Source organism: Trematomus bernacchii, unplaced genomic scaffold, assembly GCF_902827165.1.
Source record: "Trematomus bernacchii unplaced genomic scaffold, fTreBer1.1, whole genome shotgun sequence".
In the NCBI taxonomy this organism is placed as follows: domain Eukaryota; kingdom Metazoa; phylum Chordata; class Actinopteri; order Perciformes; family Nototheniidae; genus Trematomus; species Trematomus bernacchii.
In genome coordinates this window covers 26,646,169-26,790,347 of record NW_022987739.1, presented here as the reverse complement: position 1 = coordinate 26,790,347, position 144,179 = coordinate 26,646,169, and the positions used below count along the sequence as shown (strand labels likewise).

The 144,179-nt window shown below is 40.3% G+C and overlaps 4 protein-coding genes across 9 annotated transcripts in view; 3 read left to right on the top strand and 1 right to left on the bottom strand.

Annotated features, from left to right (window-relative positions):
• Positions 1–42,010: 42,010 nt before the first annotated feature.
• rnf17 (ring finger protein 17) lies at positions 42,011–80,236 on the top strand. 2 transcript variants are annotated; one of them, XM_034146451.1, is made up of 38 exons: positions 42,011–42,077; positions 43,645–43,757; positions 45,234–45,328; positions 45,432–45,510; positions 45,625–45,714; positions 45,823–45,926; positions 46,082–46,250; positions 47,115–47,191; positions 47,503–47,577; positions 51,775–52,064; positions 52,178–52,267; positions 52,413–52,571; positions 54,210–54,381; positions 56,686–56,827; positions 57,156–57,343; positions 58,432–58,558; positions 58,795–58,954; positions 60,746–60,861; positions 60,984–61,101; positions 62,881–62,998; positions 64,334–64,612; positions 65,999–66,146; positions 67,118–67,230; positions 67,451–67,541; positions 69,009–69,130; positions 69,710–69,920; positions 70,990–71,101; positions 71,247–71,410; positions 72,339–72,458; positions 72,551–72,631; positions 73,542–73,664; positions 74,113–74,169; positions 74,828–74,938; positions 75,698–75,815; positions 76,382–76,517; positions 77,849–78,038; positions 79,563–79,691; positions 79,969–80,236. In XM_034146451.1, the coding sequence occupies exons 1-37, from the start codon at positions 42,011–42,013 to the stop codon at positions 79,656–79,658; spliced, it is 4,821 nt and encodes a 1,606-aa protein (XP_034002342.1). In that variant the 3' UTR covers positions 79,659–79,691; positions 79,969–80,236. The 2 variants fall into 2 exon arrangements, with proteins under 2 accessions (XP_034002342.1, XP_034002341.1); XM_034146450.1 differs by lacking the exon at positions 52,178–52,267.
• A 1,103-nt stretch (positions 80,237–81,339) lies between these two features.
• cenpj (centromere protein J) lies at positions 81,340–99,195 on the bottom strand. Of its 4 annotated transcripts, none has more exons than XM_034146191.1 (19): positions 99,105–99,195; positions 97,688–98,096; positions 96,811–96,937; positions 96,185–96,379; positions 95,930–96,074; positions 95,724–95,820; positions 94,783–95,508; positions 92,866–93,667; positions 91,929–92,061; positions 91,584–91,749; positions 91,067–91,198; positions 90,452–90,592; positions 89,774–89,849; positions 88,372–88,538; positions 87,929–88,018; positions 87,512–87,652; positions 83,591–83,675; positions 82,668–82,788; positions 81,340–82,039 (listed from the first exon to the last, which is right to left on the bottom strand). In XM_034146191.1, exons 2-19 carry the CDS (start codon positions 98,063–98,065, stop codon positions 81,847–81,849), a joined length of 3,915 nt encoding a protein of 1,304 aa, XP_034002082.1. In that variant the 5' UTR covers positions 98,066–98,096; positions 99,105–99,195; the 3' UTR covers positions 81,340–81,846. The 4 variants fall into 4 exon arrangements, with proteins under 4 accessions (XP_034002082.1, XP_034002083.1, XP_034002084.1 ...); XM_034146192.1 differs by having other exon boundaries at positions 88,372–88,535; XM_034146193.1 differs by having other exon boundaries at positions 96,197–96,379.
• Positions 99,196–99,648: 453 nt separating this feature from the next.
• Positions 99,649–113,814, top strand: ttf2 (transcription termination factor, RNA polymerase II). The gene is made up of 23 exons (XM_034147590.1): positions 99,649–99,740; positions 99,972–100,077; positions 100,748–100,834; positions 100,954–101,023; positions 101,214–102,056; positions 102,541–102,661; positions 102,808–102,990; positions 103,528–103,676; positions 103,908–103,989; positions 104,745–104,864; positions 105,046–105,196; positions 106,092–106,197; positions 107,299–107,483; positions 108,144–108,297; positions 108,480–108,571; positions 108,695–108,780; positions 109,164–109,306; positions 109,955–110,134; positions 110,536–110,594; positions 110,711–110,864; positions 111,541–111,623; positions 111,794–111,868; positions 112,567–113,814. The coding sequence occupies exons 1-23, from the start codon at positions 99,713–99,715 to the stop codon at positions 112,709–112,711; spliced, it is 3,402 nt and encodes a 1,133-aa protein (XP_034003481.1). The 5' UTR covers positions 99,649–99,712; the 3' UTR covers positions 112,712–113,814.
• A 7,039-nt stretch (positions 113,815–120,853) lies between these two features.
• The window catches only part of mphosph8 (M-phase phosphoprotein 8), a 23,451-nt gene continuing 125 nt past the window's right edge, over positions 120,854–144,179 (top strand). The window contains exons 1-14 of one of the 2 annotated variants that reach the window (XM_034146867.1): positions 120,854–121,083; positions 123,761–123,922; positions 125,010–126,041; positions 126,986–127,082; positions 127,181–127,441; positions 128,009–128,131; positions 128,682–128,770; positions 138,507–138,647; positions 139,360–139,446; positions 140,004–140,158; positions 141,243–141,394; positions 141,730–141,854; positions 141,974–142,057; positions 142,767–144,179. The exon at positions 142,767–144,179 is cut by the window's right edge and continues 125 nt beyond it. In XM_034146867.1, the coding sequence (XP_034002758.1) occupies positions 120,979–121,083; positions 123,761–123,922; positions 125,010–126,041; positions 126,986–127,082; positions 127,181–127,441; positions 128,009–128,131; positions 128,682–128,770; positions 138,507–138,647; positions 139,360–139,446; positions 140,004–140,158; positions 141,243–141,394; positions 141,730–141,854; positions 141,974–142,057; positions 142,767–142,808 (2,655 nt within the window). In that variant the 5' untranslated portion in view covers positions 120,854–120,978 and the 3' untranslated portion in view covers positions 142,809–144,179. Of the gene's footprint in view, positions 121,084–123,760; positions 123,923–125,009; positions 126,042–126,985; positions 127,083–127,180; positions 127,442–128,008; positions 128,132–128,681; positions 128,771–131,107; positions 133,437–134,174; positions 137,432–138,506; positions 138,648–139,359; positions 139,447–140,003; positions 140,159–141,242; positions 141,395–141,729; positions 141,855–141,973; positions 142,058–142,766 lie in introns of those variants that run through there. The other variant, XM_034146866.1, reaches the window with a different exon arrangement.

Here is a 144,179-nt window from a genome sequence, read left to right as displayed (position 1 = left end):
TGAGCGAACTATGGATAAATCAAAGAAAATAAAAGTATCTGAGGAACACAGAGGGTTTAATTCTGCGTGGACAGAGTTATATGCTTTCACAGCAAACGATGCTGGCTTACCGGTATGTTTGATTTGTGGAGAGAAGTTGTCAAAGGTGCTGCAGCCTTTACGTATTGCAGGAATACGGAAGAGGAAGACAGCTGACGATCTTCAGTCATAATTCAATCAGTTAACTCTTTTTAGGGTGCAGCTATAGGTTTTATTTATTTCAAAGTGGGTCAATTTTAATTATATTCATTTTCTTCAAATGTGCAGAGGACTCCCCAAGTGCTGTGTTGATTTATTTTAAAGTAGGCCTGAGTATTTTTTTTTAATTCTCCTTATAAGAGTTCTTTGTTTATTATTAGAGGTAAACAGTTTTATAATGTAATAAATAATAAATGCAAAAAAACTGTAGTTGTTGTCTATGATGTAACAATAAATACAACTTTATAAGCTATCAAGCTATCAAATATGTTTTGCGGCTCCAGACAAAACAAATGGTTGGAAAAGGGGGCAAAATGGCTCTTTTGGTCAAAAAGGTTGCAGACCCCTGGTCTAGGGCAATGTATGTGGATCTAGCTAGAAGACAAATGTTTTTTAAAAATTAGACGAACATGAGCTGAAGTGCCAGCACATTTAACAAAATAAATAATAGAATCAACTAAAATATCAATCAAAAACTAGTCTGTGAAAATCAGAGACAGAGGGTGTTTCTCAATATCGAGGAAGGCTGCTCCAGAGCCACTATTTCAAGCATACTACGTCATCGAGTCCCGCCGAAGGACTGTTCCAATGTCCAGGATGCTTGGAATTCTACCGAGGCCGGCGTCCTTCGTTGCGGGAAATTTCGAGGCTGCACATGTGTATCCTCCGCGGTCTTAAAATCCCCACAATGCTTTGCGCACGGACCAATTTCCAAAATCTTTGGCACATGTGCAGCCTCGAAATTTCTCGCTACGAAGTACGCCGGGCTCGGTAGAATTCCAAGTATGCTGGATATTGGAATAGTCCTTCGGTGGCACTCGATGACGTAGTATGCTTGAAATATTGGCTCTGGAGCAGCTTTACTCGACATTGAGAAACACCCCGAGACACAAAACCATGTCTTGCTTTTCTTTCTGCAGATGATTGTTGCAGGTTTTCAATCCTTTCCTCTGAATGACCCACAGGTATCGGTTAATGTAATTATTTAGACAGGAAACAGCTTGTGTGAAGCAGTTTTCCTGACCTGAAATAAACCCCACACACACTTAAGTGCATATAGGATGATAAAAATACCCTGACCACTTCCCTTTACAAATGTGATTGCCCCATCATTTGTGTCTGGTAGTGTTTTTAGGTTCTGTGATAAACATGTAGTCCTTTCACTTTCAAGTGATTTCAAGTATACTTCAGAAACCTTCGCTTTTCCGGTCATAGCCTCATTTTATCTTTGGATTCTTTAGAAACCACAGGAGACCATTTGTCATTATCCTATCTCTAACATCTATACATGTGTCCATGCTCTTTATAATTATAAGTGAAGGAGGGAGTTGACCTCATGCAGTGAAAGTGCAGTCAATGAGTTCAGTCTGAGAAAGAGGAATCTGATCTACAGTCTGACCTCACACTCCCACACCTGGATTTGAGTTCAATCTCAGCCGACTAAGTGCCGGTTTGTGTGTGTGTACATATTTGTAGTGATGCATATATGTGTTAGCAGCCTCAGGGCACCCCACACACACACACACACTTGCAGCGAAGCGTGAAGTCGATGACTCAAGTCAGTTGAAACTCTGACTGTCAGTAACTATCCTTCTCTCTTTCTGAACTGTTCTGTAACCCTCACAACTCTCTGGCTCCTTTGGTCCATTTTCAAACATAAGACCTTGTATATGTTCCTTTAAGACATTAAGAAATGCAATTAAACTAGACTAGCACTCAGAGTTGTGTCTCGACTCTGGAGGATGACCCTTGATTCCTGAAGCTCTCACAAGCTGCTTAGGTTAGGCCTCATGATTGCTACTGTATTTGGCTCCAAAATGTTAGAAAGAGCTACATGTTTTTGTCACAAACTATAAAAAAAAACACCTGTTTCCATGGACCAGCACTCACAATGTTTTAGCTTATCAAAAGCATCTAAACATGCTGGTTTCTTGCTGTATACTGAGTTTGTATTTAGCCTATATGGTTTATTGCACTTATTCAGATTATTTGGATTCAGATAAAAGTGTCAGTTCAATTACATGTCATTTAAAGCGATTTTTTAGGTTAGGATAAGTTGTTAGGCAGTATGTTTCTGAAGAATTTTAGACTAGTTTTGCATATCGAGGATTACCTTCAAGTCACAATTATAAAATATCCAACTTCCTGGCAGGAGATACTGTATGTTAGAAACAGTAGATAATTAATTCAGAATCAGAATCAGAAACAGATAGAAAAAAAAAAATTTACATTTTGAAAAAAAAACTTTTGAACATATTGATGCAAAGATCTCCGGTATTCTGAGACCCTCACAGTATTCCAGTCCCTTTTCAAAACTCATCTCTTCCCCTCTTGTCTACTCATAGCCCACCCCCCATCAATCCATGCCGGTTGATCAAGTTTGATAGTCCTATACCCCCCACCCTAACCTTCCCTTATATTGTAAAGCGATGTTGAGTCCTTGAAAAGCCCTATAAAAATATAATGTATTATTATTATTATTATTATTATTATACTGACAGGTATCAGATCTTGCTGTGTAAAATAATCTTCCTGAGAGGTGTCACTTGTGATGTGGTCTGTGTGGTCCACAGTGAATGTATTCCTGACAGCCACAGATGATAAGAATCAAAGGTTCCCATAGGATCCCATAGGAAATGCATGCGGGTCATTTTTGACCCACTTATGGAAGCTTGGGGTAGTAATACAAAAACTACAATTTCTTAAAATGTATCAAATTAAAATTTTGAATGGCATGATATCCAAAACATGTTTTTTGAGGAATAGCTGGAATATGAAATGATAAAAAAATGTAATTACAAAGATACTTCAAGAAAGCCACCTCACCGGGTCAAAAAAGACCCACTTATGCATCTTTAAGAACACTATAATAACGTAAAAAAAATATATATAGTCAAATAAAGAATAAAGTAAAGTAAAGCAGTATTTACATTGAAATAGAATGGAATAAAATATAAAATATGTGCAGTAAAAAAAACACTGCAAGAAAACACACAATCCTTGCTTCCAGTGCAGCACGTGAGCAGGGAGGCACATGTATGGGTTTTGGCCTTCCAGTCATTTTTCACACTCGCTGAAATATGTCTTCCGAGAATATTTCCCCGAGAGGCCATGGTAAACGGATACTTCCCTGAGATCTCATCTGAGCTGAGCAACTGATTTCTATCTCATCTCATTCAAAACAGGTGGATTGGTGTTGAGTGCAACACTTGAGGAAGGAGGCCCACGCTTTCACCGGGATGACATTTAACAGATTTGAGGTAACTGTTTTTTCTACGCTCCGGCTCCACCCACCACGAAACGTTTTCCTCTTCAGAAAGAGACACGAGGCAGAGAGCGCCATGGTATATCCAGTGATGTTTCAGGAACAGACATCATATCCAAAACCAACAAATGCAGCAGTGATGTATCATAAACTGGGACTGCACTCTGTAATTTAATTTATATTGAGCGGGAATCCTATGAGTCAGATAACTAATTATGCATGGTTATTAATTTTGGTGTTATGATTCAAACTTTTGACTCACTCATGAAATGTTTTACTCTCAAACTTCACAGAAACCCCACAGGGCCGAGCCAAAGCAACATTTGTTATAGTTTATAATCCTAAATAAATAAATCAAACTCAGCTGTTTTCCTCAAAATGATGCAGCTGAGGTCACCTATTATGCAAAATCCACTTTCTCATGTCTCTTCTACATCAACATGTCCCCTCTGTGTAAAGAGATACTGAAAGTTTCAGGAAAAAATATATATATAATATATAAAAACCTGTCTGAAAATGAGCTGATCAGATTTTTTTAACCAAATATTTCTCAGAGGGGCGTGGGGAGGGGCTCCTTATTTTCATCTAAAGTAACAGACAGAGAATCAGCACTTTTGAAACAGGGCTGAAACAGAGGGGATTATGGGATACTGCAATGATCTGTTTGGTGTTTGGAGCCAAACACCTCAGAGACATGTTTTGTATATATCTGAGACCTATAATATATTGATGAAAAACAGTATAATAGGAGACCTTTATTAAGAAATAAATGAAACTGATTGCAAAACCAGAGCCGAACATGTTTTTTGGATTTCATCAAAAATAAAGTCAACAAGATGTTTGGGTCAACAGCTGTGATCCAGAAAGACTTGCCTCCATCCTGCTGAAGTGCCCTTTAGCAAAAACTGTAAATTCCTACCAGGCACGAAGCCACCGCTGCTGCTCTGACCTCTGAATCCTCCGAAGAGAAAGCAGCCGATTCCTCCTCAGAGATCAATACTGTAAGTAAAACATTTACATTTGTCTCACATTCCTGGCATCAGCTAGCATTGGTGATCATAAAACGTGGCGTGAAGACGGATAAACAAACTGCATTCCTGCAGAGAACTCAGCAGGAGAGCAGTCTAATAACTCTTCACTGAAGTGACAAAGACAATGCAGCTGTGTGAGGAATACATCATCTGTTTTATTGAAGGAAGAGAAGGAGATGTACTGAACCAAATAAGGTTATGAACATATCAACGCTTGTCATTGTGCTGACAGTCAGTGGTGGAAAGCATAATTTCACTTGTAAGTATTTCTCTTGTTTGCTTCTTTATCATTTACTGTACAACATTTCACAGGGAAATATTGTACATTTACATTTATCTGAAATGTGCTTTTACTTTTTACTTTTTAGTAACTTTATATTTTCTTTCACCTTTATTTAACCAGGATAGGTTTATTTAACTGCTTGAGGTAAAGCGATACAAAATAATCCAATGTATAAAAGAGACCCATATTATGCTTTTTCGGGGTTTTCCCTTTCCTGTAGTTTGTTATATAATAATAATAATAATGCATTTATTTTATATAGGCGCCTTTCAAGGCTCTCAAGGTCACCGTACAAACACATAAAAAACAAGATACACAATACATAACACCAGCATAAGAGACATAAACAAGACAATGCAGTATATAAATCAATCAAATAAATAAAAACAGAGGATGTGTGATGGATAATGATCAGGGTGGATATGCGAGTGTGAAGAGATGTGTTTTGAGACGTGATTTGAAGATGGGGAGAGAGTCAGTGTTGCGGATGTCAGGTGGGAGAGAGTTCCAGAGGCGGGGTGCAGAGCGGCTGAAGGCTCTGGACCCCATGGTAGTTAGGCGGGGTGCAGAGCGGCTGAAGGCTCTAGACCCCATGGTGGTTAAACGGAAGGGGGGTGCAGTAAGGTGGAGGGAAGCAGAAGACCTGAGAGTGTGGATGGGTGTGTTGATGTGCAGGAGGTCGGAGAGGTACAGAGGAGATTTGACGGGGAGCCAGTGAAGTTGCTGAAGAACAGGAGTGATGTGGTTAATGGAGGGGGGGGTTCTGGTGATGATGTGGGCGGCAGAGTTTTGGACCAGTTGAAGTCTGTGGATGGATTTGAGAGGGAGACCAAAGAGAAGGGAGTTGCAGTAGTCAACCAGTGACCAGGGTGTGAACAAGAATGGCGGTGCTCTTAGGGTTAAGGGACGGGCGGAGGCGTAGGTTTTAAGTGCATGTAAATGGTCTGCAAAGGCTAAAATGCCAAAGTTCCTTCCACAGACTGAAACGCCTCCATTGGACTCATTTGATTTACTTTCTGAACATATAGTGACATCAGTTAAAGTACATTTTTCTGACAATACTTTTTTGAATACAGGACTTTTACTTGTAAAGGAGTATTTTGACGTTAATGTATTGGTACTTTTCTTAGGTTAACAATTTACATACTTCTTTCATGACTGTGCTTGTGTTATTTAACCTCATTCTGTACACATTGACATGCATAAAACAGTATAGTTTCTTGTTTATATAGTTAGAACTATTCAATCCCAGCTGGAGTAGTTTTATCCCTGTGCTGTATCTCATAAAACCTTAACTCACACACAGACCACAGATTTACATACCCACAAATAAACACATTAACTTGTGCATTAACTTCAGGATGTAAACTGCACACGTACACACTGACTCACACACTCAAAGATTAGGGCGGTATTGCTTTACTGTAGCGTCCAGAGGCCAAACCTCCCAAGCAGGCAATGAGAAGCAGGAGTCTGAGATCTGGATGGAGTTTGAGAGGAATGAGGACAGAGCTCTCTGGCAGCAGCAGAAACTCAGACTATCCACCGGCCAGAGGTGGGAAGTAGTGGAGTACAAATACTTTGTTACACTTAATTACATTTTTCTGGTATCAGTACTTTACTCCACTACTTATTTTTCTGACGACTTTTTACTTTGACTTCTTACATGTTGAACACAAACACCTGTACTTTCTACTTCTTACATTTTCCAAACAGGCTGGTTCCTTTAGTTTGAATGTGTGTTTGGTGGCCTGATCATTATTCTTTAGAGTCATTGCGTGCCTATTGATTTGAACACGATCCGTGTATCCATCATTTCCTGGTCTTCTCTAAAGAAGAGGGACCAATGAAAACGTTGTCATGTTGCCGTTGTTCAGCATGGAAACATCCATTAGCTAACAATGACATTATTGTTCTATTAATATAAAGGGAGGTCAGGTACTCTTTAAAACAGCTGGTAGTTATGGGTACTTTTTACTTAGGTACATTTCAAAGCCCATACTTCTTTACTTTTACTTGAGTAAAGAAGTTTAATCAGTACTTCTACTTTTACCAGAGTATTTTTAAACACAAGTATCTGTACTTCTACTCGAGTAAAGGATGTGTGTACTTTTGCCATCTCTGCTGAGCTCCGTTGGCATCGAGCCGAACTCTTTCTGCCCGTTCAAACAAACTCCCAAAACAGAAATGCTCTGGTATCAGTCACGCTCGATCAGCTAAACTCCTCAAAGTGACCTTGAGAGCGCTCACAAAAAGATGAACTTGCACTTGAAGCCAGAGTTAGTTTCTTTGTGTCTCAAAATAAAAGTTGTCATGCCAGTTGGATGCCTTTTAACCATGGATGGTAGACTGTATATAAACTGTTTACTGAAACATCAAAGCCTTACAATTAGAGTTTAATCAAATAAACATTTTCATCCCACATATCTGGAAAAAACATTATCCAAAGAATTTTGAGGAGAAATTCATCGTAACCGCAACTGCAGACTTCTTGGAAATGTTTGAGGTGAAAACTAAACCATGACAATGCAGAAAAACACTTATTAGACATTTAGCCGTTAAGATATTTGGAGTTTTAACAAGTGCTGTCAGATCATAAAACACTTTTCAAAGTTTCTAACAGGCTTTATGGGACAGCTTACACCAGAGAAATGACAGGAGTCTTGTTTGAGCCATACGACTATCCTTCAACCCTCTTCAAAAACACTTTCTGTCTTGTTATAATCATTTTTATTCTGCATTACATTCAATAAATGTCGCTCAATAGGCGTCACTTGCAAAAACGTTGACATTTAAAGGTTGGGTAGGTAAGTTTGAGAAACCGGCTCGAGATACACTTGTTGTTATATTCCATGGAATGCTCTTAACATCCCGATAGCAATGAATATCTTAAGTGCTTTGCCAAAAAATCCATTAAAAAATGTCATCTGTGGAAGCTGTAATACTGTAAAAAGGACGACCAATCATCTGAGCCGGCCCGGCTAAAGTAACTGGATGGCCTACCTGCCTGTCAGCCTTCCATCTGTGCACAAACTTATCTCGTGCCCTCATTGGTCATGTGCGCGTTCGTGTGTGTTGGAGGAGGGGCTCTGTAAGGAAGTGGCAGATTTTCTCCGGTTGTGTATTTTCAAATTCTAGCGCACTTGAGCCGGTTTCTCCAAAATGACCTACCCCACCTTTAAGGTATCTGTGTTTTCGCAGGAAAGAACAATGCTGGCATTTTGTACAATGCTGGCATTTTTGCATGATAAAAAATAGTCCATCAAATAAACTGAGTACGTTTTGAACCTTTAATCTTAATCTCTGCCTTACTCATTGAGTAAAACATAACAATGGAAGATTAAGAACCTCCGACAAAGACAAATGTGAGAATAGCATTTGAGAGGCAAACATTACTTTTTTTATCTTTCGAAGAAACAGAAAAGCAACCAAAAAGGAAACACTACAAATACTCATTCTGGGAAAACAACACAAATGTAGTTCAGTGAAGAGGATCCAACAGGGAATGTGTCCATGACCTGGTTTACAGAGTTGTAAAGGTGTGTAGGCGGTTTACTTTTACAAGAGTCACGTCAGGTTAATGTGACTTTTATGAGAGAGGCGTGCAGAGATGTAGCGCCATGAGAAAATGAATGTTATTCACAGAGTGACTCACGAGGGAAACATGGGCGCCAGCTGCGTCAGGTTTGACCTCTTTCTTAACCCACTGTAGGTAGTAACATGGTCACATGACTTCCTCTGATAATATCAACCCCAGTCATGTCACACTGATTTAATCGTATGTGATCAAATCAGGTAGGATTGTTTTCAGCACACATTAGACATTTGGAAAACACTTTTTACCACCCAGCATTAACACCTGCACCATGAGCAAAATGGAGATTTTTTTAAGTAGACCATGCCAGCCTGCTTCAGCTCTGATAAAACCACAGATGTGAACAACAGGAGTGCTGTAGGGGGTTCGGGAGTCAATCATCACAGTGAAATAGAGCAGAGGGAACTCAGCTAAATGGAGGGGAGCGGGGTGAAGGAATACATTAATGAATAGGAAGGATAGATAAACAGAAGAGTCAGAAATAGATAATCAGGGGAAAACATTTTTCCCTTGAAGAACCAAAAGGGAACATCTTTTGTGTTGTATTTAAGTTACTAAGTTTACTTACTGTAAGTAATAGAATAATAAATGTTGTCAGTATGCTGACTCTCCATTTATTTAATTAGCTCAAACTCACCAAACCATGTTGATCCATCACTCTTTCTACGTCTTCTTCCCTCTATTCACTCACAGCGTTGTTGATTTTCAAATACTGATGGAAAAATACGCCCATATGGTTTCTATTTCGGGGAGGTTTTCTGTTGAAGTATTCAACTCTGAGAAGATAATAACTAAATTACAACTGAGACGACTTACTTGTTTCAGATTTGCTTGGAAATTGGAAATGATCCCGCAACAGAAATGACTAACACTGTTGATCGTCATTTTTGAGAAATGTTTCACACTGACTTTCACCTGGTGTTGCTTTCCACAGCACAATTTAGTCTACTGTTATTCTGTGGAATAAGATCAAATCATCAGGTTTTGGAACAGACAGAAAGGAAGTGATATACATCTTTCATGGTGGAGGAATATTTACTTTACTTTAAGTCAGATTTATTTCCAGGTACCTTATTTATACTTAAACAAGTTATTAATTAAATCAAATCAAATCTTCTTCAATACAGAATTTCAACGTTGTTTGGCCTTTTTTCAATGCCCAAGGTAAACTCAAAAACTGTGCCTTTGTATGGAAACATGTCTTCAAATGTTCGGTTTTACGGTGTCACAAATAGAGCAAAATTGCGTGTGTGTGTGTGTGTGTGTGCGTGTGTGTGCGTGTGCGTGTGTGCAGCTCAACCTGCTTACTGGCCTTGTCACACTTTAATTGTGTTTTCATCTGGATGGATATTTCGTTAAAACAGTGATTATGTAAATAGAGAACTAAGAAGGATGAAGAATCCTGTTTACAGATAGTTCTTGTGAACTTGTGGACTACGCCTTAATCAAAATGTGAACACAAACAATGCTTCAAGAATTTGGGTGCAAACGTTGTGTTGTGTTTCATTGTTGCCAGTTTCAGTCAGTGATTAATTCATTGAATAAATAGAAATGGCACATGCACATCTGGGAAACATAAATCCAGTCACACTGGCTGAAAACAACACCAAAAGAATGTTTTTAGGTTGTATCTTCACACATAAGGTTTGCACGTGGTTAACATTGTAACACTTTACACAATGGTGTAACTTTGTTATCGTGGTTAACGTTAACGCAACAATTTAGAGCAACAAAACTACTTGGTCATGTTTAGTCAACAAAATTACTTGGCAAGGGTTAGAATATGATGATGGTTAAACGGCTCAACGTTACGTGGCATAACGTTGACTCGTCAGTAAAAAAAAACCTCAGCATTTGGTTTCATAAAGCATGGAGACAATAGAGGCAAACATTTCAAATATGAACCTGAAAATGAACATATTAGGGCCCTTTAATGAATACGTTCCTAAGTACACTTTCACTGTATGTGAATTTCAACCGGGCTTCTGTGCCCTCAAGGGAAGTGACGATTGCCGTTGTAAGCTAGTTAGCAATCTTAATGTCCCTGGTAGTAACATGAACCACTTTCCTCACAGTTGGCGATCATTGAGTTGTGGAAGTGTCCAGCGTTGACATCGTTATGAGTTCACCATCAGATCACTCATAGTGCAATTTGCAATATTTTGCATTGTGACAAACTTTTGCACTCTAAATAGCACATGTAGGTACATATGAGCAAAAATGTAGACACAAAACAAGGGGACAAGTCTACTGTTTTGGACGTTTCCGACTATGTTTTGATGAGAACTGTTTAAACACACAGCAATAAGTCTGTCAGAGGAAATCAAGGGTACCAATCACTCCACAATACATCTCCTGTAAACCATCTCATTTGGGTAGGCAGGTTTAGTCTACTGGCCTTCAGTCCTCTCGAGGAAGTGCCATCATGGGTTTGCTTCCTGAACCAAAGCTTGTTTCAGAATTTGAAAGTTTGAACCCCAGCAGCCCTAGAGTTTAAAAGATGTTTACGGTCTGAGGCTTTTATTTTCTTTGGCAGTGAGGAGCAGATCACATACGGTATCATTCAACCACTTAATGAAGTCATTTTTTCTTTCAGTTCCCTGTGGATCAAATGGCTCTCAGAAACATCTGTGGTATGTTGGGGACTCTTTCTTTTTTTCTGTCTCTTCTTTGCTCTCCACCCCCAGCGCCACCGCTTTTCCAGAATGGTCTGTATTTTGGGTGTGTTTCCGAAAGTATATATATAGCTGCATACATCTCCAAGCCACTAATCAACATGACCACAATACCAGACTTCTCCAGGAAGCCTAGCTTGTGGTAACTACACAGAGAGACTTCTGATTGGGTAAAAGAGCATACAAATAACCCTCAGATTAGTTACATGAAGGGACTTTTAAGGGGAGCAAGAACAGCTTTCCGGAGTGACAGTATGGGTTCAAATCCGGATTGAAAACTGTTTAAGAATAAGAAAGAAAGATATTACCATTTGAAAACACAACATCTAATAAATCTTACAAAATGACATTGAATACAGTTTTGGATTTTTTTTTGTGCAACAGCAGCATTAAATGTCACCTATTATGCAAAATCCACTTGTTCACGTCTCTTCTGCATCAACATGTGTCCCCTCTGTGTGAAGAGATTCTGAAAGTTTCAGAAAAAAAGATTCTCTCTCTTTTTGTCCTGATCCATTTATATAAAAACCTGTCTGAAAATGAGCTGATCAGATTTTGGCCACTTTATGATGTCATAACGATGTTTTGGCTTGTGTAACCATTAGCCAATCACCAACCAAGGTAACCCCCCCCCCACCACCTTATCACCTGAATCTCCTCCTAGAGCACCATTGTGTTCTTTTTAACCAAATACCTCTCAGAGGGGCGTGGGGAGGGGCTCCTTATTTTCATCTAAAGTAACAGACAGAGAATCAGCACTTTGGAAACAGGGCTGAAACAGAGGGGATTATGGGATGCTGCAATGATCTGTTTGGTGTTTGGAGACAAACACTTCAGAGACATGTTTTGTATATATCTGAGACCTGTGATATATTGATGAAAGACAGTATAATAGGGGACCTTTCAAATCTTCTCACTGCTAAGCCTTCGGCGACAGGGAACTGTTTTGCTGACAGAGACGGGACCACAGGGTGAATGCACACTGTAAGATGATTTGAAGAGAGGCTCTGTGTGACTCAGTTAGTGTGAATCACTGTTGGTTGGAGCCTCAGAGATATTGTGGACAGCCACATCATTCAGTCCCAACAAAAGAGGATTTGAAGGGGGTCTGTGAAAGGGGGAAGGCTGAGGCTGGCCTCTCTGAGCTGAATATGCTTCTATTCTACCAGGCTATGCTTAAAGCAAACTCACTCATCATTAGTTGGAAACAGATGGGGGAACAACCTCTATTAACCACCCAAAAGCAACTCATTAGGTTTGTTTGCATGCACTGAAGTAACCCAGTTGTATTTCTGCTGTAACCTTGGTAAATATCTTGTTAACGAGGAACCTTGTTTGAAATAAAGGCAGGTTTGAAGGTCAAATCAATTCAATTTGACTCAGTTTTACGGCCACAGAATGTTACATCATGTTTTCTGCAGGGGAAACATTATTTAATGGCCATGCAGACGCTTGACCAGAAGCAAGGTATTCAAATGAGTGCTTCATTGAATTTCTAGCTAATTGCTTTCACATTACTACCAGGCTACAAGGCTTTTTTTCTTTTTACATTTCTACTTATTAGTTGATGACACAAACCTACACTAAAGGTCACAGTGTAGATAATACTAGCAAATACAGTTTTTTCAATGAAGTCTGCAGGTAATCAACCTAAAATAAACCTTATTGACTGTAGTAGTCAAGTAAGACTCATGTGAGAATGCATTGAAAACTAGTTTGACCTAAAAGAGTCCCGACAAGCCACATCATGTATTGAGGATAACTCATAATAACACGTTCTATAAACATCATAAAACATTTGGAAAGATTACAAATTAGAAGAAACAATTGCACAATGGAGTCTGTTGAAGGTTAGCGTTGTTTGTAAATGTTTGAGCGTGTCTCCCTGGACAGAGTGTTCTGTATTTGTTATCTACACCAAATGCCACAAAATCACCTTTAATCACCAGAGCACTGGCCAGCAGAAATCTGTGTTTGCTCTCACTTTGAGCAATAAACATGTTTTTTTTAAGCTCTGGAGGATTTTGTCTTTTGATGTTACAATGTTTGGATTTCTGTAATGATAAGTGGGATAATCTTGTTCTGAGAATTCACTACGAAAAGGTTTCACTTTTCCACACATGCTCCTTTCAGTCTATGTACTCAACACATACAGTATAACATAACATTAGCAGAACTGTGACGTCCAAGCATTCCTGTGTGTGTGTGTGTGTGTGTGTGTGTGTGTGTGTGTGTGTGTGTGTGTGTGTGTGTGTGTGTGTGTGTGTGTGTGTGTGTGTGTGTGTGTGTGTGTGTGTGTGTGTGTGTGTGTGTGTGTGTGTGTGTGTGACAGAAATGGATTGCAAGAAGGAGTTAAAACAGTGTGCTCTTCTCCTTTGTTTAACCTTCAAATTGTAAGGGAATGTTTACACGTCATTCTGTATAAGGTTCATTGAAACATATCCATGACACCACATTATTTTCTGCAAACGTAAGAGTAGAAACATATCTCTCTTTCTAAATGCTTGAATGTTTTCAAAATAAGTTATTTCAAATGTCCAAAAAACGCTTGGGTCTGACATATTTCTCTGTTAATAAAGACGATAATAAAGCACAGTCGCTATGCTTTGATTTGAGCTGCAGTGATTAGTCATGGGTAACTTCACATCATATGACACACATTACACATACATTATCTTGATATTATCTAAATAAACCAACAATCATAGTATTGTATGTAATGACCAATTACGTTAATGTGTCATTTAAACCAGATGGGTTGACTTTCACTTTCAGACCTTATGAGTCAGCAGCACCATGCCTCACTTAAAGCACACCAATCTTCTCACTTAACTCTTGGGGAAAACGCCCTCAGGTGGACACAAATCTCTTCATCAGTCAAAGTGTGAAAAACAGTGGCAACAGTACACGTGCAGGGGCGCCGAAGGGGGTGAAAAGTTAGGACGATTCTAAGGGCCCGTGACTGACAGGGGCCCAAACAATTTTAGAACATTAAGAAAAACATTTTTAAGTAACCAATGTGATTATCTTTTCATGGGGCCCAAAATCCCTGGCGGCGCCCCTGTACACGTGTGTCAAGCACACTTGAGCTGAAACACAGCTTTAAGGAAGCTTGAGGAGGTATTTTTACAGTAACTATGGGTAAACAAGACTTGGAGAATTCCTGACCCCTGAGGGCTCTTTTCACAATAACCTCTGGTACATAAGAGTTTTGCAAAGAGCTAGGAACCACCGAGTGCTGTTACATGTTTGAGCAATTTATTAGAAGCCATATATACCAGGATTTTTATTTTGCATTTGACTTTGTTTCAGATATTGGATGTACCTGAATGCACCTTTTCTTTTATTTCTTACATTCATCTGTTTCCATTTACCATGATAAGATTATCCTTTATTGTTCCTACTATCAGGTGTTAAAGCAGAAACAGGAATAACATTAAACACAGAATAGGACAGGTAAGAGAAACTCCCTCTGGAGGAATCTATGGGATTTTAGCCTTTGCAGACCATTTACATACACAAAAAATCTATGACACACTACAGGAAAAGGGAAACCCCTCATAAGCATAACTGGGCCTGCGTAAAATGTATTAGCAGATACAAAAGACTTGATTTAATCGTTCATCCATCACGATGACTGTGCAGAATCTGAATGTTTGTGCATGAAGTGACTGTTATTTTGTATCTATTGATTGTTGTGCTTTTAATTATGTCTAAATGTGTGCATATGTATAAATGTGTCTGTTGATTGTGTATATATTTGTATACATATTTGCATCCATATTTTTATATATATTTGTATTTTTGTATTCGGGATTGTGGGAAACGGTATTTCGATCTCTCTGTCTGTACACACAAACTGAAAGAATAAAGTTGACTTTGACTTTGACTTTGATGTTAATACGGTAACCATGAACAGCAACAGTGACAGCCAACTCCACATCTCTATCTCTTTCCAATTTAAGCCTTGTTGGACGGTGACCAGCAGATGTTCCCCATATATCTCACTCCACATCGTCTGTCTGTCGTTGTCTCAGCCTCCACAGCCAAAGATAGACACAGATAAAAGAGTACGGTATCCTCCCATGCCCCCGTTCACGTCACAGTTGCGTAAAAAAAAAAAAAACCTGTGTCCTCCCAGAAACCCTACCATAGTTGGCTATATAATGGCGATCGCATTTAGACTTACATCCTGTCATTACACAACCGGTCCAGCTTGGCATGAGCAGCTGAAAGAAGCCCCGGGCCAGGATCAGACGTATCAAGATACTCTTCCTTCCTTGACTAAATGAAATCTGAAGGCCGGGGCTCAGCAGCTGAGGCCCCTGGGGGAGAGGATTCAGCTCTTAAACCTCCACCTATCTCCTATCTCACAGCATCCCCTCAACACCCATTACTATGCCATTACATCATGTCATTGATTAATTGGTTTACAATTATGAGATGTGTCTAATTTGCCAAGAATTGCTTTGACAAATCAATTCACTGAGGACTTAGAGATGAAGGAATATCAGCCAAAAACTGAGGCTGGATCTGGAAAGATGAGATCAGGAGCATTTGGTTTAAGGGAGAGCTTTTTAATAAGTTTCTGCACCTTAATTCAAGTTTATTAAAACTAATCGTAATCACTACCACTGGTAAACCTTGGTTTTATATGATATATCGTTATTAAACTGGATTTGAAACTAAATTTACTTTTTATATTGATTTACATACTAAGGATAGGCAACAATCTACAACGTTTATTGTTTGCAGACCATTTCAATGCACAAAAACCTATATAAGAAAAACCTATATGACTACCCGAAAAAGCACAATCGGGCACCTTTACTTAAAAAAGATGTCTGACTACTTTATGATATAACTCCCTGCTTGATGCCAGCAGCCCTTGATACATAACAAAAACGAAAGATCAGAATAGTTGCGATTACATCAGTTGCTGGTAAAAATACTTTTGTTGAGGCCTGTTTTCACATCAGATAAAGTAGTCTGGATCAAACATGGATTTCAGATACTCTCAGTGGCTCTAATGTGTTTGTGTTGAAGTTATTTTGAGTGTATATCGTCGGGTCAGTTGTGGCAATAACATCGCCAGTGTTTGATTCCCACCTGGGCGGCCCATATTAAAAAATGTATCCATTCACAGTCCTTGGATCAGAACGGCCACACAATGGCATGTGTTACCGGGTTTTCATGTTGTGTAATGTAGTAATAAAAGGCTTGTGGACGGCAAACAAAGGGCATTCTTTGAGTTTACGAAACCTGTGGGGGGAACTTAAGAGACTGGTGTAACTACAGGATACATTCCTGTGATATTGATCTGCTTCACTGAGTTTCTATGGATGGATGGATGCAGATTAGAGCCTTTTTATGTATGTCTTTGATAAAGTGAACTGGAACAACGAGAACAGAACATTTGGAAAATGTGTAGGTTTAGAGAAAGTTACAATGACTGCAGAGTAATAAAGAGGGAGGCTTTTACAAAGATGCGATAATAACACGATGTGGAAAGTGATACCACACACACACACACACACACACACACACACACACACACACACACACACACACACACTTCTGCATAACGGGACGAGTTACTGTAACTGTTTTTGAGCTATTTGTGTTTGTTGGGTCAGTAAACAGTTGCTGGAAGTGACATCTATTTTGGTCAAAGATTTTTTACATTTCCTGAATTCCCCACAGAGAAAGAACTTTATTTAAGCTCAAAGAATTTCATAATCAGTTAAAAGTTAAGAACCATCCACATGAATTACTCAAACAATTATCATTTGAAGGATTATATAAGGAAATTAAAGCGATATATGCATAATTCACAAAGCTGTCACACTGATGCTTTAATGACATAGCCACAACACAACATGTTAAAAGTTGAAACCATCAACAACAGAAGTGGTCTTGTGTGTTCTTCCAAAGCATGAAGCTGCTGTCACACTTCCTACAGGGCATCTGAGAGGAGGGTCTCATAACCTTTTGGCATGCAAAGGGTTAGCTTCTTCCTGCTGACGGACAGGAGCCTGACGTCACCAGCTGATGCCTCAAGGTGCATCGTCCTGCCTTAGCAAATGTGTAGCACTTTAGATTTTCAAAGCCAATGTGGTTTAAATGGTAATGGTAAATGGACTGTACTTATATAGCGCTTTACAACCCCTCAAAGCAATTTACATGCTACATGTCATTCACCCTTTCACACCTCATTCATACAGAGCAGTGCCACCTGCTCTAGTAAGCAAACATGCACACATATCCATACACCGTTGGCCATCGGGAGCAACTCAGGGTTAAGTATCTTGGCCACGAATACATCGACATGTTGACTGAATTAGCTGGGATCGAACGAACAACCTTCTGGTTGAAAGACGGCCGCACTCCCTCGCAGCCACAGTCTAAAAACACTACTGGAACCTGCTTTCACTTATTTTATTATACAGCTTAGTTGAATACTGCATTCTGATTGGTCAAGTTGGACATTCTGCTAGGGATTCTCTGATCAATGGACTATGTGCATCAATCCGCAGAAAGAAGTAAGGTCCATTTATCGTCAGCAGTGGCCCAACAAAAACACATTGGTTTTCCTCTGTCAGAAAGCATCTTCAATACCTTTTTAATTTGTATTTTTATATTTGTGGAGAGCAGAAAATGTTGTGGCCCATAAAGAAAAGAGAACAAGAACAAGAAAGGCCTAATTGAGAGCTGGACAGACAGGAAGTTAACACTAAAGGGAACAATGTCTGGGCTCTGGTTGTGTTTAAAGACTGGTCAAGGGAAAGGAAAATGTGGACAGATTTGGACAGTTACAGAAAACCTCGATCAGTGCTGTCGGCATTTTAAGTTAAGATGCTGTCACCGTTTCTACTCAGCAGAACAGTCTTCACATTTGCTCACCTTGTTGTTGTTTTTTCTCATTAATGACCAGCTCGCTTCACACTATCACTTACATCATTGACTGACAGGTCTTTAAATACATACACACTGATGAAAAGCCTTGATAAATTAAAACTACTACTGCATTGTGAAAAGATATATTTGTATCATTTGGGTGAACTGTCCCTTTAAGTAAATATTGGCACCAAATTGTATCATCTTTTTCAAAGTCTAAGCTCAATTTACTCGCTGTTTGTTTTCTTCTGTTACGTAACTTTAGCAACACAACAACAAGTAGCATTGTGCTTCAATAAGAGTGAATGGAGATACAGTTTAATTGGCCCAGTTCCCATAAACAAAGTTTCCTGCCATGTAGCTTTGAAGCGCTGTGAAATAATCTCTGAACACACACATCACTCGTTGTACAGTCTGACAAACTGTACAGAACCAATCAGTGAAACAATGAGCGGCTCACAACACAGACACTCGTTATAGAACAATTAATTGGAGCATGTTTTGGTGTAAACAAACATGGAGTACTTTTGCTTTGGTAGAAACACACATATAGCAACATGCTCTTCCTATATGCCTTTGTCTCACACACACAAACACACACACAAACACACAGTTACAAAAGGCATGCATGCTCACTCGCCTGTTAGAAAAGGTCAAAATAGAAAAATGAAATAGAAAATAAATAAACCTAAATCAGTACATTTCATTTAATAAGTCATCATTTAAGATGATGGGAGTCAATAAAAGTAAACATTCATATATTTATTGTGCTTTAACAACTAGTTGGTCAATTGATTGAACAGCAAGGAAACTACAATTCATAATTGATCAATGATTATTTTACACCATACAACATTTTATCTTGTTCCTGATTTTGAAAAGTGAGGATTTGCTTATTTTTTCCTAGTTTCTATGATTCATTTAACTTAAATCTTACAACAGAAATTAATCAATTATTTGAAAATGTCAAAAATTGCAAAAGAAAATAATGATAAGTGTCCTTTAATAACCAAACCTTATACGTCAAAACTAATTATGTCTACAGTATCACTAAGAATATACCAATTTAGACACATTTTTGGGGAATTTCTTTACTTTTGGGAGCTATCAAATACTAACTAGTAACAAGTAAGTGGTTCTAAAGGCTCTTTGCAAGATTTAGAAAAAGTTTTGAATTAATTATAATTGCCCTTCACTGAATATATCAAATGAAGGTTGTGGAACTGTATGAGGAACAAAATATGTTGTTTTTACTTACATACATCCTACTGAACTTCTTAATGTGTGCGTACATCCAGGTAAATAAATAGCTTCAGATCCAGAGATAACAGAGGGAGGTCTTGTTGTTCACACACTCCTCACATTAGCCGTTATGACACATGTAGGGCCTGGGCTACAAACCCCCCCTGCCTTTCCACCATGAGGCCAGGTTTCCTTATTTAACCAACTTGGCTTTCCCCCTCAAGACATCTTTGAGGAGATGAAGGTCAAGACAGTCTCCTCCCAAAACAAACAGGATTGCCAAACACCTGTGACCTCTCAAGTGGTCACGAGATGCTCAGACTCCTGCGAGGCACTCCCATGACTCTTGTATAACCACTGTTTCCTTCATAAACATCCATTTCGTAACAGCTTACCTTTTGACTCCTGAAAGCAACTGGGGAAAAGAGGAGGCCCCTTTGGTTTCATAAAAATCGGAATTATGTAAGAATATAAAGATGTGTATTTCTTTTACCTGATTTGAATTGGGAACACTTTTCGAGCTTACGAAAAATGAGTATTACATTACACATGTTTAATTGTGCAGGCTTGCAAAGTGTAATGACCTGCAAACATTTATATGCAGAATATACGCCATAGTGTTACTCAACTCCTTTGACTCCTTCTCTATCTGTTCATCTCGTTGTTCAGTGTGTAAAAACGTCAGTTCACATTAAACAACATGTGTGCGTGTGTGTGTGTGTGTGTGTGTGCGTGCGTGTGTGCGTGTGTGTGTGTGTGTGTGTGTGTGTGTGTGTGTGTGTCTGCTGACGACATTTATACTCACTATCCTTTAATTACAGAGGTGGGAGGAGCGTGGTGCAGTGGGTTGAGTGTCAGTGTTCGGCTTAGCGGGTCACAGGTTCAAACCCCACTGCAGTCAGCATGTCGTTGTGTCCCTGGGCAAGACACTTCACCCCAAATTGACTTTTACCATACAGACTCTTGATATTCTGTAGGAAAGATGACATGTTATATAAATAAACTGACAGTCATTTTGCTTTTACCTCCTTGACAGCGCTAAATGTCAAATCAATCAAACAAAAAAATCAATAAGGGGTCAACTATCATTGTTCACTATAGTCACCCAGGTGCAAAAAGCATCTCCCTTGTGTTTTTGCGGCTGTGACTTGTCTCACAGTATCTTTCATTTTATAAAAACGTTCACTTTTTTTATACGATTGACCCTACTCACCAAAAATGTTATGTTGGATAAATATGTCAGAAAACTGGCTTTCTTACAATGTATTCACTTTTAGCTGCAGTTCCTGTATAAATACACACAGCTTTATCTTTCTCTCTTTTGCTGTTCAGGTTATGCTCACACTTTTTTTATGTCATCATGCATTTTTGTTGTCTTTCCTGTTGTGTCTCGTCAAATATGTTAGTTATGTTATGTATTATGTCTGTCATTTCATGTTTTTTCACGTCTGGTCATGTCTGTTTATATTAGGACATTTCATAGTCAGTCTCTGGGTGTTTCTCAATGTCGAGTAAAGCTGCTGCAGAGCCACTATTTCAAGCATGCTACGTCATCGAGTGCCGCCGAAGGACTGTTCCAATGTCCAGCATACTTGGAATTCTACCGAGCCCGGCGTACTTCGTAGCGAGAAATTTCGAGGCTGCACATGTGTAGACTCCTGCACACTTGCTCGCCTGTTCCACTTTTCGTTTTCCGAATGCCAGGAAGTATTCTTGCCTCGCTTCTGAAGCAAGATGCTCGGCAGACATGTGCTACCAAGCAAGCGTACTCGCGATTGAGAAACACCCACAGTGTTTATTGTCATGTCTCGTTTTCCATTTCCTGTTTTATTTTGTGCTTACCTCTTGTCTTTTATTTCAGGCCCTGTTTCTCTCTCCCCTTGTGTGTTTTTCTCGCGTCAGCGTCTGCCCCGCCGCTGATTGTTTCCACCTGTTCCCACTCACCTCATGTTTAAATAGTCCTGTCTTCCCCTGTCCTGTGTCAGTTCGTCTTGTTTGTTTCCCCGAATGGTCGTGCCAAGCCTCAGCCCAGAAAGGATCGCTTTTTCACTCATGTCAGGTTTTGTTATTTTGTTTATTTTGTTGGCTTAAGTTTTTATAAGTTTTAAAAGTCCTCTTTTTGTTACGCTAGTTTTTTCCTCCTTGTGAGCGCCTTTTGTTATTTCCACCACCTACTCTGTTAAGAGGAATTACCTGAACTGAGAAAATAAATATACTTTTTTTTATATTCAAGACTTTGGGTGTTTCTCAATGTCGAGTAAAGCTGCTCCAGAGCCACTATTTCAAGCATACTACGTCATCGAGTGCCGCCGAAGGACTGTTCCAATGTCCAGCATACTTGGAATTCTACCGAGCCCGGCGTACTTCGTTTGGAGACATTTCGAGGCTGCACATGACTAGACTCTGCGGTCTTAAAATCCCCACAATGCTTTGCGCACGGACCAATTTCCCCAAATCTGTTGCGGAAAATGTAAGACGGGGCCTCTCATATGACGCACACCTGCACACTTGCTAGCCTGTTCCACTCTTCGTTTTCCGAATGCCAGGAAGGATTCTTGCCTCGCTTCTGAAGCAAGTGACTCGGAAGACATGTGCTACCAAGCAAGCGTACTCGAGATTGAGAAACACCCTTTGTCTCTGGGTCGTGCATTTGGGTTCATCAGTTTGTGTCGAGGTCCTGACATTTCCTTCTCTTTCATCACTGCTTTATGGCACACGTAAAAACACACTCTTCATTCATTCCTTCCTCTAAGTCTTCCCCTTCATCCGCCCCCTGTCATCTTTCTCTCTCAGACGCATGTCTTCATGTTCCTTATACAAGTTTTACTGCTGTTGGCAGGACAATAACAGAGTAGAGCAGTAATGACATACATCTGTCTGCAAACAGGGTTACCATAAACCACCTTTACATGCTTTCTGTAACACCCACCTCCAAAAGGGTTGATTTGGTCTGATTTTAGATGTAGACTGGTGGAAGTTAATCTGTTTTACACCTTCATTTAACTCACACATTTGAGGTTAATTACAGGGATAAATAACATAGTTTGACCTAAATTCTACTGAATATTGTGAGGCTACATTTCATGTGTTAGCCTACATTTTGCAGGTAATTATAGGTGTACATTTCACAGTTGAACCAAAATGCTGCAGTTAATAACAGGGATACATTTCATAATTTGATTTAACAAGAGCTGAATATCCACTCAGCGGTGCTCAAATGTCCTACAGGCAGTACGAGTTACAGCTATTACAAGGGTGAGAAAATGCCACAACTGTTTTGCTGGAATCCCTGGAGGCAAAAGTAGAAAGTCAAAGGCTTTACACGTGCGAGAAATGTCAAGGGCAAAAGTAATATTATAAGCCTGATGGATTGACAGTGTTTACTGTTCTGTAGAGAAACGTTTCTACCTCATACAAACAGGTCTGTGATTTATTTAGAATGTGTGCTTTCCCATAATAAGAAAACATAAGATTTTATCATCCATAATTAGATATTGTGACTTTTTTGCTTTTGTAAGAAAGACAGTGTCTAACTTTTTCACAAAGCAGCTTTTTAAGTATGTGTAGTCATTTTGCAAGTCTTGGTAAGCTACTGAACAAAACAGTTATAAATTGACTTTTTCTGCACATATTTTCCCAGACAGCCTTGGGTGTTGGTGTGCTCAGAGGGTTGCACAACAGTTTCTAAAGTGGATGAGAGCTCTTCATAAAGGAGCATGATATCAATATCTATATCTATAAAACAGGACATTTAAGTGGTCTCAATAGAAATACTAACATGATTCTGTTGAGTATCCGGGCGGAACAGTTTTGTACATATTGCAGTCTCTGAGTGGTTTTTGTTGGAATGCCTGCAAGCAGAGAATTGCAGTAGTCAATGCGGGAGGTGATGAAGGCATGGACCAGTTTTTCTGCGTCCGGTTTGGTGAGGGAGTGTCGCATTTTGGAGATGTTCCTCAGGTGGTATGAGACTTGGCAGACCGTCTTAATGTGTGCCTGGAATGAAAGGGATGAGTCCAGTTTCACACCTAGGCTCGTTACAAGTGGGGAGAGGGGAATGGAGTGGCCATTGATGCTGATATGAGGGATATCGTTTTTTTGTGTTTGATGTGGCGTTCCAATCAGAATGGCCTCTGATTTGCTGCTATTTAGTTGGAGGGAGTTGTTGCTCATCCAGTGGTGTATGTGTTCCAGGCATCTTGAGACTTTTGAAAGTGCCAGATGTTTATCCGGGGCAGTTTGGAAATAAATCTGTGTGTCATCGGCATATGTGTGGAAGTTGATGTTATGGCTCCTCAGTATTTGTCCCAGGGGCAACATGTAAATTAAAAAGAGCAGTGGCCCAAGGACTGACCCTTGGGGTACACCAGAGGTGACAAAGTGTGTGTCGGAGGTGCTTTTCCCAAGACGGACATATTCCTGTCTTCCTGTGAGGTACGAGTGGAAAAAGTCCACAGCCTTGCCAGTGATTCCCACCTCCTGGAGATGCCGACACATGATGCGATGGTCAACAGTGTCAAATGCTGCACTTAAGTCCAGCAAGATGAGTGGGCTTGGGGAACCAGAGTCAGCCGCCATCAGCAGGTCATTTAGAACCCTGACCAGAGCTGTTTCAGTGCTGTGAGCTGGTCTGAAACCAGACTGGAAGGTTTCATAGAGCTCATGAGTGTGGAGATGTTCCTGAAGCTGAAGGGCAGCAACTTTTTTCAGAGCTTTAGCTAAAAAAGGCAGGTTTGAGATGGGGCAGTTTGAGAGATCCAGGTTGTGCTTCTTCCCGACAGGTCTGATGGCTGACAGCTTGAAGGAGGGGGGGACCTCACCACTCAACAGGGTTTTGTTTATTATGATGGTGGCAGTTGGAATAATGGATGGAGAGCAGGCTTTCAGTAGGGAGGTGGGGATAGGATAAAGGGCGCAGCTAGATGAGGTCATTGCTGAGATGATTTTTAAAAGCTCAGCTTGCGTGACCTCCGTGAAGCAGTTAGGGGTTGGTGCATTTGACGGAGCAAGTACAGGATGTTGGTTTGAGGAGGCTTTGGCGATGTTAAGCCTGATGTTTTCAACTTTTTTTTTTTAAGTTCCATAAAGCGGTTGCAGTCATCAGTTGTAGGAGTGGTTGATGAGGGATCACTCGGCTTGAGCAACCGATGTATTGTGGAGAATAGGTGCTTGGGTTTGTTACGATTTGTCTCAATCATAAGGATTTTAAGGGATCTACCTGCCTGATATTTTGCAAATAAAACATTGTGAATCTCTGCAATACAATCCACTTTATCATTAAAGTGTATAAATGCATGGCAGTTGGCGGACAGTGGCTCTGTAGCAACAGATTGGGCTCAGTGTGTTCAGGAGAGGTTTTTGGCTTCATCTCCAATTCACTTTGTTGGCAAACAAAAGTAATTGTGCAATGGCCCAGTCAAAACATTCAAGCCTCAACAAGGATCTGGAGATTTGTCAACTGTGTCATGACATTCTCATATAGACACTAAATTCTCCTTTAAAATGATTTGGAATCTGGCTTCATTTCCAGGAAAAGGTGTGTGGGAAACTATCAAAATTCACCAGAACGTGGCATCATATTTTGTGAAAGATAGTGACACACTGGCTTCCCGTTAAATCCGTTGAAACATACCCACAGCTGCAGCTCATGACTGAATTGAAGTCACCAGTGCAAACGTGTACTGGCAAGTCTCCAAGCTCCCATTGAATACAATGTAAACCAACACACCTACCAGTGTCAAATACGTGACTTAATTTGATCTGACACAACTTTATTTAAGGGCTTGCATTAAGTGATAACATTGGAAGTTTAAATATATATTTATACAAGGCCCATTAGAAAACAGACTGACCTTTTTGCAATTTATTTAGTGGTGCAAAATTCTCAAACAGATTGAATTTGGTCAGGTTAGAGTCCTGCAGCGGGTAGGGATCAGTTGTGTAATGCTTTAAAATGTTGATTTATTTAACATCACAATGATTATAGGGAAAACACTGATCTGAATTGTAAACGAGCTTGGCAGTAAATATATACAACAAAAATATGTTCTACATTTTATCAAACTGGTCGTTATTCATTGATTAGAACGAGTTTTACACTACATTTGAGTTGCATTGTACAGTGTTTTCACATTGTAAACTTGCTGAATGCAGTGTTTTCAATCCTCCCACCTCCTCATCATAGAAATAATCAGAGTGGACTGGAAACATGCTCCAGGATTTCTGCTGCATGGACGAACATCCAGCTTGTTTTGTTCAGAAGCATCAGGGTGCATCGTCCAAGTCTCTGTCCAGCCGGAGGATGAAAGACGGTGTGGAGCTGTGGCACATCCTTTCCCTATGAGCTCATCCAAACACAGACAAAACTCATTCAGTAACCACAGTGGGGCAGGGAGGCAAAGGGAGGAAGAGTGAGAGGAGGAGGATGGAGAGAGGAAGGTTGGTTTTTGGATGACATGGTTGGAGCATCCACTGAAAGGGAGGGAGGGGGTAGAAATGGCAGCAGGGCCCGGACATTCAGCACCTGTGTGTGGTTTTCTTGGCTCTGCTGTCTGGAGAGAAGAGATTTGTGGTTGTGTGCAAGCACTCATGAGCCAACCACAGCAATAATTAGTCATGGAGAGAAATTACAACCATAGTTCATTTAAATGGCAACGTCAACTTTATTGTCAATCTTTCAGTTTGTGTTTACAGACAGAGAGATCGAAATACTGTTTCCCACAATCCAGAATATAACAATACAAATATATATTTATACACATGTGACATAATGTGACATCTTATTCAACACCTGCATTGAAATCCTTGTTTTGCTCTGCTGACACATCCAGATGGACATCATAAATGAAGCAATCTTCAAACTGATGCCAACATTTGTCCTCGACAGTCATTAAAAAATACTCAGCGTAATATATTAGAATAGAAATGTACCAAAATGGCAAAAGCTAAAACCCTCAACAGGCAGACTCACACATTTCAGAATTATATGTGTATCAAATATCACCAAATAATGATTATTAATGAGTGAAAATAACTATCAATTTGCAGCTTGCAAAGTTGGGCATCATTGACGTCTCATTTTTGCAACCAGAGCCATTTCAAATTATAAGATGCTGCTTATGTTTGACACTGTTTACCTCCATAGCTAATACAAAAAAATTCAAATACATTCTACAGGTGATTGAGAGTCTCACGTGGAAATATTTAAAGAGGGAGACTGATTTGAACTGGAGACTATTTGGCTTTGAGGCAACACTACTTTCCTTTTTCTACTATTATGAGAAAATAATCCACAACAATCCATCCTCCCTCAGGTGACATCAGGGCCAAGAAGCCGTGCCAACACTTCTCTAAGAAAAACAGTTTCATCTACAGCTGACTAAATCAAGAAGCCATGGTGTTAAAACTCTCTATTAATATATAATGTGTTATACTTAAAATTGTTCAAAATTGACGCAACTACTCATTTAACATTTGTCTATTATACAGTTTTCTATTTATGAATTTGTACTAATGTTACAGATCTCTTTCTTTTCTCTTACTATGTTTACACTAATAGTTTTATGGTAGATTTTTTCCTTTTCCTTTCCCCCCTTAAATGTAGTAAAGGGTTAGAAGGAGGTGAAAATATTTGTGTTTGTAAAGTTGTCCGTTAAAAGTAATTTTTTTAATATAAGAGGATTATCTGCTCCCTAGAATCTATTTCAACTGGTGGTCCTGTCCCGCTCTATTAGTGTTGGTAAGATAAGGTTTATGTAACTTGCTTGGGAGTTAGGAAACTATTTATGAGACTGGATGTGAGTTTGTTGACAGGACATCACTGTGTTTATCCAACATGTGACGCCCCCCAGAAAGCATCCGTATTTGGTCATTCCTCACATTACTGTAGCTGCAGGTGTTTTCACTTCACAAAACTCTCCTCGAAGGTAATCAAATGACCCCTCTATAGCTAAATAATTATAAATACTTCTACCCAGAAATATCCAGATGTGTTTAAATCCATTCTGAAGAAATGACCTTTAACTCCTCATATGCTTTTCGAGAGACGTACTTACACCGAATATTTGGGTGTTTTACTTTCTAATGAAGTACCTTGATGTCCTTCATGCTCATGTTGCCATAATGCAGAAATCCTACTGCCAAAGGTGAGTGATGTAAGGTTATCTCATTGTTCTCAACCTTGTATTTTCAGACAAATAGTGAGCTCAAACCTATTTAAGCAGTCCAGAAAGAGCATGTTTAAAAAATAAAAATTCTCCTTTATGCTGGTAATCTGTTACACAACCATCTATAATCCCACAAGAGTAAAAGTCTAGACGTTTTGATCTTAAAACAACATTTATTTGTAGCCTATCTTAGCAAACACTACTTTCTTATGGTGCTGGGTGGCCCACCAAACAATGTATAAATCACAATGAAAATCAAGTTATTCAAAGGGGGAAGGAGACGAGTAGGGAAAAGGTAGTCAGGTCCATTTTGAGATGGAGACCTCTGGTGTGATGTTGGCTCCAGGCAGCACGTCATCTCTGGTTAATCATCATCCGTCTGGACGCTGGCACTCAGAAAAAGCCCGGAAACCATCTGTGCCAGTCCGCTGATCTGTCCACCCACAGCTCCCCATCTCCCCTCCCTCCCCCAAAGTCTGGGCCAACAAACCCTCCGGAACAAGTCGCCCATGTCAGAAATCTATTTCCACCTCATCTCGAGGTCTACATCCTGTGGCGTTTGCTACACCGTCAACTCACCTTAACATCAAATCCCTCTAAATGCCTCGGACTGCACGGGGCCATGACTCAGCAATCCCCTTTCAAACCGATCTATACCTCTGTATTTACAGCAGAGTTAAGCATTAAACGCACATGAAGGAAAGCTCAGGAATGCCCATTGTGTTCCTATTGATCGGGTGTGTTGAAATCCCATGCTATCAACAGTCTGACACACATCTTGACGTTTGTTAATCAACAGCGTTTAAAGCCAAAGTCAACTCCTTTTGTGTGTGAAATTCCTCACTGTGCAGCATGATGATTGCATCACTAATGTACAAAGATCGTGCAAACAATGAAGGGTGAAAGACGAACCATTTGGTCTTTATTTTAAAAAGCATGTAAAATATCTCTTCCATGCATGGTTGAGTTACAGTTTGGGGTTTTATTGTCATCATGAGGTTGAAATGGGGGATTACAGGTACGTAAGGCATCGAGGAATGTGGTCTCGAAGGCACCGGAGTGTTTATATTAAACACTGTGAAACTGTTTCTGCTCATTCCCTGACCCACATTTAGCGAGACCGTTCGAAAATCCGACGTTACATTATACGGGAAGGATTCTCACACGGCCCCTCGTTCCACACCGTAAAGCAAAGTAAAGACATACCATGAAAAACCCACAGCTTGCTCAAATATTTACAATCATTTCTGTGGAGATTTTATGATAGCTACTTCGAAGTGTTTTTCCAAAAGCCATTTTTTTTCTCTGTTGTCTTTGCTGGGTAAATATACAAAGCCAGTGCAGTGGGGTTTCAATGTTAGTTTCACAGAAATGAGTCTCAAAGAGGGTCTGTTTGCTTTTGGGGGGGGTTTTCCTTTCCTGTACTGTGTTATATAAGTTATTCTTTACGTAACACACACACTCCCCCCCTGCCTGAAACGCCTCCATTTGTCTCCTTTTTTTTACTTCCCGTAACATAGTGACATCACTACGTAACGCTCGCTCTTCTATTGGCTAGCTAGCACATTGTACGTGATAGGCTAAGGGGCGGGACATCTTTAAGCGGTTGATCAATCACAACAGAGCCGGCCAGCTAACCAATCAGAGCAGACTGGGCTCTGGTTTCAGACAGAGGGTGAAAAGAGGTGCTGCAGTACAGGCAGTATGAGAAAAATAAAGAGCTTTTTGAACTTTAAAGCATGGAGACATGTCACAGTAGAGACACTAAATACAAATATGAACCTGAACATTTGAAAAATAGGGCCCCTCTAATATTTACTAACACCATAGCCTCGTTAAATCTTTCTTTTAAAAGTTTCCTGGCACTTGCAAGGTGATGTCTGCAACATGTCATGCTTTGACACAAGCTTTTAACCAAAGCAATTACACACACTGTACGCTGGCCAAGACAAATACAATCTTTAGATCACGTGGATGTTTGCACACTGATGTCATCCTTACTTTCCAAAGCCTGACCTTGGCCCATACGTTCTCTTTTCAGCGATTGGCCGCCTATAATCAACTCCTGCTCCTGGTTAAATCGTGTATGTCTCCCCAACAGCACCTGTTGCCTTAGTAACAGATTGTTTTACAGTGTGATGCTGGTGGAGCGTTTGTGCAAAGGATCTGTTCCACATGTGGACGCTGCATCGAGGAACAGGTCATCAGTGTAAACAGGGTGTGGGTGCCTCATGCTTATCTTCAGGCTAATACACAGTGACGGCTCTGGAAGAAAATGAAGGAGAATTTATATTGGATTAACTAATGCAAGAATTCCTGCTGATTCTGGACTCCATTAATCCAAAAATAACACAACACTGCTGTCAAGGCTCCCTGTTGTCTCCAAGCTTTATTCTTCAGGAATCAAGTAATTAAGTAAACTGTGTTATTTAGAAGTTTATGACAAACCATAGTGCTCGATTATGAGATAAAACTGTCTTTTTTTTGTTTATATGGTTGGTTTATACGTAGCATGCTACCTGACAGGAATGATTTCATCATATCATTGGCAAATTTCTTTGATCTCTTGTTGAATGATTCACTTTCCTTTACAAGAACAAGAAATGTATATCAAAACATGAGATGACCGAATCAATATTTTTGCGTAAACCATGTAACTTTTGCTAGGTATGGAGGTGGTTGGATCCAAAAGCAGATCAGACAGGGAGCTTAAAGGCAGCTATAATGGACTACTTCCAAATATTCCTAAATGTTCATCTTGCAAGTATTGCTTAGTTGATATTGGTCCCATGCTACTTAATATGCTTCTATTGGTCTTGTGGGATAAATGAAGAATCCCATGACTGCTAGCGACTAACAGGAGATTTAGTTTGAGCCATATTTTAATCTATTTTATTTGAAAAGTGTATATATGTCGCGGGAAAATTCACAGTTCTTTTCTTTGCCTAATGATTGCTTAATACACAGCTTCTATACGTATGTGTCATTTCACTGTTTGGTTGTCATCCAAAACAAATGTAAGTAAATGACTCACAGAGGACTGACTGTGTGATCTGACTGGCAGTTTATCAATTAGACAGCAGTGTCTGTTTACCCATGAGTATCCTGGTGTGGGTCTTTTTAATTATAATGACATCCATCCCTCTGAGTCAAATAAACAAGTACAAACATGCTTGAATATGTGTGTGCATGTGTGTGTCAGTGCTTGCATTATTGTCACGCTGCAAAGCAATGTGCTTCCTCTCTTTGGTGCTTCCACAGTAATGCAGCTAATGTTAAGATAGGAAACAAGTGTAGAGCCTGAAGCTGGAAACCCAATAATTACACACTGAAATAAACACGAAGGGACGTCTAGTGGAGGAATGTTAGCCATGTTAGCGATTATGGCGGTGCCGATGGGTGATGAAGGCACATTTATGGGAACATATGAAACGTGACTGGCAGAGATTTAGTTCTGGGAGTAGATGCAGACAGAGAAGGCAGGAAGGTCAAGTGCGGGCCTGGAGGAATCAGAGGCAGAGGAAAAACATGGGAAAGAAAAGAAGAAGAAGCGAGGCGATGCAGAGGAATGTGAGGGTTTGTGCAGCAGAGGGAAGAGAGAGAAAGAGATAAACGGAAAAAGAAAAACTCAAAATGGTACGAGGGGAAATGAAAGAAAGGTGCACAGGACAGTTTGTCTCTGCCTGCCACAACATTAGAGAATCAGATTGTGTATAACTAAAACTAAACTTATAAAAGCTCAGATAGCCATCATTGACATCTCAAGATTCAAGGCTTTTATTGTCATTCGTACATAGCTACAGTGTAGATATGTACGAATGAAAATCTTAGGTCACAGGCTCCTCCAACAGTGCAACACAATAAAACAGATAAAATAGTGCAAGTAATACAATAAAATAGAATAGAAGTAGTGCCATAAGAGTCTATATACAAGTGATACATCATTTGTAAGTTGCAAACAGGTGAATGTTATGAATGTTCTTAGTTCAGGTGTATACCTGGGTTTTTAGTCATCATCTATCAAAGCTGACAGTTTGAAAAGTTCCTCATACCAGTCCTGAACTGGGGGACAATGGTGTCTTGTACCATATGCACCTTTTGTGATGTTTTTAATAACCGTGTTGTACTGAACAAAGTAGTTACAAACCTGTGAATGTAGAAACATCACTTAAAATAGAAGATGAAAGTCAAAGGAAAATCCCAGACGCTGAAACCTGCTGTAATAGATAATCAAGGTCAAAGGTCAGCTTGTTTAAACGTGTTTGGTCAGCTTTGAGTTTAAGTTGCTTTAAAATTCTGAGATGAATTGCGGTTTCTACGGTCTTATTTGAAAATGCAGAACTGTTGTAATTGAAATAAAAAACCTTATGTACTGTACGGTCATTGTACATTTCCCACAAGAGTTAAGCTACAAAAATATTGTTCAAAAATGTAAATAATTCCATCACCAATCTTTGAGAAACATTACCAATCTTGTCTCTAAAAACGTTCACACCACGACTGTACTGTAGCTGCTCTCTTAAACTCTTGCCCTTGGAGAGGAGACAACACGATTTTCGATGTGTGACCGCAAATCAAACATTTCAGGAAGTCATTGTGTCAGCCATTTCCTGCAGCTTCCACAGATTACAGGGCCCTGAGTGTGTTCTCATGGCTCAGCGCCACACTTCACCACCACATTATCCTGTCGTCACCTCCAGACATCCACCCAGGTGTTCCTGCACGACCGCTGTCACCTTTTATTGTCTCTCTGACTGACAGGAGGGCGGTGCGGCTCTCTGTTCGGGGTGTCATTATGGCTGTGGGTTTGGCAGCCGATGGCATTGCTGTCATTGTCTGTCTCCAGTGACGAACAGAGTGAGAGGAAGAGACACAGAGAAAGGGAGGGTGATAAAAGAGACTCACTGTCTGCCAGCAAGGAGGGGAGAGCTGAGAAACAAAAGGGTGTTTGAGATGAAGAACAACAGAATTCCAGTTATGTATCGGAGCAGGAGTGTGTGTGTGTGTGTGTGTGTGTGTGTGTGTGTGTGTGTGTGTGTGTGTGTGTGTGTGTGTGTGTGTGTGTGTATGTGTGTGTGTGTGTGTGTGTGTGTGTGTGTGTGTACCAGGGTGGGGGGGTAGTAGACGTGTTTACTATGTGTTATGAACCAATCGTGTGCGTGTGCGTGTGCGTGTGTGTGTGTGTGTGTGTGTGTGTGTGTACCTGGGTGGGGGGTAGTAGACGTGTTTACTATGTGTTATGAACCAATCGTGTGCGTGTGCGTGTGTGTGTGTGTGTGTGTGTGTGTGTACCAGGGTGGGGGGTAGTAGACGTGTTTACTATGTGTAATGAACCAATCACGTGTGTGTGTGTGTGTGTGTGTGTGTGTGTGTGTGTGTGTGTGTGTGTGTGTGTGTGTGTACCAGGGTGGGGGTTAGTAGACGTGTGTACTATGTGTAATGAACCAATCGTGTGTGTGTGTGTGTGTGTGTGTGTGTGTGTGTGTGTGTGTGTGTGTGTGTGTGTGTGTGTGTGTGTGTGCGTGCGTGCGTGCGTGCGTGCGTGCGTGTGCGTGTGTGCGTGTGTGTGTGTTTGCTCCAGAGTCAATGTAAACTAATATGAACTCCATATTGGATTACATGGGCATCTAAGGTGAGGATCTTACAAAACATTTCTTTGCATGATATTTTTCAATTTTCAAACTCTCTAACAAGTCGATGTGTTGCTGAAGGCCGTCAGTAGAAGTAGTTGCTGAGTAAGGATCCTTCTTCCTCAGTACAGTAAATTAATTCCTTTAGAGATACAACATTAAATGGAAGGAATAGATCAATAGGGAATCCCAGGATGGAAACACACCAGACACACTGTGGTTCATGGCAGTGACCTTAACCCCATGTCCACCAGAGCACCTCCTCTTTTCTTATTTGGAGAAAGAAAGCAAGTATTAGTAAGTCATGAAGAAAATGACTTGACTGCGTTTAAGCCTCTTAACAAGGTGTAATGAAAGCATTATTCCATGTTAAATGCTTATCACTGTGCATAATGTGTACAATTCAATCGTGGACCCATTTTATGTCAGTATATGAGACAGCATTTTTTAGCTGTATCAGTTGTCTGGTGAATCCAAATCAAGGCTGACAATTGTATGTCGACCGGTGTCAGACAAGGTTGCTGCAGTTGTAACATTCAATTTTAGTCAGCATTTTCGTAGCAGTTCTGAGAATGTCTCAGCTATGTAGAACAAAGATAATAACACACTTTGGATGATAAATGTTGCTAAAAAATGCTGTCTTTCCAGTTGATCAGCATTCAAAAACGGTGTCTTGATGTTCTGATAGACTAGACTAGAAGTATCCTCTAAGACCTCAAACACCACAGAGCTTGTTATTGTTTAAAATATACTGTCAATGTTGATAAATGTCTGGATAAAAGTCAGTTTAACCATAAAGCTGGATGAATTACTTGTGGAAAACCAAATTATAAATATATGAGCTTGATGGATACGTACCGAGAATTCTCTTTCGCAATTCCCCCTGCACACAATATATATTTCATTATGCCTGCATGGAAGAGAAGGAGTAGCTTTAATATTCCCCCCTGAGCCTCTGGACTTACTGCTCGTAAACAACGCCAACTTTCCCTTCATTTATTTCCTCAGTCCTGGCTACACCACACACTCCTCTGGACCGAGTGCGTGTGTGCGTGTGTGTGTGTGTGTGTGTGTGTGTGTGTGTGTGTGTGTGTGTGTGCGTGCGTGCGTGCGTGCGTGCGTGCGTGCGTGCGTGCGTGCGTGCGTGTGACTGTACAGTGTGTGGGAGTGTTTACTGTATATCCCAGGGTATTACAAACATTGATGATTGAGAGTGTATCTGAACTTCACAGAAAGTAGATCTTCAGAGACAAATTGCAGTTTCAACAGCCTCTTTCAGTGAACCTGTCATGTCCTTTCCAAGTAGTGCTTTGAATCATCTCATCACTTAGAAGAGAAATAAATAATACCTTAAGATTCCTGCCAACAAGCCCAGGTGTGTGTCCTCTGCCCCAGTTCCCAGAAAACGTGCGTATATTTCAGGACTATGATGTCAGTGAGTGTTAATGTATCTTATTTTTTGTTGCTTACATTTGCTGTGGCCATGGTAAAAGCAATTGTCAAATTGTTAAATTCCAATAATCAAAAGAAAATAGTTTTTGGACAAAATGGAAAGTTGGAGGTGTTTCTTCATTAGAAAGCTGCATTATTGTCTCTTTAAACACATTTGTTTATCACCTCTTCAAGATACAATTTGGAAAAGGATTTGGACAATCCTATTTGCGATCTAGTGTACACTGTAGGTACATACTTAAATTACAAACCCAAATTAAAATCCCTACGAATTAAAATACATTGCTTTATCCTTGGGATATAGGGGAAATAATAAGAATACTTGATCTTGTTTTGTTTTTTACATATCTGAGGATATTTAAAATGTACTTAGCGTAGTTCTGCTGAAAACAGCTCTTCGGTCTCATTTTAAATTATATAATGAATAGTTTAAATACCCTTTAATTAGGCTATGTTTACATGAAAGATTAACATGAACCTGAAGAACATGATTCCTGAGCCAAATGGCATTTCAACATAAATCAGACACAGAAACAAAGTCAAGTTTCAGCTAAACGACACCGTCATTCTTGTGCAAATTCTGCAAAAAAGAATCTGTCTCTTGTTCTTTCTTTTGCCAACATTTTTTTCTGTTTTAAATTCCCGTTGAGTCACCCGAGCATCTGTTCCTCCATCTGATTCATGTTTTAATAATGAAGGTGGGAGAGCAGCTCCTCTGTGAGCCAGAGACCCGATGGAGGAATGCGTCAGTCGAATCTGACAGATGTCTCGACTAACAGAAAGCTGTCAGATCTGCACTACAGTGTAGAGGAGACATTTCCATTGTGTCTTAAAGTTAACATTAGAGTTCCTGCTGTGTCAAACAGAAGTGATTTAGAGCTGCTTCTATATTTTTCTTGTTGTTCATTTCTATAAAAAATATACCATTTTGCTGTAGTCAACACCTTAGATTTTGAATGCTGGTAGAAAATGGTTGTTTTTGTTGTATCCGGGTCTTGTGATAAGGTAAATCAGCCAACACTAACTTTCTTCACAACCTCTTCAACCTCCTATCGGCCCCCCAGGAGGGGCTCTCACGGCCTCAGTCCCACCACAGGGCGGCTGACAGGTAAGAAACACACACACACACATAAACACAGTGTCACACTTATTCATGCTCTTTCTCACACGAACGGTCAAAAGTATCTCTGTTTTCACACACACTCCTGCGTAGATCCGAACCCTCTGTGCCGACCCCCGCCTCGCCCTGAGAAATGTGCCATATCGATGCTGAGAAGCAGGTCAAGCATTCTGTAAGTGCAGCAAAGTGAGATAATTGCAACAGAGACTGCTTTCGGCTTACTATTAAAACACCCCCAAGCCCCCAAAATCACCCTGTCTCAACCCGCCATTCTTTAGACGTCATCTCACACAACATGCAAAACAATCTTCTCCTCCAAAGGCAGCGGCCTCTGGTGTAAAAGGCCGAGTGGCGGTGATGGTGAGCTGATCATTTGGAGAATGGACGGGTCGTAAAACGCTGATCGACAGAGCGATTAGTGAGGCCGGCTAACGAGCTGCCTGATTGGTCGGATCTCTCCCTCTTCACCTTGATGTGGATCTGTTTGATGTTCGATGGGCCTTAGGTCACAGAGCGGGTCTTTAAAACGCACGGGCTCTTAAAGGGAACTCCCAACGCCCGGTGCCTTGTCCCCTAAATATGCCTTTGAGGGGATGAAGAGTTGAGAGTTCAAGGAAGTGTGACCAAGTGAATGTGTGAATGAGTGATCAAGCTCATGTGAATGTATTTTTAGGTATGGGTAAATATTAGAGAGAAAGGGGCTCAGGAGAGAGGGTGGCCGAAGGCACAAAGGGTTCACAGGCCTATTAATAATAGGTGTGATGTATGATGCTTGGTTTGTTATGGAATTAACTCCACAGACTTTGATGTACACTAAGAACCAGTATAAACAGAAACCTCTGTTCACTGTCAAACAAACCAATACAACAGTCCTGATCTAAACACAACCTGCATGTGTAACATTTCAATTTCATGCAAGGTACACAGGTTTTTAGAGACACAACTCTTTGAAAGTCTCAGTGTAGTTAGAAATCTCCCCAATCTTCTAGAGCAGCTTCAATGCTTTAATATCTATGTATCTCTGGAGTTATGAAAAACCATTCTTCAAACGTCCATACCAATTTTGAGACAATGGATGACCTTCTACTTAAACTAACTACGTAGTGTTGTTGCATTAAGACGGCCAACTAATCGGTGATGTTGTTTTGTTTCAATTGACATTCTTAACTCCAAGTTTGACAACGTGCGACGGTAACCCAGAAGAAATATGTTCCCCTGCAGTCTGATTAAGATGACAGTTGTATGGGGACATAAATATGAATGAGACAGGATTTCCTTCAAAGGTCTGTGATTTGTATTCCAATGAATATGTTCGTGTTTGTCAGTGGGAAGCTTGTGAAGGGACGTGTCATTCTTGCTCAAAACAACACCTTGATAAGTGTTGCTAATTTCTGGCATCACATATGAAAGTAGCATATGTCTCTTTGTAAATATATGCCAACAGTTCAGTAAAGGCTTTTTTATGAGTTCTGTAATAAAGGTTACAGCAGTAGTCACTTCGATGATGATCACACATCCTTCATTTCATGTAAATGAAAGAATGTAAACACAGTTACTGTATGGACTTAATTGAAAGGCACGATACAGCCTTATTATGTATGATATGGACCATAGCAATGGCACCATGCGTAGATAGTATTTATTGCAGGACTATTCTACTGAAATGCATTAAAGTGTCACATTTTGGTTGTCACTCAATGTATATTTGTAGTTCTAGAGCCTATAGTGAAGAATATATAGAAATCACATTGGCATGTCTAAAAGAGAAGTAAGGGCATTAGGACAGGCTATAGACTAGAGACCGAGACCCAAAAAGGCTGCTGCTGAAAACAGCCTAGAGCCATAAAAATCGCTCAAGGCTGTAAATTGGAAATCTGCACCCGATGGATATAATGGGTCCATTTTGAGGGTATTGTAAACAAATATGAAACATCCCCCAACCCCAATATCAAGAGCATTACGGTCATGTGTAATGTGGTCTGTTCACATAAAAAAGAGCAGTCCTGTGTCTGTTTGTGTCAGCTGACCTGGATCTAATTATAACCACTACGCTCAGGCAGATATTCGCCAATCAAAACAAAAAGAAGACTTCAGAGACGTAAAAAAAAAGAAGAAATTTGCTTAAAAATGTATAAAATATAATTAATTGATCTGCCTTACAGCCAGATGTAAGACTGTTTCTGATTGGGTTGAAATACATTCTCTCACTCCTGGAGAATGATTCCTCTTTGTGTGATGGCAGCTCTTTCTATGAGCAGACAAAGAGAGGAAGGTATAGCGAATGTCATTTGCCATCGCACTTGCTCTCTTCATGCTGCGACCAAATGGCCTTGGGGGGAGGGGGGCTACCACTTAAAGCCAATCCTTGAGTCTCCTGGACCTTACATGTCTCTTGACCTTTTTTGTTTTCCTTCTGACGGTCACGAAAGAGAGAAGATGTTTTTAGAACACCATGCTCACAAAGCTAGTGGGTCAGTGGGGCTTCTTCCATGAGTCAAAGGAAAAGGTTCATCAAATGGAAAAATATGTTTCCTTGGAAGAAAAACTATATGTTAGACTAGAGGTTTGCTGAAGTAACATCAATGTTAAGGAACTCCTTTTAGATGGACTTGTTAATATATGGTTTGTATTTGACTCTTGAAGTACAGGTGTCAATGTGTTAAATTCAATGTTACACTATAACACTACTTTAGGATCAGTAAGAGGGAAACAAAGGAATAGGAAGAAGGTTGATGTTTAATTTAAGATCTTTGAGGTACACACAAATAGACGGCTTCCTATAGACATCATCCCGTCACAAGAAATTAACATTAAAACTTAGATGGATGACTAATGACGTTTCACTGTAAGAAAATCTGTGAGGTTTGCCAAAGTAACATCAATATTAATGGAATATTTTTAAATGGACTTGTTAATGTACCTTGTGTGGTTCATCTGAGGGATCATAGAAGATATTTGATTTGTGAAGCACAGCTGTCCATCCACTAAATAAATCATACCCAATACTACTTTGTGACCAGAAGGAGGGAAACAAAGGAATAGGAGGGAGGTTGAAAAGACATGATCCCCAATCACAAGAGATGACCAGTAATGCTTCCTTTAAAGAAAACCTATGTGGGGGTTTACTGAAATAACATCAATATTAATGAATGGACTATTAATGTACCTTGTGTTGTTCATCTGAAGGGGGTGACCAATCATGGTTCCTTTGAAGAAAAGCTATATGTTAGAGGTTTGCTGAAGTAACATCAATATTAATGAACTCCTTTCAAATGGACTTGCTAATATCTAGTTATTCTGAAGGTTCCCAGAAGATCCACAGTTCTGAATCACAGCTGTCAATCTAATAAATTCAATATTGCCCTTTACTTATACATTGTGAACAGACGGAGGGAAACAAAGGAAACGTAGAGAGGTTGTTTTCCAATAAGACCTTTGAGGTATACACAAATACACGTCTTCCTATAGACATCCTCCCCTGTCATAAGAGATGACCCACAATAAGTGGTTCAGGAAATAACTGGATAATAACATTGAACGGGGCGGATGGCTGTACAAAGCCTGTGTGAGACATCAGGAGGCAGCTAACGGGATAATACAGATTAATTAAGAGCATTATTAACGAGTAAGTGCCTTGATAAGGGTTTCGGGGGGTGCAGGAGGGTTATTGTTTCTACGGAAACACGAGGGAAATCACCCGAGGATGGGAAGTGACCCACATTTGGGAAAAGGAAAGATGGGGAGCGACCCATTCCTCTAACCGGCACCCCCACATCCCCCCCTGGGCGGCCTGCTGATTGGTTCATTACACATAGTAAACACGTCTACTACCCCCCACCCTGGTACACACACACACACACACACACACACACACACACACACACACACACACACACACACACACACACACACACACACACACACACACACACACACACACACACACACACACACACACACACACACACACACACACACACACACACACACACACACACACACACACACACCCTGCCCCCCCCCCTGCCCTGGTGAAGACCGATGGCCAGATTCCTTCAGTGCCCAGATTCATAAATAACTCCACACTCCTTCCATCTGCTGGAATTCAGACAGCAGGAAGGAGAAAATATTCTTTTGTTTAACAGGAATTCAATAAAACCTGTTCACAGACGAGGAGAAGGGAATATTTAGCAGTATTTCATACATGTAAAACACTTTTACCAATTGTTTTTTTTATGTTAAAACAATATTTGTACATGTTGCAAAATGCCGCCACTTGGGAAATTATTATTAATTAACATTGTTATTATTGTTATTTTTGAATGTAATGTATTTATTTTCTTTTTTCAATTGCAAAGCCCTTCCCAAAATACTCTACGTAAAATATCTATTTTTTCCAGAGTAACAGTGTCTTGGTGATTCTCCTGTTAGGATTTTGTCAAATAAATAAAGTAACTCAGAGTGTACGTTCGTTTTCTTTGTTTGTTTATATGCTTTGTGTTATATATGTGAGTTATTGGTAACATCAGTCTGTATCTGTGTTGTTTAAACTTGTGCATTTTCTTAACAAAAAAGTGGGTGTGTCAGATACATGTGTAGTGTTAAACATCCTTGGGCCAATGTGTTAACTGATCAGGGATGTTTTCCTGCCTCCCATTAGCAGACAGGTGTATTTTAAACCTGCAGGCGTTCTGACACCTCACACCAAGGTGGTCTACTTTCTCTCCAGATCAACAACAGGAGCCGTATTTATTGGGACAGCGATGCAGAGGTGGGAGTCGAACTGTTGAAACACATGTATTTCAACTTGTTCTTCAGGGCTGTATCCTGCCAGCATCAAATGGAGAGACCCCTGTGATGCGCTGCACTTTAATTCCCCCCTCCAGGGATTTGGATGAACGCTCTCTGAAGGTTAAAGTCCTGGCCGTGTTGCATACTACACAATTTACCTTTACCATCTGATGTCTGTGGCTCTCTGCTCTCTATCGGCTGTCACTTCCTGTTACTGCTGCTTCATTTGGTGGCTGGCCATTGTCCTCCGGCGGTGTGATGCTGGATGGAGGAGAGGAGCGACATGCTGCCGTTAGCTCTGCTGAGGAGCCATGCAATTGGTTCAAAAGCAAACAAAAGAATATATCACACAAAGCAACATAACATAAAATACACCTTTCCTCTCCATGAACATTTTGCACAACAGCTATTTTACACATCTGGAATTTATATACTATCATATGCGTATATGTTTCTGCTACTGTAATATATATAAATATATGTTATATACTGTGAGTCTATATTTCTGTTGCTGTAGTATTTTGGTCTTTTATAGAACAGTCTAACTTATCTAGACCATTTTATACTGAGAATGATTTGTGGTTCATGTCCTTTCTACCATTGATATGTATATATACTTGCTTTTTATTGTTTTAATCTATCTATCTATCTATCTATCTATCTGTCTTTCTGATCTATCTATCTAATCAGATAATAACTTACTAAAAGTAGAAACACAACATGGTTAAAACGATGTAAGCTTGCACTGTTTATTTACAATTAATCCATTAAGGCGTCAAACACATTGGTACAAAAAGAGCTTTCACTTCATGTAAAATAAGCATCTTCCAAAATATCCATTCACCATCACCTGTAACCCAGAGATCCAAAGACAAAGGGATGAAGTGGAGATCTTCAGTTGGGTGAAATGTGATGCTAGCGAGGCTTACTTACCATTTTCAGGAAAAAGATAGTGAATATTTGCACATTTGAAGATCTCTAGGGTATAATTTTCCCATCTGGCCTTTGTGAACCCATCACCCCACATATGACCTGTGTGACGTAGGCCTATGCTCTAGTCTTTAGTGCCTCCTAGTGGCCACCGAAAAGAGTACATCATTTGCACTTAGGCCATTGACTTTATTCTTTATCACAGCTGCCAAGGCTGAGATGACATCAATACTTTTTTTCTATCAAAATAGCTGTTTAGCAGATTATGTCTTAGCCTTTTATCTTAAGACAATTTGCTGGTATACTGGTTCTTGCCAGCCGAGCTAACTTATAGCTCTTATACAAGACACAATTCTTAATGACAGTCCATCAAAGTGTTCAAAAAATGATGTCACACGAGATTTAAAAGTAACACTGCACATTGATGATGATTTATATTTGAGCAAAAAACGTGTATGGCATTTCAATAGATTAATTAATGTGAATTGTAAAGTGTATATTGTATTCAATGTTTACATTTTGTGAGTTTGATCGGCTGGACAAGCACTGCCGTTTTTTGACAAATGATTCTCCATTATTCAAGGGTGGGACATTGAACGCACCTGAACCACGTGGGCAAGTGACAACGACGACCGCACCTTTCTGTTTTTCAGACGAAAGAAAACGCCTCTACACTTTTAAATACAAAATGATGATGATGGAAAGAGGCGATTACCCCAGCGCTGAGATGTGCACGCTATGTGGAGAAGCCTTTACTCTGCCCGGTAGGAAGTTTACAGTCATTTTCTCTTAATTTAGAGCTCGGATAAATCGTGTTTTACGATAATTTAAGTTAGTTGAAATACCTCAATTCGTCTGCTAGCTAGGAAGCTAGTACTAGCTAGCTAGCAAGACAGTAGCAGCTAGCTAATCGTTTTTTGGAAATGTTGAAAAGTTTGATAATTTAGCACTATTACGCATATGTGACATTAGCTAAAAAATGACATGGCCGAATTGGACAGTTTTGGTGTGATTTCTTAGGAATATTAAGGGTGTTTAATCAATTTCCGACATTTTAAGGATACAAAATGGCAGCTTTTGAGTCCCCTACGTTAAAACCGACTTCAATCGACTTTAAAATCGAATAAAAGAGTAAAAATAAGGCCACTTTTTGGTTAAAACTGACTTTTTTAATCCTACAAATGTCAGAAATTGATTAGCATCCTCAATATACATTTATAAAAACACACCAAAGTTGTCCGAATCGGCCACGCCATTTTGTAGCTCTTGTCTGCATAATGTATGCTAATTAATGCAACTAATGCCAATTGTGCAAATTGCAGGTGCTCGAAAGTCTCATAACTAGTATACGTATCTGTCTTTGAAGCGTGTTAAATGTAACGTATCATAAAATCTATCCATCTTGTAAGGTCGATTGAAGATGTGGTTCCTTCTGCAAAGTGTGCTTACAAAAGAGCCTCAACACATGGCCGAAACTCAATAGCTTACATGGTTAGCAATAGCAACGTACATTTTTTGTAGGAAACAACCTAAATATCCAGTGTGACTCGAAACCTGCTCTTTGAACTCCGAGTAAAATATTCCCCATTATTATTTACAAGCAGAATAAGTTGGAAAAAGTTGCTCGTAAGTTTTTGGTTTAATGTCAGGAATATTCAAAATTGCTTTGCCTGGGGGACATTTTGTTTAGCAAAATGACGGGGCTGTTCTTATTATACATCCATGGGCTAGGGGCCAATTCAATAAACACACATTAGTAATATCACCTTTATAAAAATGCATTGCATTTTGCATAAATAGTTTACACTGTAGTGTAGGGCTGTGCGATTATGGCAAAAATCATAATCACGATTATTTGGGTCAATAATTGATATCACGATTATTAAATACGATTATTCATTGACTTTGAAAACATCCATTTATTGAACTTTAAAACAAATACAAATAATAATTTGAACAGTATCTTTTTAACTGTTGATTACCCTGAACGTATAATTCAACTGAAAAACCAATACAAAAATAAATTATACATTTAAATAACTAATATCAAAATAATAAATACCAATAAACAAGATCAACAAATATTTTGGAGCGCACTTCCCCAAGCTACTAAACATATGTAAATACAAATAAATGAGACCAAAATTAATTAGATCAAATATGTTGCACTGTCACAACCTAGCAAAGCAAAATAATTGTTTTTTTCGATTATGTTGTTTTCGTAATTGTGGCAGGTCAAAATCGTAATTGCGATTAAAATACGATTAATTGCACAGCCCTACTGTAGTTGCATTATTCCTGCTTATCTTTGTGTGTTTTCCTCTTTTTCAGAGGACGAAGTTGAAGGCAACCTCCCTCGTGTGCTTTTATGTTCCCACATCTACTGCACATCCTGCCTGCTGTCCATTCAAAGTGACGATGTCATCACCTGTCCCAAGTGTAAGGTAAAGTGACTCAAGTAGGGACCAAATCATCTCATAATTGAATAAAAGTCAGAAAATCTTTATTTTCTATTTTTGCCTGCATCCTTAAAATGTAGCTATTGTAACTCTACCAAATTGGTGGATAAGTATGTAGCAGCAGTAATTATATCATAAAATAAGTGTAGCATTGTAGAATGAGGTTTGGTATATATTAAAGAAAATTGACAAGCCAAAGACGCAAATAAATGTCACATATTCCCTCTATAAATAATCATGGCCCGTTGGTTACTTTTGTTCACAATGTAAGTATAAAACAGGAGGTGCAACATGTGGTACCAGTGTTTCCCACAGAATTTGATTCCCCTCCCCCCGGCAAGAAAAGCCAAATGCCCCTTAACCTATTTGTGTGGCCCACACATCCCCCCCCCCCCCCCCCCCTCAAATAAGAAAATACATGCAAGTTCATGGCTACTGTAGACATTCTTGTTGCTCTGTTTTGCGTTGTTAATGAGTGAGACACACCGGAGTTGAGGATCTGTGGGGTTTCATCTCCCAAAAATATAATTTACAATTTAGGTTTTTAGCAGACGCCTTATTCCAAAGCGACTTACAATGACAGGGATATTCTCCCTGGAGTAACTGAGGGCTAAGTGCCTTACTCAAGGACACACTAGTAGTGGTGTTCCAGGTGGGATTTGAACTCGCAACCTTCCAATCATCAGCCCACCTCACTATCCATTAGACAAGTGGTTCTCAACTGGTGGGTCGTGGACCCGTTTCGAGTGGGTCGCAGATGTGTGAGTGAAGAAGAAAAAAAAAGGTCAAACTTTTATTTTGAAGGCCCAATTTTCTAACGCTGTGCATGCAGTAGGCGTTGGACTGGAAGTACTGGAGACCATAAACGGTTTTGAAAACTTCTGTCACGTTCAATTCACACAGACAAGTTCAGCTGTCAGAACAAAGTGAAAAACAAACAATGGCATAAAATATTATTAATATGTCGGGTAGTAATAGATTTATTTATTTTCTTCTCAGAGTGTACCAGAATGCGCAGTTTATATGTTAGTATTTCTTAAAATCTGGAGTTGGGTTTTCAGCATGTGTGCCTTTTTTATGTTACACAGTTCTGCTTTGATTCCATCATCTCATTAAAGCTTTTTTTAAAAGCATACTTTAGTTCTGTGAAGGGATATATGCAATGTACTTCACTTTAATTAATATTGTATGCTGAAAAAAGCGTATATATTACAGCACGATTTTTTTGTTGAATAGATTTGAGTGGTTACATTTCGGGTCGTGATTTATTGACAAAGGAAAAAGTGGGTCCCGAGGCCTGACCAGTTGAGAACCACTGCCACAAATAAATCAATGTATGGGAAACACTGGGTACTGTACAACCCAAGGCTGTGGTACTGTCATAAGGATACTGAAGCATCAGTTCAAGGATGCCAAGGTGGTATGAGATGTCAATAAATACATAAAGTTCACTTTCTGCAGGTGGACTCCACCCTTCCTGAAGGTGGGGTGTTTGGCCTGCAGGAAGATAGCAGAATCATTGGCCTCATCTACACCTCTAAAATTAATCGGGAAAGGTAAAATGTTGTTATACATTTTTAAATTACCTGTATTATAGTTTTTTTTTTAAAGATTGTAGCTCCTAACCTAACTGTTTTGGTGTCTTATTCTCCTGAACAGCAGGAGATCAAATTATCGCAAAAAGGACAAATCATCCCCATTGAAGGACATTAACGCCAATACCGAGGATGTTGAGCAGGTAGGTTGATGTGAACCTTTATATATACAGTCTATGGTGTGAACCCAGGAGTTTCTAGGTGGAAATGAAATGAAAAAATACAAAAATAACTCCCTGTTTGTGTGCTTTATTCAGTCAGCTGATATTGAGAAGATTAGAACGGCGGTGGATGAGGCGTTGGTCCAGGCTGCAGAAAATCATGCTCTTCTTGACAAAATCAATGAGGTAAATTTCACACACAATGTAGGGCTTGATTTTAAACATTGTTATTAGCATTTGAATCGAATAAGTAATTAACAAAAACTATATTCTTTGACTGTTTCATCTCTGCAGACTCTTCAGACTGGTCTGGCAGATCAGGTGAAGAGCGAAAGAGCTCGGCTGGAGTCTGAGATCAAGCAAGATGCAGACAAGGCTTCACAAGCTATTCAGAAGTGGTATGGATGTTATCTGTTTTCTTCAGGAAACAATTCATATGAAACCTGTAAACATACACTTTTTTGTCTCTTCAGATTGTTTATTTTATCTTGTTAATCTTACATATCAGACTTGTTCTAAGGATAACAGAAGCATGTGATTTCTCTGTCAACAGGAAGGATGAGCAGATGAGTCAGCTCACGAAATTAAATGATCGATTCTCCACCGGCAGAGCAGAATTGTGCCGCGTCCAGAAGAAGTTGAAGGCCCTGGAGATTGCCATGAAAATGGCCAAAGAAGTACGCCGTGTCCCCTTTCTGGAGCAGTACTGCACCCTGGATAAGGTATGAACATGTCAATGAAGCATACAATGTAAGGTCAGATGCTAACGGACTACTGTAAATGCATGTTAAGTCTAATGCAGCCTTTACGTTCCCCTTCCCACAATTTCCCCATTAAAGAAATGCACATAATGCACACTCTACAGCTCTAAAACCACTGGAATCACTATATAAACAAGCACTCAAAACACTAGACAAAAAGCCATTCCGGTATCATCATTGTCACATTGTTAAAAAATATAATCTGTTCAGCTGGGAAAATCTCATTGTTTACAAAAATGTCTGCTTAGTTTATAAGATCACTCGTGGGTTGGCTCCTCCTCCTCTGGCTGGCTTCATCAGCCTAAAGCCCACCTCAACCAGGGCTACTAGAGGTGCGGCTAGGGGAGACCATCCCATTGAGGAAAAGTGCATTTCATTCCACGCATCCCATCAATGGAATTCAATACCATAACCAATAAGAGAATCCTCATCCTACTACACATTCAAGCACAGTGTTAAAAAGTGTCTCATTAATAATCAGCACTGATGTGTGGGTGTAGGTGTTAGTATGAGTGCGTATTGTGAATGTTTTATTTATTATCATGACTTGCTCTTATCTGTATTCAGTGATGTCGTCTATTTATTTATTTTTTGGTATAACAATGTTGTGGTATTTTAATTCTTGCTTTTAGGATGTCTGTCACCATCTGGCAAAGGGACTATCTGTGAAAACTAGCCTTTTGGCTAATTTGAGTACTTTTACATGTTTTTAATATGTTGATTAATGTACACTGTCCCTTGTTTTACATGAATCAATTCAATTCATTTAAGCAAATTGATTTGAAAATACAGCTTTTTAATAAGCCGCTTGTTTGTGTTTGACAGGTTCTGGAGACATTGCAGGCCCCTATAGATGAGCAGTCCTTCGATGTTAAATGCATTACTCTGGGCTCTGGATTGAGGTTGGTAATTTTATGCCTGATGTTTGTTTGTTTTATGTTGGACCTGATGTGTTATTTCACCATTGCAACAGTATACATGATACAAATAAGGTATAGTAATACACAAGGTAAAAGGGTTACAACATAGTATAATAATAATAATAATAATACATAATATTTCAAAAGATACATTTGAAATATTGATGTACTTGAAACTGTTTCTGCCCTGCTATTTTCTTATATAAATGAAGCCAAACAAAAATAAGAGACAGACTTTGACCTATAATGTTTTTTTGATTTATATATATATGTATGTGTTGTTTGTTTTGTAGCAGTGTTTTCCAGATCGATGGTCTGAAACAGAGTCTGGCTTTGTCTCTGGCGATTGAAGTCGGCAACCCAAAGCAGTGAGTCCCTAAATATCTCACTAATGTGTTATTTATTTAAGACTCACAGGGTGCGTACGGGTGCTGGAAATCCTTGAAAATGCTTGAAATTGTACGAGGTGTTTTCAAGGTTTGAAAAGTGCTTGAATTTTGGGAATGGTGCTTGAATTTGGGATAAAGTGCTTGAAATTGTAAATGCTTTACTTCGCTTTTTAGATTAAAAGAAAATAAAGAAGTCGGAGCGCGCTTAATTGCTTCGCTTTTACATAAAACAGCTCCGCTCCAGCCTTCCCGCGCAATGCGCGTGACCGGCAAGTGTTTTTGTTACGTGTGTGACCTGGGCATTCTGAGAGTGATAGATGACAGTATGCCAGGAGGTTGCCGTTTCAACGAGCGTTGGCTAGCAGAAGACAAATACAAGCCATGGCTAAGACGAGGGTCAAGCGAAGCCCAAGAGTAGCCTCCTGCAAAGTGTGCAACAATAACGATGCGAGAGTCTGCGCTGACGAGCCACACACCACACGAAAGGTACGCTGTAGAAGAACATTTTAGATTAGGCTATCGTTGCATGTAAAATACATGACACTTTTCTCTGTGCGCGGCAAAACAAGCTCGCCAAAATGGCTTCACTAGTCTGGCAGTATTTTAAGGTGTCCGAAAATGACAATAAAATAGCGGTATGCAACGTGTGTGTGAAGCAGAAATCCTGCAGCTCCACCCGTTGTGACCGACCGGTGAGCGGAGCAGAACACACATTAAGAGTTAGACCTAACACACTTAGCTATTTTATCTACCTCTGGAACAAGCTAAACTAGTTATAAATATATTTATTCTTCACTGTCGGGTCACTCATTACTGGATCAGTGAGCTGCAGGAGATACTGACGGGCTGTCAGGAGAGAGAGAGAGGGAGAGAGGAAAAGAGAGCGATATCGGTATCGGCCGATACTGATTCCGGCGATCGGCTCCAAAATTGGCGATCGGAGCATCCCTAATAATTGTATATGATATGTTTTATAATGATTGATCATTAAAGTGTTATCAAAGCTGGTAAAGGTGCAGCTAGTTTGAATGACTTTGTATACTACAGAGTAGCTTGTGAATTTACTCCAGGTGGAACTAAAGTCTGATTTAACACTTGATTATATTTCACATCATTCATCCACATCTGTAAAGTAACTAAAGGTATTAAATACATGTAGTGGAGTCAAAGTACACCAGTTACCTCTGACTTGTGTTTACTGCCAACCTAAAAGTACCTCAAAAATAGTAATCAATAATATATTGAAAAGTTATTTGGCTAATTGTTTTATATTGGCTCAGCCAGGTTATATGGGATGCCCAGTCTACGTACAGATGGGTCACTCATTTTGAAATATTAAACTTAGTTTTCTTTTCTAACATTTTTAATTGTTCATCCTCATGTAGAATGCTATTATGAAACACACATTTGGTTGTTTATAGCATAAAGAACATCTGATTTAATGTGAGGTAGGGAAATAATCATTTGAGTATAAGTATGTGTATATAAATATGTAATTTACAACAGCTGTAAGATGCTTGAAAAGCTTGAAAATGCACCTTGAAAATGCTTGAAAAGTGCTTGAATTTGACTTTGGAAAAGGTGTAAGAACTAGTGATGGGAATTCCGGCTCTTCTTGGTGAGCCGGATCATTTGGCTCGGCTCACCAAGAAGAGCCGGCTCTTTCGGCTCCCAAACGGCTCTTCAGTTTACCACATATTATACCTTTTATAATTCAATCAAATGTAGCCCTGTTTTGACTAATGATTTATATGTGTACACATATCACTTAAATTATTCAATACATCCTTTGTACTGAAGTATTCAAAAGTAAAAATTACATGTTTAATATCAATTATTTGCTGTGGCCAATTGTTTTCATTGCATTTACAGACCCTTGTATCTCTCTGATACCACCCAATGAATGCACAGACTTGCTTGTAGAACCACGATACACAAAGCAAATAGCAACACCTATAAAAACGTAAGCATAGACATTTAAAAAAAGGAGCTACTGTATCGACATTTTAAAATTATATTTAAAGAAAAGGCCCTGACAAAACAGCAGGGCTCTATTTCAGTATTAACTATAGAAAAAAAGACAGCAACAGCTGACATCAAATCTTTGCTGAGCCCAAGGATAATCATAAATAAATAACATAGTGAAAATAAAATATTGCAATGCTCAGTACAGCAGCATCCAACCGTCTCTAATCATAAAAAAACATAATACAAATAAATGTATTGCAATGCTCAAAACAGCAGCATCCAACAGTCTCTAATCCTTGGATATGTCATGCCACTGCATGCATGCACGGAGCAGCTGTAGCGCGGAGATCATCATATCATTCTGTCTTGTATTACTTAACAAAAAATAACAAAAACAAAAAAACGGCTCGTTCGCGGGCGCGAGCCGGCTCCCGTCGTTCACTTAAAAGAGCCGGCTCGTTCGCGACCGACACATCACTAGTAAGAACCCTGGACTCAGTTAGGGTTCAAAGTCTCTCAAATGCTCTATTTTTTCTAAGAACAGGAAATGTAAACCTCAACAAAGAGCATCATTACACAGCATTTGTTTTTGCCAGTCTGTTGACCATGAGGAGAGTTTCTCTCTTCTATTCAACTTCAGATATCAGCATACATTGTTGTTAAATACATGATTCTACTGTAGGTTACTGTTGTTGAACTTATTGTTGTAGTTTTTCTATCTTAAAGGGCCCATATTGTTACAAAAACATGAACTCCGGCAAGAAAAGTTTACATTGCTTGTGTTAAATGTGCAGCCCTCTGTGTGGGGGACAGAGTTTCCGTTAGCCGGTAATTACCGGACTTTGACCGGTAAAATATACTGAAGACCGGCAAATCTAAATCTCTCCGGTCAAAATAATTTTCCCTTAGCGCAATACCGCATCAGTTGCGCCACTTATGTGACAGACAAGAGTATGAGACGGACAAGAAGAGTGTGAGACGGACAAGAAGAGTGTGAGACGGACAAGAAGAGTGTGAGACGGACAAGAAGAGTGTGTGACGGACAAGAAGAGTGTGTGACGGACAAGAAGAGTGTGTGACGGACAAGAAGAGTGTGTGACAGACAAGAAGAGTGTGTGACGGACAAGAAGAGTGTGTGACGGACAAGAAGATTGTGTGACGGACAAGAAGAGTGTGTGACAGACAAGAAGATTGTGTGACGGACAAGAAGAGTGTGTGACAGACAAGAAGATTGTGTGACGGACAAGAAGAGTATGTGACGGACAAGAAGAGTGTGACGGACAAGAAGAGTGTGTGACGGACAAGAAGAGTGTGTGACAGACAAGAAGAGTCAATTCTAATGTCTCACACTTAATGTGGAGAAAGAGATGTCCTGTATGGGTTGATTGTGCGTTGATCTGTTGGTAATGCCTCGGGGTTCCGGTGGGCATGTAAGCAAATGCATTATGCTGCGCAATACTTTGTGGCCTCACCCGGTTGCATAGCGACGCTTATTGTTTAGGTGTCTTGATAAGCAGGTAGTCATATCATTAACTAGAACTAGCTAGATCTGATCGAGTAAACGCGAGTAAAGTCTAATCTGACGGTAGAGAGAGACCAGCTGCTGCTGACGAGTCGACACACAGCTCTGCATGATCACCTGCAGCGGTGAGCGGAGCAAAACACACACTTCAGGTTAGAATATCACAGGTAGCTATTTTAATTACCTCTCAAACTACCTAAACTAGTTATAGATATGTTTAGTTTTACTGTCGGGTCACTCATTACTGGATCCGCGAGCTGCATGATACTGGCGGGCTGTCAGGAGAGAGAGAGAGAGCGCTCCGTTTATTATTCCCGTGTTATTGTAAGTCACTGTACACTTTTGAATAATGTAGTTAATCTACTATAATTAGTTTGTTTAATATCGAATCATATCAATTTGTTTTAAAGCTCAATAAATAACAAAGAAGACCTTTGACCGGCACTTTTCTCATTTTGTCCGGAAGATTTAAACTTTAACGGACATGTTGACCGGCAAAATACAAACTCTGGTGGGGGATGCTCTTGGTTCTGTACAATGATGAACAGGAACAAACTACACCAAGCAATACTTCAAATCTTACATCTGCTCTCTGTAGTGTTTGTCAAGTCAATGTGTGTTATGTTTTGAGAATATTGCATGAAATAGTTTTCTTGTAACCAAGTCCTCTTGCTGTTCTCTTTTAGGTTGTCTGAGCCGCCGCCCAAACACCATGAGCCGAGCAGCTTCAACAGGAAGTCCTCACTGCAGCGTGCAGAGGGCAGGGACAGAAACTATAACTTTCCCTCTGGCAACGACCTGCCCAGTCCACCAAAACAAAACCAGGAGAGCCCGAGATCTTGCAGTCCGTCATCCCGAGGTTCCTCTCCGAGCCCAAAACCTCTTGGCAGGTCCAACCGTCCTCGCCAGAACGACACGTCATACTCTGGAGATCCAGACGTAATCATCGAGGAGCTGTACAAGGAACAACAACATGGTGTGTTTTTGATTTAATCAATGTCACATCAAATCAGAACATGAAGTTGACTGTATTTGAGGCAGAGGAGAAACCTTCATATCTTTTTGCCAATGCTTTCTATTTTGCTGCAGCTCCCCCGCCCACCGGCCCTGAGCTGGCTAGTGACGCAGGGAGAATCCAAAGGAAAAAGAGAAATCAGTCTTTTGGCAATCAGGCAGATCGTAGGGATAGTCAACTGTTGTATAGTTATTTTAATGTTGTATGTCTGTAACCCAATGACCTGGATTTTAAATGTCTTTTCTCTCCCTACCCTCTTGATTCCTCTTCCCCCTTCCTTCCTCCCTCTCTGGTTCTCCTCTCTCCTAGTCCTCCAGATGGTGATTGTAACCCACGTTGTGAATCCAAGTCACTTCTACGTCCGCTACGTGGCGGAGAACAGCGAAAGCGAGAACCTCTCCGAGAAGATAAACGTCTTCTGCAGCAGACACAGTTGTCACTTTACTTCCAGTGACACAGTGGAGAATGGTATGTGTTTTGTGTCCTTAAGGCGAGACACGGCAGGCAAAAACAGTTTTTCATGCACTGGTCAATTTTGAGATTTTGTGCTATTTTGATTCCATAACATGTTTTCTTTCATGCTTTTGGAAGGAAAATGTACAAAATACACATTTAAGTGTTTTTTTTACTATAGTTTGTCTATTTGCGTCTGTAGATTTCTCCCAAGTTCACCAAAAGTTAGCATTCTAACGTAACATAAAGTTCCGCGACCGCTGTTTGCACCATGTAATCAGAGGTATCGTTGGAAAGCTCCGTCTCTCCTGCACAATCTCATCGGATCCAAATATGGTAATTTCCTTTGTATCAGCAACCAATCGTGAAAGTACAAAAGAGTCTTAAACCAAGAAACGAAATCTCATTGGCTGGTGTCAATTTCTGACAACGTGATTCGTTCAGATGCGTCACGTGGTGTGCTAAAACACTTCCTGGTTTAGCTTTCCGCTGGAAATTTAAATCTCAAAATGGCAAAAGAACAGCGAAAAAAACTTTCACAGAGAAGACGACAACAATTGTCACTTGCACAAAGCAAGGTTATACAAATGACCCTGACCATGAAATACCTTCACGGAGTGCGTCGAGGCGCAAGCTATCATCCAGAGAACAGGAGGGTTTAGGTAGCGCCACACAGCAATCTTTAAAGGTCGTTTTCTCAAAATGAGTTTTTTCTCCTATTCTGAGTGAGAAATGTCCACTTCAGTAGCACGTACATACACCAAACCTTCCAGTTTTATTCCTATCAATATTCTGAAGGCTTTTACAGAAAGGTTTGTTCATATATCATCCATAGCCTGAATTATATAACATTTTATACCTAAAAACATGGCAAAAATTGATATTTTAGGGCTGTTGACAGTATTTTCTGATTTATGGAGTGATACAAAGAGATATCCAAAATCCCTTCTGTAAAAGCCTTAGATTCTAATATGACTACAAAATGAAACAAGAATTTTGAACCTGGCTTTATCTAATGTTCAGATTTGTGTTCCTCAAATGTGTTAAAATAGCGCATAATGAGATGATGGCTCATTTGCATATTTAAATATGCTATTTCAGAAAACTTTTAATACAAAAAACAATTGTCTTAATGTAAGTAATTAACTGGAGAAATGTCTAGCTGATATCTTTAAGTTAAAAAAATTACCCTATTCACCTGTAGTGTCTCGCCTTAAAAAAGATTATGAAAAGAGAAAAAATATCAAGTTATAATTTCAAGTTTAGGCATTTTCCATGTACCAATGAAAGTGTATGGTTACAGGCAGTATCTTCACTTAATTATAGTTGAGTAAATCAAACAAAAAGTATACTACAGTAGGTACACTCCTTATGATGATCATTAATCATTGTAACTGTGAGCACTTAATTTATTATGAATTCAATAATTGATTGATAAATAGCTTCTGGCTTTTTATTGTACACTTAAAAGAGACAGTTTATTTCATTACAAAAATTACTTTCTTCTCCATGATATATTAATATATGACATAATAATAATAGATATGAGACACCCTCGTAATCATGTAGAGAATACATCACACCCCCCTCTCACAGTGGAGTAAAACTGACAGTGCTTGTGATTCAGCTTTTTGTCTCTCCGCTCCTTTCCAGGCTCCTTGATCTTTGTGAAGTCGAAGGAGGGTCTGTGGTGTCGGGCCCGTGTGATTTCAGTCCTGCAGATCGGACGTGTTGATGCAGGGAAAGATTGTCCAGTCACTCAGCTGGCCAGTGTCCGAGTCTTCTTCCTCGACTCTGGCCTCAACATACGCCTCCCCATACAGAGGTACACACACTCATGGACAGGGCCGTTTCTAGCTGTTTGGGGGCCCTAGTTTGTTAACTACAATGGGGGGATTCCGAAGCCTTTAAGATTGATCTGTGGAGATGCTGTTACACTTTAAGAGGAAAACAGGCTAATTTCACGAAAACCAAGCTATTAAAACTTACAAAAAATTATATTAAAAATGTAAACAATAAGGCTCCTCTACGTCAATAAATGCAAGAGATGCAGCATTTTGTCAACAATGTATAATTTACATTTTTCATCTTCCTCAGACGTTGGCCCAACAAGGATTTGGACTTTATTGATCACCAAAAACACAAGCCTCAGCTTTGCTATCATTGCAGTTTAGTTGTGTGTTTATATCCTACATTTGATTTTTAAGCATATAATGCTTCACCGAACACAGCAGGGGGCTTGGCTGTCTACAAATAAAGACGGCTAATTTGAATTCTCCCCAAATATATTGAGACTGAACCTGAACTTTCAGCTTGGGGGCCCCCTAGTGGCCGCGGGGACCCTATGCATATCTATCTGCATAGTCCGCCTATAGGAAGAAACGGTCCTGCTCATGGACATAAGGCACCTGTGTTTCCTCAGGCAGCGACAGAAGTCATTATATAGTGTAAACATTTATCTGTTTTGAAACAAAAGTTGTGTTTCTAGTTAAATCATAGTCTTAATTCCATTTACTGCCGCAATCAAGTTTGACCACAAGCTCTCTGAAGCACTAGACAGAAAAACTAAATGTAGCTTGGCACTCCCTACTTTTCCAGCCCAAAAAATGCTGGCTTTTTGTGCCTGGTGGAGTAAGCTCTCAACTATTGATTTCACTCGCACCAAACACCAATTCTTGCTCTCTCCAGAGGCCTGCACTACGAAGCCGGATTTTCCTAACCTGGATATGTTTGAGTTAGCCGGTTGGCCCAATCCAAAACATACGCGCTCTCGCTAAGCTGTACTACGACGCTGGTTATCAAGTGGATCGCTCAAGCCAGCCGTCTCCTATCTAGTTAGGTGCGCGTTCACATGAAAGGGGTGGTATTTGGAGCATTCGACCAATCTCAAACACGGACAAGCGTACTGACAGCGCAGCGTCATACTTCCTGAATGAAAAGTGAACTTTAATATTAGTCAAATATGAAGAAGTTAAACTTTAAACATCCATGACTTAAACACTTTATCCAGGATCAAAGCCACATAGCTGCACCTGCAAGGTGAAAGTGTTTGAATGCGTACATTAACAGGTTTATGAAATCACTGCCCCGTCCAAGACACGAGTGGATCTGACTTTAATTACATTTGACTCGAGTGTTTCGTCAACTTAATGTGTTGCTTAAAATAATACTTCTGCATACAGTATGTGACACTGTGAGTGTTGCACGGCCAGATACGGCTCAAGAAGCTGACTCGGATAAGGAAATATATGATACATTATGATGTGATATGATATGAATGATAATGGGACACATCGCCGTCTGCACTCACAGTGCCGCGGACTGTACTTAATGTTACTCTGATCCGGCTACTTATGTTGTGGCAGATATTTAAGTAAGCTTTCTTGACGCTAATATTATAATAGTCAGATTGCTCTGAAGATGGGAGGGGATATTCTATTAATTTTCACGTTCACACAGTCAGTTGATTTTTGCCGGCTGTCTTTCCTGCAACGGCAGTTTTTCTGTATTTCCTCTATCCTGTAATATGACTTGATAGCTTTAAACTCCGCACACGGAGCTCTGATTGGTCAGCAGGCGGTGCTTTCACTGAGTTGATCTCTTAGCCTGCAACCTAACCTGCTCCTGAGGAGGTTAGCCGCTCAGCATAAGTTACCATGGAGATCTAGCCCGCTAAAAAGAGAACCAGCGTCGTAGGACCGGAAAGCCCGAGTTTTCCCTGAAGTCAGCCGGCTAAGCGAAAATCCGGCTTCGTAGTACAGGCCTCTGATGTTTCACATGATGATACCCCTGGAAATAATTACTGCACTTTATTCCTTATTCCTAAGTATGTATGCTGCGTGTATTTGTTGTCTTATGTTATGATGTTTTTTGTTTTGATGGCACCTTTTGAAAGGGAGAAGCATGTATTTCTCTCATTGTACATGTAAAATGACATCAAACAATTCTAATCGATGATTATTTTAGCATTTCTGTTTTGCTTTTATTTAGAGAAACTATTCCATCAATTTATTTGGACTGGTTTTTTTTCAATGCCTTTTTTTCTTTTGAGCATTTTTTCTCAGTATTCAAGGTGTGTGTTATGCAGTAATTTTTTTTACTAATTCTTCCTCTCTTGTCTCCGTTTCAGGGAGGAGGGGAGCACTGAGTCTTCCCTGGAGGAGGTGAACACCCAGCTGAGGAAGGTGTTTGAGGGGGTGAATCGGGCGCTGAGTGACTTCGCTCCTCAGGCCATCAGATGTTCCCTCAAGGACCTGGTCCCCTATGACCTGGTAAGACCACTGATACTTTATTAAATACACAATATCTGTTTTTGTAATAATAATGTCCTTCTCTGGTGAGGACACGGATAAATGCTTTATCATATGCTGTCCATTCCAGTTTCAAACATTTTAAATAACACATTAAAAAAGCAATTATTAAGAATTAAGAGTCTGCTGCAGGATACACTCATGTTACCCAAAGTCACTATTCTGGTTTGTGAAGTGTTTTCCCTTCAGCTTGTTTTCATAATGTGTTTATGTTGTTAATATTGTGGGGTTTTACCAAAAAGCAGCAGGAGTAGGTGTGTTTACTCTTTGTCTGTTTTTGTTTGTTCAGACAAAGGGCTGGAAAAAAGATGCTGAGGTGAAATTCAGCCGCCTGGTGGGCTCTGCAGCGGTGGATATGAGACATTTGGGTCAGGACAGAGACAGTCTGCTGGTGGACCTGAGGAAAGTTCCCGTCAATCAGTCCAGTGGCGTTCCCATCTCCGTCAGAGAGTACCTCGTCCTCATCGAAGTGGCCAGGTACACGTGCTATTTACCACGAAAAACTATGATTTTCAAAAAAGTATTTATTTGATTTGATGCGATATATTAGAGCTCTACCAAATAGTTAAAGCCTGTATTCATAACACAGACATTTCAATTCTCACATGCAAATGTCTGTTCCTCCTCTTCAAACAGTGTTTCCGCCAGACCAGGGCTGAGAGGGCGTCCACCCCGAGAGCGGGGGGGTCACGTGACTTGAATTTTGAATTGAGCCGTCCCTTAAGTTATAGATACTATCTCTTTACGTATTAGTGATGGGAATTTGGCTCGGCTCACTAAGAAGAGCCGGCTCTTTCGGCTCCTAAACGGCTCTTCATGTTACCACAGTTTACCACGGAGCCTCAGTTTCGCCACTGCGAGGCTCTGGCGCTCGCCGTTCACGCGCGTGCTCCACTAGCACCCCCCGTCAAGGCTCACCAGCAGTACACTTTTCGTCACAGGAACACGCTTTGCTGGCGGCGAAAATAATCCCACCAGACTCGTTTGCCCCTCCAACAGAGGGATGTCCTTGTCCTTTTTCCTTTTCGTCATTTCAAGCGATAAAAACTCAAGTCAAATGACGGCAAGACGCCCCCCTGGCGGAAAAGCTGTCTTCAAACACATATTTTTGCAGAGTGGCAGATTAAGATTAGCCTAAATGTATGAGTATTATAATATTCCAAGAATGAGATTCCAGTGGTGGCTGTGTAGCATTGTTTCCAACTCAATAACTACTTTTGTTGAGTCCAAAAATCTAAATGTATTGAAATTAGGTAAAAATAATTGTTTCCAAAATCCAAGAAATGGACCATACAGCAGGTTTGGCTTGGCCTGCAGATCAAGTAGATGTAAATCACATCAAAAAAATTGTATTTTGTATTTTTCTTCCGCTTGGTTCTCCATTAGAAGCATTTTCAGATTGTGTGGATGTGATTTTGTTTAAGATGTAAAAAAATATCTACAAATATTCCTACTTCTATAGATGTTTTGAAATGAAGCACCATGTAAAAAGAAAATATGGGAAATAAACCCATTGTGTTCGTCCAGGTCCTAACTTTAGCCTTCTCTCCAAAAACTGCTCTCAGGTTTTATGCTCCAGTGAATTTGGGCATGAGGACGCTGCTGTTCTACCCTCCTGATTATCCCAAGGTTTACACAGAGGTCAATGCTGTTGTGTCCCACATCAACACCCCCGCTGACTTCTACATCCAGGTGGTTGTAAAGACGCTCACATGCACTTTATACCAACAGGGCACAGATGTTAGGAATATCATTAAGATTAACTCGAGAGAAAATGTACTTTGAAGATAAAATAGAGCAGTTTTCACGTTTAGCATCTTCCTAAAAATAATTAGATTGTTTCCTTTTTTATTGTCCCTATATTTTGTACGTTTCATTTCCTCTGTTGTCACACTCTCTCTTTGCTCCCACCCTTCCTCCCCCTCCAGGTTGAGAACATGGAGTCTTTGCTGCTCTTTGCAAAGCTTCAGGATTGTTACAATGCGACGACGATGGCTGGAGATGAAGACTTCAACATCTACTGTCCTGTGATGGAGCAGGCCTGCGTCGCCCGGTTCAAGGACAAGTGGTGCAGAGCTCAGATCATAGGTGAGGGTGTGTGTGTGTGTGTGTAGGCCTGTCGCGATAATTAATTTTGTTGGACGATACATTTTCCTGGAAATTATTGCGATAAACGATAATATTGTCGGCTCCGTTGTAAGACCATGTTAGACCACTGACATAATGATAATATATAATAATAATTCAAGTACATCCTTTCAAACAGAACTTTTTATTGAACATCCAACATTGCAAATTAAATTTGAAATAATATTCAAATATATAAATTATATATAATATATAAAACAAATTAATTAAATCACACACAACCAAAACAATAAATTAAATAGACTCAGGCTGGAAACAGAGCTCTATCTATATCTATATATATATATATATGCACACATTGTCTCACAAGCAAAAAAGCCCTCCTTAAAACAAGTCAAGTGTACAGTCCACTGTCCATACAAAGACCCAGATGCCTCAACAGGCCATATCTAAATCTTTATTTCAAAGATTTCGAGCAAGGAACACCAACATGTTTGCATTGTCGGGCAAATGCATCTTTGATAGTAAACTGTCGGGAAGGTGGGGGCTCTCCATCTCCAGCTGCCGTGTTTGCTCCCAGCTGGGAAAACGGAATGGGGTGGTTGTGTTTCAGGTGCAGTTTGTGGTATTGCTAGCTTTTGTCGCTACCTTTTTTTAAACAAATGCGACATACCGGCTCATTCAAATCCATAGGTTGGCCTCGTTCATTTGGCTTGAATCCAAAATACTGCCACACCGGAGAATCGAGATGTGTAGTTAGGTTTTGTAACCAATTCCATTTCACTTTAAATTCCCCTTGAGTAAGTCACACGTTGTCTCCCGCTTGTCGCTATATTATTAATTTGGATGCTGCACGCGGAGTGTCTGACTCCTGACCTGGCTGTGTGTCAGCCCCACCCCTCACGCGCCTGGCTAAAATGCTGGTCACATCCTTATGTAAACGGCAATTTATCGAGCTCAAAAAAGTTATCGAGTCCATTTTTATTTATCGTACAATAAGTCTGTGTGTGTAACAGTGTGTGTGTGTAACAGTGTGTGTGTAACAGTGTGTGTGTGTAACAGTGGGTTGTATTTTTTTTATTAAAGTAGTTAACAAATAAACAACTTTTGAACACAATAAAATTAGGTAAAATATGACCATAAAAACAGATTGAACACACGCTTGATAAATAAGAAAAGTGAAATACTCATTGAATAATAACTATACTATTAAAGTCAGTCAGTTTGTAGCATGCACATATACATCCATAAACACAGCTGCCGAATCAAACATTCTAGTTTCTCTTATGATCCTTGTTTCTTTCAGGACAAAACTCGTGAGTATTTTTCCTTGAGTGCACAGTCTTTCAATCGGCGATAAAGTACAGTGTTTCCCCTACCATTGTCTTGGAGGGGCGCTGCGCCCTGTGCCCCCCCCTGAAATTCAAGGTGTTTTAAAAAAAAAAAACATTAATTTTTTTTTTTTTATATGTATATAGCACCAAATTGCAACTAATCTATATCTACTGTCACTTTTCACATTGAACATGTGCTCTTTTATTAAATAAACTAAACACTTTCATTTTAAGTTGTGAGTTTAGTGTTTTTGACCCTAAGAAACACTGATGCATTAATCAATAACAATAATCCACAGCTCCTCTCTGCTCCAGAGGATTTAAAAAAATATATATCCCAATGCCACCCCCCCCCCCGCTCAGGCAGCACCCCCCAAAAGCAGTAAACCTAGGGGAAACACTGAAGTAACAGCGATGGGGTGTGTGTGTGTGTGTGTGTGTGTGTGTGTGTGTGTAGGTAATCCGGCTGGCAAGAAAGTGGAGGTACAGTATGTCGACTTCGGCGACAAAAATATTCTGACAGTGAGCGACTTGAGGAAGATCAAGGATGAGTTCTTTGCCCTTCCTTCCATGGTGAGAACAAAGATTTAACTGATCAACTAATAAATATTTTTACGCTTTTGTGATAAGAAAACATTATCTATGGGTGCTGTAAATATAAGACTTTTTCAGGAAGTGTTTTTTCTGCTTTCCAGGCAATCCACTGCTGTCTGTCAGAAATAATTCCTCTGGATGGAAACACCTGGAGTGAGACCTGCTGCAACAGATTCGTCAGCCTGGCTCAAGAGAAACTGGTCACTATCGTGGCTACAGGTACGCCAGAAATCAATTTGATATCAACTCTTTGACTTTATCAAATGTTTTGGACTTGTTCAGGTTGCCAACAAATAAGACAAAAACCATAATAGAGTGGCGGAGTCACGCCCATCTACTTCCGGTCCATGGGACCTTATTTCGGAAAAATAATGTATTGAAGTCAATGGAGAGAGAAAACGTATCTTTCGATCCCGTTTGAATTGTGCCATGAATTACACATATGATGTTTGTCAATCTTAAAAAATCATTTCCATGTAAAAAAAAGTCAGAGTTTGTCGTAAAACTGTTGAAATATAAGACTATGAAAAATACGCAACTAGAAAGACTACAAATCCCAGAGTCGCGTAAGTGATGTCACAATAGCTAAGATCAGCGCCATATAGATATAATCTATCTATATGGCGCTGGCTAAGATAAGATAACTTTAACAAGATGCCTGTGTGCTTAGTACCAGGTTGTTATCATACCAGCAATGGGTCTTGCTCGTTCTTTCGCTTCCCGTCTGATGAAAGGACCAGGAGTGTCTGGATCAAGCTAGCTAGTAGCTAGCACGTTAGTTAGCATTACAGCCTTGTCATTTTTATTAGCTTTAACATTAAGTAACATGAAGTAACCCAAAATGTTAAACAGTAAGAGTAGTAGTCATATTTCGTGAACCCTTTGAAGAGTACTGTCACCGGTGTGATCATTCTATAATACACAATTTAAGCCCGGGGGAGAAATGCTAAAGCTAACGCTAGCATCGACGATCTTCTCTACTTCATGCTATCTGCACAAATGGTTGACATTAAACATTAAAACGATCAGAGAGAATCAAAGGAAGGCAGGCAGGCAGCTTTGCATGACATTCTTCAGGACGTGTTTCATTGTGGTGATAGTTAGGGTAGTCAATCGTGTTGTTGACAAGACAGTAGTGACGGCCATCTTGGTGACGTGTGTTGTTCTGTGAGACCAGAGATGTAGTTCATTGAGCGTTTCACACAAAAAAATGTGTTAGTTCACAGTTTTACGACACATCTTTTTTTTTTTGACTTGCAAAATTATCTTTTAAATTGACAAACATCATATGTGTAATTCGTGGCACAATTCAAACGGGATCGAAAGATAATCTTTCTCTCTCCATTGACTTCAATACATAATTTTTCCGAAATAAGGTCCCATGGAGGTCCACCGGAAGGGGAGGGACTTCGCCACTCTATTGAGGAGCTTAGTTTATGTTTGTTGTGAATCCTCCAATGTGGCCTTCAATTCCACAGGGGGCAAACGCAACATCTTGCGCAAGAAACAGCGTCTGAGGACTTCTTAACATTTAACAAACTATGAATTTGTCATACTCACTTAACGGGAAGAAACTCAGCTTTCAGACAATATTAACCATTTTTAGCTAAACAAAACTAAAGGGTAATAACAAAGGACAAAGGCTCTGAATTAGCCCCGAGTGAAAAAATGCTAACGCACAGAACTCACGGTAAAATACCCTTATTACTTATCGGATCTACACAAACAAGATATCGATTAGATTCCAGACATATAAGTATCATCACTGAGCGATCAGAACATGGGAAGCAAAACCAGACATCACACCACGTAGCATTACGGAGCAAACACGGGAGAAATTTTTACCTATGCTGTTGTTCTGATCAAAGGTTGTGTTCAATGGCATTAAAACGATTAAAAACGCTGCTGAAGGTTAATCCATAGGTTAATCCAATGTGTCTGTCTCACTTTGAAATTATTTGTGTGTGTGTTGAATTTGTTTTTCCTGTTGCCTTCCAGGAACCAGGCCTAAGTCTCAGCCGCTGCCGGTCAAACTGTTTGAGAGCAGTCTGAACGGACCACAAGCCAACTTCGCCGTGCTGCTGGTCAAAGAGGAGCTGGCCTCCTTCAAAGACAGGTGACACTTCAACAACTGACATATCCAGAAGTTATTGAGGAAAAAACTATATACTATAATTTCGTTTTAAACAACAGTATTTTTATTTATACACATTTGAAAAGGTTAAATATCTACTAATAAAACCTTGAAAAGCACTTTATTTTCTCTTGTCCCTGACTTTCTCTAGAGCAGTGATTCTCAACTGGTCAGGCCTCGGGACCCACTTTTTTCTTTGTCAATAAATCGCGACCCGAAATTTTGAACCACTCAAATCTATTCAACAAAAAATCGTGCTGTAATATATATATATATATATATATATATATATACGCTTTTCAGCATACAATATGAATTAAAGTGAAGTACAGTGCATATATCCCTTCACAGAACTAAAGTATGCCGTATAAGGTTTAATGAGATGATGGAAGCAAAGCTGAACTTTATAACATAACATAACCTAACCCCAGAAGGGGATTTTTTAAAATACTAACATATAAACTACGCATTCTGGTACACTCTGAGAAGAAAATAAATCAATCTATTGCTACCCGACATATTAATAATATTTGATGCCATTGTTTGTTTTTCACTTTGTTCTGAAGCTGAACTTGCTGCTCCTCACAGAGAGAAGAGCAAAGAGGAGATAGTCTGTGTGAATTACTTTAAATTGTGGGTAAGGGTAGATAGCCCCCATTGTTCTGTGACCTGTCAATCATCAAACCGGGGGTCATATTTCATTATGTGTTCATTTTTATCTGAAGTTGTACCCATGGATGTATAAAGAATAGTTCTACCGTTATTCTCCGTGGGGACTTCCGGCAACCATCTTGATTCTGATTGGCCAGAAGACTCAAAAAAACATCAGCAAAGATGTTTTATTGAGAATATGATCACTATGTGACAGAAGTTTTCAAAACCGTTTATGGTCTCCGGTACTTCCAGTCCAACGCCTACTGAATGCACAGCGTTAGAAAATCGGGCCTTCAAAAAAAAAGTTTGACTTTTTTTCTGCGACCCACTCGCAACGGGTCCGCGACCGACCAGTTGAGAACCACTGCTCTAGATCATAGGCTAGTATACGTTTTGCATGTGAGGATCCTTATCAAACCATATGTATTTTATCTTAATAAACACAGCATGATGCATTTCACAGTACAAAAGGACAGTAGAGAACAACAATGGTACTAATTTATATAAAAACTGTAAATGATGTAAAGAGTGGTAATGTATAATGAAGTATCAAGCATCCCGACTTTAATTTTTTCTCAGTTCATATTTTGTTTTTCTTTATGGTTTTAATAATTTCAATCCTTATTCTCATGTATCTTTTCTTCTTCATTTGTTTCCCTTTAGGTCTGCTCCCTGCAGACCTAAATCCCCGACAGTCAGGTCCTCTGCTGAAGACTCAACTGAAGCCATTTGGGACCCTCCACTTGAGCTGGGTTTGGACACAGACAGCGTTGACACTCCTGAGCAGAAAACCCCTGGAGATCAGACTGAGGAGCAGCCGGAGTTTGATGCTCAGCTGAAGCTCCCCAATCAATTCAAAGACCTGAAAGTCCGAGTCAGCCACGTCAACTCACCGAGCAGCTTCTACGTTCAGCTCACCCAGAACGACGCCCAGCTCAAAAAGTCAGCAGCTAAAAAACAAAACCCCATTCTCAAATATTTGACTACATATTGATAGACAATTTAGTAAATAGAGTGCCACAGTGACGCGTCCTAAAACCCGGAAGTAAGTTAGCATTTACCACTTCCGGTTCCTTCGTCAAAAAGCAATGCAATTTCTCCATAGGATTTTGGAAAATAGCTGGAACTAAGGTCTGTGGTTGAGACACATTTAAGAGACTGATCACGTTTTGTTCTACGCCATTAAATCCATCAGCAGTGACCCCACTGGTGATTTCTGAAGAGTTTACGTGTCTGAAAAACGATGGTTGTTAACAAGTGGCTGAATAGGACTACAGAAGTTGTCGAGGCCGTTGTACGTCATTACACCGAACACGTAAACACTCCTAAGTTAGTTTGCCCTGTTCTGCTTGAAAGCAAGTGCCTGCCTCCTGCAAACTGTTCAAACAAACGCTTCAACTTGTATCATTTAGAATCTGTAGTTTTGAATATGGATCTTAAGTTGGCGTGATGTTGAAGCAGCGACCCTGCTGTAGTTCGTTTATAGCATAACGTTAGCATTTTGCTTCTGGCGACTAGATTTACGATTAGAAAATTATAAAAGTAGGGTAGACATGTGGAGATTATCCGGCTGAACAAAACGTGATCCGTCTCTTAAATGTGTCTCAACCACAGACCTTATTTCCAGCTATTTTCCAAAATCCTATGGAGAAATAGCATTGTTTTTTTGTCGAAGGAACCGGAAGGAGTTTACTTCCGGGTTTTAGGGCGCGTCACTGTGTCACTCTATTGAGATCAGATCAGAGATTAGATTCCTTTATTGTCACTACACAGAGTACAGCGAAATTCCAAGCATTCCCGATGGTGCAATCACACATAACAGACAGTATAAGTATCATTTTGACAATACAAGCTAAAACTTTTCATATATAATATATAAAGTGACTATAAATTGGACCTATGATGTAACGATACACATACGTTTCTCGTTCGGTAAAGCAGGAATAAACAAATACAACTATCCTGTTTAATGCTGCATAAACTCCTTCCTAAAAGGCAACAGATCACTAGGCTATAATACTTAAAACCTGGTATGCTATGCTATGAAATTGAAAATACTTTAATATATATATATATATATAGTATAATTAAAAAGAAAACTTGAGAATTAGTGATTCAATTACTTCCAACGTGGCTATATTTAAATATTCAGCACCAACGCATTTAACATGATTTTGGAGCCATAATGTTATTCATGATATATAGCATATTATACTAGACATCTCTCTGCACTTTACTGCTTCTTTTGCAATTCTGCTTGGCATTTAATTGTCTTAGTACTTGTGCAATGAAAATAAAGTTGAATCTAATCTTAAAACCCTTTTTCAGGATCTGTGAGCTGGTGAAGAAGCAGTGTGCGCCAATGGAGGCCGAAGATATAATGTGGAAGGCCGACATTTACTGCGCTGCTCAGATCGACGGGGTTTGGGAGAGAGGACAGATCTGCTCCGACGTCGAGTCAGACAACATCGCAGAGGTATAAAAACCTGATCCAAAACATCACTGCTGCATAAGGGATGTGTGATTCAATAATCAGTTTTTTTTTTTTTCAATATCGGACCGACAGTCGCACATATAGGCTATAATGCACGAATAGAGAATCTAACTACACCTGAAGAATGCTTATTGTACTTTTATCCATGTTGAGAGTGAATGACACACAGCACAGGCACAATCTGGCAGCGGGGTGCACTGACGCTGATAGTGGATCAATAAGTAGCTGGACAGCGCGTGGTGCTGAAATAGCCAACATGCAGTGTGTGTGTGTGTGTGTGTGGTTTGAATGATTTAGTGAGCTGGTGTTATTTTTTTCAAACGTAATGTTTACTTAGGATATCAGAACATTGACAACAAAATCGGGGAAGCCGCTTGATCATGAAGGCCGTCACAAGCAATTTGCCGAAACAAGTTTAATATTCTGAAAGCCAAGACTTTGTTTATTTGAAATCAGATGAAAACAAACTCTCACGGACCCTGCCGTGTTATCTATGATTACTATACACGCCTTACATTCATAATTTAGCCGGAAGAGCAGAGCGCGAGTGAGAGCTGTCATCTTCCCTTTACAAGCTTCAAAAATGTATTTATCGTTTGATTTTGGAAATAAAAGTGTCATATTCTGAAAGCCAAGACTTTGTTTATTTAAAATCAAACACAAAACCGGAAAACTATTTTTTTACACAAATACACGTTTATTTTGAAATAAGCCGGTGCGACTTCCGACTGATTTCGATAGAGCGGGTAACATGCACATGTTTAAGCATATATGTACATAATGTGTGGTTGTGGGGAACCAGGCAAGTCCAAACTTACTTGCCTACCCCTGCTGTAAAGGGTTAGAGAACACCAGTTTAAAGCCTTCAGTAAATGTTATTATGATTTAAATGTTATGTGAATTGTTAACATTGACTGACTGTGTCTCACTGCGTCTCTATTGGCTGGTATCAGGTTCTGCGCTGTGACCATGGCAACAAGGTGAAGATCAACATCAGCGACCTGCGGCCCCTCCATCCCTCACTGACGGGTGCTCTGGCACTGGAGTGCACTCTCACTGACATCAGGTCACACACACACACACACACACATACATTGAGTCGTGCACTGAGACAGTATTCATATATTACTGTGAGTTTTCAACCTTTGCAAGTTGAGTTTTTGAAGTGTTAATGCGATCGCCAGAAGTAGAGAGCTAACGTTAAACTCTATAGGAACTTCGTCACTTTCTCAGTCATTCATGGCTTATTTTTTCTCACCTTGACTTCTTCTTCCCCCTAATTTCAGGCCGGCAGGAGGCAGATCCACCTGGACGGCTACTGCCTGCGACCTGATCTCCTTCTACCTGGCTGGAGCCTCGGCTATGGTCACCATCAAGGTCTGAATCTCCAGTCATTTCCTTTTGCTCTAGCTCAATTACCCTAATGTACATAACAATATATTTGTGTTTGTTAATTTAGAGACTGGTACAAATCTGCATTCAACCAGTTGAGCCCCGAGCCTGTTTTTCAGGCCTCAGGCTCGAAAATGACATTCCCAGAACAATTGACTATAACTTCACTTCTAAAAGGCGTAAATTAATAATCTTTGTTCTCAAAGCAATGATGAACCTGTGAGTTGGATGTAGGAAAGTCAGAATCCATATAGATTTTTCTTATTTTAAAGTAAATCCAGATTGAACATAGTAAAACCATTTCAATTATAATTTCTGTCCAAAAGAAAAACATTACTTATAGTGAAAACCACCCTTGAATAATGGGATAGTAGACTAAAAGCTTTAGGAATCCAAACTATAACATATAATAAGTACCCTGTATCAAGATTGATGCAAAACAAGTGACATTTGACCTTTTTAGAGAGGCTTAGCAAAAAAAAAAACACTTCTGGGGTTATTTGGGTGCATTTTCCATATCTCTGGAACCCGTTGGTCGAGTTTGATGATTGACACCTCGTTTTAAACCGTTGGAGCCAATAGAATCGAGGGGAAGTTCCTAAAATCCATCTAAACATTACCCATTGGTGAATGAGTGCTGCGCAGCCAGAATGCCCAAAACCGGAAGCTGTCATACACTCTAGTAGCTATCGTAGCAGCTAATATGAAATCTCCGTTATTGACATAAATATGAAGATGGATTATCAGTAATCATTTCAAAGTGACACAGACACATTGGATTAACCTGCAGCAGCGTTTTTATCGTTTTAATGCCATTGAACACAACTTTTGATCAGAACAACAGCATAGGTAAGAATTTCTCCCGTGTTTGCTCCGTAATGCTACGTGTTGTGATGTCTGGTTTTGCTTCCCATGTTCTGATCGCTCAGTGATGATACTTTTATGTCTGGAATCTGTGGAATCTCAGCTTTCTAATAGATATCTTGTTTGTGCAGATCCGATAAGTAATAAGGGTATTTTACCGTGAGTTCTGTGCTAAGTGCGTTAGCATTTTTTCGCTCAGGGCTAATTCAGAGCCTTTGTTATTACCCTTTTGTTTCCTTTAGCTAAACATGGTTAATATTGTCTGAAAGCTGAGTTTCTTCCCGTTAAGTGGATATGACACATTCATAGTTTATTAAATGTTAAGAAGCCCTCAGACGCTGTTTCTTGCGCAAGATGTTGCGTTTTGTGCGGGGCCGTGGGGTTTAACTGGTTATAGGCTGGAAATGGCTATCCCATGCATGTTTCAAAGTGTATCTTCTAAAAAATTATAATTACTCAAAGTCAGTGGCTTTAAATGTGCTCTAATATTATAAGTTACTTTGCTTATTTTATTCTTTGCTCTCCACTATGCAGCTCTTTTCTTAGTGTCCACAGTGACCTAGTTTCTGTCTCTCTCTTGTTATTCAGGAGTTGACAGACGAGCGTCCGGTTCCCGTCATTCTGTCCTGCTCCAACAAGACGGGACGGTTTGTCAGCATCGCAGACTTTCTCGTCAGCGAAGGCCTCGCCCTCAGGGAGAGGAAACCAAGGTCTCTGAGTGCACGTCTGTCAAATGCATGGAAGTGTGTGTTTGTTGTGTGATTATATGATACATGGGTCTTATAATGTAAGAAAGACATATTTTAAACTCTCCATATATGTCATTCTGATGATCTCACCGATCTACTTTTGACCATCATTAAACTCTTCAATTGGACTGCTTCTTTAGTCAGGTCTGATATGTATGAAGCTTTTCATTGTATTTTCTAATATCTACTACTTTGTGAATGAAGGTAGATTTTTCTCGATATGTGTGAAAAAATCGAGAAAATATTTTTTAAACTTTGAAAAAACGGATCTGCAAATATACAAACAAATTCTTAAAATGAAAAACAAATCTATGAAAGCATTTCTTGTGGATTTTTCCTCCATTATTTGTGGATGAAAAATCAATTCTGCGCTTGAGGTTTTGCATTTGATTCACCCTCCACACAAGAATCTACCTTATCACTCAGCAGAAAATCCTTTCTTATTGGTGTTAGTAAGAGACTGATCTTGTATTTTAAATGTAAGCCAATGTCCTTCTAGTGTTTGTGGACACCTTATTTTTTGTGTCTTTCTTCTTGCAGAGATGTTGTTGTTAAAAAATCGGAGAAATCTATGATCAAAGAAACCGAAGCGCAGCCTCGAGTGAGCGAGACCCAGACTGAAGGCTCTGATGTGAAGGGGATAAAGACTCTCCCAGCTCTTCCTCAGAGTCCTTTGTTCTTCCCAGCCACCCCCATCTCCATTACCACTAGTCCACGACCTAACCCTCGCACCATCATGTCTGCTGAGAAGGTGATCACACACACATAATCACACACACACACTCCAGCCAATAAATCATTTCTCTCCACCTGGATTTTGTGTTAATGCAAAGATCAATGAAAACATTCTGTGTGTGCGATTGATAATAGAAATGCCAATACCTTTTATAACACATGTAAGAAAAAACACATTTTATTTTATGTCCTAAAGCCTTTTATTTCTATAAGCCTTCCTTGCCTTGTACATTTTTCAGAATCTAAAATATAAAACATAAATTAAAATATATGTGCACAGCAGGGTTATAAAATAATTGATTTTACCGGACAAATTTGAAACTTACCGGTCATGTTTCAATGATAAGAATTGTGTAGCAGAGTTTCCATTATCAGGTAATTACCGGACTATGACCACTGATGTTTAAAACTCAGTTAATGGGGATCATTTTTATATTGCTTCAGTTTATAATCGTAACAGATGCATTTTTCAATAAATGATACGCTTCCACAAACATCATTATTACATTCAAACAAACTACTTATAGTAGATAAAGTACATTATTCAAAAGTTTACATTAACTTTGAATAATAACACGGGAGAAACAGATCCTCTCTCTCTCTCTCTCTCTCTCTCTCTCTCTCTCTCTCTCTCTCTCTCTCTCTCTCTCTCTCTCTCTCTCTCTCTCTCTCTCTCTCTCTCTCCTGACAGCCCGTCAGTTTCTCATGCAGCTCTCTAAACAGTGGGTGGAGCTTCAGGTGATCATGCAGAGCTGCATGTCTCCGTCAGGGGCTGATCTGCTCTCTCTCGCGCGTTTATGTCCATATCGATCAGATCCAGCTCTCCTGATCGGCCTGAGAGCACCGATCAAACTATTAAGAGTGAATATCGGCCGAAAATGATCGGCGGCCGATCGATCGGAGCATCCCTAATTATTACCGGACATTTTGACCGGCCGGATTTGAATTTACCGTTTTTTTATAAATGTTACCCTGGTGCACAGGTAGTCAAGTGTACATGTAGTCTTTAAACTGCCCACGCTATTTATCCATATTTCTGTTTGTATTGTGTGTGTGTGTGTGTGTGTGTGTGTGTGTGTGTGCAGGTGAAGACACCAATGTATCACCCCCCCGAGCTGCCGTGCCTCGGTAACATCCAGATAAATGTTTCTGCCATCGGAGAGGACGGTCTCATTTACACCAGAACACTGAATGCAGGTATGCTCATATTAACTCCTTTATTTCAATAAAATGTACTCAAGACTCAAAACATAACATGTTAATCATGTGGTCCTTATGAACAAAATCTTGACTGCTTTTTCAATACATAAATGCTCTCTGTGTAAATGTGTGTGTATGTCAGAGCGTCAGCTGGAGCAGCTCAGGGAGAGGATTCAGCAGAGCATGAAGACTTTACCCAGACAGAAGCCGTACACCTGGAAGTCCGTGCTGGGCTGCGCTGTCATCGGGCCGGACATGCTGTGGTACCGAGGACAACTGCTGGAGGTGCTGGGTGGACACGTTAAGGTCAGGAGGACACACACACACACACACATTATTTAGTCATGCACTGAGACAGTATTCATATATTACTGTGAGTTTTCAACCTTTGCAAGTTGAGTTTTTGAAGGGTTAATACGATCGCCAGAAGTAGAGAGCTAACGGTAAACTATAAAGGAACTACTGTACGTCATTTTCTCAGTCTTTCATGGCTTATTCTTTCTCACCGTGAGAACACACAAAAATCCTTACATTACACATTTGAACAACATTTAAAGGTGGAGTAGGTAATTCACTTCAGAAACACTTTTTGTTATATTCCATGGAATGCTCTTAACATCCCGATAGCAATGAATACATTAAATGCTTTGACAATAAATACATTAAAAAAAATGCATTTGTGGAAGCCGTGGCGCTGTAAAAAGCACGACCAATCATTTGAGCCGGCCCGGCTAAAATAACTGGATGGCCTACCTGCCTGTCAGCCTTCCATCTGTGCACAAACTTATCTCGTGCCCTCATTGGTCATGTTCGTGTGTGTTGGAGGAGGGGCTCTGTAAGGAAGTCTGAAGGAAGTGGCAGATTTTTTCCGGTTGTGTATTTTCAAATTCTAGCACACTCGAGCTGGTTTCTCCATTCTTACCTACCCTACCTTTAACCACCAATAAAAACACAGGCAAAGTTATACATCAAGGTTCCTGCAGATCCTTGTAAAGTCTTCGAAGGCGACAAATTCTTAAATCCAAAAATAAGTCCATAGACCGTTTTAAAATGTCTTAAATTATACTTTTAAAGTTATATTCTGAGTCATTTTTGTCTAAAGATTCATTGTAAATTCTATTGATGTAACCACCCTCAATACGGCGCAACGAGGAGATGCTACCTAACACAGGATTTGCTAAACTGCGTTTACATGAAGTTTATAAAAAGCTGTTTATCTTATTTGTGTAACCAGGTACAGTATGTGGACTACGGCCTGGTGGAGAACATCCCAGTGGTTCATGTGTACCCCGTGCTGCTGTGTGAAGATGTTCCTCAGCTCTGTATGCCCTGCAAGCTGCACAGCATCAACCCTGTAAGTGTGTGTGTGTATTTGTGAGTTCTCAACAAATCTAACACAAAGTAAATTATATTGTATTTGTATTTTTAACCTCTCCGTGTGTTCAGGTTGGGGGAAGGTGGCAGCGGGATGCAGTGGCCTTACTGAAGGAGCTCCTGCTGAACCGCTTCGTGGACATGAGAGTCATGGTGGGATTACACTGAATACCTTGTTATAATAATAATAATAATAAAGCTTTATTTGTATAGCACTCTTCATACAACACATGCAGCTCAAAGTGCTTTACAAAATGACATCACAAGTTAAAAATAAACAAGAAATTTTCCACAGATTATTTGTAAAGAACTTTAAAAGGTACATGCAGCAAAATATAACATTTGATCAGGTTAATAGACACAAGGAGGTAAAATGTATGATAATAAAATAAATAATGATTTCTCTCTGACAATATATAAGTATAACAATATAAAATATGAAACCCCATAAAACTAAGTGAACATATAGCTACAACAGAAATACAAATAAAAAGATAATAGTATATTAACGTATATTTCGCGACCCTTTTAGTTTGTATCCGTCCGCGAGCAAGACGCCATCAGCGATCGATTAAACCCCTCCTGTACCTGTTCGGACGTAATATGGTCGGTGTTTACATTAGCATCGCTAACACTCAGAGCTAACCTGTACTGGAGAGCATGTGTGTGAAGAAGCAGGAAATAAAAAGGAACTCACCTTGTGGTATAACCGGCGAGAGAGAAAGCCTTTGAGCTCCATACTGTTTCAAAAACAATCCTTGATAATCCATGATATGGCGTTTCATCACGGCAGTATTTAGTTTAGACAGTAGCTGCCGGGTCCCTGCTTTTTTATTTTTTTCATCAATTTAATTTTTGTTTAAAGCTTTATACCCCAAATCATCACTTTTGAAACAGGAAGTGAAATAGAGGGATATGAGGCATGGCTAGAATGGGTGATCTGTTGGGTATTTTGAGCAAAACACTTCATAGACATGTTTTTTTATATATCTGAGACCTGTGCTATTGCCTACAAATACTATGATAGGTGACCTTTACATCTTGAATCTATATTGTGTGTTAGGAGCTGCCCAGCGACCCCAGAGACCCCCTCTCAGTGGAGCTGTTTGTGGACGGACTGAGCCTCAGCAGGATCATGTGTCACCACGAACACGCCTCCATAGACCAGACACTCTCTGTCAACAAGGTCTGTGGGTTTGGTTTGGTTTCTATGGTTATTTGAGATTCACCTGATACAATTATTTTATAAAATGCTGACCAGCTAATTCTGATTTTCTTTTTTCTGAAAAAACATAATTGACAGTAAAAACACAAACATTTCTAAATGTTCTCTTTAATGGAAAATGTCAATTAAATTGTTAGCTCATCATAAAACATTGACTATACTTAGTTTTATGACCTGTTGTCAAAACATTATTTTAAGGTTGTTCCTACATGGCTTATTTGGACTTGTAGGTTTTACAAGCTGTGTCTTCTCTGTGCGACATTACTGCCAGTGCCATAACTGTGTGTTCATTTCATTGTAAAACATCAGATATGAGACAGGTGGTGGCATCGCTAGTCTTCTGGTTTCCAAAAATAAAGCCATGCTGCCACAACACACTCGAGAATAAACTGTTGTGTTTTCTGTGCAGGAATTCGCAGTGATGTCTCCTGCTCGCCTCCTGGATGACTGGGACATCGACACTGAGGTATTAAAATAAGAATTGGAGATTAGAAAACTGATATTAAAGACAGCCACACGTTACCTAACTTAAACCATATGAACCCACCGTAAACATTAAGATCAATATCACTCCTAACCTGGTGATGGAGCCCATTCAATAAGTAAGGGATAACGCTGCACATTATCCCGCTTATTACACGGCCAGATACTAAACAAACTAACAACTCGACTCCCAATATTAATTGAAATAATTGTATTGACTTAAAAATTATTGTATTTCTTCCGCTAAGAAAAAAAAACTCAGTTCCGCGGCGCACCAACGTCTGGAACTGCGACAAAACAACAACTTTACGGCAGCACGGTCCAACTCTGTTCACAGTTTCTGATCCACTAACAAGTCCTTAAACTCTGCAGAGCCCATACCGTGTTGCTGTTAGTGTTCACTTCCTGTCTGCCTTCTGTTCCTTTATCTGACGTCCAGCGCTCCGTCTTTTAACCTCTTTTCCTTTCTCTTTCTTGATCCTCCTTAGCAACGGTCATTATAGCCCTTGACAGCGGTCTGTACTACTGTATTAACGTGTCACATGTTCTGAATTGACCAATCGGAATCAAGTATACAACCAAGCCGTGTAATATAAAATGGGTTAACACTACACAGTGACTAAATTAGGTTGTGTATTCAGGGTCTGAAGGGCCCAGAGGAGCCGCTGCTGGGACCCTTCATCTACCCAAACCTGCCCAAGGAGGGGGAGCGGATTCAGGTCCGGGTCAAGCACCTGTGGACCCCCAACGAGGTGACTATCACCCGTTATATTATACCAACATTATCTATCTTAAAGATGCAGATGTACATGCATTAGACCCGATGAACTAGATACAGTTTAGTAAATGAATGAAGGAAATTATCCACATACACTGTGCCTTGTTTAAAACTCTACATGTATGTACACACTATCTGTTTCCTTTTGTTGTATTACTGCCGAATTTTATTCCATATTTTATTCTATTTCTATGTAAATACTGATATATTTTACTATATTTTTTTATGTTTATATAGTTTTCTTAAAATAGTTCTATCTGTGTTTGTAATTCTTGTTTTACTTGTATGTATGCACCATGACATCAAGTCAAATTCCTCGTACGTGTCAACCTACCTGGTGATAAACCGGTTTCTGATTCGGGTGTGTGTGTGTGTGTGTGTGTGTGTGTGTGTGTGTGTGTGTGTGTGTGTGTGTGTGTGTGTGTGTGTGTGTGTGTGTGTGTGTGTGTGTGTGTGTGTGTGTGTGTGTGTGTGTGTGTGTGTGTGTGTGTGTGTGTGTGTGTGTGTGTGTGTGTGTGTGTGTGTGTGTGTGTGTGTGTGTGTGTGTGTGTGTGTGTGTGTGTGTGTGTGTGTGTGTGTGTGTGTGTGTGTGTGTGTGTGTGTGTGTGTGTTTGTGTGTGTGTGTGTGTGTGTGTGTGTGTGTGTGTGTGTGTGTGTGTGTGTGTGTGTGTGTGTGTGTGTGTGTGTGTGTGTGTGTGTGTGTGTGTGTGTGTGTGTGTGTGTGTGTGTGCAGCTGTTCCTGTGGCCTCTGGATGGCACCAATGAGATGGATGGAGAGTCTCTGGATGAAGTTCTGACCCGAATCAATTCAGACCTCAGTAGTCTGCAACGACTCAGCAACTTCCGTGAAGGTAACATTTACTGTGTTCACTGCCAGGTGCAGACGGGGCTATGAAAATAAATATACTTATTTATAGGAGCATATTAGTTAGTGCTGATTATGTTGTTACAAAAATGAACAAGTAACGGTCTGGAATTCTTGTTAAAATGTACGTACATCCTTATATTGGCACAGAGTCCGGCGCACTTCCTGGGGGCTTGGTTCAAAGCAGTATTCAATGTTTAGTTCAGATTAGCTCCACGTCAGAAATGATCATGCTTGTCATATGTCTATCTCCATAGAGGCTGAATCATCATATTAATCACATAGCTATCATATGCCTAAAACAGTCCTGATGCTCTTCTAGGTAATCACACATCCTGTCCTGTACACAGCTACAGTTGGGATACCTTTGTTATCATGTTACTCTGATATTCGAAGAGTACATTCAGTATTTTCCCAACAATCCTAAATGAAATATTCCGATGCCAGGTGGGTTTTGGAAGCTCCTCCTGTGGTCAAAACCTTCCCAGTTATAAAATACTCGCAACCCTCACTGTGCAGGGTTTGTTAAGACGTTATGCTTCTGGTTTCCAGGAGCTCCGTGTCTGGCAGAGTACAGGGATGGGAAATATTACCGGGCCGAAGTGATGATGATCACCAGCGTGGAGCCCGTCATGATCATGGTGAAGCACGTGGACTTCGGCTCCGACGACACTCTGCCGCCCAGCAAGTATGAACCAAACACTGCAGAGGATCCTTCGTTCAGCTCTGAGTATCATTCAGTCCTCTGGAAGTCACTGATCTACAGATGTGTTTGTGAATAGATAGAGAGAGAGAGACTTTATTTATTGATCCCAATTTGGGAATATTTTGAGTTGCAGCAAATGTACATAAGAGAAATTAAGACACTAAAAAAAAAAACAGTCCAAAAATATTTTAGAATAGAAATAAAATAGCCAGTGGCGTTTTCTCCCGGAGGCCAAGGGAAGCCAGGCTTCCCCTGTTTTCTCGGATTGTAGTTATAATTTAAATAAATACACTTGGTTTGTTTCGATAATTCTCCTTTGCTATGTGTTGCTGCCGGCCCGTCTCTCCCCCACTCTCATTGAGTATTTTACAAAGAGTGAAACAAACAGCGCCCCTCTAGATGTTATGGTGAAACAGTAGATTGCATTCACTGTTGCGAGAGGAGGCCAGCTGAATCGGGCTTCCCTTGGTGGAAAAAAATTGAGGGATTGACCAATCAGATGAGGCCCACGTGATGCCCCTGCCAACATGTGATTGGTCAGGGCCATGCCAAGGGAAGCCAGCGGTCTCTGGCTTCCCTTCAGAGGCGGCTGGTGGCTGGCGATTTGATTAGACACTGCCATCCCATCAAATCACATCAACATCAGTTTTACTACGTACTGTAGTAGCCTACTGTAACTCATCACCGCCGTTTGAAATTATCAAGCAAATGAAGCATTATGGAGGGTGGAGATTTGGCGTACTTTATCAAACATAACTTTACTAAACTTCCGCTACAGCAGCAACTCAAAATTAAATCAGATGACAGGCCAATGCCCACACTCGAGCTGTGTACACAGAGGAAAAAGGGAGCGAATCGGACGTTCAATGAGGACAATTATGTCCGCACGGGTGGGGGGGGTGGGGTGTGTCTGCATACATTAATAAGAAAATGCTTAAATTAATAAGACGAGAGAGTTTCGGCTGGAGAGTGCGTGCGGACCTGTCGGTTAGATAACAGGCGTGTGCAAGTCCTGCATCTGTGTGATACAAATGTGTGTAAAATGATACCGGGCGCTGTAATCACTCATCTGGTTACGTTATTGACCACCCCCCCCCCCCAACCCCAAAAAATGGGCTTCCCCTAAATTTTTCCCCACGCCACGCTACTGAAAATAGCATAAGAAATGTACAAAATATACAAATGCCCAGTAACAAATATAATGCAGGATATTATTGTGCAAGAAATTACAAGGATTATTCAATATTAAATTGAATATAAATGTAAAATGTTTAGTGGGAGTTTAATGCTCTGATGTCTCCACTTCCTGTCAGGCTGCGTCAGATGTGTGCTGAGCTCATGAGTTTTCCGTCCCGGGCGCTCAGAGTGAAAGTGGCCGGCTTCAAGCCTCCGAGTGAGAGGCAGCAGCAGCAGGATGTTCTGCCCTACAGCACGGCCTGGAGCGTGCAGGCCGCCATGGACATGATCGACATGCTGCACGGGAACATCACCGCCTGTGTGGTGGTGAGACACTCAGCATGACTGTTTCATAAATAGAGCTGTCATTATGTTTCACTTCCCCAGAACGATAGTTAACTAAAAGCACAATGTAATGTACAAATGAGTTGTATTGTGTGAGAGAGATTATGCAATGTTTTTAGTGCTTAGATTGTATTGAGTTTTTTCAGATAAACAACACATACACAAGCAACAGTAGCACAGTACATTAAAACAAATAGTTGCCAGACAGCGAGTATTCTACCGTTTGGAGGAAGTACATTTCTGTATGATGGACATGATGGTTTTTAGTGTTTGTTGATTATGTACCTGCCTAAGGACTGCATATGGAAATTAGCTATTAGCTCAAATCTGGCATAATTCATCTCTTCTCTTTTCTGAGATCAAAGGGGACCTATCATGCTAAATGCACTTTTTGATGTCTTTTATACATAAATGTGTGTCCCCGGTGCGTCGGGGAACTCACGCAGCGTCAGAAAATAAAACCCTCTCTTTTCCTCCGTACCCAAATCTCTAAAAACGGGGCTACAACGGAGCTGATCCAGATTTGCGTCCGATATGACGTAATATCGGAAATGTGGACCCACGGCCCTATCAGAAACGTTGCTATCGGAAACAATGCCCGACTGTTTTGGACGTAATATGGTCGGTGTTTACATTAGCATCGCTAACACTCAGAGCTAACCTGTACTGGAGAGCATGTGTGTGAAGAAGCAGGAAATAGAAAGGAACTCACCTTGTGGTATAACCGGCAAGAGAGAAAGCCTTTGAGCTCCATACTGTTTCAGAAATAATCCTTGATAATCCATGATATGGCGTTTCATCACGGCAGTATTTAGTTTAGACAGTAGCTGCCGGGTCCCGCATGAGCTCAGACCCCTGCTTTTTTATTTTTTAAAGTTTTATACCCCAAATCAGCACTTTTGAAACAGGAAGTGAAATAGAGGGATATGAGGCATGGCTAGAATGGGTGATCTGTTTGGTATTTTGAGCAAAACACTTCATAGACATGTTTTTTTATATATTTTTATATATCTGAGACCTATGCTATTGCCTAAAAATAGCATGATAGGTGACCTTTAATGTATTTGTATGCATGGTCCTTGTTGAGATAAATACATAATAATATTTAGTCAGTCTTAAATACTAAAACATGTTTTTCTTTGTCGCTTTAATAATCTAATATATGCATTTCCTTCCTCATAAAACGTTTGCAAAGCTGGTTTTCCTAAAAAGTTTGAACCCGCATTTTTAAATCCACCTTGTTGTCTTCAGAATACCTTTATTTACCCATATTAGTCCCATAGAGGGGAAATGTACATTGTTACGGCTTAAAGTTACCTAAGAAGCATGCATGCATACAAAAGTATTTAAGGTAGAAAAATGATACTTACTTAAATTACTTGTTCTTCACTGCCTTTTTGTGCACAACACAAACTAAACACATGGGAATAAAAACCTGGTCATTATGGTTCGGTTGTGTTTGTTCAGGTGATTCAGTGTCAGCCTTCTTGCTCTTCTTGTGTGCAGGCGCAGGAGCCGGAGCTCACGGTGCTGCTGTACAACGAGGATGAGGAGCTGGTGCATCTTCCTCTGGTGAGCAGCGGCCTCGCTGAGTTTGAGTGAAGCGAGAGGACCGATCCACAGGGAGCAGCTCAGGTGAGTCAGCAGATTTAGCTCAAATATGCGATTCACACATTTAGATAGGAGCCTTTGAACTTTTGGTGTTTTTGTTTAACCCAGATTTAAATATCACGTTACAATCTCCTGATTTTTGCATGCATTGTATTGGATGCATCATGATTATATAGTAACTATAGGCAAAGGTTGAAACTCTTATACTGAATGTTGCAGTAGAAAAGGATTGAGCTATGAGTCTCAAAGACATCAAACCTGAAGCTGCTGTTAATAAATTCTCCTTCTCTTCTTCCTCCAGGCTCGCCCCCGCGGACGTCCGGTTTTTGTTCTGCTGTGTTACTGCTTTGAGTTTGTACATGTTGCAGGAAGTTTGATCCTGCAGAGCAGATATTTATTTTAAGTGTGTTGTGTTTCAGTGAGCTGTGTTGTGTTTCAGTGAGCTGTGTTGTGTTTCAGTGAGCTGTGTTGTGTTTCAGTGAGCTGTGTTGTATCGGCACTTTATTTTCTCGTTATTTAAATCACGCGAGACGGACTTGTCTGTAGGAATGTGCAGATTAAAGTCTTTAATGCAGTCTAAACTTTGTACAGTGTTTTCTTTATAAGGGTATATGCAGGAATCCTGAAGTCAAATGTAATACTTTTTTAAGACCCTTTCCATACATTTTAAGACCTCATCGCCACTTGGAGCTTTAACCGGTTACCTTGGCGACACACTTTACCTCACATTTACTATATACAGTATTGATTGTCCTTCCTCCTTATCTTCCAACCATTTGGACGCAAACTTGCATTTCCCCATAACGATGTTGTAGGTCTGCTCGATTAAGGCAAAAATCATAATCTCGATTATTTGAGTCAATAATTGATATCACGATTATTAAAAACAATTATCCATTTACTTAGAAAACATCCATTTGTTAAAAAAAAAAATTGAACAGTATGTTTTGAACAGTTGATTACCCTGAACTTTAAGTATAATTCAACTGAAAAACCAATACAAAATAAATCGTTTTATTATTATGTTTTCATAAAACGCCAAAATCGTAATTGCGATTTAAAATACGATTAATTGAGCAGCCCTACGATGTTGTTTAACAACCGGCGTAAACGGAGCTTCGCACGCTATCAAGCAGTGAGCGTGCGATGTCCTGTTCAGATGACGTCAAATCCAACGGGATGTCATAAATAAACTACACAGAATCACACTACACACCTACGCGGTGGTGGCGAAGTCGATAGGGACTTGGCTTGGCAACTGGAAGGTCACCAGTTCAAGTCCCGGCAAGACCAAGTGCTACCGAGGTGTCCCTGAGCAAGGCACCGTTCCCTTCCCTACACTGCTCCCCGTTCAAAATGGCAGCACACTGCTCCTAACACTAGGATGGGTCAAATGCCTAGAAACAATTTCCCCACGAGGGATTAATAAAAGTCCATCTCAATGATTACATTCAGGCAGACTGTAGAATACAACCTCTTTGGACAATTTATATACTTATTGAAAACAAGCTACAAAATGTAATACCTTGGAAAATGCCGTTTAATACTTTTTAATAGCCTTAATTTTCGCTAAATTGATTTATCAACTTTTAATACTTTTTAAGACCCCGCGGACACCCTGGTAATAAATAATTACTTGAAACTCTTCCTGAAACAATGATTAAAACAAGGATTCATGGTTCTAAAAACAAAGATAACATTTATTTTACAGAAATATACAGTAAGCTAGGAAAATAAATACATATTCACAAATTAAAATGGTTGTAAACAAACACTTCACTCACACTGAATCTGAACAGGGTTTCATTATTCCCAGGCCTTCACTGGAAATGTAAACAATGTGAGTTTTTGTAAAGACTGAATGAAGGACGGTGTTCGATAATAAGCCAAAAGATGGCACAAACAAAAGAACAGATTTAGTTGCAATTGTATTTTTGACCTTTTTTTAGACAGAAAACAAAGGCAGAGTTTTCTAGCAAACTGTTTCTTGTCGGATGTGTTTTTGAGGTAAAATAAATAATTTAAATGCTATTAAAAAGGCTTATTGCTTCCTCCATATTAACTGTGTACCAGCTGTCGTGTTGCCTCTGACTACGGCAGAGCGCGTTGAAATGACATTTTAAAAAGCACTAAATCCCGACCAGCTGATCTCCTCCTGGAGATTTGAGACGCGGCGTTGCTACGCTCGGTTGTCCAGGGTGACGTTCCCGTCCTTGTCTTTGATCCGGATGCGTCCCGTGGGGTAGTGTGTTTCCTGCCGGCCGTCTGTGAACACCGTCTTCACCGTGCCGTCGGGGTACTCCCTCCTCTTGTAGTCCGCCGTGTGGATCTCCTTCTGGCCCGTGTTGAAGAGGATCTCCTTAGTGCCGTCCCTGAGGGGCAGAATGCACACACAGCGTCAACTGAAGGTGTAGGACACTTTAAAGGTCCCCTATTATACTGTTTTTCATCAATATGTTATAGGTCTCAGATATATATAAAACATGTCTCTGAAGTGTTTGGCACCAAACAGATCATTGCAGCATCCCATAATCCCCTCTGTTTCAGCCCTGTTTCAAAAGTGCTGATTCTCTATCTGTTACTTTAGATGAAAATAAGGAGCCCCTCCCCACGCCCCTCTGAGAGAGATTTGGTTACAAAGAACACAATGGTGCTCTAGGAGGAGATTCAGGTGATAAGGTGGGGGGGGGGGGTTACCTTGGTTGGTGATTGGCTAATGGTGACAGAAGCCAAAACATCGTTATGACATCATAAAGTGACCAAAATCTGATCAGCTCATTTTCAGACAGGTTTTTATATAAATGGATCAGGACAAAAAGAGAGAATCTTTTTTACTGAAACTTTCAGAATCTCTTTACACAGAGGGGACACATGTTGATGTAGAAGAGACAGGAACAAGTGGATTTAGCATAATAGGTGACCTTTAAATACTCCCATTCGGCGCAAAGCAATGTTCATTAGTAGTAAAAACAGACGCAGTAATAACAGCTCTGAACTTACGAGTTGACCTGTATGACGGTCCCGTCCGTCAGAACGCTCTCCTCCCGGCCGTTGGGAAACAGGTTCTTCACCGTCTGGTCTGGGAACGTGATTTCTTTACGGCCATCTGGGAAAAGTTTTTCTGAGGGTGAAATAAAACAAAGTATTAAAGGTGGGGTAGGTAAGAATGGAGAAACCAGCTCGAGTGCGCTAGAATTTGAAAGTATACAACCGGAAAAAATCTGCCACTTCCTTCAGACTTCCTTACAGAGCCCCTCCTCCAACACACACGAACGCGCACATGACCAATGAGGGCACGAGATAAGTTTGTGCACAGATGGAAGGCTGACAGGCAGGTAGGCCATCCAGTTATTTTAGCCGGGCCGGCTCAGATTATTGGTCGTGCTTTTTACAGCGCCACGGCTTCCACAGATGATATTTTTTTTAATGTATTTATTGTCAAAGCATTGAATATATTCATTGCTATCGGGATGTTAAGAGCATTCCATGGAATATAACACAAAGTGTTTCTGAAGTGAATTACCTACCCCACCTTTAATGTATGGAACATTGTAATCATCAATTACCTGCGTTTTATTTTTATTTTGCCAATTTAATACAAACTAAGCCACTACGAACATACATGATTTTTTTCATTTAATGCCAAATATATAAAAGTTTTAATCATTAGATAAACTTTTCTGTTTTGAATAAAATCCATTGGTGGAAGTTAACTTAGTATATCTACATCTGAAGTTATGGAAGTTGATACTTCCTCTGAACTACATTTCAGAGGAACATATCGTTTTTTTTTTCACTGACTACATTTATTCGGCAGCTTCCCTTACACACTGATTCATTAATAAGTATCATCTAATAATAAGGTAAACATTATTTTACAGAGCTGCAACTACTTTGAAAATGTGGTTTCCTCCCGGACTCACCAGTCTGGTTGTTGGGGAAGTGCAGCACCTCCATACCATCTGGGTATGTGATGTGTGTCGTCTGAGCCTCGGCGTAGTAATAGATCTGTGAGGAGAGAACGGTTTTATACATGCTTATTGGATAGGTAGACGTTGGTCACATTTAACCGGTGCAGGAGAGGAGTTTGTGTTCAAACCAGATACATTTAGAATAAGGTCGCATTCACACCTAATAGTCCGTTCTCAGGTGCGCACCAGACGACAGTTTGTTACATTGTTTCATTTTTCAGAAGGTTCGGTTTGCGTTCACACGGGCAAAACTCAAACGGACTATACACTTTAAACACAAGTCATGTGCACGGAAATGCTGTTCAACCATTGGTCAGACATTAAGGGGGTAAAAACGCAATGTCTTTAAAATCTTTAGCGAAAGAGTCTTTCGCTAAAGATTTTGAAGACATAAATACTACGCTTCCTGTGTTTTGGTGAGGACTGCGTTCACACCAGCGATGATCCGCGCCAGAGTTCACTTGCAAGCGGTCCGAGACCACCTCTTTTAGGCGGACCACAGTCCGGTTGTTTAGTTCAGTGGTTCCCAAACGGTGTGCCGTGAGGCAAGTCCGGGTGTGCCGTGGGATTTTGTGACAACCATACGTTATTATTGCAATATACAACTACACAAAAATAATTATTTTTTTATTTACTATATCAGTACTTTGTATGCACTCATTTCATAATACAGAGGCAAACTCTACCTAAAAACAATTCTTTAAAAAAAAATCCTCACGGAACCCCATATTTCGCTGTTAACGCAGTTGCAGGTGGGAATTATAAGACCGTGACACATCGAAGGCTGAAGGACAACATTAAAACAGAGAAACACGCAAGAGGGAAAATGGAGCGCTTTCTTGTGCGGAGCAAACCACCAATCACCAGTGCAGAGACTGCCGACAACCCACCACCGAAAGAAAAAAACTGTCAGCAGACAGTATCATGAAAGTTACCTGTCTTATGGCTTCAGTTGGACCGGGGATGTCAACAATCCTCAGCCCGAGTGCGTCGTCTGTCGGGAGAAGTTAGCTAATGCGAACATGCTTCCAAGCAAGCTGAAGAGGCACTTGGAAACCAAACATCCCTTTCATGTTCAGAGAAACTTGGCCTACTTCATAAGAGCGCGGGATCTGAACCAGAGGCAGCAAGACCGTTTGTTGGATTGTGTGAAAGTGTCTGAAAAGGCAATGGAGGCTAGTTACATGCTAGCGGAGCTAATTGCAAAGCAGAAGAAACCTCACACAATAGCGGAGACACTCATCCTCCCCGCTTGCAAAAACATTGTAGGTATAATGCTGGGTCCAGATGCCGCAAATGAGCTATCCAAAGTGCCGTCGTCTGATAATACAATCAAAAGAAGAATCGACGACATGTCAGAAGACATTGAGCAACATTTGACAGAGAAACTGCAGGCGAGCGGCAGATTTTCTCTACAAATAGACGAATCTACTGACATAAGTGGGGCTGCCCAACTTCTGGCAAACGTCAGATATGTTGATGCTGACTCTATCAAAGAGACGTTTTTCTTCTGCAAAGAAATGGAAAGCCATACTACGGGAGAAGAAATATTCAGGGTAACTAATAACTATTTAAAAGAGAACAGTCTGACCTGGAATATGTGCGTCAGTCTTTGCACAGATGGTGCGGCAAGCATGACGGGGAGAGTGAAAGGATGTATTGCTAAGGTGAGAGCACAAAACCCACATATCGTGACAAACCACTGCATTTTGCATAGAGAGGCATTAGTTGCCAAAGCCATGCCCCCGGAGTTGACTGAGGTGCTGAATCAGGCTGTGCAGATGGTAAATTACATAAAATCAAGGCCCCTGAAATCTCGCCTCTTCTCCCAGCTGTGCGCCGAGATGGGAGCCGACCACCAAAGCCTGATCCTCCACACAGAGGTACGTTGGCTGTCACGGGGGAAAGTCCTATCCCGTCTTTATGAGCTTCGGGAAGAGCTTTTGGAGTTTTCACGTGAACACGCTGTCCCACATAAAGACAAGCTGGCGGATGAGAGGTGGTGCGCCAGGCTGGCTTACCTCGCAGATAGGGATGTCCCGATCCGATCACGTGATCGGGGATCGGAGCCGATCACGTGATTTTCACGTGATCGGGGATCGGCAGAAAAAAATCGGGGATCGGAATTTTTTTTTTTTTTTTTTATAAAATATTTTTATACATTTTATTTAATGTTACAAAACAAAAATGACCATGTTCACGTCTTAAAGTCATCCTGAGGCCTTAGTTTTGGGTTAAAATTACACATCATGTATGTGTTGCTTCTTTTGGGCTTGTTTTCATAGACCTGGTTGCTTATTTCTCTCAAATCTGGCAACAGAGTGGGCGCAGTGTCTAATAGTAGCAGTAAGCTAACAAGAGGCTACGTTCAGCTGGTGACTCGGGAGTCGGGACAGAGAAAATGTCAGGAGTTTGGAAGTATTATAAAATTGAAAGCGAAGGCAGTGTAACAGCCAGATGCAATGTTTGCAAGGCGGAGGTTCCGCGTGGTGGAAAGAACAGAGCTACGTTCAACATGACCAATCTAATACAAACACCAACAACAACACGACGAGTACACAGCGGCCACTCAGGTAACGGCACTGAAACAACCGACACTTTCAGAGACTTTTAAAAGGAAAGAGAAACTACCCCAGAACAGCCAAGATAGCTGAATTCATCGCGTTGGATGACCAGCCGTTATCTGTTACCTTTTTTTTCCTCTTAATGCATTGCATAAAGATCGGATCGGGAAAAATCGGTATCGGCAGATTGTCAAAATCAAATGATCGGAATCGGATCGGGAGCAAAAAAAGGTGATCGGGACATCCCTACTCGCAGACATATTTGGGCATCTCAACGAGTTAAACGCCAAGCTTCAGGGCAGGAATGAAAACATTTTATCATCCACAGACAAGATTCGGGGGTTTATGGGCAAACTTATCCTGTGGCGCGAGGCTTTGGAACAGGGCTCCATGGACATGTTCCCGCTGGCATCAGCTGCGCCGCAGGCAGCTAGGGAGCGCGCTGTATATGCCGAACACCTTCAGACCTTAAAAGAGAGGTTTGACCGCTATTTTCCACGTGTGGCTGACATCGAGGACTATGACTGGATCCGAGACCCATTCCACCAGGAACTCTCATCAGAAAAGCTCACTATGAAAGAGAGAGAGGAGTGCGCAGAGCTCCGTGTGGACCGCACACTGAAACTCAAATTTAGTGAGCTCCCACTGGATCAGTTTTGGTTGGCTTCTGCATCGGAGTACCCAAGCATCTCCCACCACGCGATTGAGCAACTTCTTCTTTTTCCCACTACCTACCTGTGTGAGTTGGCGTTCTCTACTCTGGTTTACATGAAGAACAACAGGAGGTCACGGCTCTCTGTTGAACAGGACTTGCGAGTGGCCCTCTCCTCAGTGCCACCAAGGATTAAAAAAATGGACAGTTCTCTGTGCTGAGTTACCTTTGCCTCATTTTTTATTTTGTGACCTGTCTGGTTTAAATGAGTGTGTTGCTGCTTTGATGAAGCCTAATTTGATAAAGTTTCAAATTAATTTCTGAAATATTTCGATAATAAATATTTCATGAGTAATATAGTTGTCTTTGTCACATTTTATTTGGCATTAGTAAATAATTATGCACATTTACAGATATTTTACATGATATGAGTGATAACACGTGTTATAAGGGCTATTTTGCACAATAGGTGTGCCTTGAGAATTGTACTTGTCCTTTGGTGTGCCTTGGGAACCACTGGTTTAGTTCACTTCGGAGGTCTCGGACTGCGTTCACATAAACCCAAACGAACCTCACCAAGCGGTGAAACGCACCAGGGTTCGATTCAACCGGACTAAACAAGGCTGGTGTGAATGCGACCTAAGTCAAAGTCCTCACCACTCTCTGGTCGGCTGTGACCTCCTTGGTGTCTCCGTTGAAGAACGTGACTTTGACCGTCAGTCCGTCCGCTGAGACCTCCTTCTTCGTCCCGTTGGAGAAGACGAAGAGACGATCGCCTCCAGCCAGAACCGTCTCTGTCTGAGATCAGAAGCATCACACTCCATTCAGGAACTCATAACCAACTGCAGAACAACTTCATATTTAAGTCTTCTATCAATGTTACATCCAGCTGTTTACAGATTGATGCAAACAAAGACACCTTAAGAACAAACTACACATCTTATGTTACTGAGGAAAGCTGCATATCCCTGTTGTGTTATGTCCTCCTTAATGTTGTGAACATATCCAGACACGTTTTCACTTTCAAGATATATTCTGTGATGTGGAAAATGACAAATATTTCCACTTCCTCACCTTCCCATCGGGGTGTGTAATGACCTCCTGGTCAGATTCTGGCTCGTTGGCCTCGCTGCACTCGGGCTCTTGAGGTAGGGATTGCCTTATCTACGATAAGAGGATAGGAAGCAGAAATATGAAACAGTGACTGAGCCCTGGTTTACAGCAGCGTGCTTCAACAGCACCACGACCCCAAACAAGATCATAAAGAAATTGAGAATTAGGGGATCTATTTGTGTCGGGCTGACCACCTCTAAGGTCAGAGATAGATAGAGAGATAGATAGATAGACACATACATACATACATAGACAGATATAAGTACTTTATTGATCCCAATTTGGGAATGTATATAAGAGAAATTAAGACACAAGAACTAAACAGTCCAAAATATTTCAGAAATACAAATAAAATATCATTAAAAAGTTGGATGTTTTACCAGAGAAGAGAGAGCAGCACTCACCACGTCTCTCACGGGAGAGCTGCTGCTGGAGGATTCTTGATTTGGGGATTTGTCCTGACTCGAGCTGGCAGGAGTCGACCTTTCCTCCGTCTTTCTGACAGGCAGCAACGAGGAGGAAGAGGAGGGTCCGCAGCCTGATGGCCTCCTCAGGCTGCTCTTCATCGCTGCTGACAAACCAAACAAAAAACAAATCTGTAATCCATCACAATGTTGAGGGTTTTAGCGTGGAAACAAGTATTTGGGAAGTATATCAGTAAGTCCAATAACTCTCAATATTTGTTTCGTGTCAAACCAACTGCTGAGGAAAATATCTGGTTCTTTAGTGGCTAAACGCTCAGTTCACCAGCTAGTCATTCACTTGTTCTGTCTGCTGTTTGCTGCGTTTATCACAGCTTTGAACTGACAATAGCTATTTGCTGTGGGTGAAAAGGACACGGAACAGTGGGAGCTCACTGAAACAGTAACGCTGTGAGCTGGAAGTCATTATAGAGCACTGTAGAGCTGATGGGAACTGATACTTTACATTTGTTCAGCTTCACACACACCAAATAGTCATGTGATCCCTTGTTTGTGAAGAAAATGATTATAGCTGCCTTGAAGTCGGAACTTTGGGGAAAACGACACTCGAATAGTTTTTTCCAAAGCAAAGCACGTCCATAATACAGTTTATTTTCATCAATACTTCATTTAAGTCTTAATCAAAGCAACCTTATTAAGTTAGGGGACTGCAAAAACCTGTAGTTACTAAACCAATGCGCCAGATATCTTAGTCCTCAAAAATGTGATGATAGTGTCTGTGTTCTAGGGCTGTCCCGAATACCATTTTTCGGGCTCCGGATATTCGGTAGTAATCAGCAGCGAATATTCGGATATGGGGGGGTGCTTAGTAATCAGCAGCGAACCGCTTCAACACGTGTATTTCGGTTTATTCACGGCATTCATTTTGTTATTCTACAGTATTGTTGTGTTATAGTTATTTGTTAATGTATATAACTCAATTTGTGTTCTTTGAAATTGAAAAGGATATTGCATTGTGTTTGTTACTTTAAATGTCTTAAGTGTAATTTGGCTTGGCTTCCTATTTTGTATGGACATGCTTTTATTTTGAAGGAGAGTTAGCGCTGTTGACAGGAAGTTGTTGTTGCTATGGAAACAACGTGATGGAGATTAACAGAGATAAGTCATATCTACATATAAAGACGGAGAAAGTAAACGATAAAGTGTATGGTTAGGTGTTAGCACCCCCCGAAGAGGCACAAGCTCTTACGTTGATATTGGAGATTTCAATAAATTCAATTTGGCAGCCGCAGTGCAGCGCGGATGCCAAAAAAAAACGAATATTCGGATATTCGGGTACAGCCCTACTGTGTTCCTGTGAATGGACTGAAGCTCCTGAGCGTACCTGTAGCTCCCTGAGTGTCTCTGGAGCCTCGTCTGATGGCTGCTGCACAGCTGCTTCTTCTGGAGTCCAGAGGGAGCTGAAAACACACAGAGGGTTCAATGTCATGCCATAAAAAATACACTGATGCTGTAATAATGCTAACAAACAACATAAATCACCGATAATTTCTCCCATTCACATTGTAGATAGATAGACAGACACATACATACATAGATAGATGGATAGATAGACACATACATAGATAGATAGACACATACATACATAGATAGATAGATAGATGGATAGATAGACACATACATAGATAGATAGATGGATAGATAGACACATACATAGATAGATAGATAGATGGATAGATGGATAGACACATACATACATAGATGGATAGACACATACATACATAGATAGATATATAGATACATAGATGGATGGATAGATAGATAGATGGATAGATAGATGCTAACAAACAACAAATCACCGATCATTTCTCCCATTCACATTGTACTAGTCACAGATACATATTTAATTTAATTAAAGGCTCATCGAGAAATGAAAGTCAGAGAGAAGTCCAATATTGTTTTTTGTGTTATCAGAAACATGTTGATCTTAACCAAAGAAAGATATATTATTATTTACACTACATGAAATATTATAAATAACAAATCATTTAAATGTGCTTACAGCGAATTTCACTCCTTTGGTCACAGATGGCACATTGTTCTCAAACATTTTGGGGGCGTCTCTCGCTTCTTTCTCCTTCTCTTCAGCACTGACTGAGGTTTTCTTCCAGGCACTCAGGCGGAGCTTTTCCAACATAAGGATCTTAAATAAAAAGAGAAAGAATGCTTAAACATTTTTAAATAAAGACAAAAAAAACTAAAAATGGCTGCTATAATCATACACATAACAGGCAAGTAGTTGTATTACTCAAAGAATAATTAAACTATTCAGGACAACCACTTTAGATAGAAGTATTCAGTAAGGACAACAAACTACTTTTAAAATATTCCGTAGGCGTATTTCTCGATTATACACAAAGGCTCCATTTACACATGTATTATTATTATGTGATCAGGATTTGTTGTTTTAATGCATTTTGGTTATCTTGATTGTTAAGGGAATGCAACGTACAGACAATCATTTTCTAAGATCCATCACAATGCGTGCCTCATCACCTCCAGCTTAGTTCAGATCATTCACTTCTCCTACACAGCTATGGTATCCAGACGCATATCCAATTTGAAACGCCTGGGTGTAAATGTGGTAAGAGAGTCAGAGGTGAGGGGGGGGGGTACCCTCGTCCTTCAGAGCGCTCTTCTCCTGGTTCAGAGAGTCGATGGTCTGCCGCAGCCGGCTGCTGGTGGAGGTCCAGCGGCTCTCCCTGCCGCTCAGCTCCTCCTGCAGGGAGCTCAGCTGCTGCTTCAATGCCTAGCAGGGAGCAAGGGGACAGATTAAAGGTCACCTATTATGCTAAATCCACTTCTTCATGTCTCTTCTACATCAACATGTGTCCTCTCTGTGTAAAGAGACTCTGAAAGTTTCAGGAACAAAGATTCTCTCTCTTTTTGTCCTGATCCATTTTTATAAAAACCTGTCTGAAAATGAGCTGATCAGATTTTGGCCACTTTATGATGTCATAACGATTTTTTGGCTTGTGTAACCATTAGCCAATCAGCAACCAAGGTAAGTCGCTTCATTCACATCAAGCAGATGCATCTTCATTAGTATTTAAATGTTGATGAATGTGTATGTAAAGCAGACATAAGCCAACTTCACTGTTCTGAGACTGTAAATGTATAACGTGTGAATTCACCTGGATTTCCTCTCTTTCCTTCTTGTCTGGTATGGCTCTGGCGGCTGACGCATGCTTCTCAAACAGTTTACGATCCTTCTGCAGCTTCCTGTTCTCCTCCTTCTTATACTCCTCAAACTTAGCCAGCTCCTCTGCCTTCAGCTGCTCAAACTCCACACGCTCTTTCCTACAAACACAGCAACAAAGTAAGCATAACAAACAAGGAGAGACATGGACAAAGTTACATAAAACAAAATATACAGAGAAATAGTGTCTACCTAGAACATGAAGTCATAAGAGTAACTCAGAGCAGGAACCTCTGTCTTGGAAGGTCATTTGAAAAGTAAACATTAAGTGACATTTCACCTGAGGTCCTCCTGGTTTTTCTCGTTCTCCTGTCTGAGTTTGGCGAGGGCCGCGTTCTCCTTCTTAAATCTCTCGATCTCAATCTCCAGCTCCACCAGTCTCTCTCTCAGCTGTCGGGACTGGACCTGCGGGACTGGAGACGAACACACACACACACACACTTTTATTGATCGGCCAATAATATATATTTTTGCATTAAAAAGGTACATGACACAATAAAGTGACAACCAGACAGCTTCTGTTCATGCATGCGTGCCGTTTTTTAAAAAGGTACTGAACATGTAGGCGTGTGGCGCAGTGGATAGAGCCTTGGTGTTCGGAACAGAGGGTCACAGGTTCAAACCCCACTGCAGTCAGCATGTCGTTGTGTCCCTGGGCAAGAAACTTCACCCCAAATTGCTCCTGTGGGGATTGCCCACAGTACTGAGTATGTAAGTCGCTTTGGATAAAAGCGTCTAACAAGTGACATGTAATGTAATGTACCGGTAGTTGAGGTTTCGTACACGTATACCACAATGTTAGAGACAGAAAGAAGTAGGGAATTGTAGACATTTTGATTATTAAATATAAGGATGACAAAAATGACATTTATGGGTCTATGGGAAATAAACATCGGGTGAATTGCCCTAATGTGGGACACCTAAGCTCCAATGGGTGTAGGTCTTCCTCAAACAAATGAAACTATGGGTTAACACAAGCTGTGATGTCATGCGATCAAAATCACATGACTTCTCAAATGTCCAATCACAGGTGAGGGTGGAGCAACCTTCAAACAAATGTCCCACATTAGGCTTAAAGCAAAAAGAATGTCCCACATTAGGCTAAATCACCCTCCTTGAAAATCTGCTCCCTGTATTTGAGAATAAAAATACTGATACAGGTTATTGACATGTATATATTGATACATGTCAATAAGGGAAAAAAAGTGTTTTCTCACCTGTCTCCTCCTCTGGCCTTTTGTACTCAGATGCAACAGAAGGAACAGGGAGAGGTGCATTCTGGGTCTTTGGCTTCAGCGCGGGGAACAACCTGGTCATGAGCTGAGAGGCAGGAGGAAGCTCTGTTTCTATTTCCAGCTCCACAACTTTACTCGCTGCCACCTTCCTCGAGAGAGTCTGCGTCGGGGGCGGGATCCCATTGGCTATTGCCTTGGAAACCGGACTAACTCCTCTACTCTCATTGGCTGGGGCGACTGCGGTGTCCTCCAGGTCGTTCCACGTGTCGTCGTCGTCAAACACAACCCCCCCCTGCTGCCTGTCCTCTATCAGAGTGGACTCGTCGGCGTTGCTCAGGACGCTGTCACTCTCCTCCTCCTCCTCCTCCTCCTCCTCCTCAGTTTGTGTCACATCTGAGGCCGAGTCCCTGCAGCTGTCCTCGTCCTGATACGACCGCTTGTCATACGGCAGGTTGGACTGTGGGGGAAAGCAAAGGCTGCTGGGAAACGCAGGTGGTTTGACCGCTACTTCCTGGTCTTCAAATTCAGAGTCGCAGGATGAAACATCGGAGATCTCGTGCGTCTCTCCTCTCACATTGTTCAGTTCCGTCTTATTCTTAACGCCGTTTTCAAGCTCATCTTCATTGCACTTCATAGAGTTCGTAGGACTGTTTCTAGATGCCACATCACTCCCACTAGCAGCACCACCGCTCCCCTGACCTGCAGCTTTTGGTGGTGACTTGATGGGGGTGGAGGAGAGCCGTCGAGGGTGGAGCCCCCTGTGCTGTAGGTCCAACTGAAGGACCTGTAAGTACAGAACAGAACAGAGCCTTTAAGATAACACCGCTTTATAGTGAAGATTAAATAAGAATACAAATCCACACGATCAAGATTGTAACTATTGGAATATTTTAAATACTGGCGGAATTCATTCTTGCTGCTTTCTTTACACTACCCTCATCCGAGCTGTTCTGCCATACCCATACCCGGCAGTGGCTCAGTCAGTAGGGGCTTGGACTGTGAGCTGTAGGACTCCGGTTCAAGTCCCCGACCAGACCTAAATATGGAGTGTGGACTGCTACTTGGAGAGGTTCCAGTTCACCTCCTGCCCTGCCGTGGTGCCCTTGAGCAAGGCACCGGAGAACACATTTCACTGTGTGCTCTGCATGTGTGACCATTACAGAGGGTTTCATCCCTCCCAATTCTATTCTATTCTATTGCTACTAATGGCGCATTTCCACTGCAGGGCCTCGCACGGTATAGTTAGGCCAGGCTCACTTTATGTAGCGTTTCCATTACAGTTTAGGAACTGGGGTAGTAACTATAGTAACGCAGTGTAGGCGGAACACACACGTAGGCGACACACACACACACACGTAGGCGACACACACACACACACACACACACACACACACACACACACACACACACACACACACACACACACACACACACACACACACACACACACACACACACACACACACACACACACACACACACACCACACACACACACACACACACACACACACACACACACACACACACACACACACACACACACACACACACACACACACACACACACACACACACACACACACACAACACAGACAGACAGACAGACAGACAGACAGACAGACAGACAGACAGACAGACAGACAGACAGACAGACAGACAGACAGACAGACAGACAGACAGACAGACAGACAGACAGACAGACAGACAGACAGACAGACAGACAGACAGACAGACAGAGAGAGAGAGAAAGCATATACACTTGGACACAAAATCCAAGACATTTTATGCAATCAGAAAAAAAGTCAAATAAAGCATCACACTGTATTGTAAGAAACTAAAGTGTAAACAACTAGAGCGTATGCCTTGGACTTAAAAGCACTAGTGTTTTATGCAGTACCTTCATGACAAAGGAGGAGTTGGAGGAGAAGGACAGCTCGTCGGCCGCCTGCTCCAGCAGCTCAAACTCTCCCAGCTCCATGTTTTCGATCTGCAGGTCACAATCCCAGCGGTGGAGCTTCTCCTGGAACGACAACTCAAACGAATCCTGTGGAACTCTGGCTCCTCTTTCTGCCGATTCCAATCTTTCTTCTCTAGCGGTAACACTTCCAACTTTCTTTGGCGCTCTGAACATGCCCACCTGTTTGGTCACAGGGTTTGGCTGCATGTTCCCGGCAGCCTGAGCGGACAGACCCACCTTTCTATTGTTCTGATCCTTTACTTGCCCGAGTTGATGTTGTCTACTTTGTCTACTCTCTAGGTTAGCTTGAATTGCCTCTGTGTTTTGTCTTTGATGACTACCCAACACCTTCATCCGTGCTGCCTTGCTCTCAACTCTTAAATCCTGAGGTGCTGAACCGAAACCCCTCGGTCGGTTCTCCTTGTTGAGAGTTGCAGTTTTACGCTGAACAGGAAGCCGCTGGACTCCATTTGTGACACCTTTCTGGATGGATGAAGGCTCCGAGTTGCTGCGGGAGATTACTCTGGACTTGAGTTGTGATTTAGGATCCTTCTTTAACTCCATTTCCGGTAACGAGGCTTTGCGAGTGTTGGTGAATCTTGAGAGACCCTCGCCCCGCTTCAGAAAGGCCTTCTTGGGAGGAGCTTGTACAGCATTCGTATGGCTCTGTTTAAGTGAGAAGACACAATGAGAATGTGGATGTTGTTGCACCCGTATGGAGAGGCTTACAACTCCATTACCCTCAGTGGGCTGTACATACAATGTTTGGCTCATAACGAAAAGATTAGTGATATTACATTTAAGGGGATAAGTACATTTAGTACTAACTGATGATTGACTTTTTTACTGTTTGTAATGGGAACCGTGTTATATTCTCTGACCTGCTGAGACTTCACTTTCTGCTCCTCCAGCCTGAGTTGCTCCTCCAACAACTCCTCAAACGTCTTCTTCTGACCCCCGATACCTGACTTTATAGGTCTGGATAGGGGCACGGACACACACAGGCAGACGTATGCATACAGAAAATGAAGTCAGCAAATATAAAAACAGTAAGAGTAACAGTAATATATTGGAGCATAGGCTTTACCCGTCATGAAAGACTTCATCGTTTTCCCCGTTGTTGTCTTCAGTCAAATCCACACCATTACTTGGCATTAAAGTGTCCTTGTGCTCATGAGAATGGTTAGTATGGAAACTCTGTTCACGATCATCCTCTCTGGGTTTCCACGTGCCTGTAGGAAACACACAGAGTCAAAATCATGTTCAAAGTACTCACAACATAAAACAATTCTGTACAAATGCTGTTGTCCCCTTAAGCTTAAAAAAACATTTCCCTCCTCACCCTCTTCCTCACCGTCCACCTCCAGATAATCTTGACCTCTGGGTAGCCGCTGCTGGCTTTGTGCAGGTGAGGACTCTTGTCCCTGTAGGGGGCCCCTGGACGATCCCTGTGGGACTCCATGGGAGTTTATGGAGGGGCTGTAAGACGTCTTGTCCTGCCAGTCTGATTCTGACAGATCTGAAAGTTCTGTGTCATCTATAAAATAAATAACAGAAGGCATGGGAAGATATTTAACATATATATTTAATGTCACAGTTATTCTGGCCAAGTAATGCTAATATATTATGTTATCTTGATAATCATCAAAACATGCTTATATATATATATGTAATGGCACTGGAACATACTGGAAAGAAAAACATATTGTTATTGCATCAAAGATAGATTTTTCGTATACATCCTTTCAAATAAAAACAAAAAAGCAATCTTAAATAAGGTAGTGATAAATCAAAGAGGTTACCCCCACATAAAAACATAACAACATTTAGTGAGTTCTTTTTTACATATGAATTGCATTTTTGGGGAGAAGCAGGTGAAATACACACTCTCTCCAACATACTGTATGTATTTCTTAAATGAAGCAAACTGTCACATGTGCAGTTTTTCTGGTTGTTTCTCTTTCTTACCTCCTTCACAGTGCTGAGATCCATTCATCATTCCCAGCAGCCTCTGCTGCTCCTCCTGGAGGCGAAGCAGCTCCCCCAGCTGATTGGCTTTCAGCTGCTCCTGCATCTGCTGCTGCCATTTCCTCAACTGCACAATAACACAAACAATGATATCTAAATGTTACACTCTTATCCACAGCAACTCACAGTGTTTTCAGTAGGCTTAAATATATGTTGACTAGACATGGCTTTATATTAAGTGGAATTAATGACACTAATTCCACCTCAACACTTTCTAACTTGTAAATGTATTTGTTGCTGTCCATCACAGTTGTACACTGCACATTTAAAGAGTGAATATGTTAAAAGTGCTAATTAACTTGCATGCACGCACTTCCAAGTATTTGCTGATAAGGGTAGCTTTCGGGGGAAACACTATTATAGCAAGTAGAGGCAAAGGTTGTGTGAGATGGGGTCGGTAGATGTTAAGTACACAGGAAGCAGTGGTATAATCACCATTTAAATCCACACAAAGAGCCGGAAATTCACACGTTCAGGACACAACAACAGATTAGCTAACATAATGCATGTGCTGCTGCAGGGCTATTTTAAGTATGTAAGAGTAAAGGTTACTAAATGAAGATGTCCACTGATCAGATTGCATGATAGAGGGAAGAGATGTCATGTTCATTTGGCTTGGTCAAGTATTCTAGGTAATATTCTGAGTCTCTTCACAGTGTTCATTCTGACAACCAGATTGTGCATTCTGCTTCAGGGTTTCAAACTAAACTCATGTTGTTATTACAATGACAGGCAATTAACCTGTGTTGAAGCCTTGGGAGAAAAAACATTATTTGTATGAGACACCAGATTCTAAAACATAACAGAATGTCCTAACCTGTTCAAGCTTCATCCTTAGGGGCAGATCCTGTGATTTGCTTGCCATCTCGTCCAAACTGTCCAACTCTCCATCTAAATGTCTCCCAGAGGACAGACCGTTCACTGGCATGTCCGTCCCAGCTCTCGCTCCTCCAGGTGACCGAGTAAATCCATCCACACCCAGGCAGCTGCTGTCTGCTGAGCCGGGCAGAGGGGCGAAATCGGATGCAAAGGAGTCGTCTGGCTCCAGGGAGGAGGGTCCCATGGCAGAGGTGTGCCTCAAGGAGCCTGCCAAATCCGGGCAGGGGCTGAGGATGACCCCGGCTCTGGTGCTACTTGGCATCCACCGGGCCACAAAGTCTGCCTGGGAGAAGTGAAGCCCGGCTGGAGATGACATGAGGATGACGCGCTGTCTCAGGCAGGGCTCGCTAATCCAGGATTTGGACACAGATTATGGTGACAGGTTAATAAGGGTTAATCACAGCCTGATTAATTACCGTACAGCACGCTCAAATGGTGCCAAGAAAACTATATATAAATTAGTAACCCGTTTACGTAGAAATAACAATTAGCTTTTTTAATAAGTGTCTGGCTTTCACCGGTCAGACCAAAGTCTCCCAACTGCGGCCTGGGGGCCAACTGCGGCCCGTGGTCCATTTTTTATTGGACTGCAGGAAATTCTAAAAGTATAATGGAATATGGCCCACACATGAAACACGTGCTTGTCTTATATTCTACTTCTTAAATATGTAAAAATATAGTTTTCATGTGTTAATAAGACCAATTCTAAAAAAAAAAATCAGTCAATTAAACTTGAAAACATTTTCTAACAAATCTTAGTTGATCGAAAAAGCCCAATAGCTTATTTGCATAATAAGATTGAAATATACCCTTCCTATTTTGTCTTATCCCCCCACCCCCAATCTGAGGCTTCTGTTTTAAGGAATGAGCTGCAGACACTTGTTGTAACAAAATGAATGAAACCCTATTAGTTGAAAGCTTTGAGGTAGGCTGTTTGTAATAATTTACCTATATTTGATTGAATTTTCTGATTTACAAGGCAATATACCTTACCTCTAGTGAGTGGCCCAGCCCTTTGTATATCTTTCTGTAGGTGACCCTCAGTAAAATAAATGGACAACTCTGGTTTAGACGGTTAAACGGTAGCGACTCACCACGGCAGTTTGTTTGGTTAGCAACGGTAAACCACAGCTGCTTATGAAATCTAGCGTCCTAATCATTGACAAAGTGACAACATTTATGAAATGTAATAACAGTACAATTTAGTCAATTTCATTTAAAAGGCGTCCCTGGTGATATTTGCTGTTAGCAGGCTCTTTGAAGATACACAAAGCTATGTTGACAGTTGTTACACTGTAGTGACGAGGCAGAAACATTAGCAACATTTTAAAAAGTGTTTAAAACATGGGATTTACCTTCAACATGGGCGAGAAACGGTGTCACTGGAGGGTAAAAGTGTAAAATAGAAACATAACATACAGAACTTTCGAAGCCTGCCGCCATACCAAAACAAAACCCGCGAGAGTAAAAAAAAAGATGACGAATCAGATGTTGCATTGTGGGTAATGTAGTTCAACGGTAATAATTTTGTTTTAAATAAGCATTTTTGTTTATAATATAACAGTTGTTTGTTATCAACGGTGAGTTTTTATCAATATAAAAGTCATATTTACACAGAATATATATATTTTTTTTTTAATAATTTTGAATGATATCCGGTTTAACGGCTCGCTTGCAAAAAGTATTTCACAATAAAAGTCACTGAGATAATTCAATCTGGCGTACTGTTTAATTTTCACTTTGTATACTTAATTCCTGGTGTATTCTACGTTTTGATATATTCGCATTATCATATATTTACTTTTATGGCTATCCAAAGTGAGTTGTATCCAAAATTGTGTACGTCGACATTTATTCTGGTATGTATATACCGGATGTGTTTTCTGACTGATGCGATTGGTTCATACGAACATTTTCATTTTCATGTCCAAGCAACAGAAACTGAAGTGAATGTGCCAGTACAATGGAGAAGATTTTATGTAATGTCCACGGTAAGTCACAATTAGTTAAGTGTTTCTTATAAAAAATATAAAGCTACATATTGTGTTTAGTTTCCAAAAGTCATAGTTATGCTAGAAATGCGCATGACAAGGCATGTTCTGTTGAAGGTCTGAATTAACGAAACCAAATGTGTCCACGCATTTTCGTTTCTGTCTTGCGCTGTAAAGAAAGTTTAGCTAAATGATTAAGTCAACATCTCTTTCTCAACGTCCCCCATGCAGGCAGCATATGTATGCTAAAAACGGGCGTTAAAGATGGACCAAGTAAAGGCAAAAGCTACTTCGTCTGCGTTGACAAGCAAGGCTGTGATTTCTGTCATGTGGCCAGGTAATCTCACATGTCACATCACCTACATTACATTACATTTCATTTACCTGACACTTTTTATCCAAATCCACCTATAATACGTGGAATCAACCAGCATTATTCAAATACTGCAAATGCACTAGCTTTATAGCATTTAAAGTGCTACTACATGAGGTTAACCCTAACACAGTTTCTCACAACAATTACAACAGAGACACTTCTTAAAAGCAAATATACTGAATTCAGTATAATTCAGATCCATCTAAAAGTAAAACAAATGTCCTAACTGATCCCTGATACCAATTAAGAGAGGATATCGAAAGTGAAGGGTGGATCCAAGCAACTCCACATGCAGTGACATCAATTGAAATCCTTGTAATTGGGGGAAAAAGCTATATGTCCCTCAATAGTATGTCCTTACTTTCCTATATTGAAACCTCAATTATTCTCATAGGCACACACTGATATGGCTGTGCTATTCATATTGGTATCCAATTATATTCCACTCATATAAGCCATATACATTCTGGTTCTGAGTCATGTCATTGTCAAATATCACTGGCATAAAAGTAGAGTTGTTTGGCAAATTCTAGATTTTACTTCCTTAATGTTGTTGTTAGGAGAGATAAATAGGGGTATTTGTGCATAGATGTATGGCCCTGTTTTTAAACTGTATTATCATCTCCCTTAGCATCTCTCCATCCCACTGCCTCCAACATGAAGATTCAATGGTGGAGCTCCAGGCCCTCACCTACAGTCTTCAACAACAGAGCCACAGGTGGGTGCATTTTTTACTGGTCCAAAACAGGAAGCAACAAAACAAAATGAAAAGTAACACCAGTTGCAGTTTTACATTTACATTAGGCAGTTTGAACTAAGGGACTTCTTTTTTTCCAGGTTGTTCTACAGGTGCATTGATGGCAAAAAGGCAGGCCAGAAGTGGTGTGGAAATGTGCCTTGGACTGCTGTAAGATTACACCATACACACCATTGACACACTTATGTTCAAAATGTATGTTGTATTGATTTCCAAAGAGACCACATATGCTAGAGCAAGGAGATATAACTGGACATGGGGAAAATTAAATCACCGACTATACAATCATCTCATTCCCAATCTAAAAAAAATATATATATGTTGTCTTCCATCATTGCAGCCAGAGAAAGATAAGAGAAACCCTCTATCTTACACCCAGCTTCAGCCCTCTTGTCTGCCACCCGTCCTAAACCCCTTTAAAGCCGGTGGCAAGACGGACAAGGACTCTGAGTGGAGAAGGATGCATCAGGGGGGAGATGAAGAGAAAAGAAGAGAGGAGAAAGATGGTAAGCCAAGTCACAAGGCTGAGGGAAGAGAGAGCTTTCAGAAAGAAAATGTGGAGGTGGCTGGAGAAAAGGTGAATCAAGAGGATTCTTACCGAGGTAAACCACTGCCACCGGGGATGAAGGTAAAGAAGAGAGTTTCCGATGAGGAGAGAAACAGTTCGGAAGCAAACGGTGCGGAAAATAATACAGATAAGGTGCAAGACAAGACTAAAGAGCGCCACCCAAAGCAAGGAGAAACAGAAGAAACAGTTTCTACCTCCAATGTTAAGGGTGCTCACCCCCAGAAGGTACATACAACTTTACAAGATCCTCTTAAGGAGTCACCCCAGCATCCAAACAAGGGTAAAGCCTCTCTGGTGGAACAAACCAAGCCTACTGTAAAAGAGACCGTTTCTAAACCTATATCTAGTCAAATCACCCCGGTGTCCAGTGACTCTGATAACACCAGGAACCCCACATCTACCAAACCAACACAACCAGATGATGATGAAGATGATGATGATGATGATGATGATGTCGTGTTGGTGTCAGTGAAACCTGCGACTCAGAAATCTCCTGTTGCTGCAGTTCAAAAGACCCTGACCACCTTCGCTGGCTTCCAGCCTAAGGTCAAAGGTCAACAGGAAGTTCCTAAAGGGCTTCACAGCCTGCTCACTGCTCAACTCCAACAGAAAAAGGTAAGCCATACTAGATGCACCCTCCCTAGGAAAGACTTAGAGATGGTTTTAATTGAGGCTATTTTGTTTTGTATTCACATTTTACTGCTCGTAACATCCTTGGTTTTGTTTACCACTTGCAATTGGGTTACTATTTTTCTAAGTGCTGCATAAATAATGTTATATTTTGTTGGTATGATTGAAGGAACAGTATCTCTGACTCTCTAGACAGGGAAACATTCTTTTAATCACCTATAACCTAGACCAGCAAATACTGATTTATCGTTGAAATATTTAAGTGGGCACGGTCTTCAGTATTTAGTACTACAGATAACAACTGCAAAACCTTCAAAAATAGGGGACAAGAGTTGAATTTGTGAACTTGATTCTATGGCTTTCAAACAAATGAATCACAGTTTTTGTCCTAGGGTTGCATCTTTTATATGTATCACATTTTGTCCGTCTGTCCTCTGACCCATCATCTTCCTCCTATCTTCCTCCTAAGGCGACTCTGTCTGTGGTGAATCTGGCGGCTCTGCCTGATAAAGGGGAGAGGCTGAGGACTCAGGTGAAAGAGCTGGAGGACGCCCTGGAGTCCATGAGCCTCGCTGCTGCTTCTCAGCCTGGTAACTCACTCCCTGTACACTAGGAATAATATAAATATATATAATGTTTATAAAAATACCGCTTTTTTTACCAAACAATACGCTTTTTTTCTGATAAATATGGTTTTATAGTTTCTAACCCCTGGAACTGAAATGTATTTTTTCAGAGGCCGAGGCTGGACATAAAAGTGCGGATGCTTGTCCAATTAGCAGCCAGGTGAACCCATTCGCCCGGCAGGGGGGCACCATCCTGCTCCCCGCCCCCCCCGCCCCGGGCCTGTCCCAACACGGGGCCTCTGGCAGCTCCCTGGGGCTCCAGCTGAGCCAGGGTCACCCCCAGATGCATGGAGGTAGGTTGACTTTTTGTCCTGATCCATTTATATAAAGACCTGTCTGAAAATGAGCTGATCAGATTTTGGCCACTTTATGATGTCATAACGATGTTTTGGCTTGTGTAACCATTAGCCAATCACCAACCAAGGTAACCCCCCCCCCCTCCACCTTATCACCTGAATCTCCTCCTAGAGCACCATTGTGTTCTTTTTAACCAAATATCTCTCAGAGGGGCGTGGGGAGGGGCTCCTTATTTTCATCTAAAGTAACAGACAGAGAATCAGCACTTTTGAAACAGGGCTGAAACAGAGGGGATTATGGGACGCTGCAATGATCTGTTTGGTGTTTGGAGCCAATCACTTGGCATGTTTGTATCTGAGACCTATAATATATTGATGAAAAACAGTATAATAGGGGACCTTTTTAAAGCATTAACCTTGTGTATTCTGAAAATCTGGCTCCTTTTCTCTACATTTATTTCCTCCCACACAGTTTTTCTTGTATCTCTCATGCAAACACCTTGTTTCTGTCATCTTTGTCTTCATGGATGTCAGAGGTTCAGTCCTTTTATGGTGGCAGGATGACTAACAACCGTCTACTAGCGGTAAAAAATGCGACCTGCGAGGCCACCGACCATCTCCACAAATCCCTGGAGTCCTGCCCCGACCCTGAGGCCGAGGTCCCTGACCCCAAGGGCATCAAGGTGACACACTCTTTCAGTTTTACATCAGCCCTTCACTCAGAACATCTCATACCAACAATGAGACTTAGGGATTTATGTATTTATTATATCATTTGGACAGTTTTTTCAATATACAATGCTCTATAAAGTATGTGGACCCACACCCAGACAATGCACTTCTCAGCTTTTATAACAATAATTGGTCCATCATGTTACTCTTATGACATTGTTTTATTGTGATTGGTTATTCAGGTGACTCTCCTGGCCCATCAGAGGAGCGCTTTGGCCTGGCTGCTCTGGAGAGAAACCCAAAATCCCTGTGGAGGAATTCTGGGTACGTTTTTGTTTTTTTTACAGCATCTTTATTAAAAGTATACAATGAAGACTGATGCAAATGTTTTGATCAAGGATGTAAGATACAGCTGAAAGAATCATTTTCAAGAAGTGAAAGCAAGTCAGTGAGATGTTAACTTGTGAAATATCTGTGTAGCGGCGATCGCACATCAAAAAAGGCCACTCATGGAGGTTAGCAGTCAGAGTTCCCAACGCGTGTTGTGGTGAAGGATGAGGTCCACCATGACGTCATTTGTAATGCTTTTATTTCTTTCTCCAAGGTTAAAATGTTCTTTTACGACTCACGTAGGCCTATCTAAAATCTTGGTTGAAACATAACGATCACGGTCAACACGGTTGAAAAACGTGTGGCTTCCTCTCTAACCTCTCATCCCAGCTAATCACCCGTGCCCACATATATAGGTTAATTACCTCCCATGCTCCCAGGTGCGCAGATTGGATGATGACGCGTTCACACACACACATAGACAAACCCCGTGCACAACCCAAAGCAAATTGGCTCCAACAATCTGCAAATTGATACTATTTCTTCCCTCGAAAATGAAGTCAAGCTGTTTGGTTAGACAGGAGATTGAATGGAAATAATTTATTGAAGATATCTTTTTGATTTTCTTATGTATTGTAACAAGAATCTGACAAACCATTTACATCCAGTGAACAGAGAATGTTGTTTACGAGGCTTCAAATCCTAATTGTCTCCTTATTTTTTCCATCTCATGCTCTTTTTGGATTCAGCGGATGACATGGGTCTGGGGAAAACCCTCACAATTATTGCTCTCATACTGGCCAAGAAAAGCAAAGGGGAAGTTGAAAAGAAGGAAGAGAAGCAGGCCGAGGGCTGGATCTCCAAAACTGGTGATTAAAAATGTTCCCAGTCTTTGCATTGTAATGATAGAATAGAGCAATATAAGCAATACTGCTGATCATATTTAAATAAGTTAATACTTCTTTGTTTTGTGTGTATTCTGAAGGTAAAATGTGAGGCTAAGTATTCAGAGTTTGATAGTTCTGATCAGTTTGTTTGATGATCCTGTAGACTCCAGCCTGGTGGTGTCTCAAGGCACTCTGATCATCTGTCCCGCCTCCTTGGTCCACCACTGGAAGATGGAGATTGACAGACGTTTGAAGGCAGGCAAGCTGTCGGTGTGCCTGTACCATGGACCCAACCGCGAGAGAAGTGCCAAAGTGTGAGGGTTCACATTCACACTTGCACACAACCAGAGTTCCCGTTAGAATTTTTTTTGCAGGTCAAAATGTCCGTTAAAGTTTAAATCTTCCGGACAAAATGAGAAAAGTGCCGGTCAAAGGTCTTCTTTGTTATTTATTGAGCTTTAAAACACATTGATATGATTCGATATTAAACAAACTAATTATAGTAGATTAACTACATTATTCAAAAGTGTACAGTGACTTACAATAACACGGGAATAATAAACGGAGCGCTCTCTCTCTCCTGACAGCCCGCCAGTCTCATGCAGCTCGCGGATCCAGTAATGAGTGACCCGACAGTAAAACTAAACATATCTATAACTAGTTTAGGTAGTTTGAGAGGTAATTAAAATAGCTACGTGTGATATTCTAACCTGAAGTGTGTGTTTTGCTCCGTTCACCGCTGCAGGTGATCATGCAGAGCTGTGTGTCGACTCGGATCAACGCACAATCAACCCATACAGGACATCTCTTTCTCCACACTAAGTGTTAGACATTAGAATTGACTATTCTTGTCTGTCACATAAGTGGCGCAACTGATAAGGGGAAATTATTTTGACCGGAGAGATTTAGATTTGCCGTTCTTCAGCATATTTTACTGGTCATAGTCCGGTAATTACCGGCTAACGGGAACTCTGCACACAACACTGTTTTCTTTTTGCTCTCTCTACTACCCTATTTCTTCTTGAAAATTTGCTTTAAAATCACTCGTGTATATCAATTGCAGAATATTGTAGTGCACAATTCAGATTGATATATTAATTATTATATGTTAAAGGCTTCAACACTTAATCAGAAACGTTCATTCCAGTTTAAAAGAGTGTTGAAGCAGACCCAATTGAACTGAATGAAGTGTTCTCTGTCCTCCATCAGGCTGGCAGGTTATGATGTGGTGGTGACCACTTACAGTTTGGTCTCTAAGGAGGCCCCCGTCCAGAAGGAGGACGCTGAGAAACCCAGCAAAGATACTGATCATGTGGTAAGTCATTTATAGTGTTTATATGTATATGAAAGCAGCACTTCTGATTTCAGCTTTTTTTTTTTTTGTAATTCAAGTTTTTATTTATGAACATACATGGTACATAGCTCACATGGTACAGCATACAGAAAGAGGAAGGTCAGGCTACAAAACATGGTAGTTAAAGGTGGGGTAGGTAATTCACTTCAGAAACACTTGTTGTTATATTCCATGGAATGCTCTTAACATCCCGATAGCAATGAATATATTAAATGCTTTGACAAAAAATACATTAAAAAAAATCATCTGTGGAAGCCGTGGCGCTGTAAAAAGCACGACCAATCATCTGAGCCGGCCCGGCTAAAATAACTGGATGGCCTACCTGCCTGTCAGCCTTCCATCTGTGCACAAACTTATCTCGTGCCCTCATTGGTCATGTGCGCGTTCGTGTGTGTTGGAGGAGGGGCTCTGTAAGGAAGTCTGAAGGAAGGGGCAGATTTTTTTCGGCTGCGTACTTTCAAATTCTAGCGCACTCGAGCTGGTTTCTCCAAAATGACATACCACACCTTTAAGTGTTCCTGGTTAAAAGAAAACAGAAAAATACAAAGTTGTAAGATTACCAATCAGACACTACAGCGATCATAAAATAAACTACCTCATGGCGGCTTGTGCTCTGTCATAGACTGGTAACAACAATGCGCCCAAGCTGCTCCTCCTTAAGAGAGATAGCAGCAATACCCTAAGGCCGTAGAACTATGCCATGGGAAAAGAGACGGTAAAGAGAGAACACGATGAACTGGGTCGAAGGTTGAATACCTAAGCAAATGATTCCCTAACACTTTCCAGTGTCTCAATATAATTCTGGCAGCTGAGGTTATGCCAACCATTAAAACTGAATGAGCACTTTTTGTCAGTTTTGGAATGTCTGTTTTATCGCCCAATAGGCATAAATGTGGGGACAAGGATATTCCTACCCATGCCTCTAAGAAATCCATCCAACACTCTAAGCATTGATCAGCTTTAAAGCTTCAGATTCAGCCTGTCAGGTGTGAATAAGACATAGTTACAGTACACTAAACTTAGACACCGGCAGATGCTTCATCCCTTTGTGGTTTTCCTCAGCCGTCAAACTCCGGTCCTCTCCTGCGAGTGACCTGGGCCCGGGTGGTCCTGGACGAAGGCCACAACATCAAAAACCCAAAGGTGCAGACCTCCATGGCCGTGTGTCAGCTGAGAGCCCGTGCACGCTGGGCCGTCACCGGGACCCCCATCCAGAACAACCTGCTGGACATGTACTCGCTGCTCAAGTGAGAAAACAATTAATACGTTTGAAATCTAACCTGGCAGAAATGCTGGTAGGCACTATTACCAGTAAGTTAAGTGTGTTTAGCATTGTGTTAAGCAACTCACGAGTGTTATTAAGCTTTTGAAAGTATGTGAAGAAGGCTTGAACAAATTCATAAAGGTTGGGATTTTTGTTTATTAAATAGCAGATATTGTTCAGGTAAAGTGCTCTGTACATTCAAGTAAATTGGAACACGTTAAACCTAGAATACAAGTGAATAAAAACAGCTATCCAAGGAGATTAAACCTATTAAAATTAAGGAACTACTAAAGTCTTAAACTGATTAATTGATTTTCTGAAACTGCAGTATTAATGTCCACGAGGTGGCGCTATAGATTCAACTTTACAGGTTGAAATCTATGAAATACTATTTGAGATACTATCTGAAATATTAGACAAACATACCTTCATTGGAAATCATCGCCTCGACCGTGTTAACAAAATGATCAGATGGAGAAAGAGGGACTCAACCTTAAAAATGTGTATTTATTAACCAGCCCGGAAAACGGCCTTCTTCAACATTTTCTCTGTAAAATCATGCTTTTCTTCAGAAATGATTTAGACCCGATAAGTTTGTTGATTGTAATGAGGTTATTGTTATTCACTTTCTGTCTCTCTTCAGGTTTCTGCGCTGTTCTCCGTTTGATGAGTTCAAACTGTGGAAAGCTCAGGTAGATAACGGCTCTAACCGAGGCAGAGAGAGACTCAACATCCTGACCAGGACTCTGCTGCTGCGACGGACCAAAACCCAGCTGGACTCGTCCGGAAAACCTCTGGTAGGACGGACAAACCTTCCACTTTGACTTGTCTTTAAATGAATGCAGAGAATCTGGTCAATCCTAACTCTAGGTTTGTTCAGAGTAACAGATCTGACTCCCTGCAGGCTGCAGCTTAGGTGTCAATTGGTTCATGTAAACACACTCACTCTTGGTTCTGGCTGAACTGTTGAATGTTTCAGGTGTCTCTTCCTGATCGTACCTGCGAGGTGCACCAACTCAAACTGTCAAAGGACGAACAGGCTGTGTATGATGTCGTCTTTGCCCAATCCAAGTAAAACAACTTAACTTTTATTTATCAAAAGATTTATGAAAAAACAGATCCCATCGTCGGTTAGATGGATGAATGAAAAAGCTTGAATTTAAACTAGAATGGTGATTTGCTCTTTCCCTCCAGATCGACTCTGCAGAACTACCTGAAGAGACATGAAGGGACTGATGCGACAAAAGGAAAGGCTTCCAGTTCCAATCCCTTTGACAAAGGTGAGATAATTGGTGTATATAGATAGCTCTTAAATAAAGCTTTTACAGATTCTACTTTCAACCTCCCTTACTCAGCTGTCTGTAAACAGCTTGTAGTTCAGTGGAGACAGGTTTCACAGACGAGTCATAAATGGTTTCACAGTTTTGCTGAAAAGTGCAGGATTTAATTATATTGTATAAGGATCTGGTTTGTGGAAACATTTGAAATGAGACTTATGACTATATAACTATTTTAAGCTTAGTTTAAGTTATTTTTACTGACTGAAGCATTTGTCACACATAATTTGTTCAAAGATCTTTGTTGGTAAGTCTCACAGTGTCACCTTTACTAACTGTGGTGTGTCTGTGGTGTGTGTGTGTGTGTGTCTGTCTTTCCTCCCCAGTGGCCCAGGAGTTCGGTATGTCCCAGTCTGACCCGGCTGCCTCCAGTTCCCAGCAGCCTCAGCAGGCGTCCAGCACCGTGCACATCCTGTCCCTGCTGCTGCGCCTCCGCCAGTGCTGCTGTCACCTGTCACTACTGAAGAAGGTACACACACACACACATACATGCGTTAACACAGTTGAACTATTTTCTCTTCAATCAAAAAGATTCGTTTTACAAGTAATACAATGCTGTGACCAATTTTCCAGTTCTTGTGAGGTTGGGGGGATTCTGTTTGTTTTCTTATATGTAACATAAAAGGTGGAATGAGCTCCCCATTGACATCAGGACAGCAGAAAGCCGACCCACCTTTTCCGGCGCAGACTGAAAACTCATCTCTTTCGACTCCACTTCGAGCAATAAAATTACTGTCAAAGCACTTATGTACTAACAAAGGACTGGCTTATCTAAAGCCAGTTGAGTAGCACTTGAAATGTTTTGGCTCTATGAAACCTGATGTACTTATATGATTCTGTTTTCTTCAAGTATTTATCTTCTTGATCGAATGCACTTATTGTAAGTCGCTTTGGATAAAAGCATCAGCTAAATGCAATGTAATGTAATGTAATGTAATGTAACAAAAGAGGGGTAGTTTCCTGTAATAAGAAACCAGGAACCAGGAAATGTTAAAAAAAAAAATAGTTGTATTGTCTGTTAAATCTGCACTCCTTAATAAAGAAAAAAAAAAAGGCCAACACACAAACAGCTGCTTACTACACACAGTCCCTGATGTCCTGGTCTCTCTCTGCTCAGACTCTGGACACGTCGGAGCTGCAGGGTGACGGGATCGTCCTGTCTCTGGAGGAGCAGCTGAACGCTCTGTGCCTCTCCTCCAGCCCCTCCCCATCAGACCCTCAACACACTGACACTGTGGCCCTGAACGGCACTCGCTTCCCCTCAAAGCTGTTTGAAGACACCAGTGAGAGCACCAAGGTGGGCGTCCTTTGTGCAAAGCAGCCTAACTCTGCAATTAACCCACCGAAGAATGTGTGTCTGATATCTGCTGGATGGGTATTGTTTTACTCGCAGAAGGCCACCATGGTTGAGGAGTTTTGATGTGCTCTCTGTTTAGTAAAGGTCACACGTTATTTATTTTTATTTCAGCCCTTCTGTAGCTACTACATCATTTTCAAAAGTCTATATAAATTATCAGAAGAAGCTATTGCTTGACAGTGGATGAAGACATTTTTTATGAAGATCTGACTGACTTATCATAACTTAAAGGCTACATGTACAAAGTGAGTGCATATTGGTACAGAATATCACACATCTTCCTGTGTCAGTGGTGTTGTTTCGTTAAGATTTATCAACAAATGAACTAACTATTCTTTCAGATTGCTGCTATTGTCTCGGAACTGCATGCAATCAGAGAGAAGGGTGATAATCAGAAAAGGTAAAAAACACATTTTATTTTATTGCCACTACCATATGAACAACTCTAAGACACCAATACATGTTACCGTCATGTGTGTAATCTACTTGTTGTTTCTGTCCTCTGGTCATGTGTAGCGTCATCGTGTCCCAGTGGACCAGCATGCTGAAAATTGTAGCCGTTCACCTGCGTCAGATGGGCCTGAGGTACGCTGTCATCGACGGGACGGTCAACCCCAAACGCCGCATGGACCTGGTGGAAGAATTCAACACGAACCCAGACGGACCACAGGTACAGCTCGACCAAAACTCTCTACACTCGCATGTATATGCTGTCACACAAATGTAAAAACCTAGTGGACGAAAGTTTCTAAAGTTTTGCTTAGAATCAGTTTTCCTAACTGGATTTCGACCAGTATAATAATTAACATATTGAGATTTTCTATAACATTATGTCCCTAATTTCAGAGCTGCTATCATACTCAATGCACTCAAATACATGCTGCTTTAACTGAGTTTTTTAAAGTATATCAGGTTATATTAATGTTTTTTTACACAGAATAATCAGTTTTTTTTGGGAAACTCGGATACAAAACTGGTTACTTGAATAATCCTTGGTGTTTTTTTTTATTTTATACATTTTCATCATAGAAAAAGAAATTGTGAATACCTTAATTGATTAATTTCAGCATGTTTTAGAATATTTGTAGGTAAATCAATAAAGTAAAGTTTAATAAGACAACGGGTATGAACGCAGAATACAACACTAAACCAGAAAGACCACAGGTACAGCTCGACCAAAACTCTCTACTACACTCACATTCATGTTGTCTCACATGTAAATACATAGTTTCTAAAGTTTAGCTTAGAATCAGTTTTCCTAACTGGACTTCGACCAGTGTAAGAATTAACATATTGAGATTAAATGCAAAAAAAACTGATTTAATATTTCTGTTTTTGTCCAAAAGGTGATGCTGGTGTCTCTTTGTGCTGGAGGGGTCGGACTTAATCTTATTGGTGGAAATCACCTCTTCCTCATTGACATGCACTGGTGAGACGCACACAAACCCAAAAGAGTCGATTAAAAACCGTCCCTTCTGTAGTGAATTTGTCACAAACGGATGAATGTGTAATGCTACTAATGAAGTGAGCTTTTTTTGGACATGTTCAGGTTGAGAAAGGTTGATGTTTTAACCTCTGAATACTTTTGAACTTTGACAGGAACCCAGCCTTGGAGGATCAGGCCTGTGACCGGATCTACAGAGTTGGACAAGTTAAAGATGTCACAATCCACAGGTAACAATAATCAGAATTACTATTGCATCATGTTGCATAATGCAAAGAGGGCAGTATCTATATTGACAGAACACCAATGCAGTTGAATGGCCTAAAGCAGATTAGTACTATAAAAGTACCTTATTAAATGAATGCATCGAAATGTTTAATATGTAATAGTATATTTAACATTGCAAGTAAGTACAAAATAAAAACATACCAGATTTGCAAAATGCATGGAAACTACAGGAACATTGCTTTATGGTGTTTGGCAAGTGTTTTGTAAATACAGAAGCTTATAATCGATATTTCAGCACAAATCTAACTGGACTTTAAGCTTTATCTGTCTGGCTTGTTTCATCATTAATGTAAAAAAGATCAAGCATTTATAGACCTTATTGGCTAAAAAGTTGTTTGTGTAAATGCAGCATTCATATGTTGTGTTTTAATCTTATACAGTATGAATGTAAAAGGTTGTATTTCATGGTATTAAATCGAAAATAATAATATTGTGGAAGGAAGTTTCCAAAAGCAGAGATCAAATGAAGTTGTTTTGTCATGTAGGAAGCAACCCACAGATTCATGGGAAATTAGTATCCTAACATTATTTCTAAATTGGACCCTAATTGAATGTTCCTCATTGTTGGTGGTCTGTTTGTCATAAGTATGTAATAGTTTGGTATATTTGTGTGTAATCAAATCGTTTTTTGTGTCTCCAGGTTTGTGTGTGACGGCACGGTGGAGGATAAGATCTCCGTACTGCAGGGGAAGAAGAAGGAGCTGGCCCAGAACGTGCTCTCCGGGAAGGGAAGCACCACCACCAAACTCTCCCTGGCCGACATCAGGATCATCTTTGGTGTCTGAGAGAGGGAGAGGTCCGACCCACCGCTACAACACCAAACAGCTGTTCAAACATGTCATAGAAATTCAGGGTATGAGTCTGAAAAATCTTGAAATCCCATATTTAGACTGAAAAAGTATGTATATCTAAAATTCTACTACTTGAAATGGGTTTTATCTGCATCTTAGCTGCTTCACAAAATGTTATTAGACTCAATGTGCCTTTACATTTTTTAGCTTTCCTTTTCAATAACATTGAACATTGACTGCTATTATAATCAATGCACTTAAATACATGCCGAGTGAGTTATTTTAAAGTATATCCGTTTATATTATAGTTTTTTTACACATAATAATCTGTTTTTTTGGGGGGGGAAACTCGGATGCAAAACTGGTTACTTGAATAATCCTCGGTGTTTTTTTTATTTTAGACATTTTCATCATAGATAAGGAAATTGTGAATACCTTAATTGATTAATTTCAGCACGTTTTAGAATATTTTAAGCTGAAAGCAGATACTGTTACATTTGGATAGAAAACAATTTCCTCAGCTTCACTTATTACTTTATATTCGCTAATATGTATTATGCTGCTGCTGCATTCACTACTACACATTTAAATGGCAGCAGAGTACAAAATCTATAGCTGACACACAGATGAGAAAATCTTTGGTCCAGTATGATGCTTCAAATCACCTTTTTCTTATTTCTGGCATATGTTATAGTAAGTGTGGCAAATAATTTGTTTATATTTAAATGTTGTGTGGTTATGTCTTCCTAGCTCTTATATTTTTATTATTTTAAACCACAGGCTGACTCATTATTGGAGTGAAGCAAATATTAACTATTTGTGGCTTTTCACGTTTATTTCCTTTTTAAACCTGTTTTCAAATGTAATTATTTCCAATTATTTTGCATTTTTGTTGTTTGTGTTTTTATGATTATTTTCAAATAAATCCGGTGATAAGAATTGTGGAAGTTAATGTGACTGCTTATTGTCATTGTAATAGTTACCTCATTGGGATTAATCATTAAAAATGTTTATAAATTAGGTCAGGATGTACTGTAAGTGGTTCAGGCTTCTAAAACAATAAACTTGAATTGGCACGAAACATTGCTGCAAAAATAGATGTTGCTTGTTCTGCACTTTTTAACTAACGGTATATAATATATGTTTTTTTTAATGTGCAATTCCTGATATGTAAATATGAAGTTGTTTTTTGGTATAATTGATTTTGGAGCCTAGAAATATACTGTGCTGTGTGGATATAATCACTTTGTTAGAAAAAGTGGTGGGGACAATTTCTCCATTATTTCTCCATCAACAGCAGAAGACAAAAGATGTCCCTCCCCTGGGTGTTGAACCTTGAGCACCTGCATGAAGAACCAAGGCATACTGTAGACCTCTGGACCAAAGCCAATGTGTTTTTAAAATCATGAACGTCCAACTAGAGGTCTTGATGTGATTTTGAGTGAATTTGAACCTTTATGCACACAATGAGCAGCCGGGTGGAGGACAGTATGACATAAGTAACACATAAATAAATGCAGGAATAAAATAATAATCAAATAAAATCACAATTAGAAAATAAAAACATAATTAAATAATTAAAACATTTAATAAAATAAAATGATATTTGAAACAGTACACTCGTAAAAACTAACTTGGAATAAAATATGTAAAGTATATGAAATGTTTTACTAAAACTAAAAAATAAGGCGAAAAATAAGACTTCAATATATAACTTTTTTAAACATTGAGGTAAAATAACAATTTCAATTTTGTTTTGCAAATGGGGACAAAGATTTGTGTTTGCGGCTTTAAGAAAGAAACATACACAAAGGTGCAGGACTTTATGTTTTATGTTTGATAATTCAAAAGGTATAATGAAATATGGCCCACAAATGAAACTTGTGCTTTTCTTATATTGTACTTCTTGAATATATATGTACAAATATCTTACACAGTAGTATGCAGGTGTTAATAAGCCCACTTTTAAAATAAATTCAGTCAATTCATGTTGAAAACATTTTCTAACAAATCTTATAACTTAAAGGTGGGGTAGGTAATTTTGGAGAAACCGGCTCGAGATCGCTAGAATTTGAAAATACACAGCCGGAAAAAATCTGCCACTTCCTTACAGAGCCCCTCCTCCAACACACACGAACGCGCACATGACCAATGAGGGCACGAGATAAGTTTGTGCACAGATGGAAGGCTGACAGGCAGGTAGGCCATCCAGTTATTTTAGCCGGGCCGGCTAAAATGATTGGTCGTGCTTTTTACAGTACTACGGCTTCCACAGATGACATTTTTTTATGGATTTTTTGTCAAAGCACTTAAGATATTCATTGCTATCGGGATGTTAAGAGCATTCCATGGAATATAACAAAAAGTGTATCTCGAGCCGGTTTCTCAAACTTACCTACCCCACCTTTAACTTACAGGGCAATATAACTCGACTCTATAATGGCGCATTTCCACTACAGCGCGGTTTAAGCGTACCATTTTTGGTTGCGTTTCCACTAGGCGTAGTTCCGGCTAGCTGGTACTTTTTCACAGTTTTTCTGGCCCTCCAAAATCGAGGTTCTTTCCGGGCCAACAACCGGGCTGAGTATGATAAATTAGTGAGAGAATCGCTGGCAACTACAACAAAATGAACATATTTGACCGTGATTTAATTGTAATACACATTTCAAAATGATGCCGAAGTAACAACATACTGATACCGGTTAGTAAAAACCATGAATTAATGCTTTGACAAGTCTGCAGACAGACGGCAGGTCGAAAAACGTTTTAAAATGCGTGTTTTCTGAATGGAGATTGGCTAAGCTAACGCAGTATATATGCTCCGACCGTCCACACTCACAACAACGGCCTATACAGACATAAATAAACCAGCGACTGTATTCGCCATGACACAGACAGTCTGTGGTTTGTACTTGTTTAACTTTTGTCTAGTTTCTGAACAGATATGAGGAGCTGTGAGCTCTGAGTGCTAACAGCTAACGGCTGATGTTGGTTTTGTGGTTCGCATTGAAGATGACGTCACGGCTCCGCCTACACTGCGTTACTATAGTTACTGCCCCAGCTACTAAACTGTAATGGAAACGCAGCATAAAGTGAGCCTGGCCTAACAAGGCCTAACTATACCGTACTAAGCCGAGCGAGGCCCTGCAGTGGAAAAGCGCCATAAGTGGCCCAGCCTTCATATGTTTTTCTGTATGTGGCCCTCGGAGAAAAAAGATTGGACACCTGTGGAGTCTATTTTTATATAACATTAGAAAGACTGATTCTTATTATTACATTATAAGCTTATTGTGCTCATTTTATGTGGCTGTGACTTTGGAATAAATAGACAAAATCACCAATCCCAAGGTTTGATGGATTGGAAAGGAAACGAAGGGAAAAGTCACAGCAAGAACGTTTTTAGCCTGCATTATAAATGTTGCAAAAGCCAGGTGCACACTGCAGAGACAATTAGTTATTGAGGCTCTGGCCTTGGCCGTGTGTGTGTGCTCAACGCCCCCGCATAACTGGGAATCAGTGTAAATGGAGGATTCCACTATCTGTCTGCAAAGCAGCTTTAGCGAAAACAAATTACTAGGATAGCGGATAGAGGGAGGGACTTCGCCGGCCGGCCGAATGCTGATTGGAAGGTCGTGTTGCCAAGAGACTGGGTGTTTCTCAATCTCGAGTAAAGCTGCTCCAGAGCCACTATTTCAAGCATGCTACGTCATCGAGTGCCGCCGAAGGACTGTTCCAATATCCCAACACAGTCTCACGGCATTTCGTGTTATAGTCACGAAATTAATCTATTGATTCGTGTTCACCAACACGATTTCGCCATTTTTTTTCGTGTCACACAGAACGATTTTAAAAGCAATGTAAATAATAACAAATTAGAAGGAAAAAGACATTTAAAAAAATACAGATTTAAGTATTCTGACACAGAACGATTTTAGAAGCAATGTATTTATATTGGTAGTATGTTTCGTGCCTGCACCAAATAATAACAAATTAGAAGGAAAAAAAGATTACATAAAATACAGATTTCAGTATTCTGAGGCTCTGAGCCCCATTTCTTTTCCTCACTGACGGCAAAAAAACTCAGACATTATACAATTTAAAATAAAAGGGATAGAGTTAGGCTTAGGGTAAGATATTGAGTAAGAACATGTTTTTATGAACCACACAGCTTCTGGTCTTCCAAGACCCGACCGGACAAAAAGACGTGTTGCAGGCACGAAACATACTACCAATAGAAATACATTGCATTTAAAATCGTTCTGTGTGACACGAAAAAAATGTGAAAATCGTGTTGGTGAACACGAATCAATAGATTAAATTAATTTCGTGACTAATAACACGAAATGCCGTGAGACTGGGTTGAATATCCAGCATACTTGGAATTCTACCAAGCCCGGCGTACTTCGTAGCGAGAAATTTCGAGGCTGCACATGTGTAGACTCCGCGGTCTTAAAATCCCCACAATGCTTTGCGCACGGACCAATTTCCCCAAATCTGTGGTGGAAAATGTAAGACGGGGCCTCTCATATGACGCACACCTGCACACTTGCTAGCCTGTTCCACTCTTTGTTTTCCGAATGCCAGGAAGTATTCTTGCCTCGCTTCTGAAGCAAGTGACTCGGAAGACATGTGCTACCAAGCAAGCCTACTCGAGATTGAGAAACACCCCCTGTGTAATAAAATGTATTGTCGCACGAGGTTCGCGGCTCTTTCCGGAAATAGACTGACAGATTACAGCTCTGCTGCCTGTGATTTCTGTGACCGGACGGAGTCCTTGGCCAAGTGAATATATCTTTTGCTCTCTTATAATAAATAGTTAAACTTAGAAGTTGTCTGTCTTTTCTGGAATTTTGAACACAACACACCCCTGCCTTAAAAATATGTTATCAATGCAGGAAACCACCAGGGGAAGTGTTAGAAGATGTGTGAAGTGATATTGGTATTATCTCACTTTATGACAGGGACGTTACTTAATATTGCATTGCAGTCTGCTTACTAGTAAAAGAAAGACAACAATTTAAACAGAGCAACACGGACTTGAGGACGAAGAGGATTCGTGTTGGTGGATGTATTTATAAAAATAAAAATGACAAAACGACAACCTTTCTAACATCTTCATATCATCTCTCGATTTAATAGACTTTTTGTTTTGTTTTAACCTGGATTGGTTGGATCCAGTCAGCAAACATTACATTACATGTTACTTGTTAGACGCTTTTATCCACAGCGACTTACATATTCAATACTGTGGTCAATACCCACAGGAGCCATTTGGGGTGAAGTGTCTTGCCCAGGGAGTATGGGGGACTGCGTCGGGTCGATGATCGTGTTACTTTTAATCATACGAAGCCAGATTAAATTAAATAACTACTTCTCCAACCTTGTACTTTTCTCCAGAGTGCCGTGGTTTATTGTTTATTAATGTGTTACAGCGGCATTTACCGACCGCTGCAGTGCTGCTCGTCCACTGGAGTTTATTTTCCCGTTAACTCACAGCAGCGGCCGCTGTAAAGTAGGCATATTCACTGTGACTGTCACACAAGCAGCTGATAAATATCCCCAATTCCCCATAAGTGAATGTGTGTCAGTCTGAATTGACGTTGTTTGGCATCACAACGCTGTTACGAAAGTTTCTCTGGTATAAAATGGGTGATGTTAGCATAGCAACCGAAGCTAAACTGACTATATTGACTAGGCTACTTGTAGCTTGTTGCTATAACTTGTGGCATAGGCCTAAGCCGTTTTCTACAGGCACATTTTATCGGCGTATTTTTCATTATGATTTTACTTGTGATAGTCGGACATGACAACCTGTGCTAGCAGCCCATGTATTGATTCCATCTGATAGCTGCTATAATACAAAACAAAACATCTGCCCCCTCCACAATGATCAATAACAGCGAACGGATGGTCAAATAAACAGAATCACACGAAGCCTGGTTACTGGTTAGTGTTGCCTGACTTTATAAAGTGTGTTTATTTTACAAATGCGTTCTAGTCACTTTGTTCAGCGCTACTGCTTGTTTCAACTTTTATTTGCCGTAGGCTACTCTCCATAAACTGTTAGTTCAGGTTAATCTCGCAGTCGCACCCCTCCGATGTAAGCGTGACGTATGCGGTTCTTTCCTAGACCGACACTTTTTTTTCGAGCTTGGTAAGAACCAGTTTTCGGGGAAAAGAGCCGTCTCCGCTGCGGCGTGAACAGGACAAACCGGTGCTTATCAGGCACAAGCTCCGAACCAGCCCTGGAACGACGTTGGTGTGAAAGGGGCAACATGCAGGGCCCCGAAGTCATCCGGTTCGACCTGACATGGCTGTGGGTGTTTCTCAATCGCGAGTAAAGCTGCTTCAGAGCCACTATTTCAAGCATACTACGTCATCGAGTGCCGCCGAAGTACTGTTCCAATCTCCAGCATACTTGGAAATCTACCGAGCCCGGCATACTCCGTTTGGAGAAATATCGAGGCTGCACATGAGTAGACTCCGCGGGCCTCTCATATGACGCACACCTGCACACTTGCTAGCGTGTTCCACTCTTTGTTTTCCAAATCCCAGGAAGTATTCTTGGCTCGCTTCTGAAGCAAGATGCTCGGCAGACATGTGCTACCAAGCAAGCGTACTCGCGATTGAGACACACCCAGAGACTGACCCGAGCTTGCGCCTCGTCGTTCTGATAGCTCCGCCCCTTCGCTCCAACCCCCCTCCCTCCCCATGTTCCTCCCATAGACTGTATATATAAAGGTTCCTCCCCATGGTTCCTCCCCCCACATCTACAGGTGAAAATTACTTTAGCGACACATTCATCGCAAGAAGTGTAGCAAAAGTCAAGGCCGCAGATTCGTCGATTTATACTGCCACAGAGCAGATTCGTGAAGTTGTAATGACTGATTTGAGAGGTTGTAATAACCAAGTTGCAGTTGTAATGGGAAATATATTTTAAAAATATATATTTTTCTGCAAGTGAACATTTCATCACTAAGTTCATTTTTTTTCTAAAAGCTATAAAACTTTTTTTTTCTTCTGTGACTTCAAATTGTGTTCACAGATACGTGGATATTTTATACAAGTGTAAATGTATGCACACAAGCTCAGATTTATTTTCTGCAAGTGCTCACATCAGGTTTTACAAGCTCTCGCATTTTGCACCATATCTACTACCTTCATACATACCTGTTCTCCACAGAGACAAATGCACACTCACATGTTGTGAAAACAATGTTAGCTAACCGAACCCCTGCAGGGGGGTCTGGGGGAGGAAGTTGTATTTATTTATTTGAACATGCATTCAGTTTACATAACTTTTTTAAAGTGCTGTCTGCGTCCTTCTGCTGTAAAGCGGGAGCCATGTTTTGTTTTACGTCTATTAAAAGTTTACTAACATGTCCAAATTGCACATCTTGACACTAAACCAGTGTTTTGGATTATTACATTTCTTTGTGCACGCAATTTTTCAGAACATTTATAAGTTATACTTTTCCCCAGGTTCGCCAGCGCAATGACGCCTATGGATAGGCTATAGCCTATCTTCTGACCACAAACAGTTAAATTGAATTGCACTTGGCTAAATGACCACTAAGCTGCCCTTTTCGAGTCAGTTGTGTGCTCTAATATTACAGTATATAGGATATTTTAATGTATATATGTTATCATTTTAAATCTGTCTCTTTGTGCAGTCCAGTCCACCATGTTTCATTGTTTTAAAATGTATGCAGTTAAAATCCAGAGGGCAGCTTAATGTCCATGCTGCCTTCACGTAACCTCGGGTTTTTTGGTTCCAACGTGGGTAATAACGACACCGTAGTGCGGCGGTAGTAGAAACCCACAGTTCAGAACATTGTTTTTTATTTTCTTTAACTATTGTAGTCTTTTTATTCATGTAGTTAAGACGTGTCATTATAGGGGAACTTGTTAACTTTGTCAGACACAAGTGGTTGACCGAATTGGCCTGTGTTAAATGATAAGTATCGCGTTTTTCTGCTTTATTTTAATGTATTTATTGGTTGAATGAGTGCTGTGTATCGTGAAGCATGTACTGTTTTTACGTCTGAAAGCTTTGACAAAAACTGTTTTAAATTCAAGTAGTAAAAGTGAGATCTGTGAATTGTGAGGTTATGGGCAGCACTTGAATGCATCGTTGCGTGGTAGGAACGGGCGGTGCTGCTGCAGCACAGGTACACTTTGCTTCCTGAACACAGCCAAAGCGGCCTTTTTCACCACTCCTGGATCCAAAAAATCTCACAATTTTAAACAAATCCGCAGCCATGGCGGCGGAGGCTGACAAGGTAGAGACCGCGGACAGCGAGCAAGAAGAGGAAGTGGAGGCTCAGTACGAAGTGGAGCAGATCATCGACATGCGGGTGGAAGAGGTAAAGCTAGCTAAGCTAACTAGCTAACAACATGGTGGCATTGCTATATTCTCCACTCCTGCTGTGCATAGCTCACCTACAACAATATGCAGGCACATATTGTTACTTTAACACCTGTCTGCAATGTATTTCAAGTTCATTTTGATGCATTAAATGGCATTTTCGTGCACATTTAGAATCGGGCTTTTTAGCACAACTTCTCCATTGAGGAGGGGAGAGCGGACATCGCTCTCCTCTCCTCCAAGGACGGCCGCCCTGCAAGCTTGCAGTTGTTTTTTACATCTTGCCCACATGCATAGCTAAATAAAAACAATTCCCCAGAGTAGTGCTGGTTTTATTGTTCATTAAACATATTGCATAGGGACTTTTCACAGCGGTAAGCACTATCAATTAGCCTAATTCCTGATGTGTATTTACTAACGGCTGCTGACGTTACGCCGTTATTGGCATGACAACAGATCACTAACGTGTGTTTTTAAGAGAAATGCATCAATGCATAATAATGAACAACACACAGTGGTGTAAAGTAACTAAGTAGATTTACTCAAGTACAATTTTGAGGTACTAAGATGAGTATTACCATGTATTTATTCTTATCATTCAATTATTCTGAAATGGACCAATATGCAGAATGAGTACTTTTACTTTTGGTACTTTAAGTATATTTTGATACTTTTCTACATTTTGATTGCTTGTAACTTGTATCCCTACTCTCTGGTACTTTTACTTCGGCCTAAGTACTTTTACCACCTAGGCATAGGTTGTACAGGAAAGGTAAAGCAACTCCAGATGGATTATAATGAGACCTCATTTGCTATTTAAATTAAGGATATGTATTATCTTAACATTATGACATTTTATAGAATAATAAAAAAACAAGTTACTTTTAATAATAAAATAACGCATTAACCATGGGACAGGTGTTTTATTTTTTCATATTTAATAATAAAGTTAATTGTATAAACTGCTAAAAAGTGCTTCCCAATAGAAACAAGACATTTAAAACACAGAATGAAACTACTTAAAACACGTTTTTATTTGAATGTTTGCATTAGGTTTCCAAAGCAACTTGTTCACACTTCACACTTAAATATAATATATACTCCTACTGAACAAAAACTGTATTCATATTTCTGTCAAAAGATGTACTGTTAAATTCAGTTTCCACATCTCAAGAGTAAGCTATTTTTAAACCTGTAACACATTCACAGTGGCAACAAATAAACGCATCTCCAGCTGCAGAGCCATCCTCACTGAATAATTTGTCATTATAAAACTTTAATTATGCAGCATCACTTCAAACACTGACTTAACGCATTTCTTGATCGATTTAAATACACATGAAATTGATGTTTAACAACATATTGTACAGGAGAAACCCATTTTGGCCAAATAGCTGGAGAAAGGGTAAAGCAATCATGCTCTGATTTACATTGTAACCACATAATAAGAACCACAAATTGAAGGCAAATTACCTCAATGACAGATTAAAGTGACTGCTATGTAGGGGGACTTGAGGGACTACTAGAATCTGCAAAATGAGGATCACATGGTCATGGAGGTGGTGGAGCTAATATGATCCCTAGTGAGTTATTAACACACTTGGCTTAGTGCTGGTCTCCGATTTTTAAAGAGGCTCAAGGGGTTTGCACCACCTGTGTAGAAAAGCTCACAAAAGCGGAGGAGAGTGAAAACAAACACATTTAGGAAGTAAGCCTGGCCTGCTGACAGCTCTACATGAAGATGCAGCCATTAAAACAGACCGTTTATGTACTGGTGCAGCGATGCACAACATGGGAGCACCGGCCCAATGTCATGGATTAGAGTGATAAAGGGCTATGCACAAACTGTTTGTGTGTGAAGAAGGTGCACCAAACAGAAATACTTATCTATGTGTGAAGTAAGGGGGAAGAGGAAGCCAATGCATGTTTAGATAAGAAATGGAACAGAATATCTAAAGTCAGTCCTAAGATAATCAATATGATAACTGCACGAATTTGCTATATCAGAGAAAGATTGTTCCTGCAAAGATATATTTTACTGTGAGAAGTCACTGTTTTACCGATTCGTTTTTGTGACATGTCTTTAAAAATCCATGAGAGATGAAGAACATTGTTTTACTTAAATACTTTTACTCTTTCTCATTTGATGTATGCTATAGCCTCAGTATTAATGTTGCAGCTCTTCAACTAACCCACCCCTTTTATGAAGACATTGTCCCGGCTAAATAGAAAAATTATTTAAAAATCTTAACGGTAAATCGAGATTATTCTTGTTTGTCAAACATACTATGACTAGGAGACTTCCTCTGGTTACTTCACAATAAAAGCCATGTTGTTGCACACTTTTTCTCACTTTTCTTTGATCTCTTGATGGTTGCACTTAATGTTGTCTTTTTAGGCTTTCAAATCTTGCTGTTCCACTTTTTCTGCCCAATGAACACTTGTTGACACTGTTATGAAAACTAAAAATGAATGAGTAAAATAAAAATGTCCTCCCTCAAAATACTCAGAGTTAAAAATTGTATGTAGCTTGTCTGCGATGTTTATCACAGGAAGCCATCATCAGATTAGCTGGTAAACTACTCGGTAGATACATTCTGGCAGCTACCAGCCACCCTGTCAGGTTGTTGTTGATTGAATTCTGGAGATTCATATCCCTCTCTCTCTGTTTTCAGGGTGAAATGCTCTACAGAGTCCGCTGGAAGAACTACTGCTCGGACGATGACACTTGGGAGCCAGAGGCCCACTTGGAGGACTGTCATGAGGTCCTCTTGGCTTTTAAGAAGAACATGGCTGAGATCAAGGTCAAGAAAGAGGCAGAAGCCAAGAAGCCCCCGGTACGTCTAAGTGACAGTCTGCTAAACAGAGTATCACTGATACTATATTCACTGTATTAATAAGACAGGCGTTAGAAACAGCATTTAAGCAATACGGTATTACCCCTAATTACTGATTATGGCTTGTTGGCATGACCAACTGAGATAGATTGTTGAACTCTCCACTGCCAAGAAATGTGTCCAAAACACATCCGTAGATATTTATATACCAAACATCTGAGCGAGAATAGATGTATAGCTATCCTTTTCAGAAAAACACTGGGTTTTAACCCTAGTGTTGTGTTCGAAAGCTGTTACCATTCATGGTGTTCGCAGGTCAATTTTGACTCATGATTTATCTCAGTCCAAAACCCCAAAAAAAAATGACTATCATCCAATATTGTTTTAACTACATCATAACTAACTTATAATGCATTCATAACCGTACAATCCTGTTGTTATTTAATGTTATGGCCCCAAAACACATTACACCACATATTGCACACGTGCATGTGTGTGTTCAAGTTCAAGTGTTAGTGTACATATTCTTTGAGAAAGGTCGAGTTCCCGTGGGGGGAGGGGGCCAGAGGGAGGGGAGACCAGGTGCATGTTGCGAAAAATGATTGTTACAGTGGATGAAGGGGGTGGGGGAGGGGTGTCTAAAGTCAAAGATTAATCTTGATTGGGCCAAATTTGACCTCGAGTCACCCCAAACAATGCTGCTGGGTCTTCCCAGACCCGAACACCAAATGATACACTTTTTTTTTGAGAGACCTTCAGACTTGGCAAAAATTGTCAAAATCTGTTTTGTAGTGTTCATATAGCTGTTGTGGAGGATATCATGAAGCCTTGTTCCGATAAAAAAAACTAGAGCGTAGTTATTATATAATTTTAACTTGAAACGGGTCACGGGAGACCCGAACACAACATAAGGGTTAAGTTCACTAAAAAGATTATCTGAGAAATGATCAGAGAGTAGACCGTTAGACTTGTGAAGCCCTGTGAAGATTGCAGCCCCTAGTATTTTTTTTAATTCATGTTGCCTAAGCTAGATAGCCAAAGATAATATATTGTAAAGCTTATTGTGCTTTATCTGTCCTTCTAATAGAAACCTCTGCCTTCAAAGAGCGAAGTGTTTGATGCAAACTCAGACAGTGACAAAGACCGTCCCACAGAGGCACCTGTCAAGAAGAAGAAAAAGGTAAAGGTACAGGAAGAAGAAGAAGAAGCGAAAGAGGAACTACCTCCAAAGGAGAAGAAGAAGAAGAAGAAGAAAGAGAAACGGAAGGAGCAGTCGAGGCCGATCCCGGCACCAGACACCGACAAAGAGGAAGAAGAAGGAGAGAAAGCCCCGACTCCAAAGGAGAAAAAGCTTGATTTGAAAAAGCGTCTGGTTGAATCTGAAGATGAGGACGATGAGCCTGTTCCCTCCAAAAAACACAAGAAGGAGAAGGGAAAAGAGGTAGGGAAACAAAAGAAAGACAAGGTAGAGGAGGGTAAGAAGAAGAAAGGGAAGAAGGACAGGAAGGTAGAAACCTCTGAAGATGAGGCCGCTGCACCGCTGGAGGAGAACCAGAGCGACGGTCCTTCAGAGTCCCAAACGGACGATAATGCATCAACGGAAACCGTGACAAAGTCGGCAGAAAAAGTCTGCGTTGACGACAAGTCCAAACTTACCAAGGGGAAGTTGGAAGGGAGGCTGCAGGGCATTAAAGACCTCATCCACGACAAAAAGAGCAAAAAGCCAGACGCCGCTCAGAAAGAAAGCAGCCTCCTAAAACTGAAGAGCCTCACCTCGAAAGTGAAAGAGGACGCTGCTCTGCACTCAGACTCTAGCGATAGCTCCACCCTTCACAAGAAAGCCAAGAGCAAAGGGCAGGAGATCACGCCTGCACCCCCCAAAGCCCCGTCTTCCTCCACATCCTCATCGTCCTCCACTTCCTCGGTCACACCCGCAGTCGGCATCAAGTTGAAGGAGGATGAGGTGGCTAAAGAGGAGCTGTTGGGAGCGAAGGACGCTACAGGCTCCACTAATCTGTTTGAGAAGTTCCTGTTAAACTGCGAGGCCAAAGACCGCGCCCCCCGCAGGCAGCCCGGGCATCAGGCCCCCCCAGAGAAGACCAGCAGCAAACCCACAAAGGTGAAGTCTCTCCCTCTCTCTCAAAAATGGGTTGCATGTTGGTTTAACTTGACAAAAGTGCATACACATTTTATCTTATTAACATTTCTGTAAGGTAACATTAAGCCACACATGGAAAATGGAGATTTTCACGTCATACATGCTTTTAAGTTTTTTGAAAATTGTCTCTATTGATTTAAAGGTAGGGTAGGTAAGTTTGAGAAACCGGCTCGAGATACACTGTTTGTTATATTCCATGGAATGCTCTTAACATCCCGATAGCAATGAATATCTTAAGTGCTTTGACAAAAACTCCATAAAAAAATGTCATCTGTGGAAGCCTGTAAGTACTGTAAAAAGCACGACCAATCATTTTAGCCGGCCTGGTTAAAGTAATTGGATGGCCTACCTGCCTGTCAGCCTTCCATCTGTGCACAAACTTATCTCGTGCCCTCATTGGTCATGTGCGCGTTCGTGTGTGTTGGAGGAGGGGCTCTGTAAGGAAGTGGCAGATTTTTTCCGGTTGTGTATTTTCAAATTCTAGCGCACTCGAGCCTGGTTTCTCCAAAATTACCTACCCCACCTTTAAACGTTGTATAAATGATTGATTTAGGTAATGAGATGTAACATCACTGCTTGCGTCCTGGGCGTTTACCCTTCATGAAGCTATCATTAACATGTAATAATACGCATATTTTGCCGGACGTAGCAACAGAAAGTGCATAAAATGCCTAAATCTACTGTTAGAAAAACTATATAGTAAAAGTAAATCATTTGTAAGTCAGGAGAGGACCACATTCATATGTTTTTCAGAATAAGCAATACCCTTAGTTGTCATAATTCTGTCAAATGTTGAACTTCTCCTTTACCTTAGTTACCATTCATGTTTGCGCTGTTCTTGCTACTCCGGTGAGTTTACCTCAAAAGACTACAAGCTGTTAACATTGTATTTTCCCCACTTCTAGCTAATAGGAAAGATTGAGAAGATCCCCAAGACAACCAAAGAGTCTCCGGCTCAGAAAGCAGAGTCCGAGAAGACGGAGAAGAACAAGCAATCGGAAGGTATGCATGACACCGGCATGTCTCTTGTTTTATGTATAAATGCCTTTGGAGGCTCTTTGAAGCCCAAGAAATATGACGACTTGTCTGCTCTCCTTTAGCCTCCAGACCTGGCCAGAGCTTTGGCTTCAGCCTGGACAGCGAGGAGAGGGAAGCAGAGGAGACTCCAGCAAAGCAGAAGCCTGGAGAGGATTCCCGGGAGAGGAAGGAGAGATCAGAGGAGGCACAGCGGCCCGGCTGGGAGAGGAAACCTCCCGCAGAGGACAGGAGGAAGAGGAGAGAGGACAGCGAGACCAGGCTCTTCATGGCATGTGACGACAATCAGGACTCCCAGGACCCACCGGGGGGCGCTGACAAATCTGGTATGCATCTGATTGGCCACTGAGAATGTAATCATTGCTGCTTCCAAATATCCAATTGCTTTTTATTCATAATGAAACAACCATCTTGTAACTTTGATATGTCCATTTTCTGTTGACCTCAGAATTGAAATAATTCAGAGGTAGGATTTAAGTTGGACTTTTTTTACTTTAACCGAACCATCCAAAGCAAACTTGGACTGTAATACCAATGTCTTGTGACCTATTTTGGATTGGATCTTATTAAATTAGAAATACTACAAAAATTCCCCAAATCCAACAAGTAAAACGTTTATTATTTAAATCTCTTTATTTTCGAGAGCCCCCCCCTAAACACAGGGCACTTAAACTTGAAAGAACATGGAAATTGATAAGATGTTATCCTCTCCTGGAAACAACTTTTTTTACATTTTACTAGATAACATTTGACTTGCAAAACAATGAATCGTTCCATCCCTGCTACAAACACTAACTGAAGTTCGAAGCATATGCAAGGAAGATTTGCATTTCGCAAAGTTTCCACCTGCCAACTAATGAAGTATCTCTCTCTCTGCATTGTGTGTTTTAAAGACAAGGGCCAAGCCACTTTGAGTCTAGGAATGGACCTGAACCTGGACTGGATGACGCTGGATGACTTCCAGAAACATCTGAACGGAGACGACGAGATCCTGTCAGGTCCTCCATTATCACCCAGTGAGTATTTCCATTCACAGACACTGGCATTTGAGACACTGCTGCTGCTATCTAGAAGCATTCAAGGAGTTTTCAGGAACAAACTTATTGAAGGCCAACTGTTGAATATGAACAGTTGAAGTTTCATTACATCTTCCGGCGCAGACTAAAAACTCATCTCTTTCGACTCCACTTCGAGCAATAAAATTACTAACAAAGCACTTATATACTAATAAAGGACTGGCTTATCTAAAGCCAGTTGAGTAGCACTTGAAATGTTTTATTGTAAGTCGCTTTGGATAAAAGCGTCAGCTAAATGCAATGTAATGTAATAATGTAAAATGAACTACAAACATAACAGGCCAACATTAACAACTTCAACAAAAAAGTAATGCTTACATTCCTGCTCATAAAATCATTAAGTAACATTTAAAAAATACCATAAAGTCTCTGGTCTGGCCTCATGTTTATTTTACATTTTTAAAAGATGTTCATATAATTTGTTTGTTTTTTTCCACAATATATTGTTATGTATCTTTGACATCTTCAAATTCCATCTTGTCCCCGTCAGGTGAATTGCGGGAAGCTGTGAAGAGTGGAGATTACATGGCTGTAAAGTTGGCTCTTAATTCCAAAGAGGAGTACAATCTGGACCAGGAGGTATGTTCCTTCCCTTACAAAATGTTTTGTTTTAGTTCGTCTTATACAAAACAATCAGCTGACCAATCTGCGATCTTTAAAAAAAATGTTGTGTTATTTATTTTATTTAGATATAACTTCTTGATACTTCAATTTCAAAACAAAAGCACATTTTAAAAATGTTACAGCTAGCACCTTGGTGGCCCCCAGTATGTGTGTGAGTGTGTATGGAAGTGTGTGTGTAGAAGAAAAACAAATAAGGTCAAAGACTTGCTCGGCCATGTCATCACCGTACAAAATGTTGAACTTGCATCGAGTTAAACTACATTACATTTTGCTCAAATGGAAGCAAAGTTGTAGAACGGTTTGAGATCCATATCACACGAACAATGGTTGCACAGGAATTGCATTTGTCCCATGTGCAATGTCCTCACGTGAGACATTTTTTACATTTTTGAGCACAAATCTTGCACCTCCTATTCATTATGACTAGAGTTGGGTAGATTTTCTGGTCTTGCCGGCCCAATGCGGTGTCAGGCTACTGCTGACAAACCTTTACAATTTACTGACAAGCTGAGGCGGCTGGCAACATGAAGATGAAATGTCAGTAGCGGTGGGAGGGGGTAAGATGAGCACATTGTGTTTGTTTACTAGTTTTTTTTTTAAGGTGACATGAAACAGCCAAATTGAACTTGAAGAGAAAAAAAAGGCGCTGGGTCTTTGCGCGCCATCTTGGATCATCGCGTCAAAAGATGTTCTTTACGACATTGTTTCTGTCTCAGATACAATCATCTATTTGTGATTTGACTACATTTTAAGACTTATGGAGAGTCTTTGGAATATCTGAGGACACCCTAAAATAATTGTACATGTCACACATCAAATAAAAAAATGAGAGCTACATGCTGAAGCAGAGATGACTTCATACCGTTACAACTAAAGGATCTAAACAAATAACCCAAACGGCGCTTCTATAAAAAAATGTTAACGGTGCACCAAGGAATCTCTCTTCAAGATCTCAAACCTCAGACTTAACGGTTTCATGTCTACTAATAATTGAACGCTTCAAGATATTCTTCACAACTCCAAATCACCTTCACTTCTGCTACAAACCCCAGGTAAGAGTGTGTCATTACATATTTTAAATGTTTTATCAAATTCAATTTTTGACATATGTTGAGGTATATTTCAATATTGTGAATATTCTTTTATGTAGCCATTTAGTTTGATTACAATTACTATTTTTTTTAAGCATGGAAAACTTTGTGGTAATTAATAAAAGTTCAATTAAACATATCATGTTTTTTTTATTACTTTCAATGTGAACTGTATTGTTGTAAAATCGGCAGGAGATGTTAAAGGAATCTTCACCAAAGTAAATTGCTCATTGCTCTAATTACTCGTGATGTTAGCAGCTAGTGGAGTTGTACATTGATAACTTGGACACTTTATTCATTCAACATTATTAATTCATGATGATATGTACACATTAGAGACTGTTGTGTCCTCTTTCCTTGCAGGTAACCCAACAATGGAAGAAGACACTGAAAACATGAAGTATTGGGACAAGATGATCTCTATGAAGCAGGTACTTACTGTATATGCTCTCAGATGTTTCATAATCATTAGCATAACACATGTGCAGCCAGCATGCACCAGTACTATCATTTATTCAACATTGTATATATATATATATGTTTTTCTCATCTTAAAATGGCTGAACACCATTAAATTGTTTTGCATCTGTACCTAGTCACCCATTTTTTATATTATACTGGAGGAAAACTGCTATGCTAAGCCTAAAAGCTGTTCATAACATAACAAAATATGTTTTCTTTAAATGCAAGACGTCAATGTAGGTCTAGCGTCAGTGCATATTCTGTTCACTTCATGTAGCATTTCATCCAACATGCCATGACTACATATACTTGGTTAGACATTTACAATATCAAAATGCTTGATCCAATAAAGCCATTAACTGTTCACGAATGGGTCACATGTGGTTTTTGTACTGGAGACTTGAGAGGTGTCAAGGGGTCTTTTGTTACCGATGTTGGTCTAAAAGTGATGTGTGGCCATCACATTGACTTCTGTTTGAATGAGCCTGGATCTTGGTGGGGCATAGCCAAGGTGCTTATGCGTTTAAAAAGCATTTGAAAATGTGCAAAGAATGTTTAAAAGACGGTACCAAAAACGAGTTGCCCGACTTACCATCTCTTAACAACCAAAATTCAAACTAAAATATAGCTTTATTTTGTTTATCCCACATTGAATGGGTCTGTGCTTTAGGTTCACTCAGTAAATTATACATGGAATCTGATTTGGCAATGAGTCTTACATATACTTGTTCTCTTGCAGGCTTGTACTATTGGTGAGGCGAGGTCATTTGAAGGCGAGAGGAGCTTGATTGAAGAGAGAAGTTCGGGTGATGCTCTTAGGTTGACTTCTGACCTTGACAGTGCCAGAAATTACGAGGGTACTCAAAGAGTAAAAGAGAATTTCCCACAAGGTATGGAGGTAGAAAGAATGCCAAGCTGTCCTGCCAGTATAAACGCTGAGCAAGTGACATTCAGGGAACATGAACTGATCCCAAATGGTGGAAAGGATATAACGGAATCAAAAAGTGCTGGTTCTGATTCTGCTGCCATGCAGGAAAGTCAAGGAAAAGAAGACCAGAAGCAAGCACAGGAAGACGAGATGTCAGAGGACGCAAATGGTTGTTTTACAAGTAAAATTAGTTTGAACTTTGTTCATTCAGATAACACAAATGCAGAAGGGATGCTTACAAGAAACGATGACAATACAGAACAAAATGGCAATGCCCCTGAGGACTCAAATGGCTCGAGTGATGAGGCAGAGGATGCAGAGGCAGGTCAGTCAGATAGTAAATATACATTTAAGTCGAGCACAAAGGAGATTCGTAAAAGGCGACCATGGCGTCGCAGAAGTTATGTGGAGAGAAAACAACCAGCACGATCCAGTAAGAAAGTTATTCAGTTGACTCCTGCAAAAGTGGATGATGAAAGAAAAGAGCCAGGTAAAAAGCACTTCTGTTTATATTGCAAAATTGCTTATACCCAACTTGCAAAGCACTTGGAAAGAAGGCATTCAGACGAAACAGATGTTACCCATGCAATACACTTTCCCAAAGGTTCCAGAGTTAGACAGAGTCTACTTGACCAGATTCGAAATAAAGGAGATTATGAACATAATTGCCAAGTTCTCAAAAGTGGCGAAGGGGAAATTGTCACCAAGAAACAGGTTAAAAATCCCAGCATATCAGTACGTGACTTCCTTCCTTGCCAGCACTGCTTTGCTTTTTATCGCAAAACAGATTTATGGAGGCATGAGCGGTCATGTAAGGCCAGAAAGGGAGATCAGAAATCTTCTAATAAAACTAAGAAAGGCAGAGTCCATAGTGCTGCCTCCCGGCTGCTGCCAATGTCAGAGTTCTTAATTGGTGGTTGCGAGGAAATCATCCACATCATGCATCAAGATGACATTTCAAGGCATGTTAGAAACGATCCCCTTATTTGTAAATATGGAAATGCGTTGTCTGCCAAGTATGACCATGACAAGTCTCAGTTTGCTTATATTGCACAAAAGATGAGGGAATTAGGTAGATTTGTGGTCGCTGTAAATGAGCTTGATGGCAGCGTAAAGTACCTGCATGAAATATGCCTTCCATCCAGATTTGGATTAGCCATTGAAGGGGCCAAAAAACTAAGTGGCTTTGACCCCAGTTCCAGTAAGTTTAAAACGATTTCCCTCGTCTCCAAGATTCGCTACTCTCTGAAACGTGCTGCCGAAATAGCTTTTGGGGAAAGCCGCATGACAGAGGACAGTGAAACAGAAAGTGAAGTAAGAAAGTTCATACAACTTCTCGATACTAAGTGGAGTGAGTGTTTTTCTCGCAAAGCTCTCGCATTATCCCAAAAGCAAGACGTTAAGAAAGTGGAAGTAGACAAATCAACTGTGACGGAAGATCTGATGAAACTCCACACGTTTATCACGGGGGAAGAAGAAGAAGCAAGGAAGGAGCTGAAAGAAAGTCCTAATTTGTCAACTTGGAAAAAGCTCAGCGAGGCCACCCTTGCAGATGTGTGTTTGTTCAACAGAGGACGGGTAGGAAATATTGGTAGATTGCTTTTGCAAAGTTACAATAAGAAGAGTAGTGGAACATTTATGCCCTCTGCAGATCAAATTAGAAAAAGCACTAAATTGGAGCTGGACCTTGGTAGCAGTTTCACCAGATTAGAACTAGAAGGTCAGTTCGGGAGGAACATGCTGGTTCTGCTCACGGAGAGAATGGTTTCATCAATCGATTTACTCGTTGAAAATAGAGAACAAGCGGGCGTGTCAAAAATGAACCCATACCTGTTTGCACGGACTGAAGGTCCATCCTTCATCAGAGCATTGGATTGTTTCCGAAGGTCTGCAATGGAATGTGGAGTAAAAAACCCTGAAGCCCTTCTGTCCTCATCATTAAGAGAGCAAATTGCCCTTTGCTGGCAGCTCATGAGCCTGAGTGAACACGAAGTGGATCAAGTATCCAAGATGTTGGGAAGCAGTAACCAGGAGTGTTACAGTCTCTCAAAAAATGCATTACTGCTGGAGGAAATGAGCCAACAGCTTCTCAAAATGGATCGAACGCTTCCATCAAGTCCACCTGCCAATGCAAGAGATGGTGAGTAACTTTTGCATTAATGTGTTCTTTGATTTTCAAGGGCTCAAAGTATTGGTGTTCCAATCTGTATTTAACCTACTTAATTGTTAAGCAACTTTTAATCGTATAACACTGTATTTATCAGTAGATTGACCTGTGATCACTTCCAGAACTTGACCGTTAATTCGTGAAAAACAATTGACAGTCTTTACTTTTCATAGCTTGGGCGCAGTCAACTGCCTTTTTTGTTGTAGTATTTTAAGTAGAAGTAGCCTTCGCTTTTTCTTTTTTTAACCACCAAATCACCTTTCCTTTGGCCTCTGCATTACGTTTCTAACAAAACGGGGTAAAACAATGTTGGCTAAAAGCTAGTCAGTCGCCTTAAGGTTAGAAAGTAGGCCACAGTTTGATCAACTGTTTTGCAGATTGCCTAGGAAGACATTGAAAGTAAGCCACCACAGAGGGTCCATCTTGTCAGAAGCTTTTCTGCTCTGAGTTCAAATGATTTAAACTAGGGCGCTCCTGCAAAGACTCTGAGGTGCATAAGAAAACAAGACACCCCACGCTGCTAAAAAGCACTCTGACAAATACTCAAGAACAATCAATTTAAATCAGACAAACAGTAGCCAATTAAACAAAATCTTCCATTTTCTAAGATCAGGAATGAACTGTCAAGCTCTTGAGTTTATCACTTCAAATGTAGAGACTAATGCATTCTTTATTTCCTTTGTTTAACCATGATACACTTTATCTTTTTAGGAACTGTAGAGAAGCCTGCTTTAAAGAGAAGACCCTGGAGTGAGTGGGAGCAGTCCGCAGTGAAGCGTTACTTGAGTGAATTTATCACAGAGTTAAAGGTTCCAGGCAAAAAAGAGTGCAATGCTTGCATAGCTGCTGAACCAGATCTTTGTGGGAGATCTTGGACCGACGTCAAAAACTACGTACACAACACACTACAGACAATACGGAGGAGAAGTAACCACCATAAATCTGACGGGAGTTTAACTGAGAGTCCAAAGAGTTCAAAAAATGGAGTCCAAAACACAGAGAAAGATTTGGAAGACTCGAACGTTGTGTGTAGTTTGACAACAGTGAATCCAGATCATCTGACTGAAAGTAGTTGTTGTATGACAATGGCTCCAACCAATTTCTCCCAGGAGATGACTTCAACGTATGCTTCCTTGTGTTCTACTAGTGCAGACATGAACCTTACAAGTCAACAGTTGATTTCAACTTTCACACCATTAAACGCTACTGATACACAAGTGGTTCCTACATTTACTCCACACAACACAACAAATGCACTAATGCCTCCTGCATACACATCGGAGAACAACATCATAATGCCGTTGTCCCCTTCTTATACACAGAATGCCACAAGTATGTCAGTATCTTCTGTGTATACACCACAGGACAATACAGGTTCATCCATGATTCCTCATTTTAGCACCTTTACTACCCCAAGCACTTCAATGGTTCCTACATTCACGCCATTGAACACAATTACACCAATGGCCACTGCTTTCTCACCAATAAATGACAGAAATAGGCCAATTGTTTCTTCTTTCACACCTTTGAACAATGTAAGTACACCTGGGTACCCCACAGGATCACCACCTAGGGCTCCTACAACTGCTCAGGTTGTCCCAACAGTCCATAGAACGGGTGTTTCTGACAGAACACCAGTTGGACAGGAAAGTGGAGGAGGACAAGTCAGTCCAGCTGACAAGCCTCAAAAGAGAAACAAGAGGTTGTGGAGCAAGGAGGAGCAGGATGCTGTGAGGCATCAGATGGGAGACTTCTGTAAACTTGTGAAAGTGCCAGGCAAAAAGGATTGTGATGCATGTTTAGCTGCTGAACCTGCCTTAAACAGCAGAACATGGAGGGATGTCAAGTATTTTGTACATAACTCAATTCAGTCATTTAAAAGAAGAGGGCATGTTATGGCCTCAAAACCAAGTGAAGGACAGGAACCAGAGACACAAAATAATCCAAACACGGAGTGGGATGGTCCTGTTTATATGTCCCTGTAAATATTTCGAATGGACTTCCCAAAAAAAACAATAAGTGATTTTAGAGGCGTGCGAGGGCTGTAGCTTTTACCTTAATAATTCAGCAGTGAATTGGTGTCTGCCCTGCCTTTCTTTTAGTCACATTTTTTTTAAAGTTCATAGTATTCAGATCCTGTCCATTGGTACTGTTGCATGACTATACGCTAAATGGGTCTAACTAAGGACGTTTGTACTGTAGATTTGGCTTAGAAAAAGGCTGATGGTAATGTTTTAATATGGTTAGATTGCATATAAACGTATGTGACACAGTCAGTTATGTACCTCTGTCAAATTGTCCAATCATCACAGGTTTGATCTCTGGAAAGTGCTCTAATTTAGATGTGTGATCATTTAGTAAATGTAAACCTAATTGGTTCCAGGATTTGCCACCTGCAATTAGTCACTGGCTGTGGGATGAAGCAACTGCGGCACATAAACACGCTTTGATATTTTCAAACAAATGATATGTGAAACTGAGCAAAGGTAGCCTCAGTGAGAGATTTCCAGAGGGATTTGTACTCTTCTTTACGTCAATACCTACTGAAACACCTATCTTTCTGCCTGTACTGTTTTCAGTAGCGTTTTTATGGATTTTGATGATCATAAAAGAAATGGAAAACCTACCAGCAGTATTTGCATCCAGTCCCTCCAACATGATAGATGTGGGTAGATTTTCTTTACATAATTCCCAAATGCCTGCCCCAAGTGTACTGTGTTCTTTCTTTAGCCAGTAGCCTATATTGTAGATGGCCCCTGATAGCCTGCAGCAGTAATGGCATACCTTCCCTGCTGATGTTAGAGAATTAGGAGCTCCATGTGTATACCTCTCACCTAATCATGAGTCTTGTTGATAATGTTTTTTCATGTTTAAGTTTTTTGTTTTGTTATATGTTTATTAATGAGCTGCTGTAAGCTTTGGTTGTTGTATTTTTGTATCACTTTACAGCAACGGTGCGGAACATTTTAGTATTTGATCATATTTCGTATACTCTGATTTGAGGTTTATACACTACATTTGTCTAAGTTTTATTACTTCCTTTTAAGCTTTTACTATCTGGATATTGATATCTAATAGCCAAAATCAGATTGCCTTAAATAAATGTATGACCAGAATAAAAACTTTGATTCCCAATGGATAACATTAAAGGTCAAGTAAATTAATATAGTCGTTATCAATATCATCTTTGACTGAAAGACAGTGTTTTATTTGCCCACAAAATGCACATTTAATTTTTAAGCTGAACTTTGTTCCTGTCAAACACGTACCATGTTTGAAGCAGAATACTGAACACAAGTTCAACCTGAAATCAACATTGTCAATAGCAGATTGCTGGTCACAAGCCAAATTTCAGTTTAAAACATTGTCACTGTAGTGTTTATTTGCCATTGGATATTCACAGGTTTAAATCTGATGTTTGATCTGGTCAGTCGTGTCTCTCCTTATTAGGACACCAGAAAAGAACATGCCTTCTGCAGTCGTTTTTTAAAATGTCTTTGTGATCAGGAAGCTGAAGTTATGGTTTAGACTTTCAGATAACAAGGCTGTTTGTGTGATCCTGAATACCAACTGTAGTGAATATGTTTTAGAATAACCATTTTTTTTTTCCCAAAGCCCTGAGAGTCAGACAAACAAAACCCTGAATGTGAGCCCGATCATGTGACCCGTGTTAGCTCATTCACACCAACGGCTAACATGTTTTCCTTGTATAGTTTTTGAAAGTTGCGGTATACAGTAGTGTCTACAGATGTTTAATTTTCATTCAGACGCTACACTTGCTGTTTGGTGTTGCAAAGCAACATTTCCCTGTATAGTTATAACTTCCTCTCATTGCCATTGTATGAGCACACTGTGCGTTTTACTCTTCATCCTGTTGTAATTATGTTGCCTTCTCCTAATGCTTATGATCAAGTACTGTAAGGAACTTATAACTCTGGCTTGTACAATAAAATGCTTCTTGACTTAAACTTTAAAGAGTTTGTTATCAAAAAGACTTTGTGTTAAAACAAGTGTAAACATGCTATCATGCTAGTGAATGGCAGGTATAACGTTTTGCCATCTTCATGATCTTGTTTAGTGTGCTAGCATTTGCCAGGATTCGTAGGACTTGTGTCTTGGTAAGTATGAATGTTTGTATAAAATGTTGTGCCAATCCAATGATGATAAATGTAAAGGAAATTATTGAATATTTGTACCTGCTTGTGGTGCTAAAGGACAAGCCTCGATGACCTTAATCATTACAATTGATCCTCAAGGGACCTTTACTCACGCTAATTAATTACGCTGCAATTCATCAAATAGTTGTCAAGAAATTTCAGTAGGGAGTCTGAGCACAAAAGTAAATAAAATCACACAAGAAACATTTGCTGACTCAAGTTAAAGGGTCAGGGTTGTCGCCTCAGGGAAAGAAGATTCTCCCCACCCCCCCGCGCGTTCCTGCAGAGGCTTCCTCTGTTTGTATAAGGGCATGCAAGTCAGGTTAGACTAGTCTAAATTGCCTAACGAGATGAATGAAACGCGTGTGAATGTTTTTTTGTTGTCTGTGTGTCGATCTATCCAGAGTACCAGGCTGCTTATTATTATTTATTTTTTAAATGGAACGATTAGAAGAAAATAAATATTTTTGAATGATTTTGATTATTTAAAATAATATCAGTGAAAAACCGTAACACTTATTTTACACTTTTTATGCACATTTGATCAAACTTGAATTTCCACCAAAGGATTAATGTAAAATTATTTAAAAACAAATTGATTTTGAATTTTATAGCAAATTTGACCCATTATGTCATGAATGTGAAAAGAAAAAAAGCCGTAGTCTATATCCAATCTTAGATGGTGGTGAGTCTCCGTCCAAAACGAGATTAAGATTAAAATTGGGATATATTTATACCTCAAAATCCATCTCTTTTAGTTACATCTAAGTGATTCCCCCTCTCCAGCTGTTACACAATTGAAAACCTGCTAATTAAAAATCCACAGTTGCCGATTGCCCACCCTCGTCTGTGACATGTAGGTCTATATTTGTCTGTTTGTCCGCAGGATAGCAGCGGTATGTCTCTGAGCATGCTGGCAGCAGCGGGGGGGCAGGACGACATCCTCAGGCTGCTGATAAGGAAGGGAGTGAAGGTGAACGGACGACAGAAGAACGGCACCACAGCGCTGATGCACGCTGCTGAAAAGGTAACGGTGCATTTTTACCTCAAATGAGAATTTTTCTATGAAGCTATCAAAGTCAACTTTATTGTCAATCTTCCAGTTTGTGTGTACAGACAGAGAGATCGAAATACCGTTTCCCACCATCTCGAATATAAAAACAAATGTATCTAAAAATATGTGTGCAAATATTTATATATATATATATACACAGAATCAAAGACACATTTTTACATGTGCACACATTAAGACTTAAATAAAAACACAACAATCAATATATACAAAATAACAGTCACTTCAATATTTGAGAATGTACATTAGTGCAGCTATGTTTCATTTAGAACTTTTCCATCCAGAACTGGAGACAAAAGGAGAATAAAGCTTAGACTAACATTCATAAGTTGGCCAGAGACACAACTCCAAATGAAATCTAATGCTGCCTCTTGTCCTTAAGCCAAGGTTTGCGAACACATTAGATATAAAATCTTGAGAAAGTGATGGAAGAACATGAATCTGATTTAGGGATAATCACATTTATTTATTAACTGTTGACTCAAAATACACACATGTGCAAACAGACAAACTTGCAGCATCATTTCATTGCCAAAAAAAAGTTTTAATTTCATCTTCCCAAGCAGTTTTCACACATTTCAGAAAATGTGTTAGCGACCGTATTAACATCATAAGCCGTCATCACGTTTTTTCACACTTTTTCTCCTTAATCTCTATCCTCTGTCAGAACTTTCTGACAACCGTTGCTATCCTGCTGGAGGCGGGCTCCTGCGTCAACGCTCAGACACTCAGTGGGGAGACGGCCCTGATGAAGGTAATGCTGCATTTCACACACACAAATAAACACACCTCAGAACAACTAAAACACCCCAAGTTGGACCGTTTACACCACACATCAGTCTCAAGCAACGTCGACCACTATTTAAGAATAATTTAAAAGCTTGAAAATATCATTCTTAAAATCTATTATATGCCTATAAAAGTCTTACATTTTGTCAATTGTCAATTGTTAAGCATACATAGTCGATTATAAGTAGTATTATTACTGATTGCAATCAAAGTCTCAAAACCAGATTGATTGAAATGTGTTTAAATTTAAGGTAAAGGTGATGAGAACAAGAATATTTGTTTTGTTCTTTAAGTTTTTATTAATTTCTTTTCATACATATTCATACATAATAAAATAGCTTACGCCAATAATCCATCCAACGTCATAATTTTTTTACAATAGAACATTTTTAAATTAAATAAATAAAAATAAAGACCAGAACCAGAATATTTAAGGCTCTTGTACTCAGTGATTATTTAGTGGTAAGATCTGTAAATGGGACACAGGCTGTTTCAGTAAATATTTCCTCTCCTTCACTGCAGGCTTGCAAAAGAGGGAACACTGACGTAGTGCGCCTCCTGCTGGAGTACGGAGCGGACTGCAACATCATGTCCAAAACCAAGACCGCTGCCATGTACTTCGCCAAGCTGGGCAACAACCTGATGGTGTGCGACCTGATCAAGGACCACGTCAGCATGTGAGTCAAACATTAGAATACTGTAATGATTCCTGGTGTGTCACAAAGCACTATATTACTAATACTGAGCAGGTGTAATGTAACACAGTAGTGCCAAGTCATTACAGCTTTACCCAGAGATGGCAAAAGTACACACATCCTTTACTCAAGTAGAAGTACAGATACTCGTGTTTAAAAATACTCTGGTGAAAGTAGAAGTACTGACTAAACTTCTTTACTCAAGTGAAAGTAAAGAAGTATGGGCTTTGAAGTGTACTTCAGTAGAAAGTACCCATAACTAGCAGCTGTTTGAAAGAGTACCTGACCTCCCTTTATATTAATAGAACAATAATGTCATTGTTAGCTAATGGATGTTTCCATGCTGAACAACGGCAACATGACAACGTTTTCATTGGTCCCTCTTCTTTAGAGAAGACCAGGAAATTATGGATACACGGATCGTGTTCAAATCAATAGGCACGCAATGACTCTGAATAATAATGATCACGCCACCAAACACACATTCAAACTAAAGTAACCAGCCTGTTTGGAAAATGTAACAAGTAGAAAGTACAGGTATTTGGGTTCAACATGTAAGAAGTAGAAAGTACAGGTGTTTGGGTTCAACATGTAAGAAGTAGAAAGTACAGGTATTTGTGTTCAACATGTAAGAAGTAGAAAGTACAGGTGTTTGTGTTCAACATGTAAGAAGTAGAAAGTACAGGTATTTGTGTTCAAAAAGTAAGAAGTAGAAAGTACAGGTATTTGTGTTCAACATGTAAGAAGTAGAAAGTACAGGTGTTTGTGTTCAACATGTAAGAAGTAGAAAGTTCAGGTATTTGTGTTCAAAATGTAAGAAGTAGAAAGTACAGGTATTTGTGTTCAAAAAGTAAAAAGTCGTCAGAAAAATAAGTAGTGGAGTAAAGTACTGACACCAGAAAAATGTACTTAAGTACAGTAATGAAGTATTTGTACTCCACTACTTCCCACCTCTGGCTTTACCAGGTACATTATGTTACAAATGAAATAGACTGCCTTCATTTTGGTGTTTTCATGATGTATTTTGTCCGTAAAGTGACTCAGACTGTTTGTTTCTGTCTCTCAGGCTGGCCAGTGTAGCGGAGGACGCCATCAGAGCGTACTTTGAGTCTCGCCTGGTGCTGCTGGAGCCCGTCTTCCCTCTCGCCTGCCACCGGCTCTGTGAGGGGCCCGACTTCTCGCTGGAGTTCGGCTTCAAGTCACAGCCACAACAAGAGGGTAAAACACACCCTTTAATTCGGAGGTTATAAAGTGATTTAAAAAGCAAACCACTACCTTCATTTTCAACTGATATTGCGTTTAAGATCAGGTTTTCTGAGAAATTAGAGTTAGTATGTGATTCTTTTTATTGTATATTATAGACCACACAATTGTGAATATTGATTTATGATTTCTTCTCAATAGGATAAGACGAGACATCATCTTATTGATTTATCACCCAGCCCTGGGTTGCATTTGACATTTCTATGCCTCTCTAGACCTCCATCTTCTATCTTTTTTATCCTTACTAAATGTTCCTCTCCCACAATACCTCTGTCCTTCTTCCCCTGCAGGCTCGGGCATCATCCTCTTCATCTTCCACGCCAACTTCATGAATGAGATCACGGCGCGGCTCTGCGGACCCTGCAGCGTTCACGCCGTCGTGCTCAACGACAAGTTCCAGCTGCCCATCTTCCTGGTACAGTAACTGCAGGAGGACCAGAAGGACTTACACCTGCACTAACATCTTAGAGCGTTGCATGCATTTAGTTCCCCGTTACTGTAAATTAATAGTTATCTTTCCACATTTCTTTATAGGATAGTCACTTCATCTACTCCTTCAGCCCGGCTCCAGGCATCAACAGACTCTTCATTCGTCTAGCAGAGGCGCCAACAGCCAAGGTGACACTCACACAGAGATACAACACAACACAACACACAAGACACAACTTGAATCATGCTCATAAAACTGTCTGCTCTCTATAATTGTGTGACAGTCGTAATTACAGAATTTTGATGTACTCTCGAAAGCTGCAATAAAGTAAAAATTGAAGAGACAAGTGTCTGAAAGTGTGAGCTACGTTAAATTAGCATTCTTGACTAATCAAAGTCCAGGACACGAGACAGAAGCTGTGCATTTAGCCAATTTTTGTGAAAATATAGTGTATACAGTGTAATGTGCGGTGGTGGCGAAGTCGATAGGGACTTGGCTTGGCAACTGGAAGGTCACCAGTTCGAGTCCCAGCAAGACCAAAGTGCTACCGAGGTGTCCCTGAGCAAGGCACCGTTCCCTACACTGCTCCCCGGGCGCCGTCCACACTGCTCCTAACACTAGGATGGGTCAAATGCAGAGGAACAATTTCGTTACATAGTACCTGTACTGTGAAATGACAATAAGAGCAATTTATTTATTATTTATTATGTCATAGAGAAGTGAATAATGCTCCAGCTGTTATTTGGAGTTTGTTTTATGGACAATGTATTATTATTATCATCATTATTATTATCATTATTATTATTATGTATAATTATTACAGGCTAAAAAGGTTGAACTCTTATCGGTATGAACAGTTTTTGTTAACTATTTCTTATATCGTTCTTCTTTCTGCAGGTCAAGCTACTCATCTGTGCGTACAGAGTTCAGCTGCCATAACGCCCCCTCTGGTCACCAACACAATAAAACACACTACACACACACACACACACACACACTGGGCAGCAGCTTTGCAGAGCTTGTTGTCTTTCCAAGGAGGAGGAGCTCGTTGGGATCTCGTCACCGTGAAGTGAAATTCGAAGCTGACGTCAGTGTAAATTCCCAAATTGATGACATTTGAATCCTGTCCGCACTACTGCTCCATCTTATCCAACACTGAGGATCTCCACAGTTCAAGTAGAGCTTGATAAAAAAATCCCGTCCATTTGTTGGTGAAATCATCGCTACTCGGTCAGAAACTCCCTCCTCTCTCTTTGGAGCAACTCCCCAAAAAAAAGAAAGCCCCTCCGCGGGTCGTGCCTTTCCCAGAGTTCTACTTTATGTCAGCGTGGATATGATAGATGTGTGTGTTTGTATAACTAGCCTGTGTGCAGATTGAGAATGTTTGTGGGTGCTTCAAGAGGGGATTTTCCATCCCTTTTGTTTCCATTTTGTAACATTTGTAATGGTCCATGCGTTCCCACTAATGTTTTCTTTACTAAGGACTTAATTCGGGATATTCACCTGTGGGTCAGTGTTGCCCTTGCAGAGGGATTCATCAGTGTCAGTCAAAACTCTATAAAGATTTGTTTTTGCAGAAATAGAACCGCTTTATTCAACACGCATTTATTTGTACATTTCTACACCCAAATGTGGTTTTCATTTGATGTCATATTTGATGCCAGCCTGTATTTATAACAGCCGTTTGTCTCCCAGTATCCACAACCAGTTTTCCATCAGAGGAGTTTCACATGCTATTATCACAAACACTGACATTTCCTGATCAACACACAATTTATGTACATCCTTAAAATGGGTTTAATCCCCCTTTTTCAAGCCCAGTATCTCATTTGAAGAAAGAGTCCTTTTGCCTTCCATGCACAGAGTTCGTGTTTTATATGTTCTGGTTTGTACATACTTTATATAGATATATTCATATATACAGTTATTCAGATGTCATCTGATTACTGCTAATGTTTAGTTGCTTTTTGTATGTGCCCCTGTAGGAGAGGCTTAAATTATTTAGTGTATACAGTCAAACGCTATAAGGGCTAAACCTTAGATCAACCACCCTGCTAATAAAGGTTAGGAGTTTTTTGTTTTTTTTGTCAGCAGCCTTTTAGTTTCCGATTATTTGAGACATTTTTACCAAGTGTGTCCATGCTAGATTGCCAGTAAAGACTCTGACGATCATTTTGTAAAAATTTGAACCTAAATGTGAGAATATGTCTTATTTTAAGCAGTGTGATTTATGAACTCAGCTTAGGTCAGCATATTGTCTTTAAAAGATTTGAACAATGCTGTTAAACTGTGTCTGTGTTCTGTCTGTCT

What these genes read in the sequence shown, in the direction of transcription:
- rnf17 (XM_034146451.1), top strand. Translation starts at nt 42,011, where the DNA reads ATGGAAAGAGGCGATTACCCCAGCGCTGAGATGTGCACGCTATGTGGA. An exon ending in TGCACTCTCACTGACATCAG is followed by an intron (nt 67,231 to 67,450) that starts GTCACACACACA and finishes CCCTAATTTCAG; the next exon opens with GCCGGCAGGAGGCAGATCCA. An exon ending in CACCAGAACACTGAATGCAG is followed by an intron (nt 71,102 to 71,246) that starts GTATGCTCATAT and finishes TGTGTATGTCAG; the next exon opens with AGCGTCAGCTGGAGCAGCTC.
- cenpj (XM_034146191.1), bottom strand. Translation starts at nt 98,065, where the DNA reads ATGTCATCTCCAGCCGGGCTTCACTTCTCCCAGGCAGACTTTGTGGCC. An exon ending in AAGGCCAGAGGAGGAGACAG is followed by an intron (nt 92,062 to 92,865) that starts GTGAGAAAACAC and finishes GTTCGTCTCCAG; the next exon opens with TCCCGCAGGTCCAGTCCCGA. An exon ending in CTTCCCCAACAACCAGACTG is followed by an intron (nt 82,789 to 83,590) that starts GTGAGTCCGGGA and finishes TTTCACCCTCAG; the next exon opens with AAAAACTTTTCCCAGATGGC.
- ttf2 (XM_034147590.1), top strand. Translation starts at nt 99,713, where the DNA reads ATGGAGAAGATTTTATGTAATGTCCACG. An exon ending in TTCCAATCCCTTTGACAAAG is followed by an intron (nt 108,781 to 109,163) that starts GTGAGATAATTG and finishes TTTCCTCCCCAG; the next exon opens with TGGCCCAGGAGTTCGGTATG. An exon ending in ACACCAGTGAGAGCACCAAG is followed by an intron (nt 110,135 to 110,535) that starts GTGGGCGTCCTT and finishes CTATTCTTTCAG; the next exon opens with ATTGCTGCTATTGTCTCGGA.